At 39.4% G+C, this 126,216-nt stretch overlaps 1 protein-coding gene across 1 annotated transcript; it reads left to right on the forward strand.

Moving 5' to 3' along the window:
- Nucleotides 1-7,809: 7,809 nt before the first annotated feature.
- On the forward strand, nucleotides 7,810-111,818 carry TMEM163 (transmembrane protein 163; the record flags this gene model as incomplete). Its single annotated transcript, XM_082001612.1, has 8 exons — nucleotides 7,810-7,963; nucleotides 13,110-13,229; nucleotides 69,437-69,480; nucleotides 70,666-70,757; nucleotides 91,191-91,287; nucleotides 105,546-105,657; nucleotides 110,176-110,317; nucleotides 111,758-111,818. 8 exons carry the CDS (start codon nucleotides 7,810-7,812, stop codon nucleotides 111,816-111,818), a joined length of 822 nt encoding a protein of 273 aa, XP_081857738.1.
- Between the last annotated feature and the right edge of the window lie 14,398 nt (nucleotides 111,819-126,216).

Genomic DNA, 126,216 nt, shown 5'->3' on the forward strand with positions numbered 1-126,216 from the left:
TAATAAAACATATCACCTCTTTTTACAGATCTTGACTCAGTTTGCCTAAATTTGTAAGTACAACTGTACCTAATTTGTATAGTCCAGTGGCAGCTGTGATAGTCAATGGATAAAGTAAAATGAATCCAAGTATATAAACTTTATCAGTAAAATCAAACCTCTTAAAATACACATTTTCTAATAAAATTATATGAAAATTAAGTGAAACTGCTGTGGCTATTGAAGCATCCCTGCACCCCAATACTGAAAATATGTGTAGTCTTGATGGTGGAGAGGAAGCTGTCTGCATTACTATATGACTGCCTGTCCCTTGATTACTTTTAGGCACGCACCATCTTTAGAGAAAATTTGAAAGGGGCAGAAATTGAATTTTATCATAATCTGATTAAATTATGTGACTGACATCTCCCTCTTTCTTTTTGGTTACAGGACAATTTTATTGAAGCAGAGGTTCAAAATTTCACTGACATTTCAAACTCCAAACTTCAATTGCCTTTAAATTTGAATTTTACTGGTTGCTTAGAGATGTTCATCGGTGAAGTGTGTTTAACATTTCATTTTACAGAGACAAGTGCTTCTTCAATTTCCTAAAGATGCTCCTCTTCCTTGTAAAATTAGCAGATGCTAGTAGCCATGTGCAACTCTGTATCACTGCTAAATGGAATATAAATGTTTTAGTAGGCTTATTAACCAACTACCCTATCCATCTTATATAAATCCAGATCAGACAGTATTCACTATACATAGATAAGTGTCAATATTCACAGCATATTTCATTGTGCTAGCTCAAATAGAGATCCATTGCTTTTGCTACTGCTGCACATGGAGAAAGGATTGGCTGCAACACAGTAGAAACTTCTGGGTTTGAATTCCACAAAAAAATGGCTCCCATTTCTTCTTACAAGAAGAATGCTGTGAATTATGTGATTCACGCTCTTAAAATTAAAAAGGGACTGTCACTGTCTCCTATTTTTCCCATTCCCAACTGAAATTTTTAGCTAAAAGGATGAGAAACAATGAATATATCATGCAAATAAAGGATGCAGAAACCTATTAAAACTGCTCTATATGTTGTTGACATTAGTTTTGCCTAACCCATTATTTTTTCCTTTTCCAAAAATTAGCTTCTGAAGAATTTAATTATTTTACCTACAGCATCTGCCATTAAAATGGAGTAGTCAAACTCAAATTGCATACCAGGACTCAGGAAACTAATTCTACTTCCTCCAGCAAAAAAATCAGAAACAAAAACCATTGAGTAACAGATTCCACTAGGTATTTGCGAATTTGATGTCCATCGAAACCTAGAAGAGTTAAATCATTTAAAAGTGTCAAACATCTGCTTAAGCAGATGTAAAAACAACCCTAAAACTGGCACACAATGGAATGAGTGTAGTTTCCTGGTTATGAAGAACATGTTTTGTAAAATATTCATTTTGGCTGTGCCTATCATTCTTTTTTCAAACACTTTCTATAATCATCCTAGCTAAATACTCAAGTGGGAATGTGCAGAACCCTAGTTACAGTTCACTTGGCATGAGAAAAGGGTAAGATATTCTTTTCCAACTTACTAAACAATATGGATTAGCAAAAACAAAACAACACATAAATATTACCATATCATACAGTTTATCAAACAACTCACAGCAAAAGTGAGCTGTGGAGTACTTACTTACCAGTAGAGTAGAAGCAATATAAGTATTATTCCTACAGATTAGTAGAAAGGTCATTCCCTCATATACTTATGCATGGTCTTTCAATAAAAGATAAAAATACAGCAAGATAAAAAAAAAAAGAAATTACTTTTTTGCTGATGATGCTAATTGCCAAGGAATAAAATATCAACTCAAATCACAAACTAAAGTTTAATATACTGGAAGAGAAAATAGACGCGAGTTGGGCGCTATTCCCCATAAAACCTATTACATCTCTTTTCTGACACAGGCAAATCCCCTAAGTAAATACAACTAGTCCCTTTTCTCATTAAATCCTTACCTTCAAGGTAAGGATTATGATTCTCAATTTTTTTTTAATGCATAAGGTTAAATTTATAAACTATAAATATTTAATAAATGCGTAAGTCTAACCTCACTAGGAAACAAATGTATGTCTACCTTTGCATACAGCCTTCTTAACAAAACTTAGCTTTGACATGGTGGGAAAAGGCCTTGGTAGACAGGTGCATTGGGGGGAAATGGGCATTGGCTTGGCGATAGGAAAAGTGACCCAATCTGTATATACTGAAAAGAATGTTTTGTGATTTCCGTAGTTCACTTCATCTCATGGTGAATCATACAAGCTTAATGGGAAACTGTGTATAATTTTTGCAAAGATATGGGAGGAAACAGGAAGTTATGCCAATATGTTGGAAGCGTCTAATTGTTAAGATGCTTTTGGATAGGAATTATCATCAAGTAATTATAAGTCATTGGATAAGTTTATCACAAAATTATATTTATCTTTGCTTCCTAGGCATTTACTAGCTTGCTTGCTTTCTTTTCTTTGATGCACAAATGAAATCTCAGCTGCATATACTCATGCCTTCTATTAGGCTACGGTTAGAGTCTCACTGGAAGAAGAAAGATCTCTCCACCCAGCACGGGCAGAGAGCAGGGAAAAAAAAAAAAGAAAAAAGAAAAAAAAGAGGAAGATTATCACTTAAGTAACAGGTTACTACCTCTTTAAAATTAAATTAATTTTCCCTTCCGCTCCTCTTCAATATTACCAATAAAATAAAGCCACTGTCAAGTAAGTCAGTTTTACTCAGTTACATAATAACTGGAAACAAAACGTCTTCAATGAAACGAAGATGTAACATTGCTTGGAATAGAGGCATGTAGTCTTGCATGAGTGCAAAACGTTTCTCTGAACAAATTATTAAGTTTAGTTTTTGTGGGTAAACCTTTGGTTTTTCATATTTACATAGCAATTTTAACTCAATTAAAAACAGCTTTTCAAGTAGTTTCAAGACGGAAAATGCTCACTGTGAAGAATCTTTTTCAAGATCTTCTGCTCTGTTTAAGATTATATATTTTGTATTCTGTTTTTATTCCTCCTTTGTTGCCAAAATGGAATTTATCAATGCTTGTGGCTCTTGCTAGCTTTGGCATTCTTTGCAAATATGATCCTGAAACAACATCATACAGAGGAAGAGTGGGTGCTTATGTGAGGTGTCATCAATTACTTATCAAGGTCACCGCTTGCTGTATTCTTTGAAAATCATATTATAGGCATTCTTTCATAACCTGAAGGAAGAGATACTGAATTATCATATTATTTTTTCAAAATAATATTCTAGTTATTTTTGACCCAAGTTAATATTCAGTCTAAAAATGCGGAGAAATTATTTCAATTTAAACTCTATTTAACCCAGTGCAAGAGAAAAACAGTAAATGACCTACATACATTGGATAATAATTTAAGCGTGCTCTGTAGTTTAAAAATTGGTGTAGCTGGTGTAGCATTGTTGTACTAACATAATTATTATTGTTTTATTTAAAATAAAAAAATAGCCTGACTAATGCTAGTCTGAGAGGTATCTAAACCAAGTTAAAAGGACCTAGTGTAGAATTTCTCATCCTGTTGACCACTGAACATGCTGTGGGACTACAGGTGATCTACAAAACAGCAGCAAAGTATATAGCTGCCTCTGCCTATGTGCCATCAAGTAAGCCAGCAAACAAAAAAAAAAAGTTTAAAAACATCCTACAAAATGTAGCCTAATTTGTTTGTAAAAGAAAACTATGGTAGCCAATATTGCACACGATAGTCAAGGGATTATTAAAAGAAAAGATTAGGTTCATGAAAAAAGGCTGTGAAATAAAGAATCTAGAGGTTTTCATCACTAAAGAGACTTATTTATTCCATTCATTTCAGCAGGGGACGTGTCTAAATGGCAAAGAACGATCTGAAGTATCTTACCATCTCATCCACACAACAGGCACAAAATGGTAGCTGTAGTGCAAACTATCAGAGCATGTAAACAGCATAAACACTTACTCAAAGGTGTTGCCTTTAGGAATATCAGGATAAATCAGTCTCAGGCTTTTGTCCTAGAGGAGTAACACTGAAGATTATCTATAGTGATGACCTTTACAGGACCATTGTCTGCCTGTCCACTTAGAATTGGATTGGGACTTGGTTTTGTCTCAGATGTGTCTCCTAGAAAACTGAATGGGGATGCCATTACCTCCTGCATAGTTCCATGAAAGACATATTGATGAAAATAAGAAGTGAGCATTTTCTTTTGAATGTCAGGCATGAGACATTGACAGAGCAAACTAATAAACCATCCTGGCTTATGCTAGCACTCCCTGATGCTGCAATACGGTGCCAGTGACAAATACAGTATTTTGTTGCCAGAAAATGGCAGTTTTGTGTTTCATATGTGTATTTGCAACCCCACAAACAAAATGGTGAATGGTGACAGTATCATTATCTTGCTCTTATGCCTTTAAACATACTAAAAAATAATTACGGGGCCGGCTGACCAACTCTTTCCAAACATGGAAGAGTGCTCTTAATTTAAGTGCTGCACTTAAGATGATGGTCAATATGGAACACTGACTACTTAACATCAATGAAATCAAGCAAAATTCCTCCTCAGGAGCCTTTGAATGCACCACTGTATTCTGCTAATTCAGGTGAAAACATTCCAGTCAGTAGTGCTAAAAAGAAAAGGAAAAACAGAAAGTCCAGATGCACTGCTCATTTTTAGAATGACGAATGAGCATATAATGCTAACATATCCAAATTTGCTTACAATGAAAACATGTTTATTTCAACTCCACAGAGACTGAAAAGGAATAACAAATGTTCTGCAGTCATACAGTGACCGCTCTCTCACTGACGGACCAGTACCTGTTTTGCCATTGTCGCCCATTGGTTCTACCTTCACTCTACATGATGCAATAGCACCGCATTCTTTCTGCCTTTTCGTACCGTGCTACTCTTTGTCATCCCATAATGGGTGCTGCTGGTAATATGGGAATAATGTTTCAGTGAAACAAAGGGATTATAATTTAGGAATGCAGGCCAACCTACTGGCAAGAGATTGCTTATTCCCTCAGGAAAATGGCTTCTCCTTATTCATATCCAATAAAGGGAGGTCTGAGGGGCCAAGAAATAAAATCATACAGTAATATAGTTATTACGGTCAGGCCTTTTCCTCTTCATTGACTTTGCCTACAGGCTTCCTACAGAAGAAGTCCAACAGGGCTGGAAAATAGGATCCACATCTTTAAAACCCTAGCCCTACATCTTTATCCAATGGAATGTATTTTGGGTGAAAGAGGTGTCATGAGAAATAAGAGGCAATGCTGGAAAGCAGCTTCCAGCTGCTATGATACGGCAGTCTCTGCTTCTTAGCAGCTAGCTTATATAAATAATGGTCTGATCTGAAAGGCTTTTCATTGTGGATCTGCTTAATGTTTTGAATTTGTATTTGCTAAATGCAGAGTATATCCCTTCTCACATGAGGACATGTTTAAAAGCACTGAAGAGAGTCATTTAAAAGAAACTATAATACTCTTTGCAAGCCTCATATTCTTTGCTATAGCCTGAACACTATAGCATTTATACAAATTGAGACAGCTGCAGCCCCTGTCAGACACAGTTTTATCTAAGAACAGCAATTGAGAGCAACTAAAAAAAAAAGGAACATATTAAGGTTTAAAACTTGTGGTTTGGTGTTCCTAGTTCCTGTTTTCCTCCAAATCATTTGGAAACCTACCCCCTTCACCTCCTTTTAAAGAAACAGAATTAGGAATCTCCAGGCACTTTCCTCTTGGGTTGATTTCTGGAAGTTGTAAGAATACCAAATGTCTAGTGGGAGTCAATAGTCAATTTTTCATTTATGCAAGGCATAAGTAGGAAAGTTGCTACTGGAATGGGTCAGATATGGACTTATGTCCCTAGAAGAGGAAGGATCCTGCGATCACAAAGCACGGTAGGTTAGCTATGGGTGAAGATGAAGGTTAGGCAAGAGGCATGAAGACTTCAAAAACATTTCATATAGTAGGTATGGTAGACTATACACAAAGAAATCATAAGATTAAGTAAAAAGCAGACAACAATCCCTTACACCACAACAGCCATCTCCATTCCACAGAGTTGCCAGAATGCCAATCAGTTTCTAAAAACAGTATTTTATGTCACTTACCTTAACATTTACTTATATTTACTTTTTCAAATAATTAATGCTCTAAAATACATCTGAAAATATTTAAGATTAGCATACAGCATTAAGAGGCATTTTTAAAATTAAGACATTTTGGTAGTAACGTTTCACTAACCATTCCAAAACAGGCATTACTAAACTACCGCAAACTTTTTTTAAGGCTGTTATCAGCAAGATTCTGACGGTTTATAAAATCATGCCCCTAAGCTAGCATAAATATTAATTTCCCACTGGCCCTTCTATACTCCCCAAATTTGCTATTTGTCAAAAGATAAAGGTAACCCTGATCTTCATATAACTTAAATGGGGATTATAGCTATACATATCAGCTGAGGACCTGGGCTGCAATGTCTAATTGTCTTCTGATATTTTACTAGACTCAAGTCAAAACACAATACAGTTTCAAAATTTACCTGCATGCTAGTAAGCATGCAACTGGGAGACTCTGCTAGCACAAAAAATGCTGCTGTTTATTTGCACCTCTCTACCTAGTCATTAGAAACCAGCAGAGAAGAAGAAAGCAGCTCTGGCACAGATCTACCAATAAAACTTGCCTTTTTTTTTTTTTACACTTCTGTTCTCCTAAGGTTTTAGTTTTTCCCCACATTCTTCCGCAGCCCTAGGAATGGCAGGTGAGAACTGAGAATGGCCCTGAAAGCCAGCAAGTCTCTAGCTCTAATCCCATGCTTCACCATGAGACTGCTGCATGTTCTAGGACAGTGTTTAGGCTAATACTGGTAAAACCAACTGTCAGTGTAACAAAATGTCAGTGCTGGGGGGTCCGAGAGGTGCGTATGTGAGGTGATTCGGCTCTGATCCTGAAAGAGGGCTACGGCGGATGGAGAATGAGCAAATCTCCCAGCAAAAGGGAGCGCTGGGTTGCAAAACACACAGCAGAAGGGACCTGTGTGAGCGGAGGCAAGGCCGCCGGGCCGTGCTCCACAGGGCCAGCACCCGCAGCCCTCGGGACGGCGTGAGGCGTTTGCCTCCCGCTCTGCTGTGCAAGGGCTCCGCGTTTGGACAGTCACCGGCCACCACTTCCCCCGGAGAGTGGGTACCGCCAGGGAGGCAGAGCCCGCCATGGAGAGGGGAGGCTGACAGGCCTCCCGCTTCCTCGGCCGGCCCCGGGGACGCACCTCAAGCCCAAGGTCCTGCCGCGCCTTTCGCGGGTGCCTGCGGGCTCCTGAGGAGGGCCAGGAGCCCCTGACCGAGGGCGACTCACCAGAGCCCTTCCCGCCACCTCTCCTGCCCCCACAGCCCCCTCACACGCCGCCCCCCCACGGGGGCGAGCTGCCGCCCGGCCCCGGCTCCCGCCCTGCGGCGGAGCCAGGCGCCGCTCCCGCCGCCGGAGGGGCTCCCCGGGGCGCGGAGGGGAAGGGCAGCGCGGGGAGGCGGCACCGCTCGCCCACCTGCCCCCCCCCTCCGCCGCCAGCGAGGGTAGTGATGAGGCGGCCGCGGGGAGCGGCTGGCGGGGAGCAGCCGGAGGAGTTTGTTTGCTGCCTGTCCCCGTCTCCCTGATGCTCTGAGCCGGAGTCTCCTCCTCTCCCCGCGCTCGCACCCGGGCTGGATGCTCCGCTCGCTCCTCGCTCCGCTGCCACAGTCGCCAGCCGCTTCCCGCCGCCCCGCAAGAAATGGAGCCGTCCGCTGCCCCCCTGGACACCACTCCGGACCCCGCCATCGTGCAGCCCCCCGGGGCCAGCCCGCCGGTGCCCCCTCGGGAGCAGCAGCAGGAGCAGCTGCGGATCGGGGAGAGCGGGCAGTTCAGCGAGGGGCTGGAGGACAGAGGTGAGCACCCGCCCGCCCCTCACCCCTGACCCGCCTTTCTGCCCGCTGCCCTCCTCTGGCATGCCCCACCGACTCCCCTCCGCCCCGAGGCGCCCAGTACACACCCCCCGACAGCTTTTCCTACACCCTCCCTGCAGCACCCTCACGCCTCGCTCTCCTGGACCCATCCTCGTTCCGCCACAGCAGCCCTTCCCGCCCCCTCTTCTTCAGCCCTGGGTGCCCCACAGCGGCTCTGCCCTCCTAACTGCCCCCACCGTCCGCTCTCCGCTGGCAGCCGCCCGCAGTGCTTCTCACCTGCCCGGGTCTCCCCCGGACACCCTTGCCTTTCCCCCGCGCCCCGCCGCAGCTCCGGCCTCCCGCGGTCCGAGGGCCTGCAGGCCCCGCTCCCGCCCTGCCCCTGCCGCCGCCTCAGCACCCCCACCGCCGCCCCTCACAGCCCGCCGCTGGCACTCGCTTAACGTTCCACCCCGCTCCGCCCTCGCAGCTTTTTCCCTTTTTAGTTCCCGTGCGAGCCCCCCGCGACAGCTTTAAAATATTTTTATAAACTCTGTTCGTGGCTGTTCCCACCTCGCCCGAAAACTTGCCTGCCTGGCGGGGGGGCGGGTGCCGGCACATGGCGCCGCTCCTGCTCTGCCGGCGAGGGGGAGCACCCGGGCCGAGGGGCGCAGGTGGCGGCGGCGGCCTGGGGGGCTCCCGGGCGGGGCGGGCGGTGCCGGGGGTGTTCCGGCGGCCGAAGAGAAGGAGGTTACCTGCCGGCGGGGCTTGTGGCTGCCGCCTTCTGAGCAGGGGCACAACGGGGTGTTCGTGTGGTGGTCCGCCACAGCCCGGGCGGGGGGGCGAGGCCCGGGCGCTTACCTTACTCGTCTCCCTTCCCTTCCGTGTAACGCACTTCCACATAACTCGGTTTTTATTATTTGCCTAAATATCCGACCTGGGATGGAAAGCTGCCTGCTTCTAAACCCTGTTACTCTTTTAATGGGAAGCACACCTCTTTCAGACCTCTGTTCACGCTGTGTGAGGCACTCATCTGCTGCCCATAAAGGCAGCTGCCATTTTAACCCTCCCCATTGCCCTGTCCTCCACAACGCCTCCAAGGCTCCTCTTCCACAGAATTTGTCTCCATTTTTTATTTCACGCATAGGCTTTCCTTAGCCTCTCTGTTGCCTCTGTTTGCTTTCAGCATCCTGCAGTTCCTTTTGTGTTCTCAGTCTTCATCCCATCCTACATGTAACCTGTGTCTCCCATTCTTTTCCCCAGCTTTCCAAATGCCCGCGCCTGCCCATAGATCCTAGACACAAAGTAGAGAAGTAAGGAGGAAGAGCAGTCACCATCTTCCCTGACAGGTTTCAGTCACATCAGGGCTGGGGACAGCCCTTTTTCCAGGGGTACCTCTGCCAATGGCAGAGGACAGACATCATGATTAAGGGCGATTCGAGGCTTCAGTTCTGTTTTAAATAATCGGAATCAGGAATTTTGATTATGGTTCAAACACAGAAGTTTGATTCCAGAAAATTTTAATTTGTGCCCAGTATGACAGAGCTAAAGATGAAAACTGTCCCTTTTGGTATTAAGGGTAATTCCAAAAAGAGGGAGTGTCTGTTGAACCTAACCTGTCTTTCTAGGAGGGAGACGAGACTAAAGCTGCTGATTTTATTTCCTTCTCTGCCTTCACGCTCTTTCTATGGCCCTTGCAGTAGCTTTCTTTCAGCGTTTCCTATAGTCACCAATTCCAGCTACCAGGATAATTCTCAGTCATTGTAGAGGAAATCTGGTATGCTTTTTGCAGGTTGTCGCTGTTGAAATTGTTACAGTCTGTCCTTTTAGATTGTACTTTTTCTTATGATCTTTTCCAATGAATCATAGCAGATCCAGTTATAGAGATGATACTTCCGTGTTTGCTAAAAATAAAAACCAACCCTAAATTTTGGAACAAGATATTTGCTGTTTAAGAGCCAGATCCAAAATCAGTGATAGTTTTGTGGATGAGGTCCTTAAATTAACATCTTATGTGAACAATTAGCCTTATCTCTTCTACAAATTCTAACTTGACATTTTAAAATGATCCCTTAGCCAAATAGAAAAGTACTTCTGGTAAGTCAGCATATGGTAAAGAATATCCTAGAATCACTTCACAAATATGCCAAGCTTGTGTTCCGCAACTGTTAGGCAGGTTTTTTCTCCTTTTGATTTTTTTATGGGAAGAAAATCTGTTAATATATGAAGGTACTGAAAGATAAAGTAAAAATCCAGTGGATTTAACCAGCTCATCTTTTCTTTACCTTAAGGATATCTTTGTGTTAAATAAATTAATGGCAATAAAATTACTCAATACGTTAATTTCAGGGTGGAGGAATTTTATCAGTAGATACTAGCTTTTTATTTTTGTAGCCATGCAGGTCATACTGAAAGATTATCTTTCAGCCTCCTGTAGATGCTTAAAATTTGTTTTCTTACGGTCAGTATAAAAAATATGGAGGTTTACCTTGTGAATTGTGTTGTTGTGTGTAAATTAATGAGCTGTTGTTGCTTCTAAATAATTTTCATGCTGTGGGCTTGGTAGTCATGTGAAATGAGTTTGTATTTTTGTGCACAGTCCCCTAGGACACTTGTAAGAATAATATGATCTTTCTCAGGGATGCAAATTGTAAATACAGAAAATTTATTTGAATTATTTTAGGAAGGAAGGGATCACATATCTGACAGCTAGACTATGCCAGCCATTTTGAGAGAGAGAGAGAGAAAGACACACACATGGCAGGAGTGGTTCAGTTTTATAAGGATTTCAGTCTCTGTCATACTGGACACGTGCTTGACATGTAAAATACTAATCAGCAATGCTACACTAGCTGTGGGACTTATTAATTTCTCAATTTAATTATGATATTATTTGATTTGTAAGTATCATCTGTGTATGTTGGACTTGCCAGGTAATAGTGAGCTGTAGCCATGAATTCTAGGATGCCTTTAAGGAAAGAAAGAAGTGAGGATGTCTGTCATTCTTATCCGTGTTTTTCTGAGGTTTGAAATATTGAGAATCAAAACTGGCTGAGAAGAGCTACTTTGCTTTACATTCCAAGAAGATTTGGGCTGTAATTTAAAGTCCTTGGTTTGGGAAGGGGCCAGGAGGGGCAAGCACACAAAAGGTGTGGAGATGTGTTTTCGCTATGATTATATTAGTAGAAATCTCTCCTTTGTTTCAAGATGTATTGTTAAATTACCTCATATCAGACAGCAATTAAACTGTGCATCATTATGTGTAGTGGCAGAAGACAGGCCAAACATTGAGGGGAAAAAAAAATTCTTCACAGAAATTAAAGTGGATTATGTGAGAAATAGCTGTGCAGTACTATCGGTAAAAGACTCAAACCTTTCAGAATTGTCATCTGATAGTTTTCATGTGTTAAACAGACAAAGAACACACATGAGAAACAGACTTCATTTCAATATAGGGCCTAGTAATTTTCCTGTATGCAAGTTTGCACATTCTTTTCCATTCATAAACAGGGGAGTGTGTAGCACAAAAGAGGTAGTATTTTAAATTTTCTAAAAACAGTATGAAATTGTCACAGTGGCTTTCTGAACTACCGTAAAGAAACTGCCTCTGCTTTATTGTAATTGAGGTGAAAAAAATATTAAGAATTTTTCCAAGACAGTGTGAATCCCACCAATTATGCTAGGATTAGAACCAGTAATTTTGACAGACTTCAAATGACAGAATAAAATCTGGTGGCTCTAATTGTTACCACTCCTGGATGCCTGCCCCTCTGCTAACACATTGCTGCTCCTGAGGCAGAGATGTTTGATTCGCTTCTGAATTGATTGGAGAACCACTGCAGTTTTCAGCCAGTATATATCAGTCAGTTGAAATTAATATCTGTTAATGTTAATAAACTTGGTTAAACATGGTGTGGATTCAGGAGTACACTGGTAACCAGATCAGGTGTCCCTGCCTTGAAAGTGGCAATAGCCATCAGAGAGAAAACTGGGGAAGGTGAGGATAGTAACAGCTTCAGCTGTTATGTTTTAATCTGCTGCTGAATCTGCTAAAGCTCCTTTCTCCAGCCTTTGTCCAAGATATTAGACCAGCTACTGAAAAGTTGTGCTATTAAACCAGTGGCCCAGTGCATTAGGTACAGGCAAGTCCCTCTGAAAAGTGATCATCATCTAAGAGGAACCACCCACATTTTCTGGAGTAATTAATTAAGAAGGTTAAAAGCCAGCAGGTGTTCTCTGTAGTTAAACAGATTTGAGCTGGAATTTGCAGGTGAAAAAGAATGTATGTTTCAAATCAGGTGAATATATTAAGCACAAAAGAATCTGAATGGAATAAATAAAAGGCAAATATGTTAAATTATGAATGCATTTTAAAAGTGGCTGAAGACTCAGACTGAGAGAATGAAGATCAAAGAATATTTTTTTCTTTATTTTAACCCTGAATTCTTCTCTGTGATTTAAGATGAGCGGACAAAAGACTTCCACAAACTGAAAGCATCAAAAAGCAGAGAAAGCAATCCAATTCCCTTGTGTTCAGCAGACTTCTGTGCTGATTGCAGTAGGGGCAGAATTGGTTCTTCAGTTAGTTCTGGATAGGGATGTATTCTTACCTCACATGAAGGACATTATGCTTCAAGAGATTTTTTCAACTGTGGTAGCTTTGATTCTAAAGCATGCCAGCTTCCACTTCAATGCTCAATATGCATAGTATATTCCCGTGCATGGGTAGGTTATTTCACAGAGACTGGTGAGCATGAGTATTTCTTCTATGTTAATTATCTTCAGGATCCTGAACTGCTGAAGCGAGTTTTGATCTGAGTTAGCATAGGACTGCGCCCTTTCTTGTGTGTATGTACAGGTGGAAAACATAAGTGATGTGATTTTCTGTAACTGTCCTACAATTGCAGTGCTCTTTTTAAGTGACTGATGCATGGGTCTTGTGAAATCAAAGTAACTTGTGTGTGCTCTCCTTACTTATGTGTTTCTGTTGGCTTTGTTCATTTAACCTTAATAATGTGAGTAGAATTTGGTTCTGTATTGATTCTATATGTAACATAGAATGTAAATGTGTGATCTAGGTCTGAACTAACACAGCTGTGTTATTAAAATGAGCCATGTATTGTTTATACCCTCTTTGCTTATTGCTTATCAGGTTTACTAGAAAGCAGTACAAGGCTAAAACCTCATGAAGCTCAAAGCTACAGAAAGAAGGCATTGTGGGTTTCCTGGGTCTCCATTATTGTCACACTGGCTCTTGCAGTGGCTGCTTTCAGTGAGTATTGGGAATGTTTTAAATCTTCACACCTCTTCCTTTTTGTTTTTCTTTTGGGCTCTCAGAATTTCTCTCAATGGAAGCTTTCTCATTTTTTTTCTTTGTAACTGCTAAAGAGGTTTCTTTCTAGACTGCCCGTGTCTGCATGGTGCTTATAAATTAGTAAAACTGTTCTTTTTTTCTGCAGAGGAGAGAGTTGTTGAAGGTCGGAGAAAGAAACAGGAGATGTTGATTCCTGCTAGCATTTATGCATGTGGAACTGTTCATTTTGCAGAATAGTGTAAAAGTCATTATGCAGTGGATTGCCTTTAACCAAAGAGGTCAAATATGACAAGGCTTAATCCACCTGGGATTTCTAGTGGGAATGCTGTAATAAAGAATAGTGAATTATAAGGGAGAAATACATAATTTATCCATATTACACTGACAGATACCCTAGCACAATGCTAATCTAGAGGAAAAATACCAGTTTCTTTTTAAGCCAGTGTTTTTCTTTAAGTTTAAAGACATTTGTTTAGTTCACCTTTACATGAAGAATTTGGGTGGAACTCCCCCCAAACAAACCACTTTTGTGTGGAAAAAATTAAATATATTTCTTTTATTTCAAAACAGGAAAAAATGATACATTGTGTCAATAAAGATTTTTTTTTTCATTTTAATTTTAGTTCAATGCAAATTTGTAGAATACCAGCTTTCTATTGTGGTCAATTAGGTAGCACTGCATTACTGTAAGGACAAAAAGAAATGTGGAATCTGGAACAAAATCTTTGCAATGGCACATTCTCCCTTGAAAAGAAGGAAAAAACAGAAGTGACTGACTTACCTGTTTATATAAACAAAAGGAAAGCTCTGTTTAGAAGACATCTAAGATGTCTCAAAACATCATTCTTCAGCTTGATAAAGACAGATTTGCATTATTTTTCTTTTTTTTTGAAGCTGCAGCAGCATGTGTTTTGTTATTCTAATCTGTGGTGTATGACCTGCTGCTGGAAGTTGGTGTCAGCTCCCAGGAGAGATTATTAGAATCTGACCAAATGGTCTCTGAAAACTCAACATATATTACTTGAAGCGATTTATATAGAAACACAGGCACAATAACTTGATTCAAAAAAAAGAGAAAAGGAACACTTAGAAGCTGAATATAACCCTATAAGGAATTTGAATGTTTACAAGAAAGCCGGACATCTGACTTTCCATTTTATTCTGCTTCATGAAAATTCAATAGTCTGTCTTTGCTACTGAAGCAACATAAAAGTAAATACTGTGTTACAAAATAAATTTGTTACCTATGAACAATATAATTTTAGGGAATATTGAGACATGTCTTGATTTTTATTTTATGTTTTCATTTGTCAGATTTGCAAGATGTAAGTATAATGTGGGTAACTAAAGCACTCCATTTCTTTTAAAAAGGTGTTTTTAAATATGTTGTAAGATTAGCTAGGCTGGCTGAAAGCTTTTATTTTCTATTTTCCTTATTTGTGGCATTCTGGTAGTGTTTAGAAACCCTAACAAAAAACCGTCCCTGTGTGGATATACTGTGACTGCAACTCAGCTGGAGTGGATAGGCATTGAACTACTAAAATCAGCTGTTACTAGTAGGCTGATTATATGCTTTTGGAATGTATCTTTCCTCATCATTTGAGGAGGCTAAACTTATGAAGAATAAAAGAGGAATCAGCACATAGATACATATTAAATCTGTATGGAATCTCTTAATAGACCGTTGACAGTGAACTTACATGCCACAAAAGCATTGCCAGGGCTTTTCATATGCTTGGTATTAAAGCTTTTTAATCTTTGAGGAAAAGTGATTCTTTTGGAATCACTTTGCTCCCCCATGCAATTTCAGCAGTTCTGCTCTGTTCATCATCTCATGTTGGCTGCTGTCTTTGTGCTGTCCTTTTAGCAGGTTCCTCTAGCCAATCCATGAGTTGTGAGACATGCCAGGTGACTAGTGTTTGCTGCCTGCTTGATATACATGACGAGTTGTCACTTTGGGGTGTCTGGCACTGCCAGTTCTTTGCAAACACCAGCTATTTAAAGAATCCTGATTCTATTTTACCTCTTGTATATAATGGTAAAGTGTTAACAATACAGTCCTGATGTTCCATTTCTGTGAAAAATGGGGACCTGCTGTGCTAATTGTTGGGCTCAGCTGACTACTCTTTCTGATTCCCCTATACATTCTTTCTGCAAATTTCTGTTTCATCTTCTCATAGGCTTCAAAATACTTTCTTGCAAGTGTAGCCTACGGTGCAGCAGCACATGATATAGTAGAGATAGCAGGGAGCTGACATTACTTGATAACTGTTGTTGAAGAAATAGAGGACATGGAGGGTAAGGAAAATCCTAAGGGGAGTGATACCTGTGTGCATGGTCTGCGTGGAGAGTGGGGAAATGATTCAGGAACCTCCTTTTCCAACCAGGTGGTTGTAACTAGACTTCCTCTTCCTTTTTTTTATGGTCTGCCTCCTCCCTTGAGTGCTGCAGCTTGATCACCATCCTTCCTTTCAAGACTAGTCTAGTTGCTTCCAAAGCTATCTTTTTCTAGCATTAAAGTAAGTTGGAATGGTTTCTCTTGACTGGTATAAGATGTTTTCTGTTGGTGGGATTATGATGATACCCCAGCTGAACTCTGATCTTCTTTTACTTGGTAATATTGAAAGAGTTTGGTAAATCTTACGTTGGTCTGAATACATAAAGTAGTTTCATTGTTAAGTAATGATCTATGGCACATGAGGTGTGAGATCCATTGATCTGAACTCTGTATGTCAGACTTACTATTAAAAAGAATCTGTCTATAATGTACTATAAAGGTGTATAAATTCAAGTTATGATATACCTATACATGTCACATATTTGCTATGTAACAGGGGTATGGTATGTATTCTGTCTGTGATGGGCTATTTTGTGGCCTGAAATACCAGAACACAGAAGATGAAATACTGATATATGCATCAAAATATGCGTGTTCTCTCTAGGTTTGGAAAGCTAAACTAGGCTAGGCAGGATATGGAGCAGAACGGTTGCTTAAGGGAAAATGAAATTGTCATCTTTCATTCACTAATATTGAGAAGCAGGAGTTACACAGACCATAAAATCAGCTTTTTCCTGACGGAAAATCAGGAAGATATCATAAAATCAGCTGACAGAACAGATCTCTTACTGTCAGGTACTTATACTTAGTTTTACTATAGAAATAGTGTACTTCTAAAAGAGCATGTGGAAGCCTCAGTCCCTGAGTCTAAATACAGCTTCCGCACTCTGTGGTAATGGTTGTGGTCTCATTGGCTTTGAGTGCTGTTGAAGATGTTTCTCGCCAGCATACAGTTGCACAAGGCTTCAGTAAGGTCTTTACAGACTTAAATTTGTAAGATCCTTGAGGTCAGTGGAGCCCTATGGTATCGTCTTTAGCGGCTGAAAGTTAAGCTCACTTAGAATCAGTTATGCATATCCTGACGTTTGTGGTTTCGTGCAATACTTTTATGGTCAGATACTGAGCAATGCCTGATGAATAAGTTCATTCCACTTTTCATTTTGATGCTGCCTGAAATATGCATGCTTGTAGAATTCTCATCAAGAGGGGATTTACATTTTTAGAAATATAAACTGAGACTGAGCATGATAAAAATTACTAAAATTAACATTAACTTATTCCTCAGTGCCCCAAGTAAGTACTGGAATAATAATTTTAATATAATGATTTGTTTCTGCTTTACAATAATATAAGAAAAGAATGAGAACGTAATAGAGAACAATCTCTATTGTCAGAGATTAGTTGCTTGAGCAGAAATTAAACTATAACAGTAAAAGCTATATTTGTGTATTTTTCAAAATGAAGTTTTAGTAACATAAATGTCAAGAAACTAAGAATAATGGGTTTCAAAACACCAACGTTCCACTCCACTTGTAATAGTCCCTCATCCTCTATTACGATTCTGAAACTAGGTTCAGTATGAAGCTGCAATACTGCAGCTACAGAAAGAAATTATAGTTGTTATTATGAAATTATTTAGACTGCAGCCTTATGCTACACATACATATGTTGCAAAAAAAGATGTTCATATTATGTTCTCATTCTTTTCTTATATTATTGCTAAGCAGAAAAGAAACTCTCATTCTATCTGGTATTTCTTGTCCAGTGTAGACTTGTGATTCACAGAATGTAGTTTGTTCATTCATCTTCCTCATTTGATTAGCTAAAAGTTTTTCACAGTGAATGGAGTAGTCATATCAATATATCAAAACAATGTATAGACCAAATTCTGCACTAAAAGCTCTCTTTGTAGTCAGAGATTGAGCAAAGATTTCGAATGTATTCCTTTGTAAATGTGGGCTTTGTAAAGGGCTTTCATGAGGCAGCCGTCGAGATGGAACTTGCAGACAGCCTGTCCCAGTGTGGTTGGAGCACGCCTGAATAGGCCCTGCGTGCTAATGCATCACGGGAAGACTTAACACTGGGCTGTTTGCAAAATGCTGGGAAAATAGCAGGCAGGTTGTGAAATCTGTCCTCATGGTTGCTTTAGAGATCGCTCCTTTTAGATCACCACAGACGTATGTGAGGGTTTAGCTTTATAGAAATATTTGAAAACTTGAGTGCGACTACATGATGCGAGGTCCTATCCTGTTAAGTGTTTAGTCTGTTGTAGTAAATACAAACTCTTATTTTGAGAAGGTGAATTCTGTTAATGTGTATAGTATTTCAGATGGAAATTTGGTAGATACACTTCTATGAGTGGGAGTATTTTATAGGATCAGCTATTGGCCCATGAATAAGATATTACAAGTAAAAGCAAAGAAACTGACATTGTGATTTTGGATACAAAATCAGGTGTGTTTCAGAATGAATTACCGAAAAATAATTTATTAAAGGGAGCTTCCACATACTGGGATTAGAGAGGCAATTTGTTTGAAATGCATGGTCCATATGCTTAGAAATTTCGGGGTAGAGGTTGCTTTCAGATTATAACTTCATCCCAGTTCAGACTCTCTAACAGACAGATTCAAAAGCCAACAAACTTTAGAAAGTATGGATCCAGGTCCACTTTATTCATTGGAATGACTAAATTGAGCCATAAAATCTCATTTTGGTTAGCTGCAGGACATGACTGCTGATTCTTCTCCCCTATTATGCTACTCCGGTGCACTGCAAATGGAGTTAGATGGTACAAACATTGAGCAATTGAAGGTGTTATCCTCTGGATGCTCGGATGTGGATGTATTGATGTAATCTGTCATTCCTCATCTCAGGCACCCTACTTAGACAACTGAGTTGGTAATTGACTGTATTAATTTATTGATGAATATATCATTTTCCCAGTGACCTGTTCTGATTCTTGCTTAAAAAATTAAATATATCTGGACTTTCCCTTATGTTTGCACAATACTTAGTATATCCTGGGCACAGCTATGAATAATACTAATAAATAATGTAGGCGAAAGTTCATGGTTCTGAGGCTCTTTAGTTTGGATATCCAATTCAACATTCCTTAAAGGTCACCGAGTTTCAGACAAATGATGGGCATTCGGAACTCGGGCCTGTTTTAGAGTGTCTCAGCTAGGTACCTAAACAGAATTTTCCAGGATCACTGACCACATGAAAAATTTTGGTCTTTGTGTCTTCTCTTCCAGGAGCTATACAGAATTGCATTTCTCACTCCTAAAGACCTGAGAATATTTTTTGGTTTTTTTGCAATAGAGCACATGGCATTTATTCAGAAAGTTACATTTCAAGTCACAATACTATGCAGACACAAAACCAAGTAAAGGCTAAATACAGAATGGAACTGCTGTGTAATAGTATGCAGATCCTTCATTTGCATATTTCTCAGGGCATTTAATTACATCAGTTACAAAAAGACAGATGCTTCAGGGCTGTAGTCTCACAGAAGTGTTAATGAAATATAGAAGTTAAATTCCCAAGATAGAGTTCTGATATTGGTGATACTTGTGCAACCCTATTGTCCTCATTATAGCTGCATCACTACAATCAAAAACAGAATATGGTCCTAACCATGTTACACGTAAAATCTAAAGGAGAAAAAATCCACTGCCTGTGCAGCACTGACAAAAGACAGCCATTTGTCTAGCTCAGTCTGTACTTAGGAACAGCAAAATGTAATTTTCATTCACTGAAAATGAAATAAGAGACCAGTAAGGGCCTGTCTTTTTTTAGGTGTACAAAACTCTAAGTGACTTTCTTGGGAGGAGAAAATAGCATATGGATGTCAAGTTCAAGACTGATAGCTGTTGAACAGAAGTATAGGTCTAAAATCTGCAATGCTTCACACATCATGAAATCGTGTTCTTAGTTGGCAGGCAAAATGATGATAGAAGTCTGTGAAATCTAGAACAGGCTACATAATGATCTCTGTCTATGTATCTGAACAGTAAACAATTTAAAGAATTGTTGCTGTGGTGGAAGTTTTGTTAAAACTGAGTTTGTATTTGAATGCTAACCTTTAAAACATATGAGACTTGTATTTTTGCATTAGAAAATTGCAATTTAATCATTACTTGTGCTAAGTACTGATTTCTTTCTCATGAGAAAGAAATTAAATTTTGAAATTAAAACAGGATGCTGATATTAAGGGGAAACTTGCACTATAGCATCATTTCATGAAGAATGAGGAACACACAAGTATGTTAAGTCTAGGCTATTTAGTGTAAAAATCATAATCACAATTCTTGTTTTATTTTCCTTTCTGAGGTTGGGAGGGGGTGTGTGCAAAAGTATGAAATAAATCTAGACCAGTAAGAAGAAGAACGCCCTTTAAATGAATTAACATCTATCTTATATTACATAGTTTATATGAGGAGGTTTTAGGAACTCGAAATCTGGTCTTTAGTTTTGTCTCAGATCTCTGCTAGGTTTCCAATAAAGGCAACTTTGTGTTTGATTCAGAACTTCCAACTAAGAATACAGTTGTGTAGCAATATACAAATAAGTAAATAGCTAGGCAGTGTTAAGTAATTGGGCTGGTGTCATGGATCCTACTCATATACCTGAGAGATTCATACTGTGCCATTAGAGATAGATGTAGGTAGAGGCTGTATGTTGCTTATGAGAAAAGAAGAGCTGAACACTTAATGGGGAGGGTTTTAGGCACTTGTCAATAACTGGGTGGTATGGGAATGATGTGCCCTACAGCCATCCCATGTCTGTAGTGCATGACAAATGTGCATCTTGGCTAGCAGTAGACAAAAATAGTTAGAAAAGGAAGGAATATTAGGTTTATTGCATGTAATTGGTATTAACTATTGTTCGTAAAAAAACCTGTTTGACTACTTCTGTATAAAATTGAGTTTAAATGATCCTCTAGTGCAAGTCTATATTGCTACTTTTGCTTTATTTGGTATATCACATATATAAGTGGTTGCGCATCTGCCCTTTGAAGGGCAGTCTGCAGTCTTAAGTCAAATGTATTTTCAATCAATCAACGTAGCATTAGTTCCACAAAGCAGTAACTCCACTGTTGCAGGCTTGCCCCTTGTGCAAAGGCATGAATCTGTTAGATTTCTTTATGAATACCTGATATACTAGTAGAACTTGATTTTTATAGACCATGAAGAATTTTCTCCGCTCTCCCAATTTAATAATGCGCTGCTTTGCCTATTGGCAAAGATGAACTTGTAATTCTTTGTATGTGGAGCAGAAAATCTAGGAGTAATGAAATAAAATGGATGTTTACTATTAATTGTACAGTATCACTTTATTGTTTGTGAGGTTGTAAAATGCTACTGAATTAAAACAAACTTCTTGCGCAGCACTGAAGCTGATGAAAATCACAACATAGCTTTCTTAGGTTTTCTTTACTTTTGACAGAAATTTTAAAATATTCATGTGTGTTAGCTTAGCAGACAACAAAATGTAAACAACAAAATGTAAACTTGTACCTGATTTAAATTTGTTAGTAACATTTATAACTGTTTTCCTTTACTGGGGAGGTTGATAGTGCTTGGTGTTTACTTCTTGGCACTTGTTCTCTGTGATTTTTCAGTAACAGTCTTTCAGTTTGTTTTGCTGAAAGTTGAAGCTTGTTAGAATTCTATACTGAAAAAAGTATTAAAATCTATTTGCAGATGACTCATCTTGTTTTGGTATGCTTGCATTGTAGGAGGAACTTAATAGCAGCGGAATAATCACATAAATAATATCCACTTCTTTACAGTGTGATATAGCTCCCAGCAGATCTATACCATGTTGCAGTAGAACATACTGTTGGTTGGCTGACGCACATGCTTCCCTGTCGCCAACTGATGAAGCAATGGCAATTGCTAGATGAGAAATGAGAGCATCTGAGAGTCCATGGCTATATACAGAGTGGTAGTACAAAAATCTAACTGCGGGTTATGTTTTTTGAATAGGTGGCACTGCCCCTGCTGAGGTTAATAACCCAGTATTAATTGAAGGACACTTCTGTTTCTGAAAATACCACCAGCAAGAGCATAAAACTTATGTCCTAGATACTCCTATTTGTTACATGCTATGACACTTTTTGAAAAAAAGCAAGTCAATACTGATTTTTGTGAAAAATCTAGTTTGGTAAATTAATCTACTAGTTAATTAAAAAAAAAAAATCATTGTAGGTGATAAACTGTAATAGAACCCTATTATGCTCTGTTAAGCAACTGTGCTTGTCCAGTGTCGTGGTGTGCATTTCTGGCGCATTGTAAAACGATGCGTGTGTGTGGTTTGATCAATCCGTTGTTGTACCCTATTGAAAATATTACACAAATATTATTCTGAAATAAAAATAGGTAAAAATACTGTGGGGTTAGGTTGTTTGGTGCCTTTGGTTTTGGGGTTTTTTTTGCTTGTTTTTGTTTTTTGTTTTTGTTGAGGGGAAGGTACTTGGATGATAAGGGTCTACAGTTGTTCTGAGCTCTGTTTTGCATTCATAGATTTTGATAGCCTGTCAAGCAACTGTAGTGTCAGTTGGTCAAGTCTTTCAGGTTGGAAAACTTTGATACTTTGTATTTAAAGGATAGTCCAACCTGGTCAGGTTAGTTTTGTTCAAATAAGGGTTATCATAAGTCTTTGGTAAAGACTGATACCAAGTCTGGAGGTTTGGGAAGGCAAGATAACTTTTAATAGACACTAACCTTCATTTGCAAATCAGCCTTCTCCAGAAGAACCATAAAGACTTCCTAAGTATCTCTTCTGCCTTTCCTTTGATGACCCATAACCATTCCTTTTTCTCTGGAAGTGCAGAAAAAGGGACAAGTAAGCTTAGCTTCAGAGTTTGAAGGAGCAGATTAGTCAGTGCTTAGTCAAAGAAGAGTGACCAGAAATAACCGTCTGGTAGTGTTGCTAGACAGAAAAGCTGCAGAGGAGGGGAGATAGTCTGACAAATAGTTAGACAAGAGGCATCTGACTTCCAGGAACTGCTGCAGAATAAATGTCTTTTGGTACTTGCACCACAAACACTGCCTTTCTGGAGAGATCTCTGGGCCTTTTTCATGCGAGGTGCAATGCCGAGAACATGAGCAAGATCTACTGCAGAACAGGATTCTCAGCTGAATCCTAAATTAAGATTTCTCATCAGATGTGAAGACTGTTTATCTTCTGCTATTAAAGATTATGCATCAAGGAACTGTTAAGTATAACGTATTTTTTCAGTATATCAAGGTGAAGAAAATATATTGTCCTCGGATCACATTTTTTAATGAAACATTTCAGTGGCCAAAGAATGACAGTATTTCCTCAGTCTCTGAAAAGAAAAATCTCAAATTTTAGAGGAAAGATTTATTATCATTCAGTGGGAGATTTAATAGAATGGAAATGCAGTCTGCAGTGTCCGTTAGGATGTGTAGCTGGGCAAAATGAAAGTAGCTCCATGCATTCCCATTCTGGTAGGCCTCATAGACAACTGATAGACAGGTTAAGGTATATTTGAAATGCTGAAGTTCAAATTAGAAAGGAGTTCCTTAGAAATAGTATTTTGTGGAAACCACATAATTAATTTTACCTTGATCAAAAGAATGTTTTGCGATCCTTCTGTGATAAGAATGCTCTTTCAGAGCAACAAATGGCTTTAGATATTTAATAACATATTTGTGGTGTTTGGAATAGTTAAATTCACATTTATTGTGAGTTGAGATAATCCTAGAAAAACGTTTCTAACAGTTAAGTGGAAAAATAAGGCAGAGCCAAGAAATCGGCATCATACTTGACTAGCATCGTGGAAGCTAGTGACAAAACTGCTAGTGATTGCAGTGGTGGCAGTTCACTTCTTAACTACATGGCTAAGGAGTTATGAGAAAACTGCTAAACAGCACAAGAAAAGATAAGACAGCCTGTGCTAGCGCTGTTTTATGTTATCAGTTTGTATGTGTGTAAGTGCGTGCTGCTGGGGATACAGAAGGGCAGATGAAAGGCATCAGTCTTCGCTTGTTGTTTTGTAGGAGAGCGAATGAGGGCGATATGTATGCCTGGAGGGTTATTGTCTACCTCCCCACTTGATAGACATTACTATTCTCTGACTTGCTGCTGCGGCTAGCATATATCAGCCTATAATGTCTAACTATGCGGAACTAATAGTACCCAAAAGAGCCAATTCGTTTGCTCATCTTTGTGGCACGTTAGAAATTAATACTAAACAGTGTCTCCTTTTTATTTATCATGACTTGATATTTCTGTGTGTAATTAGCGACAACAAGGAAAGGAGATATTGTTTAACAATTCTCTCTAGCCATGAAAAAATAGGTCAGCAAAGTAATTTGTACAGATTGCTAGTTAAGGAGGCAAAATTCGTAGTTATGTGTCTTTTACCATGTGAGTTCTGATTGTGGAAAACCTGTAGTTACTGCTTGTGCATGTGTAACACCCTCTCCCCCCAAACATCCGATATTGAGATGTGGGCACAAAATGATCCAACTTTGTTATTTTGAATCCTGGTCAACACTCGAGCAAACCCTGCTCAAAGGGAGATTTCCTGCTACTCTCTCATTAAGATACTCATTGGGTTATCGTGTGTACATTTCCCTGCTGAGAAGCATCTGGTGGATGAAAACAAGACTTGGATTTAAGGGATAATGTTGCAAGTAATGTTTAATGGCTTCTGGAATCTTTAGGCTTGAAATCTCCTAAATACACTTAAGTAATTTATAGGGAGGGATCTTCAGTTGGAGTACATAGATTTGTTGACTTCCATGGGTTTATTTCAATTTGAAACAGAGAAGCATCTGGCCCTAAAGCTTATGGCAAATGATAGGATGAACTTACACTCGATGAGGTGTTTTCAGACTTCTGTCTCCTTTTAGCATTTTCTTGTTTTTTTTGACAGCAACTCTTGTTTTGTCTCTCATTTTTGTGAGATAATATTTGCTTAAGGCAGCTTGTTTAAACTTTCAAAAACATTTTTAGATATTGAGGGGGGAAAAAAGGTGAATTAACTCAGATCCTGCCATGTTCAGAGAGACCAGGACAAGAATTTGCTCCAGGGACTATTCCAATCCTGGGCATGGCCCAACCTTTCTCCACAGCCTTGGGAAAATGATTTTACTGCCATAAGCTTGTCCTCTATCTGCACACATCAGGTTTTGATACATGAAAAAGTAACTGAACTTTCTGCCAAAAAATTGGAGTGTTTTGCTATATAGTAGTTGACATGTTTATGTGTGTCCTAAGTCTTCCATAGTGACAACACGCTCAGAATTTTGTATGAACAGTTCTAGGCAGGTATTGCAGGCTGCTTCATCTCAGTACTAGACCTCCTGATTTGTGGGATAATTTCCATCATTTGTTGTGGTTTACCTTGTAAAAACTATTTCAAAGTCACAGAATTTTTAATGCTGTAATACTTGTGATTGAATGTGTTTAGATGTATTTGACGACTTGTTGCCTGGGCAGTAGTAATTTTACAGTTGGGCGATGTGTTTTGGGTTGGTGAGTTTTGAGGAATGTGGTGTTATTCTTGTTTGTGTTTTGGTGATGCAGTTAGCCCCCTTGCTGCTGAACTGGAACAGAGTAAAGACCCTGGTAGCCAACTAAGAGTAAGAGGACAGGATTGTGCAGTTGTGTGTGTGGTGGCTGTTGGTGGAATAGCTTCACATTTTCCAGTGCCTCTTGAGGTTCATGAAATGAACTACTTAAGGACTTGGACCTTTTTATTTTAGTCTTTTTTCTTTTTCTTCTCCCTTTGGTAGACGGTAGAGAAAGGTAAATGTTATTAACATTTGTTTTTCAGTGCTGGGAAACTTGTGTTTCCTCTGTTTCTTTGAGTAACCATTTTCATTGGTCAGATAGATCTTGTAAAGAACTTTTTACAAATTAACACTGCTGTCAAATAAGTACCATTGAGAAATAAAAGAAGACAGGAGAATGCTGGGAAATAACCTGCCTTGAATTCTAAGCGCGTGAAGCTTTTGAAATCAAGGAAGAGATTCTTACGGAGGTTGGCAGTTTAAAAAAATGTAAAGTGTCTTTGAGCAGCAAGTACGGTAGTTTTGACCATTGACAGTTGTCAGGAAGACAAGCCTTGACTTTCAAGAAAGAACCTATTATTTTAGCTGTATGTTTGATCCGATGTTCAGTGTAACTTTTCATGTCAGCACAAGTCTAATGTTATTTTTTGCAGGGCTATCCTAGATTTGTTGCACATACTTTCACTTCTTTTGGGAAAAACTGAGCCTAAGGTTTTGAAAATAGAAGGGTTTTGTAACAAAGCTCAGCACTCCCTAGTTCAAAAATAAGGTGTTAAAGCTGCATCAAAAGTGCAGTTGGATTCCATGAGATTACCAAATGTTTTCTCCTTTATTCTTTTCTTCCTCACTTTTTTTTTGCCAGGAATTGAACAGGCATTTGGGGTTTGGCTGACTCAGGTGTGGCCTTGTAAAACTAGGCAAGTTACATCTTTCACAGACTATATAGACAGATTGGTCACTGCATTTACTACTCTATAAGAATCTGATGATAGTTTGTAACTGAGCTGTGAATATCTTTAAGCGCATGACACAGGGAAGTGAAATGGGAGTCTAATGGGTCAGAGTAGCTGAAACATAGAATCATAGAATATAGTTTGGGTTGGAAGGAACCTTTTAAAGGTGATCTAGTCCAACCCCCCTGCAGTGATCAGGGACATCTTCAACTAGACCAGGTTGGTCAGAGCCCTGTCCAACCTGACCTTGAATGTTTCCAGGGATGGGGCAGCTACCACCTCTCTGGGCAACCTGTGCCAATGTTTCACCTCCCTCATTGTGAAAAAAAATCTTTCTTATATCTTAAAGCATGGATGTCCCTGAAGATTGCTGTGGTGTTGGAGGATGTCACCCTAATCCTTGTAGCTGAAAAACTAAGCAAGAATCCATTTATGAAGGCTAAGGGAGTCTACCAATGTGAACATTGATACTGTCAACCAGAATGGTGTCCCGATGGTTTTCTTAGGCGGCTGAAAGTTTGTATCCACCTATTTTAAAATGGAGAAGACTGTCTTGCCATGTTGTCTTAGAACCATAATAAACAACTTTCTGCATAAAAAGTTTCAGTTTGTATCTCCCTCTGGCATGCCTAGAGTTTACTGGGAAATAAATGCTGTTTTGCAGTGACTGTTAGGTACACTGGAGTTTAGTGGAGTTGGTGTTTTGTTGCTCTTGCATTTTCTATATGCATTTTCTGCATAGGCTTCCTGCTGCAATGCGGTTTGCTGAGCAGAAAAAAAACCTTGCTAAATTTTCCTCTTACAACAAGCAAGCCAAAATAATATGCAAAATTCTGTAGTACAGGAAGAAAGTTTTATGAAATACTGGTACTGATTTAAAACAAAAAAAGCGCCCCAAATACTGTGTTAAGTTTATGTAAAAATTAAGATAGTACTTACCACTGACATCCGTTTTTCATGAACAAATGCACATCCCTTATTGAGTGTACAAAGTACATGTTTCTGTGACGTTGTATTCTTTTTTTTGAGCCTGTTACAATTGTCATTTCAATGCCTGGCATGAAGAGGAACATCAGGTAGATGATTTGAGGAAGAGTTACAAAAGAATTGTTGTTTTGCCTAATCTTTACAGCTATTGCAGCCCCATATGGCATAGTCAGCATCTGAGGATGTGGGTGGGAATTAGGGAAGACATACAGAGGAGTTCTTAGGGATAGAAGATTATGTGCTAACAGCGAATCTGCTGCGGCTACAGGTCAGTCCTGAGAAGGTTTCGGTGTCTTGTGTGTCACAAATTGTGGTTGTCAAGTCTTTGTTTGTCAAGATGTTGTCTACAGAGCTGCTTTCAGTCCCAGTGTTTTCACTGTTCTCATGCACACTGGCTCGGTGTCCCTGGAATGAGGAAAAGCCAAAGGCTTGCCTAATCATCATATGGGCAGATGACTTGAGTGCTTTTAAAGAGACTTTTTTGATTTTTTTTTTTTTTTGTTTGTTTGTTTCCTCTTGGGTATTCTTAGTTTTACGACATTACTGTATAGAGGTCAGAAGAATCAGCCTTTCTTTTAATTACAGTCTTAAAAATGTAGGTGGACCTGAGGATTTCCATGACTTTTCACGCAATTCAAGAAAGCAGATATGCTTCCAGTTGGAAAGGAGGGATGGAATACAGTGATGTCAATGCTAAACACATATGGAAACAGTCTCTTGGTAAAACCCACCAAACTTGGCAGCACACCACTGTATAGACAAGGAGGTGATATTCAGTCATCCTGTCCCTGTGCCCATGTAGAGGGCACACGGGAAAACAGATTGCACAACTGGGTTGCAAAGAAGCTGGAGGACTAATAAATTGGTTTGGAAATCTAGTGTGAATGTATAAACATAAGCATGCAGATACTGTGATTTAAAGCAGGAGCACAAACTATGTGGTGCCTTGCTAAGTACTATGTAATTAAGCAATTACATTGTGTGGATGCAGTGTTTCTAAAAATGTGGTCTCAGTTTCAGATGAAGTAAGCTCTCAAGAGAGTTGGGGCAGCTATGGGATAAGGGTTATAAAACCAGGCTTGCACTCTTGTGCACTACAGTCAATTCCCTTGTTGCTTGGCACAGTGAGCAAGGTTGTTTATGGCAGATAATGATACAAACCCAATTTAATTCAGAAGGGAGAGTGTCCCAGACTGCCAGTTTTTGGAACACTCAGAAATCTTTGGAGAAAAGGTGCTTTTGAAGGTAAAGAATTGCATTTATTGATGCTTATAGTGTTGAGCTGTGTCTTTTTCTTTTCCTTCAGAATTTCTCATGCAAGTATAAATAGGTTATTCATCAAAAGTAGAGGACAAATGAGGACCTGACCTGTGCTTGTAATGAATCTATTTAACTATCATCCAAGTGATATATTTCACTAACTGTAGTTTAAGACATGATATTGCTGCCTATGCTTCACAGGCAGTTTCACAGTTACACAGCAGTTTTATTCCGAAAAGCAGCAGATTTGATCTTTAGTTTGTGTCCATCCCTGGGGTCCAATTAGGAATGAATGCAAATGGTGTGCTTTTCCTTTCCTGGTGGCCTAGGCTTCACATTTGCAGTGAGCTGGAGCTGCAAAAAGTATTAGTTATTATGTGGTGCAAGGACACCTTTTAGACCTAAAGATTTACAATCTCTTTTCTACATTCTAACTTTTTGTATGTGCATACAATGATTTCACTAGGAGGTTAGGTAAGATGCAGGGAAATTAATAAAATAGATTCCATCATGATGATGTGTAGCTCTCGTACTCGCAGTACGGCATCTGTCTTGATTTCACTTGCGTAACTTTAATCAGAATTGAGTTTTACATTCATGTGCTATGGTATGTGTCTTGTTATACTGAAAAAAATAAGATAAGGAAAGTCAACATCCTGGGTCAGCAGAAGATATTGATAAAGGGATTCTGTTTGGGAGATAACTTCCTATTCATTATCTTCACTGCAGTCAATAGAAATCCTTTGACATAGGGTGAGATCAATAGCTGGGAAGATTTGACTTTGCAAAAAAAGTGCACGAAACGCAAAGAATAAAAAGATATAAAAGAGCTAATTAGGTTATGTTTTCCAATTCGCTGTTACATAGGTGCCACAAAATAAAATGAAACCAATAAGCATGCAGGGTAAACCAAGCACTATGCCCTCAGCGCTGGTGCTGTTTGGAAACAGTAGACTAATGAACCTAAGAACCTACTTCAAAGACACACATTCCCATCATAAAGGTACTTCCAGTGAGCACGTCGTGCTTTAGAGGTGGGATTTTCACTGAAGCAATCAAGCTCTGTAAATATTGCTAATGTGATTGAAGAAGTTATCAATAAACTGTACTCAAATGTCTCCTCTGTCCCTTTGCCTCTAGATGCTGTCCCTACAATGGAGTTAGCAGGACAGAGTGTATTAATTTACTACCTGTGCTTCACTTACTACCTTGTGAAGTCCAGATTTTTTGTTAATGTATTTTAATTGTTTTGGCCTAGACAAATGATAGACTCTAGAAAATCTGAATTCACTTTCTAGTTCTGGTGCTGGTCCCTTAATTTTTCTGTCACCACACTGCACTTGGTTTTTGAGGGCTGCATTCAGTTCTAGTCATTCTAATTTAAGATGAAAAATTAGAAATTTAACAGAAATTAGAACTTCAAATGACTGATGTAATTGTTCATTTTGTTTTCATTGAGATTATTCACATTATATTCATAAGGCTTAGTAAGATTATGGTTTTTAGGCTTCAAAATTTTCAGGAGAGAATATCTTTCTCTAAGTGTTGGTATAGTGTAGAATATAGTATAGAATTCCACCATCTTTAGGTAAAAATGACAGTGCTAGGATAGTTACAGAAATCACAGAAATATAGGAGGAGGTACCTAGGACCTTGAAGGAGATTTTAGGATTTTAATGTAGTTGCATATGGTTTTGTTGCATTTTCTCCTCTTAGCTTCATCTATTAAAAAAAAAAAACAAAGCAATCAAGATCATTCAGAATACTAATACTGTCTTTTTAGATCAGCTTCAGTCCTCCTACTGAGGTTGGGTGGGATGGGACCAAAACTTCATGCTTCCATGTCACCCATAGGTATAACACTGTAAACTTTGAGGTGGGGATGAGAATCCAGTGGTCCCAATGAAGCTTTTGTAGGATTTTTCTTCTTCAATAGGTCCAGAATGTCATTTGCCAACAGTATTAAGAATTCCAAGGGAATATTTGTTTTTCCCCATTAAAAACATTCCATTTGGCTTTTAAGGCCTTTTTGAAATGTTTTCTGCCTTTGGTTGCTATGAGGAAATCTACAACTTGAATATAATTTCTGTTCATGAATAATTTGTTAATCTTGCTGTGTTCAGATTCAGTGGTGGTGTTCAACTCAAAGTGGAAGAACAAAACCTAACTCTCCATGTCTCAAAATTATATGTAACAGTGCTTTATGCCTCTGTTGCCTCATCTGTTCCCATTCTTATTTTAGGAGAAATCTGGTGGCTACTTCGAAAAACATTGCTTTTTTTGCTGCTTGCTCTCTGGAAGGAAGGAGGGTTAGAGCAAAGAAGGATTGTATGTTGGTACAGGAGCAATTCTATTGTGTTACAGTGTCTGTAAGCAAGGGTTTTAAAAAAACTGAAAAAACCAAAATCAGACTCTGAAATTGGAGTGAAGTCCTGTGGTTTATAATGGGCTGTGGTTTTGTGGAATATCTAAAGATTGAATTTATATTTTTTTTTTCATGGAAGTGCTAATGATACAGAGTGGAATGCTGCCTGTGAGGCAGTGGGGACTGAGGAGAAAATTATGAGAAAAACACCCTTTGATATATAATGGTGTTCAGTGAGAATCAGAGAAGCAGCAGTAGCCACTGTTGAAAATGTAGCTATTCAGGGTTTTTTTTTGTTTGTTTGTTCGTTTTACATAGAGTATAGTAAAAACAGGCCCTTTTTTGTACAGACTAAGGCTGACTTTCTTACCTGTAGGAAGAAGCATCATGTTTTAAGTCTATGTTGTGCACTGGCATGTTCTGCTTTCTAGGCCAAGTTTTTACACCCTCTGTTGCCTTTTTCGAGTAGTAGGTGGAAATAATAATGTTTTATTCCTGTTTCAAAAAGAGTGACTTACTAAACGCCATTAGTGCTGCCCAGTAAGAATGGTGCTTCAGTGGTGCTTCAGATCACAGGCTAAGGGAGAAGGTTACACTGCTGTACAGCTCATTTGATCTTTCCTCCTGCCCCCATCGCTGCAACCATTCTGGCAAATTGCCATGAAAATAGTGTAAGGTGTTGTGGATCAGGGTACATAAAATGACGGAAGAAGACTAGCACAACCTAGACTGCAGTTACTGTTCAGATGACATCTCTGAAATGTTAGCTTTCTCTGAGGACTGCTTGTTTTGGGACAGCTGTGCTGAGAATTAAGCAGGTGGTCTGTTTTGCTGTGTATGCCTTAGTGTGTGGTGCACAACTTTTCCTATCACTTAAAATAATTTTATTTTCCTGAAAAATGAAAGTTAAGGCTGACGTTTCCAAAGGTGTCTCCATCCTGGTAAAAGTATGCCATTCTGGAATTTAAGTTCTTGTTATGAAACTGATCATATTATTCTGATTAAAAAACATGAGGTCTGTTTGTCTACAGTATTTGTTAATAACTTTCAAAGCTTTATTTATTGTTTTGTGGTAGTAGAAAATAGGCATTTTTATATTAGTATTATTTATTCTATTTCGTATCTGAAAATACTTCAGAGTACAGTATCTTTTTATACAAGTTTAAATACACACATGAAGGAAATTGTGATGCCTTGATTATAGCATTTACTAGTACACACTTTTATTTACAGTATTTAGGCGTATACTGGACATATCCTTTATGCTTTCTGGATCCATTTACGTAGGCTCTTGGAAAATCTAAGCCTAAAAATACTGCTGGATGCTGTTTTCAGTGGCTTACAGCAATACAGAGTTGTGGCAAGCCTGATTTCCTTCTTACCCCATAAAGAGGCAAACTTTTGTCACCCAGACAGATAGAAAGATGACAAAATTTCATCATTGACAGTTATTTATCTTCTCAATTTTTCATTCATCTTCTTGTTGGCAAGGGCTGTTGTACTCTGTATTTTATTTCAGGTAGGCTATGATCCTGAATCACACTTAAAAGCTCATACATAGTGTCTGCCTCTAGTGCTGTGCCTACTTCCACAGATACTGGTGAAGGATCCAGAACATCATGTTACTTTTCTGTTTTGTGAAATGATGATTAAATCTGAGCTGGTTTAGAAAATAACATAGTGATTCATAGCACTGCACATAGCACACATTGAATTTTGAGATCAGTAAAAATAGCAGGGGTAGCTGCTTTGAACAACTGTCAAATTTGTGAGACCAAAATTAATTGACAATTTCTTTTCTTTCTCCCCTGATTTGCTTGGATTATAGAAAAGCAGGATTTAGCTTTAAGGGATGCTGTGAAAGCAACAGAACCTAGAGACATGAATTCTTCATGCATTTCTACTCTTATTTATCAGATGAAACCCTTTTTCAAATCAGAAAAGTTTCTTTGGTTTTTTTTTTTAATGGAAAGATAGATGATTTCTTTAGCAGATTAAGAATATTAAGAAACTTCCTCTCATGTACTCCTTGTACAAGTAATGGTGTGGTATTTCTGATATTTCGAGATAGGAGTCCATTTTGCTGATGTAGTTTGTATGGTTAATTGCCTTTAGCTGGAGTTAGGTCAGCCTTGTAAGTAGGAGACTTCAAAGGAGTTGACATTGGTTTGAATGGTTTTCAGTCCCTAGCAACTGAATAGCTTGTCATCTTAAAAAATTAAATTAGGTTTTCCAGAAGCACTTGAGAAAGCAATTGTTTTGTAATTGAGGTTTAAAATTGGAAAAGAAAGGTTAGAGAAGGAGAAGCAATCTTACTCTGCAAAGGAATGTTACCCTAAATGCTGTTTGAGTGAGAGATTGACGGTCCTAAGAAAGACAGGAATTGTGTTTGCCTGTACTTCAACCTTTGGAGGAGTAAACAAGTAGCATGCTTCTGCTCTTTTCTCCCAGAATGAGAAAACAGATGCAGTCCAAATTCCAGTTTTTTCTTGTTGTGCTGCTTATTCTTAAAGGAAGATGAATACAAATTCAGAGTTCGGTCTGGTGGACACAGTGGCTTGTTGGGATACAAATCAATGGATAATTTGTCCTCTCTGATTGTTATTAATTAATTAATTAATTTGCTCTAAGTATAAGTCTTCTGAAAAACAGTGAAAAATCTTTCTCTTCTGAAGAAATAGCCTTTAGAATAAAAATTCTACTAGGATTAAATTACATGCTTAATAATTTAAGATACTAGTTTAGAAGTTATAAAATGTAAAAGAACTACATATTGCCTTACTCTTCCACTCGCCTCTTTTCCCCTATCCCTGTTTTTTTATGTGGGGTTTTTTTTCTCCCCCAAGTGCCCATTTGTTTTGGATCTCCAACTATGCTTTGTTCAAGTGCTTAAACAGCAAGTTTTAAACATTCTGATCATGGAACACTACACTTTTTATTACATTTTTATTATTCTTAGGTGAAAGTTTGCACTCTAGGTTATATACATGGTGATTATTGGCTTTGGGAGCAGGTATCTGTTCTTAGGCTGTTACCTGGCTTTAAAAAGATTAACACCGATATCCTTGCCATGTGTCTTCAAGGGCATTTTAACCAGGTACTCCTTGTTTCTGTGGTTTCCCTGGACCTAACTCTGCTCTTGTCTCGGTCATGTCACAAAACTACAGATTCGGATACTGAATCTGTACTATGTTGCAGTATTTCATGGTTTTGCATTACTATTTTTCACTAGCAACGAAATGCTTGTGAATTGGATCATATTTACCATTCTGTGCCACTGGGAAGGTTACATTGAAGAAGAATCATTTGAATACTGATTTCAGAGGCCTAATTTTGACTCTTAACATCTCAGATCACCTTTGAATGTTCTCCGAGTAGACAGTTTGTATTACATGGTGCTTTTCTTTAACTGTTTAAGATGAGTTGTTACAGAAATATTGCAACTTTTTTCCATACCTTCTTCATTTTAAGGGAAGTTTGTCTGTAATATTTTCAAAAGCATATTTATGTTTATTAATTCTGAAGGACTCATAGGCCAGGACACTGGTCTTCTATCAGGTTTCTTGTTTTCAAAATCTAACCCATTACATTACCCATTTGGAAATCTATGAAGCCTGTGAATGTCAATGAAAACATTGTTTAGTAACTGTTTGTGAGGCATGTTTTTGCAACAAATATCTTTGGGAAACACAAAATGTTAGTTGAAGCAAGTTTCATTAGAATCAAAGACTAAAAGCTTGTTGTGTAGTGAGAAGTATATTAGTGAATTACTAACAAATATTTATGTATAGTCAGCATCTGACCTGCACTCTGATATGGGCATGTGTTGATTTGCCATGTGTAACAACACTATAATTATCAGAAAGCAGAGGATGGTAATAGTTCTCATGGGTATTTCCAATATTAAATATAATTGAGTTCATTGAATAGTAGTCCTAAATGTGCATTGATTTTTGAAAAGAGGAAAAAGTAGCACAATTATTTCCAATGAAATATTTATTTTATTAGTGCAAGAGTTCAGAAGGAAACTTACAAATTTATAGCTACACTTTGAAGCAGTCTGCTGGGGGAAATTGTAATTTTAAAAATTACACAATGAGTTAAATTTATACCAACTCAAATCACTAAGCTATTTTAACAAGCTGCGTGCTGTATAAATGAATAGATTAAAGCTATGTTTGTGTCAGAACCTGAAGGTGCTACCACTGTGGAGTTCTATGCCATCAGCTTTCGCACGTCACATGTCAGCTGGGTAGGATGGATTGCTATTAAAACAGCAAGACTATGAAAGGAGGTGCCTTTGAGGTGTCTTATCTATTTAATCCGATAATTAAATGGTAATTATGCAACAAACAATGCATGTGAAAAGGTTGGTTAAGGCAATGTTGAAAATGAAGAGCTTATGTAGAAATAGAGACTTCTTTGGGCATACTGTGTACTTTCTTGATCCCTAAAATTGTGTTTATCAACAAAAAGATGTTCATGGACCTAGAATAAGACAAACCACTGAAAAAAATTGTGTAGAAATTTCCAAAGTGACATGAAGCTCCATGAGAGGATTATAGAGAAGCTTAAAACTGTTGTGCTGTCATCAGTAGTTCAAATGTCTAGCATAGGCATTTCCACTAGAAAATTGCATTTTAAAATTCCATTCTTTAAAACATCTCATTGCATTAGAGAGGAAATGTTTGTTGAGCTAAATCAAAAGCCTACTGTGGGATTTCGTACCAAGTAAAGTGGTCTTTCCTGCAGAAATATTAGACTTAGAGGATCTAACGTACAAGGGCTGAAAGCCCTCCTTAATGAAGAATATTTTCTAATCTTGATACTGGTTGGATACTGTGTAAAATCTATATGTCCAAGAATAGACCCTATTTTCCCTGCTGCAATATAGTAATGTTTTGTCTCCCAGATGCAGTGTTTTTACTGGATAATTTGAAGTTAGCCCAAGTTTTTAATATGACTGACTTTTCACCATCATATATATTGTTCTTTAAAGACCAATTAAATACTTGTACCTGAAAAGAATGGTTGGACTGTGTGCATTGCTGCCCTGGTGACTTCACAGCATGAGCTTTTCTGGTTCTGATTTTGCAATTCGAAAACATTTGGAGGAACTTGAAAATCTCACTTACATTTTTAGTAGCTAATATTTTGCCTAAGGGGAACAGTTCTTTCCAACTTAGGCAGTGATTATTTCCTATCCTGGAATAGTGCCTTCTGATGTCTTAGCATTTGAAGTACAAGTGATACTTGATATAAATTATTCAGTGTTCTTGAAATATAATTTATAACATAATACAGTATAGTCTTACTGGTGGCTGCAAGATATACTTGGCCTGTGGCTTACTTTGCACAGACCTGGACCAAAAGTACCGGAGAGAGCAATGAAACAGCAAATGGCATGGGAAGTGGCGCATCCTTGCTGCTCAGCTACCTTGTAGCAATTCTGTTTTCCTGCTTATTTTGTGGACATTCGCTTCTCTTAGTAAAATAGTGGCCCTTCTCTCAGTTGGGTGGCTGTGAATAAACATGCAGCTTATACACATTCATGGCAGCTGAACCAATCACCTTGCCTGCAAAGGAGAAGATTCAAAGCTTCATTGGAAAATGAAACTTTCTCAGTGGATCTGTTGAGTTGATCACATGTTTTATTTAGGTTTATGAGCAAATGAGTTTCAAGTCTTTGACGTGTATTTGCTTATGCAGGCCTCACTATGGATGCACAGAAAGAGGTGTTTGGCTCATTTTGTGTATCTTTAAGGAGCCTTACCGTAGTTTAATCTCCAGGGTCTGTTAGGACAACACTGGTTCTCCAGACATGTTTTCAGCAAAACCCAGAAATTAGTAAGTGACAATATCTAAAGTTCTTGTCTTTTACAGAATAATGTTTTGCTTTGAAGAAAGAAACATATGTAAGTTGTTGATCAGTGTGTGTGTCATTTCTGAAGTAGTTATGAATTAAAACTTAGGCTACGGACTTAGACGTCTGGTATCAATCAATCTGTTATGAGGAACTTGAGTACTTTTCAGTATTTGCTCTTCTAACACATTTAAATCCTTAAAAATCTGATGGAGTTACATAGGCAGCCCTTAGATTGTTGGTATACAGTTTAAGGATCACATCCATCAGACATTTTTTGATAGCCGGGCTTTATATTTTTGCTAATGGGATAGTAATGGGTAATGCATGTATATTGAATTGCCCTATTATTATTAGTGGGCTCTGCAGAGGAACACAAAAGCCGCAAATACAAAACATAAATACGTCAATGGAATCATTTTAGTGAGGCTCGTTTAACCTCATTTAATATTGGAAGGTTCACTTATAAAAGGTTATGGGATATTTCATTTATGGTTTGGTGCTTTGACTGTTTCTTTTGGGAGAGGCTGCTCTTTGGAAGCATAAGCACATTTTTTCTGCTTTAAAAATGTTTAAATCTAACCAATAGTTGGACATCATACTTTGCTAACATTCAAGTGATAGAATACAGTAGAGAATTTTGTAGGGCTTCACTGGTGTCTACTTGAACTGCATGCAACCCAGTTAACTGGACTTTGCACACCACAAAAAGGGTAGCCTAGAGCATTTTCTCTTTCTTGCCTCTGTCCCCACCTGCATCCCAAGTTCAGGCATCCTTGCGATAATTGTGAGTGCCCTGGCATAAATAAAAGTCACTGTAGGACTTGCTATTGTGCACCATCTACTAATGTCTCCAAAAAGCTGAGAACGGGAATGTCTTCCCCTAGTAGAAGAGAAGGTGGCTGTTGTAGGATCCACTGCCTTTCCTCCTTTCCGCTAAGGATTATCTTTTGCATCAGGGTGAGACCCTGAGAACCGTGTAGTGTATACCTCATTTGCTCAGATTCATCAGTGATATGATATAAAATGGCATATTGTTGTCTGGTTGACAGACTTCATGCTGTTGCTTATTAGAACCTTCCTTTTAGCTTTTTATTTAGCTGTTTACCCTAACAGTATTTTAAATGGTGCATTTTTAATGTGACACACCTGACCGATCAATATATTTAAAATTCATTTTAAGGAAAAGCTATTGAATTATTTATTCAGAAGATGCAGAGCATGGAGAGGAGATCATTGTCCCTTGCCTGTATAAGACTCGCATTCTAACCATTAAGCCTAACAACAATAAGAAATCCCAGAATTTGCAGTTGTTGCTATTAATCTTTCTTAATGAATGTAAGGGGTCTTAGACCTTAGTTATGTAAAAACTGTTTTCAGAAAGGAAGATTCTGAATTATTCATGTTGCAGTCATGCATCAACACGTATATGGGTCCCTTGAGAAACCAGTGCTGTGTATTCTGCTATTTGTTATTTTTGGTTTTGTTTTGTCAGTGTTTTGTGGGGAGACTGTCAGTGAGTAAACCAGCGTAACTGAAAACTGCTCTCATAATGGTAGACATGGAAAAGCAATTTGACCCATTGGAAAGGATTAAATTGAAAAGTTTTTTGATTTTATTTTTTTCTACGTTTTTATCTCCCTGCTAATTTCCTTGTTGTTATCTTTTAAATAAAATCAGCTGTAATAGGCTTACAGAGCCATTGAAATACATTTCTGCAGACTCTGTGCATAATGGCTGTTGCCATGCAAAGCAATATTGTCTCAAACTGAGATCCCAAAGATTCTTGGTGGTACATTGTACTTAATGCACTTTTCGCAATGGTGACTGCAACAAAGTTTAGTTTTTATTTGTTAGAGTATGGACTCTCTCCCAACCTTTGCAAAGTACTCTCTGAATAGAGCACAGAAACACAAAAGCCTTTCAATAGTTTGCATGCATGATGGCATACAGCAATACAATGATAGCCTGGATTTACGTGTGTAGGGAGCTATAGTGTGTCTGGAGAGCGCTGCTGTCCTGACTGGAAGTGCTGTCTGCCCTGGAGCTCTCCTCATGTTGTAGCCCACAAAGGAATTCTTTATTTGGGCACATCCAGGTAATTATTTAGGCAGTAGTGACTTTTGTGTTTCTTCCTGCAGTGGCAGTCGATTTGAATGCTGGTTGCAGGGACAGACTATGCAGTTAACATACATTAAATCAAACAGGGATCAAAGTGGTTTATTGATTTATTAATGACATGTAATTAGCAATCAGTAAACTGTACATTAAGGATCAATATCAGCAATGCAGTGGATAAACCAGAGTATTAGATGCTTACAATACACAACAGCAAATTTCTGAATAGTCTTTTTATAACTGACCCTAGTCCCACCAAGGTTATATGTGCCTCCCCCATCCCCTCACTAGAGAAAGAAAGGGTTATGAGAACATGTCTTGTCTGGGCATGTGCCAGGCCTGTCACACACCGCTCCAGTTGGAGACGTGAGTGTTCTTACTTTATGTATCCACTAACCCACATCCTTGGGCACCCTGCAAGGTCATATGCATGCAGGGTCCCTGCCTGTTGTACCCCATACTGTTGCCCGCAGCTCAGGGAGCCAGCTCTCCACGGAGTCTGACAAGGAGGCTGCTCTGTAGCTCCTAGGCAGAGGGTGTAATGCTGGTGGGGTGACTTCTGGTAGTGCCAGACCTGGTTTTGATTACTGCTGTTTCCACCAGTGCTTCCCTGCTGTTATTACACATGTTTATGTTTCTGTGTTTCAAAAGTTTCTTCATGCTTGCCCTTGCGTATCTTCTTTAGCATAGTCAGTTTTGGGCATACACTTTGTAGACAGTTTGTTTCATTCACTCATTTTTATATTTGCACGCGTATCTTGACAGCTCTTCTTAAGGCCTTTTTGCCAAGGGTGGGCTAGGCAGGCACCTCTGCAAATGCTTAAAATACTTGAGGTCCTGAAACTATGAAGCAGCTGAAGTCCGGAGAGTCTACTGTTGAAAACTCTAGGTCTGACCTTTTCCCCCAACACCTGATTGTTCTACATAGCCCAGGAAACCATTGCAGTGTCTAAAGATGCTGTACCATCAGAACTGAAATGAAGCTATTTAGATTTAGTAATGGGTTCCTCCATGCTTTTATGTCACCACCCATTAAAAAGCTTTTGCTGAACAGAACTGAATCCCTGTGTGCCTATTCCATAGACCTTCACCCCGCAGCTTTATGTCCTTTGTTTCTCTCTGCCTTCTCCTCAAGCTGATCCTGTAGTGAGGACTTGAATCCTGATGTTTTGTTCTCTCAGACAAGAAAAGCTGAGGGTTCGTCCCCTTTCAAGTAAGCATTTCAAAGACAGATGGATGTTTCTGATTCTCTCTGTTATGGACTCATAAAGGCAGGCCAAAACTTACTGAGCTTATTGGGCCCCACAGGGATCTTTACATTTTACATTTTGTATCATACTGTCTGAAGTCACAGAATCAGGCAGTAGCACAGCTGGAAATGGGACCCCGGAGATAAGGCTGCCAACTCCTGGCTTAAGTGATAGTCAGAGACATCTTTGCTTTCTTGCTCTGGAATTCCTGCCTACCCCAACTTGCTTAAGTTTTTTTTTTTAAGTTCAAGCTATGATAAGTATTGAAGTTATGATGATAATTGCTATTATGTGTGGAGGATAACTTCCTGACACAGCTGGTGAGTGAGTCCATCAGGGGAGGTGCCTTGCTGGACCTGCTGTTTACAAACAGAGAAGGATGGTTGGAGGCTGTCTTGGGCTTAGTGACCACGACATGATAGAATTCTCAGTTGTGAGTGAAGTAAGGAGAGGGGTCAGCAAAACTGCTATCCTGGGCTTCCGGAGGGCAGACTTCGGCCTATTCAGGTCACTGATTGAGAGAGTCCCTTGGGAGACAGTCCTGAAGGACAAAGGGATCCAGAAAGGCTGGACAGCCTTCAAGAAGGAAATCTTAAAGGCGCAGGAGCAGGTGGTCCCCATGTGCCGTAGGAAGAGCTGGCGGGGAAGGCGACTGGCCTGACTGAACAGGAAGATTTTGCTGGGACTCAGGGAAAAGAGGAGAGTTTATCATCTCTGGAAGAAGGGGCAAGCAACTCACGAAGAGTACAAGGATCTCGTTAGGTCAAGCAGGGACAAAACTAGAAAGGCAAAAGCCCAGCTAGAGCTCAGTCTGGCTACAGTCGTAAAGGATAATAAAAAATGTTTTTACAAATATATTAACAACAAAAAGAGAGGCAAGGAGAATCTCCATCCCCTACTGGATATGGCGGGGAACGTTGTCTCCAAGGATGAGGACAAGGCTGTTGTGGTGAATGGAGTTAAATCTGGCTGGCGGCTGGTCACAAGTGGTGTTCCCCAGGGCTCGGTTCTGGGGCCGGTCTTGTTCAATATCTTTATAGATGATCTGGATGAGGGGATCGAGTGCTCCCTCAGTAAGTTTGCAGATGACACCAAGTTGGGTGGGCGTGTTGATCTGCTGGAGGGTAGGAGGGCTCTGCAGAGGGATCTGGACAGGCTGGATCGATGGGCAGAGGCCAACTGTATGAGGTTTAATAAGGCCAAGTGCCGGGTCCTGCACTTTGGCCACAACAACCCCATGCAACGCTACAGGCTTGGGGAGGAGTGGCTGGAGAGCTGCCCGTCGGAAAGGGACCTGGGGGTGCTGGTTGACAGCCGGCTGAACATGAGCTGGCAGTGTGCCCAGGTGGCCAAGAAGGCCAACAGCGTCCTGGCCTGCATCAGAAATAGTGTGGCCAGCAGGAGTAGGGGAGTGATTGTGCCCCTGTACTCGGCGCTGGTGAGGCCGCAGCTTGAATCCTGTGTTCAGTGTTGGGCCAATCACTACAAGAAGGATGTTGAGGTGCCGGAGCATGTCCAGAGAAGGGCAACGAAGCTGGTGAGGGGTCTGGAGCACAAGTCTTATGAGGAGCGGCTGAGGGAACTGGGGTTGTTCAGTCTGGAGAAGAGGAGGCTGAGGGGAGACCTTATCGCTCTCTACAACTACCTGAAAGGGGGTTGTGGCGATGAGGGTGTTGGCCTCTTCTCCCAAGTAACTAGTGATAGGACAAGAGGAAATGGCCTCAAGTTGCACCAGGGGAGGTTTAGATTGGATATTAGGAAAAATTTCTTCACCGAGAGGGTGGTCAGGCATTGGAAAAGGCTGCCCAGGTAGGTGGTGGAGTCACCATCTCTGGAAGTGTTCAAAAAACGTGTGGATGTGGCACTTCGGGACATGGTTTAGGGGACATGGTGGCACTGGATTAATGGTTGGACTTGATGATCTTGAAGGCCCTTTCCAACCTAGTGATTCTGTGATTCTGTGATACATGTTTGTTTCTTGCATTGAAGACTCTGAGCAGTTTTTTTTTCCTTTCAGTAATAGGTTTCAGTAAAAAGTAGTAGGTTTCATGTGGATAAATGTGTGTTGGGGGATCTGCAAAAACATCATTGTAGAAAGAGAATTGTTCCTGGGCTTTGGTTCTTTGAGGAGTAAGAATTGCAGCCTTCAGCATTTCTGGAAACCCTGGGAGGTGTAAGCGTTGGCTTAGCTAAAAAGCTGAGTAATTCACTTAGAAAACAGTGAACAGTCTGCAGAGTGGTGTTTTTTTTTTTCCTTCCCTCTCCCCCCCTCGAGCTCTGCCAATGTATGTTATGGAAAAATGGCTAAATGAGGAAACTCATGAAAACATTTCCTCAATTCACACCTCCCACTCAACTGACAGTTCAAAAACTGAGTCAGAAGGGCTAAGAATTGCTCGAAAGTACTGTTGGAATTTGGCAGGAACTTTGGAGCCAGGATTTCATCTTCAATTTGTAGTACAATACCTACTGCTATCATCAGCTGCCATAAGTCTTGACCAGTGAAGGTCCTTCATTGAAGATTAATGGTTCCAAGTCAATTATTTTTTCTCACGTCGTATTCAGATTTTTGATATTGGCGATCCTTTGAGGCTCTGTTTTGGCAGAGGAACAGCAAATGCCTGTTGTGTTAAATTGAACTTCCCGTACTTGTTGCATATTTTAATAGATTGTGTTTAACTGTACTGTCCATGGCTATAGTTAACTAAAGAACTGAAATACTAATGGATTGCATGTGTAATGGAAAAAACTGTTAATTCTGTGAGCAACAGGACGCAGTTTTACTCTGAGGTTTGGGTATTTTGTAGGCTGATGTCTATATAATGCCCCATTCTGTAGAATAAGGTGCAACAGCTACTGCTTGTCAAATTCAGAATTTCAGCAGCTGAAAAGCAGACATAGGAGATTCTGAAATAATACAATAAAATACAAAACAATAAAATCTCAAAAATACTTAAGGCTCATCTTAAGAATAGTTCTTTATTATGACAGGTGTCAGTCCTGTAGTTCATCAATCTGGTATATCATAAAGGAAATGCATATAAAAACTGAGAAAAGAAAACTATAGATCATCATCAGATTCATACGGTGATCATGAAAATTAGGTGTAGTGGGGAAAGAAAGGGAACTTTAGTCATAACAGGTTTGGCTGTTCATTTATCTTTTTTCTTTTTTTTTTTTTTGTTGATACTTTATTGAGAAATCCCAGATTTACTGGAGTATATTCTTAGTATATCAGAAGGGTGGGAGGATTGGAAGGGATTGGGAGAAATGAAAGTTTCGGAATAAGCAGCAATATTATAGACATTATTTATTTACATTTATTTAAATTTGTTTGCATTTGGATACTATTTAACGTAAATGGGACTGTCTCTGCATGCGCTAGAGCCTGAATTGAAATTGATTCATGATTGAAATCTGTTCTTGTCTTCAGCCAAATTGTGTTAGTCATTTCCAGGATGACTTTAGGCTGTAAGTTGTTAATTTTATAAAAGTTTGCATGTGACTCCTCAGAGTTGAAAAAAGAAAGTTTCTAGGAACTTGGTGTGTGCAGAAGCATTTTCAGCAGCAACATTGGTATTACACTCTACCAGAGCAGTATGAGTTTTGTACTCATATGGAAATTGTATTCTGGTCTTTTGTGAGTGTTTTTTCTTTTTAAGGTAGAAGAAAATCTGATCTGTTTGAACATAACATGGTTGCTCTTTTTCCTTGGATAAATAGAACTGGCATCATGTAAGTGTAGATTTTAATTCTAAATGGTCTAGAACTTCTTACCGTATATTGCAATTTTAAGTCTTGTTTTTGGGAAAGGACTGACTACAACAATACAGTGGTTCTAAAAACACTGGAACATCCATTATTTATTGGGGCAATTGTAATGAGTCTTTCAAAGAACCCTACTTATAAGGTGAGTAGTTATATAATTTTCTAAAAAATATTATTATGGTAGTCTATAGTGGCATGATTGGTGTCATTAAGTGCATCTATTTTGCTCACAAATAGATACAAATACAAATTTTTTTTTGTTGTTGATACAAATTAATATTTGTGTTTCAGGGTCTGCATTTGTATTAGGAAGTTTGCTGGGGAAAATTGAGAATTCTGTTCCAGGGCTGCTTATTATAATATGAAACGTTATACCCATTGTTTTATTCCAGTTATTTTAAAAATAGAAATTAAAGAGATTTTTTTAATATGCATGTTGTATCTGATGCAAGGCCTTTTAGATTGCGTTGTCTACAACTGGAAAGAGAAAATAAAACTGCAAATGCTTCTGCTCTTTAAGTTTTAATGCCAGCAGTCTTTGTGTGGTACAGCTAAGGAAATAAAAATTCTGTTGCAGTTTGATGCCAATGGAAATGTAATAATTATGTATAGGTACACACTAGATGCAGTCCTTTACACTGTCCAGAAGTGAATCTGAAGCATCACTACAGTTGTGCTCTCAGTGGACAAGTATAAAGGGAGCCAATTTTTTCAGCAAATGCGTATGTCAGGGAATTTAAATTTTAAATTATTGTCATAATGATAATGCAGAGATTAGCAATATATTCTCTTCCTTGACCTTAGATGCACTAAGAGAGAAGAATAACTGAAGCCTTAGTTGCACATTCATTAATGTGGGACACTGTTTGGTGTGAATGTACTGTCCAGATGGCTTTGTTTTTTCCCTGTTTGCTTGGCTTGCTCTGGGAATTCTGTGAATATGACAGTGTGCTGACCACATCTCTAACATCTGCAAAATACCACATTTACTCACGGACCTTTCAGTCACATGACACAGACAGTGTAACAATTTGATGTTATGCAGTATAATCTCTATTCTCCTTTTCTGAACGAAGTGTGTTTGCCTTCCTTGGGAGGCTATTAGGTGAGTTGGACAAGTAACATTGTGTTAGTGTCCTGCTTTCAGATCATAGACATGACAACATGGTTAGATAAATATAAAATAATTTACTAAAGAAAGAGCAATTGCCAATTTTTAAAGTTGGGCCACCAGACATGCATTAAGTATATGTGGTGTGATTTAGTTTTCCTTTTTTGAAGACTGAATTCCTTACCCTTTGGTGCATGTGAATAAGAGTATCTGTGCTCAGAAATCTTCAGTGGGGTATAGTGAGAATAATCAATTTGCCATATCTTTTAGCCATGAAGTTTGTAATAATAACAAAATATCCCTTAGATTTCTAAACGTTATCACAAGGAATGACATGCTGAATAACATATATGACTCTTCATTGGTGGGTTTGAAAATAGATAATTTTAAAAACAAGACTTTGAAATATAACACACTTTGACAGTTATTACTTCCTTGATAATTAAAAAAAGTAAGACGAGTATCTTTTATTTAATTATTTTAACGTCAAAACTTAGGTGCCTTATTTCTTTACAAAACAATCCCTCAAGGAAGCGCTGTGAGGTGCACTTTTAATCCATATAAGTCATTTATCAGTAAAGAAGACTTACTTAAAGCATCAGGTCTTGTTGAGCAGTTCATACCTTTTTTTTTTTTTCTGTCAAAATAAAAAATATTCTGTTATTTCAGCGGGAGAATGCTATATACAAGTGCTACAGGACAGTAATATTCGTCTTCTTGAGTACACTCAATCTACAGTAATTCAAGACATCAGCACATTACACCAGAAAAGTAGCATGAGAAGTATTTATGAATCTATTCTAGGTAAGGATTTTTTCCTTTCCTTTAAATCACCAAAACAGGTGGATGCTTTTTTCACGTATAGACATGTGCACAACACTTTTGTGTTTTTCAAATTTCTGGTGTATACCCAAGGCACCCAAGTTCTACAACTGCATAAACAATGCTTGACTTTCTCTGAATAGCTCTCTTGACTTCAGTGACCAAAGTTCACATCAGGTAAGTACTTGCAGGCTAATGAACTTGGATGATGTCTTTGTTAGAATTTGTGTGGCTCCAGAGTTGCTGGCAGGATACTTCCATGCTGCTGGAACTTAAACACACTTGGCTGTGTCTGCTGCTGTCAAACATGCTGCAAATGCTTGACTCAGAAGCAAACAAAACTGTGGTCTGCAGCTGCCAGCATTGATAGATCATTTTTTTCTGGTTGCTGGATGTTTGGCTGAGGTATCATTTTGTTTATTTCAGTTGCATCACATCATGTGACTGCATATTGCTGCTCAGATTTTGGGTGTAGGAGATCCTGGAACAGAACCGGCATTGCTATGCCTTGGAAATAAGGAGGAGGATATGGCAGCAGCAAGTCATAACAGTCAAGGACAGCAGCAGCCAAAGCTCTGTGCCATAGTTTGGTTAGCTGGGAGGAGGTGAAGGAATAAATCTCTGCTACTGCAAGGGTACGTCTGACAGCTCTCTCTTCCGATTTCATCCTTTCTGGTTACAGATGCCTAATCTTGTCATCAGTTCAGGAGAGATTTACTGGTTATAGATGCAGTCTCTGTAGGATTTGGTGGCCATGTAGTAACTCAAAACCCAGAACTAGACAGTTTTTATGTCAGCTGGTCACATGGGTGTCAGGCAACTGTGGTTTAACTTTGTGAAGGAAAGTGAAGGACTGTGGAAGAAAGTCTGTAAAGCATGGATAGTTAAAATTGTAAGGCTGAAAAAAGGTTTCCTCAAGCACGTACTGTCTTGAGACTGCTTGTTTATTACCACGTGCTGAGCTCTAATGGAAGCAGCAATTCAACATTTCTTGTTTAGCCAATTTGACCAGTATATTGAGTCATCTTAATACCTTTATTTATGTGGTATTGTAAAAAGCATATAGGCAGCAAGAGTGTGCAGAAACTCATGCCCTCCAAATCCTGGAAATTGTGATAAAGTTGTAACCTTCCCCAATTATATCAGAATCCTCAAATTTGAATTAATCCATCACAGATAGTTTTGGTCATAAGCAAATAGTAAGGTGCACTTGCTCATGTCACTAACATTGTTGTGTAAGAAGTGATTCTCAAAATACATATTATGTGCCAGGACTTAAGCTGTTCTGGCACTATGAATCCTAATAAACCACATGTTAATGCTGTTTAGGTCTGATAGAAAGGGCTGCATGTTTCAAAAGCACCATTATACAGCTAAAAGTAAGACTGCCTCAAATAATATTTCATTAGTCAGAATTGAACATTACAGGAAAAGTTAATAATTGCAACTTGAAATATTTGCAACTGTCAGAATTAAACATTACAGGAAAAACTGAGAAATTAAGGAGTGCTTAGTTTGGAAGGAAGATTGCTATCCAAGCAGGTGTTTCTGTTTGGGAAAAGGCTGCTTGGAAGATGTGCTTCATCTAAGAATTGGTCCTTGATCATTACAAGTGCAAAAGTCCCTCCTGTGTGTGTCTTCAGTTCTGCTAGCGGAATGAAAAAGGAGGAAATTCCCATAGCTAATAAATGACACATAGCTATTAGATATCACACTTATTTTTTGTGCCTGTTTCCAAATACGTCAAGTAGTTGCTTAAACATGCTTTTTCATAAAATAATCTTATTTTAGATGATTTTGAAGTGTAAGGCACCCTGGATACTCTGTTGCCTTTGGGCACTTGAGAGAACTAGGTTGTTATACCTGGAATGTCATGGTTGACGGGTCCCCAAGCATCTGTGGCGTATTTCCATACTGCACTCCATATAGCATGCTAGGCTTCTTAGTGAAGTCTCTCTTTGTGTTCTGGTTTTTTTTTCCCTGAGTATTTTTTCATATGCTGAAATCCTACTGAGGATAATTAGCAAACAATCCTTTGAAAGATTATCTAATTAATGGGAAATTGGAGGCATACAACTTGGCTCTGGAGATGAAAGGAACCTACATGTCTGTGTGCAACAATGGTGCTGTGTTATCTTTCCTTAATGGATTTCAGGGATGTAAAGTAATAGGTCAGGAAGGCTCAAAATCTTTTCATAATTAACCTGTAATCTACTAAAATAATGATAGAGAGCGAGTTAATGAGAATTTGGGTAATCTTACCAGTTTAAATAAGATATTAAACATGGCTGAAACTGCCAATTTATGCTGGGGGTTTACAGAATCAGGACTACTATTTGATACTTATTTATTGATGACATTCATAAGGATCCTTTCTTTAATGCATATTATGACTTACCTGTCACTATCACCTTTTAAAGCAGCACACCATCTCATGTGCCAGCCGATCCTATGCTCGTAAGCTTGCTATTTTCAACTGTAATTAACTTTGAGGTGCGTAGATTCATGATAAAAAAGGATAATATTGTGATTCAAGATTTTATTCATTTGCTTTATTCTAGTAATAATGATTAACATGCTCATATAGAATCAGAGTCCTAGCAGGGTAATTTAAATCTGCCTTCCCACCAGCAGCTCCAGCCCTGCACATGCCTTCTTTTGTAACTTGCACGTTTGCAGTAGGTAACAGATTTTCAGATGTAAATTAGATAATCCTCATTAGATGAAAATTGGGCATTGCAGTATAGTTTTAGAATAACCCTATGCCCTTTTTCCCTCCAACCAAATCATACTATGGCATAGACAGAGACTGCCATACTAGTCAAACAGAAGACAAGGGCTGAATCTGATGCAGAGGCATATCCTCTTTATTCCAGAAGGAGCAAGTGTTGATTGAACACATTTGCTGAACATCCCTTGAGCCATGCAGCTCTGTTTATAGTACTTGCCTTTGCTCTGGAGGGAACTGATTAACTCTATAAATGCTACAGCAGCCACAAAAAGTGAGCCTAAAAGAAAAATGAGAAGATGAAATATCTATCTATCTATCTGCCTATCTATAAAGAAAATACAGGGAGTGATTAAAGATGAGCCTGATCTTCTCTTGTGCATTTCCTTATAGCTCATTACAGCATTGCTGTGTATTTGCAAACAAAAATACCCTGTTCCCCAGTGTCATCTTATTCTGGAATGTCTATATAATTAGTAGAAAATTTACATGCGTATTATGAGACGTTAGTAGCAGCTTCATACTCTCTGTATGGAAAGGAGAGCACGGGGTAGAGAGCTCACACAAGAGGTTGATTTCTGCTGTTGGCAAAGGAACTGAAGGATGTGGATTTATTAGGGTAGTCGAAACACACTGTCTCTAATGTTACCAGTGCCTGGTGCAGTACCTGAACTCCCAAACCTATGAACTACACTTCGTCCTAAATAAACTCATCTTGGTTTTGTAGCAATGTGGATGGAAATTATCAGCTCTGTCTGCAAAGACATAGGTCCAGCCCCTAGAAGACAACCCTATTAAAACAACCAATCAGTATCAAAAGCAGTGATGTAAAGTGATAACAGCATGTGAACTGAGTGCCAATTTTACATTACAATACCTACACGAATGTCTTCATAGGCCTTTGCAGTGGAAGAGTACTGGTTTTTTAAAGGGCTGGTTGTTTTTTCTCTTTGTTTGTGTATTTGTTATAATATTTCTTTAATAAAATAGAAAACTAGGAAGATGTAATTTATTTCTAGATTTATCTCAAATACTTTTATGAATGTAGAATTTAAAATGGAATCGCTGTTACAGGTTTACATGTACGTGATAATAGAAGCTGTACCCTGTCTATATGGCTTTTTACTGATTCTCAAGTGCAGAATGCCCTGAGAGAAAGCCTGGTGTCGTGTTTGTGCTTTGAGACTCCGCTAGAGACAGATGGGGGATTGTTGTTATCCTAAGAAATTTTTCAATGTTTATGAATAATGTCCAAAATTAATTAAATAACAAAAACTATTAATTGGAAATCTATGCAAAATGTTCACTTAGAATATTGAAACATTAAAAAAAAATGTACTTGAGCTAGCTTAAGTTTCTACATGGAAAATAAGTTATTGTGGAGGTCTCATTTTCCAGAACACCTGCATATTTCAGAACAGAAAATTTGTTGCAACTGTCCTTTCCTGCACTCAAGATGCAGAGCGCCTTACTTACATTGCTTTTCATAAAAAATATTAACGTCATGCTGGATTGGGCTGTTGAAATTTTTCAGTGTTCAGTGAATAACAACGTGACTGATTTCTATAATATTTCTTCTCTAATAAAACTGAGAAGAGGAATACTGCCCCGATTTCACAAACAATAACTACCTGAGATACATGAAAGATTTATGTTCATTTATACAATATTTAAACTAAGAGCACTTCACAGCAGGGGGAGATGTCAGTGTTGTCATGGCAACAGCTGAAGATGTGTCATAAATGGATGAAGCAGAAGTCTTAGGCTTGCCCAAGCTGAAGCCAGCACCTCATCTCTTGTTTTAAACCTGCAACCTAACCAGCTGAACGTTACTTCTCTTGTTTTGCTGTGGCAGCATATATCGCATTAGATAGAAAAAAGAGTAGCTGTCTTTGGGTGATTGAGTTTGAAGACAATGTTTAAGCCTGTATACACTCCCCTTTGGTTTCTTCCATTTGAAGCGTTTCTGCTGATGACACAAGGCTGGGACCTGTGGAAGGATCTGCTGGTGATCGATGTTGACAAGTGTGACTATTTTTTCTTGCTCTTCAATGTTTTAGGCCAACTCTATTTCTTCCAGCTTATCTGACAGACCAGCTCAATATTAGCACCGTTCTGTGTTTCTACAAGTGTAGTTGCCACATCTGTCAGCTCAGTTTGGTTTACTTCTCCTCCTCCCTGTGTGTATGTATTTGTGCCTACGTATACACGGAAAACACATAGAAGCGTGTTTCGCTTTGCTGTGCTAGACTTGTCATTTTCTTTAGCTGGAAAATGTGTACAAATGACTAGCTTGCATTTGTTTTTATTCAATGTGACTTATGTTTTGTTGTACTTCATTGCAGCTTCTCGAATTCTTAGTAACACAGGATTGGTTTTGGCCAGTTGTTTTTACTGTGTTTTTCAGTAGTTGAGCAGTGTTGTTCTGCAGTAGTTCTAAAAAGCAAAGGAAAAATAAGAATACATGCTTGTTTAAGTTTCATGTTCTAATCATGTTGTTATGTGTCACAAGAACACATTACACTAAAATCTATAATAAGGAGAAGACCTGCATCTTTAACATAAAAGGTATATAATTAATTCACCGAATTCATTAGGAAATCAGATTATCTTCTCTGCAGGGCTTGCTATGCAGACATTTCTTTGTTTTACAACATTTTAAATAATCTATGCAGATCTGTGCAGTAACATTATACAGGGTTTTCTTTGATTCTGTTTCTAACTATTTTTATTCAGCCCACATTTCTGTCTGGTTGTAAAATAAGAGGTCGTTACATACTGTTCTTCAAGCAGCATGAGTGTATCTTTAACAAAGAAAGGATGTTTTCATAATCCTTGCTGTAATAAACTTTTAGGGGGATTCTTAAGTATTTCTTTCAAAGTTTAAGGATGAGCCAGTACCTTACTGAAGTGCTTTAATTTGACATGGTTTTGCCTATGGATCAGAATTTCTTCTTAATTTTATAAGGAATTGAAAATGTTCTCAAGTTGTGGAAAAACTGCTGAAACATTGCTGTTCAGACATAGGGCCTAAGTAACGTTAAAAGAGCATAAGTGCTTTCATTTTGTTAGAGTAGTTTAGCTTCAAAAATAAGACTTTTTGTTTGAAGATTTTTAAGTCTAGACCTTCATAGTGAACTACCTTCAAGAGTGAATTAAGCTACTAATTCACTTTTAGTAGGTTTTAATGCATTTTTAGAAAAGGTTAAAAATCCACTTATATAGGTGTACGTACTTTTTACATTGAAAAAGAATAACAACAAAAATTATTTCTAACCAAATTGTAGATCTGGTCCATTATATACTAAGATCAGTTGAAGTCATTCCATTGATTTTGTTGGACACTAGATATGACCTGATTTTGATGACATTCCATATTAAAATGAGCTAGAATAAACAGGTATATTACTACATTTACATTTTGTGATTAACATGCTACATTAATCTTTCTCATACTGCAGGAACCATATTGAAGTGTGGTTACAATAAATATTTAACCTTTTTATAAGGTGTAAAAATTGGAATCTGTGGATTGCTTAATGTTAATTCAGACTCCTGTCCAAATCTGACAAACTAAGTGTATCAATAAATGATAAAGATTGTGTATTTTAGATAGGTGGAACCTGAATTTTAAAGGGAAACTGGATTGGCACATTCCACCAATTTTGAATTAATTTTAAATATCTAATTTTACCTAGGATTTATGAAATTGTTTTGATTTGTTTCATACATATCTTCTTCTAGGTGTTTCAGTGAACTTTTCTTTCTAGGACTGCTTTCTGTGGTACCTGTTGTGAAATTAATCATCTGGTCTGTATTCAGTATTACAGTTCCCAAATGCCAACACCTGTTTCTACAATTTCTTTCACAATAGAACTTAAGAATTCATTGATTTTACTTGCAACCTCTTGCATAAAGCTGCAAATTTTTAACCAAGAATTTATTAAAGAACATCAAAGATATGGATGAAATAATAACTGTTGCATGTTGTTCCATGACATAGAATAATAGCAGAAACAATTGAGAAAATCGTTTCCATTTGAGTAATGTACAGCATCAACAAAAATAATTCACCATTTTATTTAAAGTTCTTGCCATCATGTTACCTTACTACCTCCTGATAAGCACCTGTTGCTGCTTGATCATGTTTACTGTTGAGAAAACACTTCATTTTCAACAAAAGCAATAATTTGTCAGAAGTAATTACCAAAATACTAAGGAATTGGCTTATTTTGGACCCTGGTTTATCAGTAAATACCCCAATAAGTCATTATCTGCTGAGACTCTTATCTAAATTAAGTTCATGTGAAGGAAATTGTTCTTTAAATGCATGTGAGTTGGTTATTATCACATCTCTGTTCAGAAGTAACCTATGAGGTCCCAGTCTTGGGTTGACCCTGTATCATTGTGAGATGAGATATAGGCCAGTGTGAGCAGGCTAGTCCACCATCAAGGAGCAAACCTTGGTCAGCATGGATGCAAGCCATAGTCATGGGGGGGATGAGGCATTTAAGCTAAAGGTCAAGATTAGTCAAAAGTTCAATAACAAGTGAACACAGGTATTTCTTCTAGTCTAGAAATCGGAAGAATATTAAAAGCCATACTGGTGAGGAAGTTTGCTCGGAATTCGGATTGTAAAGTTTGAAACGTGTTGATTTAAACTGAAGCATATCTCCTATAGTGAAATCAGGTACAAATCAGTATTGCTTCTATTGTATAGCAGTCCAGGTAGCAGTCTGTCATTTTGTTTCTGTTATGGCTCATAACAAAAGCAAATTCAAAACAGGTCTTTTACACAAAAGAGCGGATACCTTTTTTTATATATCCTGGGAAGACCATGCATGTGAAGAAAACAAATGAAAAACAGCAAATAAATGGAGTCTTTAGAGTTTATGATTTAAGCTTTTGACCCTTTCCTCCCTCCAAATTTTCCATGTTGAAACTGAAATCACTTGCAGGGTTTTGATTACATCAGTTTGGAATGTCTGTAGGAAATGCACCATCATTCCGAGAGGTAATTCGTATGCCAGACCTTTGGATAACATGGCTGGGAGCATTGTACCTCAAGATCTTGGATCTTTTGTGCAGTCTTCTGGCTGATAACTCAATGTAGAGTGTAGTACTTAAGTGCCTCAGCAAAGAAAGTGGGTTTGTTGTAATGTACCTGGTGACTGCTCCTGAACCATGGCTCTTCTTTTTCTGTCATATATTTATAAAACATGCTAAGGAGGCCAAAAATAAATAAGGTTTTTCTTTGAAAATATGAGCCTGTAAATATATGTGTAGTGTAAAGATTGGTTTTTGTATCATAAGGGCTTTCTGGCACAGAGGAGATTTTATTTCCCTTGGCTTACTGCAGTCCTTTCTACAAATATTATTAGGGCTAACTGTCTATACTATATACGTACAGAATGATCACCTCCTTTCATGTACAAAGATACACTCCTTGCTGCAGAAAAAACTTCAAAATTGTTCTAAAAGACTTTATGTGTGTGCCATGGGTAATCTCATGGTTTCCATCTGAAGAAGCTCTGTCATTCCTACATCCTACCCCAGAGGAGCATCGGCTCAAGCTCCGAATTAATCTTTTCTCCCTGGCCGTTCCTTTCAGTCCTCTTTTCTTAATTTTATTCTTGTGTAGAAAGCAGTGGTGTATGGCAGGCTATTTTTTAAAAGATAGCATGCAAAAGGAAGTTACATTATTAAGATATTTGAGAAGCTGTTACAAATTCTCATTTGAAGAAAGGATATTGTCTTTCCAGCATCTCAAAAATATCTTTGCAAAATAATGTTTTTGATTTATAAGTGTTCTTTTGTCCAGCAGTATCATTGATCAAGTTATTTCAATAATTTCCCTGGAAATCTTTCGACTTCTTTACCACACTCTATTCAAAATGGGGAATCTGTAAATCTAGGCTGTTACAAACACAGTCTATTATATGAAGATTAGGTAATCAAGTAGTATAAATAAGCACATCTGAAGAACATGATGTAAATTTACAGTCTGAGACTCTGGACTCTCATCTGCTACGTATGCAATCAAGTTACCATGAAATACACTGCAAGGTGAATTTATCATACTCTAGAACTCACAGTACTTTTCCTTTCACAGTCAATAAAAAGTAGCATGCTCCTTCCACTCTCCAAAAGTAAGTGACTTTTCTCATATGATATTGTTTAATGTAGTAATATAGTCTACTTGTCTGAATGTTGCAATAATATCTTCTGACTTGAGAGTTGAACTGCTTGGGAGTAGAAGGAAAATTATTTTTGAATTCGTCTATAACACTGCTACAAAGATACCTGAATTCTATGTTTGTACACATTAACTTCAGATCATTTACATTAGTTTTACACTGCTGATTTTATTCTTGATTTTCTCTTAAAGTGGCTCAATGAACTCGCTGCAATTTATTTTCTGTTTGCTGCAAAGCATACTTAACGTTGTAGTATGGCTCTGAACACTAGGCAGCTGAAAAGAAAACATGAGTAAGAGCAGTGCAGGGAAGACAATACAATAACCTGTAAACTTAAAAGAGTGTCTTGCCTGGGAGGGAGGCTGAGTTGTCATCAAAAGCAGTGAATAAGTTAACATAATTAGAGCTATAATTGAATATGAAATACCTATTTTGGCTTGGAAGCCTTTGCAAAAGGAACATCTTTTCTGCAGCAGGCAGCTGAAATCACTAGGGGCAGTGGTGTTTGCGTCATCGAGGGAATCAGACTGAAGCTGTATCGGTGCATTAGGCCAAAAAAGTTCAAAGCCTTTCATCACCAAGAAGGGAAGCTGTAAGTCTGGCACAGTTAGAATAGCGAGCAAGACACCTTTGGCCAATATGAAATGCTTAAATAGTGTTAGAATTCTCAGCTGTTGCAAAACGTACCAGTTCTAGTAAGTTAATCTCAGACTCAAGGATCAGGATTGGTGACTACAAATTCAGACCACTATTTTTTATATACAAGTCCAGCATTCTGGTATTAGTGATTCTAGGTTTCTCACTTTATAAATAAGCAAGTATTCTCAACATGATTTACAAATGAAAAAAAAAAAAGGCATCATTGCTTTATGCATGGAGCCAGAGAATGAGCAGATAGTGGCTGATCTCTAAAAGCAGAGCAGGTAAGGATCTAAGAATGATAAAAGTGTGTGTGTGGTTTTTTTTTTTTCCACTTTCAATAATCTGAAGCAATGTTTTAAAAAGCATATAAATATATCATTGCCAACAAAAGTTTTGAAACTGTTGTTGTCATGATTGTAAAATACATGTTAACCCTTTTAAAGTTAGCTCCATTTTCAGAAGTGCTACCGGCAGAAAACTTGAGACCGGTATTTTCAGAGACTATGCTTATCACTTTAAGAAAATTAAGTCAGGATATTTTAGATGACTCCATGGATTGTTGGTGCTTAGAGTCTTCCACTGAAAAGAATTTTGATGGCAAGTGAGGCATATGTAAGCTCTGCTTTGAACATTCCCTGTACACTGAAATGTAGACATTTTCTTTTTAGTTTTGATGCTGTTTCATGCTAATAATAAGCCTGGATAACAGAAAAAAACAAAAAAGAGCAACAGCAAAAGCCCTTTATATGACAAAGAAATGCTACTTGACATAAAGGGTTTTATCCTGGGAATACTTCTAACACTTTTCAAGAACTTGCACCTTGCAGTAGTTGTGCGTAGAACAGGAAAAAAATAATTGATGTATTTTGAGTTTTATTGATTGATTACATGTTGTAAATAGCAATATACAACTCTGTAATATCCTCCTGTCTTATCACACTTTTTCTGAGTTATCTGGTCTATTTTTTGTCTGAATAATTTAGAGCTCATCTCATAGAGACAGGATTGGAAGTTTTCTGTTACTTTGATCAGAATTAGCAATAGGCACGTCAAGCCAATTACTCTAAAATTGGACAGATGCAATACTTCATGGTATGTCAATCATTTAGTGTTTATTCTTTTAGTTTTAGAACTCTGCATCCTTCAGGGAAGCCTTTACAATCTTCCTGGTCTTGTGAATTGCTGAGTAGGATTTCCTGCTGCTCCCTGTTGTCAAGACTCTGTAACTGGAAGAAAAGTGTAACAGTTTTAAGATGTTTTTGTTAGACAATCAGGGTAACATGTTTCCAGAAGGTTTATGTAGAATTATTGCATTAATTTAGCGTTGGTAGTAGCTTTTTAAAAAACACAGAACAAAGGAAATTTGTTATTAAGACTAATATTTCATTGTAATTTTTACTTAATGACTTAGACCTCACAGCTAACAATATTTCGGGTTTGCTCTCGAGTTCTATACTAAGCCTGGCTGCAGTGCTGTTTTGTGTGTACAGTCTGTCGGTCTCATCCTTGCCTGCAGAGCACCTCCATATTACAACACTGAAGTAGGATTGATGACAGCATTCTTTATTGCAGCCCTTAGCAATAGATTGCTAAGACTAGCACACGTTATTTGAGGAAGAGATTTGTCTGAAGGGCTCACAATTCCTTCCTGCAGTTAAATTTAACAGAGCGCTATCAGACAGTTGCTTCTCTCCCAGAAGGTTTGTTTAAATTTCAACGTAGAAAGATAAAAAAGGTAACACAGAGGATTTCCTTTTTTTTTCTTCCTGACTTTTGATTTATTTAGCAGAATTTTTTGTGTTCAGAACTTGGATGTTTAATTAAATTTGTGTAAGAAAGGTGAATTTTCATTGCTTGGTGATTTGTATTAAAGGAGCATTAATAATCCAGTTCAAATTTTAAGCTTTCTTTACATTCCAGCAGCCATATGAGAAATAAAGCAAGAATCTGCTATCTTTCAGTTGTTGAGCTGAAATCCTGCTAACAAAACACACAAAATATCTTTTAGTTAAAAATGCATGGGAAAAGGAGGTCCAGCAAAGAAAGAATCTTCTGGGCTTGCACACTTTGAAGTGTAATAGTGTGGGAATAGAAAAAAAAAATTATACAAGAATGAACCAACATGCCTTCCATTGAAGACAATGCTAAAATAAGACTAAGAGTGGATAGCTTTTGTAGAATAACAGCTGCAGGGAGTGCCTATCTTAAAGATTCATACTTTGTATGGCTTCCTATCTTCTCTTTTGGGCTTGCAAAATGTCCTTCATTAAGAAGCAATCAGTAAACATCATTTCCTCTGGGCTTAGAGAACTCACATAAATGCCTTTTTACATACTAGATCCTAGATTCATCATTTATTTTGTGAGTAAACCTCTTTTGTCGCTCGGAGTCCTGTTGACTTGGTGGAAGCCAGTATGTTCCATCTGTTTGCTTACACACAGTGAACAGCAATATATAAGCTTGCAGTTTCCTCCCTTCTTTATGAATACATTTTACTTGCAGTTATGTGGACTGTTTGTGCAAATAAAGTAATATATTAGGAGATATAGAGATAGGAATGTAAGCTAAATGTCACTTAGATCAGAACCCATGATACAATATACTGAAATAGGTGATAAAATCTGTGAGTTGGTCTAACTGAATAAACATCAAGGTAACATTTTTAGTCATTTCTTGTTTTCCCATTTTCTGACCATTGAAATGAATTTATAGGGTTAGAGTCTAGGTGATGAGTCTAGGCTACAAACTATCTGACAATACAGTAATTGTAAATAAATATTGATAGGGCAGTACTGACATAAAATTAAATTATGAAAATATTTGCTGATTCAGAACTACCATAGTTGTTTGGGAACTTTGTAGGCTTTTTACCCAAATTGACCAGTAAAATTTATTGTGTAGCATTGTGACAGTTTTCCCAATTTATCCTCAGTTCCAAAATAGATATTACTTTATGCCAATATAGCTCTTCCACGTTCGCATTTTAGTGCTTTGTCAAATATGCTACATACAGGTATTCTTGAACATACAGACCACCAGTAAAGGAACTAAAAGTGATTTTGCATTTTCTAAACTGCAGGTTTAAGTTTAAGATGTTAAATGGCAGGAATTGAACTCTTCACTTGTTAAAACTGAAGATTAAATGGAAGGATTTGATGGGGTATGGAGTAGCTTATTTCCTGTCTAGTAGTACACAGAGGTGTCCTTAGGATGATCGGCTCTGTGCCTAGCATCTTGACTTCAGGCTCCTACGTACTAAAACAGGCTGTGTGTCTACAGCTGGAGAAGTCTGATCAGTTGTCTTCTCCAGCAGTCAGCTGAGGTATCTAAAAAATTTTTATACCAAAAAGCAACTTCAAATTGGAATTCTGTTTTTTTTAAATGTGTATGTAAAGCCAGCTTTTAAAGTTTCTCCACTAATTCACTGAGGTGTCTGGGATGACTTGCATTCTTAATCTCACTTTGTAAAAAGAAAATCTCTGTAATATTGTGCTATATATTGGCAGCCTGCTTAATTGTATTTGACAGCTTGTTTTGGTTCTGAGGAGCTCACTAGCCATCTAATTAAAATGGGGGGTTCCGTGATACGTGTCTTGTCTCTGAAATTGATAGGGGTGATGAAAAAGGCTGTGAAGATGACTAATTGTTTTTCAATGACTAAAGCTTTTTCAGTTCAAATCTTCCCTGGTTTTCATATTTCTCAGGTCATTAAAATGCTCAGAGAACAAACATTTAACATGAGACTAAATGTCATGAATGTGAACTTCTTCAGGTCGTGTCTTCACATACCATGTTCCATTCTTTGTATGTTTGGGAAAGCCTTGCACAGAGAAATGAATATAAGCCTTCTTTTTTCTTTTATTTATTATGATAAGGAAAACCTGCCAATCTTTGCATATTAGGCTCCTCTCTTGTGGTGTTCCCACTGAGGTCCCTGACTGAGGGACTCGGTTGTGCCGTTAGCCATTGGCTAGTGTACGAAGTGCTGGGGCAGGCACCGGTCCACGTATAGAGAAGAACAGTCGGTTCCAGAGAAGCAGCTTGCTCTGCTGCTGTGTGGGGCAGATCTGTGTCCGAGCGTGCTCCGTTTCCTCCAGCTTCCAGGTTAGAGTGGCCATTCCTTGTCCCAGGATCTGCTGAACTGGCGTCAGTCGCGGATGGGCTCCAGCCAGGGCAGCAGTCTTAGTTTTCTAAATCACAGATGTGTATGTGCAGAGAAGGATTCCTCTGTTCCTCAAGTACAGAATTGCAAGATTTAACCACCTGTTAGCTGAGGGAGGAACCAGACAAAAATACCAAGGAAAGTGCCAAGCAAATATCTTATTTTACCTTCATTCCTTCTGACAGATTTCCTGTTGCATTTGTGTGATTTTTGAAAAAAAAAAAAAAAAAGGCAGATCCATCTTTACACTAGAAATTGTTTAAATAAAAACAACAAAAAAATATCAGCCTGCCTTCATGTTCTCATTTACCTGAGTTTGAATGTAGTTTTTAATAGGTCCTTCTCATAATTATTTTGGGTGTCTTTGTTATTGGGTGTCCAACTGACAATTTTGAGTGGACTCGTTTTTCTATGTTGCAAATTCACTTTCAAAGGTATATAAAACGAAGGATGCTTAAAATAGTCACCTTTGCATTCATGGATCTGTGTTCTATAGGTGTCAGCAGGACAAAAATGAGCTTGTAATAACCCATTGCTAGGGATGCGCTAGTCACATCAGTTTCAATAATTATAATTACATTATACTAATGTACTTGATACAATTCCAAAGTACTGCTATATTTCTGTATAAAAGGAAGCCTGCTTTGATTTTCAGAAATCTATTGGAATACTTCTAGTATAAAAATAACAACTATTAAGCTATGGGAATGCCATAAAGATCATGCAGATAATTTCTAATTGGTTACTATTTTCAGTAGTTAAAGTTTGCATTGCTAAAAGTTAAGGCAGTGCTTTGAGAATACCAAATATCATAAAAGGCAGATCATAGTACTAAACAGTTTATTCAAATAGGCAAGATCTTCATGGTGCCTGCTCTCACTCTTTGCAGAATTACTAGATGCTTCCATTTGGTAAAAAATTTTTTCCTGTGTATAACATCCTTTTGTCCCATTTTATAGATAAGAACCCTAAAAAGGAGAATGTTTTAAGGGCTTTGTTACTTAATAACTTAGTTACTTAGTATGACATGTGAGACCGTGCCAACCACCTGGACCTAGCTCCCTTTTCAAACAGTTATACTCTCTCTGATCTTCAGATATCTCCCAAGATCCCAGATCTAGTTCTGTTTCCTTATCTGTGAAATAGTGAGATGACTCTAATTGTTTGGTTTGCTTTATAGTTTGAGGTAATTGTAGACATATGTCTACAATGATCTCAAAAAAGGTAACATTCTCCATACGCATACTGTATGAAAAAGTTAAAAACCATCAAATACAAAAAAAAATAATTCTAATTTATTTGGAGAATTTTCTGTGATAAATTTGCAATTCATTGCTGCATCTACTGAGCTGCTTAAAATTTTACTGAAATTCTAGGGAAAAAAGATCTTTGTTAAAAAATTTGTATACTGAAATTCACATGCAATTACAGGGAAAATATTATTATCTGGCAGGTCTGTATTTGTTTATAAGTAGAAAATTCACCTGTGTTGTATTGTGGATAGCAGGTACTAAGAAAGGGTTTTTGCAGTTCATGTGGGAGAGTGAGAATTTAGCCAGTGCTTTTGCAGACTGGTTTTAAATGCTTACCATGGCTAAAATGTGTTTCTTTTCTCTAACTTCAAAGAACACCAGGAAGAATCCAATTTGTAGACTTAAACAACAGTGGTGTGTGTTTTGCTTTTTTTTTTTCCCCCCTCTTATTTAAGGACTATATCTAAGGTATGGGATCTTTGGAATACTTCTAGAAATACAGTATGTGGCAAAGCTAACTAAATCCTATACTCATATCTTGCCCTGTACTCGGCACTGGTGAGGCTGCACCTCAAATACTGTGTTCAATTTTGGGCCCCTCACTACAAGAAGGACGTTGAGGTGCTGGAGCGTGTCCAGAGAAGGGCAACGAAGCTGGTGAGGGATCTGGAGCACAAATCTCATGAGGAGCGGCTGAGGGAACTGGGGTTGATTAGTCTGGAGAAGAGGAGGCTGAGGGGAGACCTTATCGCTCTCTGCAACTATCTGAAAGGGGGTTGTAATGAAGTGGATGTTGGTCTCTTCTCCCAAGTAACTAGTGATAGAATGAGAGGAAATGGCCTCAAATTGCACCAGGGGAAGTTTAGATTGGATATTAGGAAACATTTCTTTACTGGGAGGGTGGTCAAGCATTGGACCAGGCTGCCCAGGGAGGTGGTGGAGTCACCATCACTGGAAGTGTTCAAAAAAAGTGTGGATGTGGCACTTCAGGACATGGTTTATTGAGCATGGTGGTGTTGGGTTGATGGTTGGACTTGATCTTGAAGGTCCTTTCCAACCTTAGTGATTCTGTGAAATCCTCTCGTGATGAAACTCCTCGCACTTTAGTCAGCCAATTTATATGGAGCAGAGGTTATACTGTAGTATGATTCCAGATATTTAAAACTGTGTTATGTTTGTCTGCTGGTGTGAGGAATGTCAGACAATTATTCGTGTTTCTTAGAAGGACTTTCAAACTGGACTTGCTCGTTTTTTAACAGCACCATTGATGATTTTTTTTTTTTAATGCTCTTGTTGCCTGATATACCACAAGTGTTGAAAATACAATTCACAATCAAGTCAAGTTTTAAATAGTAGTATTAAAATAGGGAAAAAATAAATAAAAAAGATACTGAATCTGGAGGTTTGGCATTTGGAGTTTTCAGATAGATTTCGTTCAGTCTAAATTTGGCAAACTTCAAGTTAAGCATCTTTTAAAAATTAAACCACTGTGCTTCTTCACAGTAGTGGAGACAAATAACCTTGTCCAGGATGGAGGGGTGCAGTTCTCGCTGGTTATGTGCTTTTAAATGTGCTTATGTTCTTGATACAAGCTAATTAACAATATTTTTTTCATATACTCACCAGTACATAGCACAACCAACAGTATTCATATATTTATTGTTACAAATCTTGGCCACAGGGCTTTAGAAATGACTGTTCGGTGTGTCTGATATCACTTGACATGTCTGGTCATTTGTGGCTTTTTTTAGTCAAGGTACCACTTGCAGTTTGGCCCTGGACAGGGGCAAACTGCTTCCTTTGGCGTTGGAAGCTAGTTTCAGGCTCAAAATTATGAAGCCTGTGGATAGTAGGTATAAGCTGCAAAAGCTTCCCTGTAAATGTGCAGTTAAGGGCATCTGCAACATTCTAGACCATTTCAGTTGTTATATTTGGAGTTGGGGCATCAATAATACATAGTTTCATTAAAATACAATGTGCTTTACTGTCATTGCGCTGAGTTATTTTGGGTGATTCAAGTGACCCCGTTTGAAATATAACAGATTAAACTATGTGCCTGTATATCCGATTGCAGAGAGTTTGCACCATGTGCCTGGAAAGAAAACTAGTATTTCTTGTAGACCTTTAAGTTTTATTATTCCTATTCTTAAATGCAACCGTATGCATTTAGTATCCTGATAAAGCTCATCTGGAGCTGTAACATATGGGCTGTCCTTTGGTTCTTGCCGCCTCGAAAGCCCAAACGAAACAAAAATACCTCTCCTCCTTTTCTCTGACTTATTTGTGTTCTTTTTTTGAGATGATCCTGTTTCGAAACAGAAGGTTGGCACCTGAGAAAGGAAGCACGGGAGTGTGTGAAGCAGTGGGATGCTGGACAGGAGGGGTCCTGCTTTCTCCCAGAGCCAGCCCTGCAGTGCACTGCTCTGCCCGGTGCTTGCACGTACCGCAGTCGTACCCTGCGTGGACTCCCGAGCAGCCCTGGAAACTGCTGTTAACTCTGCCTTATTGGAGTTGCCCGCTTTCTGGTTTAAAAAAAAGCTTTCCCTAAACAAATGGTTTCTTGTGTTCATTTCTAGCTGTGCTGGGAAGAGTGACATACAAAATTGACTGCTCTGGTGTATTTGGCTGACCATTTTTTACTGTTGTACTCACTGAAGGGTGGCAGTGAAGGCTGTTGTGTATAGAAATTATTTCAACAGCTGTTAAAAGAGAGCTCAGGCATTATTTTTTTTCTGAAATCAGGAACAGATTTACCCTCGGTGTGTGTCTATCATTCAGTGTTTGTGTGTTTTTTTTTAATATTACTGGTGTGCTCTTGGGGACTGAGCTTTGTAGAGAGCTTGAGCATTGTAGAGAAAGCTGGTTCACAGTTTTCTCCACATGGGTAATGTTTTCATCATTCAATAAGTAAGGATTGTTTCTTTGTAGTAGGATTGTTTCATAGATCAGGATTGCGCAGTCCTGCTTGGTTGCCCAGTCTGTTCTGTTCATTTGTGGGACACGTCAGTGGAGGCATAGGTGCTCTTTTTGTAGCAAGTGGGAAGATGAAAGCAAATTAAACAGAAGTGAAGCAGGAGACTAAGTAAGCCTTAGGACAGGACTGCTTTGCTGTTCTTTGAGTTTGCTGCTATTGGTGAGCACCATGGTATAATGAATAATCAGTCTTGGAAAACTGCATCTGTGCTGCCTGTGTGAAAGCCAGGACTGGGAATATTTAACCCCTGAAATGGAAGTCTTCTGATCTTTTACACACATGAGACCCTGATACAGCCATAAGACAAGTATAATCAGAAAACATGTAAACAAAGGGAATTAGGGGAGAACCGATGTTTAATTCTTCATAAGAACCACAAAAATAAGGTTTTAAAGAGTTCTGAAATGGAAACAATTAATTATTTGAATTAAAAAATGAATTATTTCAGATAGAAAATCCTGAAGTCAGAGATGATAATAATGATTTTTCTTTTTTTTTTGCTAGCATGTAGCAAACTGGAAAGAATTGCTTGGATTAAATGCAAAGGAAAACTTTTGCACAAAGCCATGAAATTTATACTGTTCCTGTAGTAAGAAATGGAGAAAATTTTCAACAGATACACACTGTTGTAGACCAGTGAAGAAAATGAAATTTTGGAAGCTTGCAGCTGCTAAAGATCGGACCGTTGCAATAGAATAAAACAAAAAAACAACATAATTGTTAACTGAGTAAAAGACAAGGAATGAAGGATATTCCTGGAAAACTTTACCACTACCAGTAGCAGAATTTGTCACCAGATTGAGTCTGCACAGATTCTTAGAATACCTTGAGCTTTTTTTTTCCCTATGGAAAAAGTGAAGTAAATTATTGGATAGTAGATAAAGTCACGCATTTATGTCAAGGATCTCAGTCCTTTAAAAAAAAAAAAAGGAAAAGGTAAAGCTGATTAATACTTTTGGTGGGATTGCACTTTCTTTTTGAAGGAAGGAAGTAGTAAATCCTAAGTTCCTTAGCTTTATTGCTTTTAGAAGCCAGAATATCCATCCCTGCCCGTAGTCCAGGTGATGGTAGATACAGACTGGGAGATGTAGTTGCTGCTCTGAAGTGTGTAGAATTTCTATGTTAAAAAAAAAAAAAAATCAGAAATTGGAAAGATGAAAAGCTAGAGAAGAGTAGTATCATAGCTTAAGAGTCATACCCCAGGGAGTGGCAGAGCTGAGGACATGTCTGGCTCCTGTAGAGCCCCGTTCAGCAAGCCACACTGTACATCCCACAGCTGAGTCTTTCCCCAAGGACAGGAGTCTCCTAATACTCTGCAGTTCATTCTGCACAGAGTCACTATGATCCAGGTTTAATGTACATTAAACTTATGCTTCCACTTGGTGGATACATACATAACGTTGTAATGGTATTGCCCAGAAATGAGGGTCTTTGCCATGTTGATGCAATTATAAACTGGGAAAATGAGCTGAAGATTTTGTATAGAGAGGGTTGGTACAGTTTTGCCAGTTTCATTGGGACAGAAATATGGGTGTAGGAACATGACATAGGTGGACAGCACTGGATCTGCCTATGTAGATGAGATTTCTGGCATATTAGTTTCTGAGATCTTGGATGTTTAGCAGCCATTTGTAGCTACTGTGTTGATTGCAGAAATTTTAGGTATGTGCATAAAAATCCTTAGATTTTGCTCTACAGAAATTTCTGTGTGGGGCGAAGGTGCCTGGGGAAATGTATGTGTACCTGTTGGTCCTGTCAGTACAGATCATTGCAAGTATTAATGGTATCAGAGTCATATCTGTTCTTTGTCTTCAATTGCTGTGAGGGATTTTTTTGGTGGATTTTTAAAAGGTATTACTCGTTTGATTTTCTGTGCTTGGAATGGATTTATTTCAAAATATTTATTGCAATGATAGTTTTCGCTGTTTTACCAGCACTGGGCAATGAAAACAGACTATTTCAGTTTCAATTCTGATTCAGTACAACTTCCACTTCCTATTGCTTGTGACGCTGTACAACCCACAAGATACGTACGGTAATATACGTAGAAATAAACCCAACACTTCCAATAATGTTAAAATTGCCTGTCTGGTTTCTGCTAAGTGCAGATCATGTGCTTTGAAGCCATGACATCTTAAGTGCTGACGTCCAGGTGTGTCTTTCAAAAAGGCTAATTTCAAAGCGAACGTGATGGAGTGATTGTCCCATCAAGAAGAGCTTCCTAAAAATAGTTTTCCCTCAGTAAGTGAGAGGAGATTTAATGACAGATGGAGCACCTGTTTGTATATGTATCTCATTTGTAGCCAGACTCATCCCAAAGATTTCTGTTTGGGAGAACTGAAGGCAGAGTTAATTCCTATTTCTTGCCTCGTATGTTTGTGCAAAAAGGTACCACGGTGTTCCTCCAATGCAGAGAAAGAAGTGAGAGGCCCAGGGTCACTGCAGGGTCCCAGCTCTCCAAGAACACATTTTAGATGGGTTAAACCTGGCAAAGGCTGGTTGGAGACTAGATGGCTGAAGAGTTAAATTGGAATGATTTTCTAGCGTTAGGGCTCTAGTCATACGACTTTCCTGAGGCACATGGAATGAATAAAACCCTTATTTTGTTGAGGGTAGAATGTGTGGGAAATGGGGTATTTCTTCTTTATTTGGAATCGCTTTGTAGGGGGTGAAGGACTTACTGCAAAATCTGACCCGTTGGTTGGCAGACTTCACAAATTGATGTCGCTGTGCAGGTGGGGGCAATGGTAGATTTGTGGCTTACTGTGCTGGCTCTATTTTTAGTTTCTGAGTGCTTGCAAGTTCCGTTTACAAATGTCAGGAAAATGCATTAGGATTATCTGCTTTATTGTAGAGGTAATAAAATGCTGTCCAATTTAGCCAATAAAATAGCTAAAAGCAGGCTCCCATGATTATGGCAGTGTAGCTGCTAAATGTATACAGTGGCTCCACAGGATTTTAAGCCTATCTGCTCTGTTCTTTCCGCATTGCTTGTTTCCCACCATTGTACTGATTCAGTGTAGAGATTAAGAATCCGTGGGGTTTTTTTTACATCAGAGGCTCATCTGGGAAAAACGGAAAATGTGGATCGAGAAGGTGGAAGGTGAGGGTTCAGCAGAAGCTCCATGATTCGTTCCTGCAGTGCCATATATTACTCCTGGAGCGTGGCAGTGATACCGGAGGCATGAAGACCACCAGTTATTGCGTTGTCCAGGGTTCTCAAGTGCTTGGATGCTGGGAATTAATTCTCTAAAAATTCTTTCAGTGCCTAGAATGGGAGCCAGTCGTTGTCTTTAGAAGCTGTGGTCAGTCTGTGGCAACCTGTATTGATTGATACCCTGTATGCCAGTATTACGGTTGCTTTCTCTGCTGTAGAGCCTAGACTCCTGGACAAACACTGCATTTAAGCTAGGGTGATTTACTGACGAGCTTTATGAATGTACTTGTCAACTAGAAGTATTAATGTGCTTACGTCAGGGCTAAAAGTGCTTTAACATTGTTATTTGACTTTGAAAGACAAATGGGTTGTTATTCCCATTAGAAAACCAGTATGCAAAAAAATAATATAAAAATATCTATTTCCAGTGCTTATGTGGTCATTACTACTTTTATTATGGCCTTTTACCACTACAAGTTAGAATTGTAGGTTACCAGTCATATTCACTAGCTAGCAAAAAGGTTTAAGCAGACTTGTGACACTGTCAGTTAATACTTGTTTTTAATTAGTTTTAGATAGCTGAGGCCAAACAGATTGTGTCTTAGTGCCGTGGATGTTCGCTGTGATAGAACACATAACAATAAAGACAGTTCGCATGCTGAAGACCTTAGGCTTTAAATACACCAACTATATCCCCTAAAGCATTCTTAAGGTGTGGCTATCTGTATGCATCTGTAGAAATTATATATTCATTTTTAAGGGAACCATAGAGTTAATTTGTCTGCATTGGAGTGGGTAAAAAGCTGTCAATTTAGTAAAAACTGAGGTGCTGATTCCACTACAGAGGTAGCCTAGAAAACAAAGTAGGGGTAAAAAGTGTGGCTTTGAACTGCATCCTATAAAAGCAGGAATGCTGGGGCGACAGGAGCATTGCAAGCTTGTGTGTACCTGTGAATGCCCATATTTTTCTTTTTTTTATGCAACTTCTGCAGTTTTTGAAATAGTATGCCTCTAAGGAGGCATAGAATGAAAATTTGATAGGCAATATGTTATTATGCAGTGAAGTGTTCAAATTTGCAGCTGTTTCACTGCAAGCTAGTGTCAGCTTGTCAAGTGTAGCTCTTTCCTGGCAAGTTTGACCAAGAAATACAGCCTTTTTTTTTTCTCACCTAGGAGATGAAGTGTGGGAAATCGTGATTTAACAATGAGAGGGAGATGTAAATCCATGCTGTTTCAGTTCTTTTCAATTTTGAGACAGTGGGAATCTGGAAGTGAACTTGACGACTTTTCTTTGTGTTTTGGGCAACTGTAATCATAAAGACCAAATGTTTGTGATATCTGGGCATGCTCGTGGCCACAGCTAGGTCTTAGATCATTAAGAAAAGGGTTATTTTTTCCCAAGACTTTAACTTCTGTTTATGCAGATAAGTGTCACAGAACTGCAGCTTGCTGTTACTGAAAAGAACAGTCAAACCATAGCGGCTCAGTTCTGCCAAGCTGTTCTAATAAATACTGGAATACTGAAAATTAGATATTACATTTTCAGCCCAAGATTGACAAAGTCTTTGATCAGTCTGGGTTTTTTTAGTTCAAGTATTTTTATTTTTACAAAAGTGTATTTTTCTTAGTAAGATAGCTGCTATTTTTTCATAAAAGAGTAGTAATATTAATTCTTTTAGGCTTTATTCCGAGCACTCTCAGTATTGGAACTAGAGGGCTGTGTGTTTTATTTGGGGAGCATAGGTTCAGTTAGTCCTGTTCTTATTCAACAGTCTACAAAACACAGCAAGAAGGCTAGAGCTGCTCAATGCTCGAGAGCTTGACATAGCCATAGTGTTGCTGTTAGCTCGTCCGAGTTGCAGTTTTATGAAGTCCCAGCTCCCAGTGATGGCCTCTTCTGATGGCATTTTCTGCCTGCTTCTTCCCTGGTATTCCTCTGGGGTATTGAAAAGTATTTTTCCTTGCACAGTACTTCCTAGAATTGGGAACTGTAAGCTGATAGAATTAGGATGCATGGAGTAAAATTATAAAAATGAAAGGTTTTTTCCTAGATCTTAGCCTATTTTAAAAGTCTCAGTTTATTTTTAGGGGCAGTATGCAGTCAAAATCAGAGCTGGTAAAAATTTTTCCTGCTAATGCTTCTTCCATTGGAAATTACTGATCTGATGGAATTTGAAGCATTTCTTGGGGCTGTGTGAATTACCCATAGGCTTTTTGGCAAAAAGATGGCAGTCAGGAAGTCTGGATGGGCCTGCAGAGTTTTCTGTTGGCCAGTTCAGGTGGCCTTTTGTGCCTAGCTGGAGCAAGGAGCAGTTTGAGACATGCAAAGTTTTCTGAGAGTTTGAAATTGTGGTTTCAACATATTTTTTTCTCCGAACTGCATCTCAAATGCAGCATGTTTTATGAACAGACTGCTTCTGAATGCAACGCTAAGGTCTGCCCCATTACAGTTTTGGAAGAAAGAAAAGCACCTCTCGAGCGATCTAACCATTTCCTGCAGCACAAGCCCTTTCCTGTAGACCTTTTTAGTGTCAGGTCATTCTAGTGGGAACTGGGTGAAATGAAGGCCATGTGTTGAAACTAGTTTTGTAGCTCTCAGACAAGAGAAGAAAAAAAGATACAAAAAAGATTTAAAGTGTTTCTAAATAATATTTTCTTTCCTTTAGCTGTCTCCGTAATGAGATACAGTGCCTCATCATTTGGATTTGCTGTAAGTAGAGACAAAATTTAAATATTCTCTACCATTTTTTTTCATGGGCTTTTTCTGAACATGAAAAACTGTAATTTTTCGTATTGTAAGTTCAGGGCAAGGTGTGCATTTCAATGACTTATTTGAAAAAGTGTTGTTGAAATAATACCTTGGAAAGGATAGTAAAGATACTTTCATTATACTTTCAGTTCTGACTATTGGCTTATACTGGTGTTAATATCAATATTTATACCTCATAATTGACAGATATTATCCACCAGATATCGTTTTCTTCTACAGTCTCTCTCAGCTTAATCAGTTCCGTTGTTGAACTTGAGACAAATTCTGAAGTTCCCTTCTGAACTTTGCGTGACCCTTTTCCTATTGAAGTCTTTGGTAAAACTCCTGTTGACTTTGGAGCTGACTTTGGGATAGCAGCTTTCCTCTCTAGTAGTTGCTGTGACTTTCCCAACTAATGGTAGAGCAAAAAATCCCTAATGACAAGCAAAATTACTAATTGCAAAATTGGTTTTTGCTTTCAAATTTGAAGGTTAGATTGACTCTGTAGAGAGTTTGACTTCAGGATGGAAGTTCTCTTAACTGTGTAAGCCTGGTTTTCGGTGTTACCTGACATCATGTCTTAATTTACTGGTAGTACAAACATGCAAATTTGCTGATGATACAGAATAATATGAAATCTGGATACAATGGGATTTTGAAAAGAAGTTAATATTTCCTTGCTTTGAAACAAAACCTTCTATGGCAGAAAATTAGTGAATTTGCAGGGAAAAGGAATACTTGACAGGCATTTAAAAGTTTTTTTTTTTTTTCTTTAAAGAGCCTTTGAAATGCCTTCTTTTTTTTTTGCGTCTTTGCATAGGAATAATTTCAGTATTTTAACTCTTGTGGTGCCACAGTGGCTGATTGTATGTCAGGTTTTGTTTTGTTTTTTTAAACTTCTTTATAGGTGATGGGTTACAAATGAAGTTTAAATCCTTTGATTGACTTAGCTCTGAATTGTATAATTGTGCAATAATGCATGGCAAAAATGTGAAGATCAATTTAATAAATGTAAATCCTGCTTTCATGAAAATGATTTCTTTGAAGCTGCTTTGTGCCTGTGTAGCAGGATAGTAAATGCGTTGCTGTTAGTACAGGGCACATTTAATGGCCCACAAAACAATTGACTCTGTGTCTCTATTTCAGTTTGATGCTACCCTGGATGTTTTGTCATCAGCGATAGTTTTGTGGCGTTACAGCAACGCAGCTGCTGTGCATTCTGCACACAGGGAGTACATGTAAGTACACTTAATTACTTTTGGCTTTGGTAGAGGCCTGCAGAGCTTTTGCTGTCAAGCTGTGATGCTACAGATTCCAGAGCTTTGACAAAAAACATTTTGTCATGTCAGCAAGTATTCTTTCCTTCTGCCAACTTACTGTTTGGTCCCAAACATGTAGCCTCTCCTTAGCAAATCTCCCTGTGATTGTGATTTTCATTTTCTTTGTAGCCAAGATTGTAATTGTTAGGACTTTGCGATTTTTTTTTTTTCTTCTTTTTTTCCTTGCAGCATCTGTATCAAATGAACTGTATTTGCAATCTGTAGTGGATTTGTAAATCTTTTCTTTTGCATCTTACTCCATTATTCTTACTAGAGTATGTTTTTTAAATTGATGCTTGTATTATATTTGTGCTTCCCTTAAGAAGATTAGAATATGAACCCCGCCTTTTTGAATGTAAATCACTTTAACTGCTAGTGATACTGTTAGAAGTTGAGATTACAGGACATAGAAGATTGAGCCTGTATTAGTGGTATGACAGTAGTGTGACAGTTTATTACAACTGCTGTACAAAGAGGAAGTTGGACACACCCTTTTTAATACAGAGCTATCACTGTTTTGGTAAGTAAGAGTATATCAATACTTGCATGTCTCCATTATGGAAAGAAGTGTATGCTTGCAAAATAAGTATATTTAATGTGTGGTATTGATCACAGTGGAAGTTCTATTCTGCATCATTGTGCAGCATTTCTATTGGCAATGCGTGTGGTAGCTGAGAAGATCAGGTGGAGATTGGCTCAGGGATTATTCCAGCTAGTGCATAAAGACAACTTTAACCTCCTACTCAAATTTGGGTGCAGCTAGGTGGAGAATTGCAGCATATTTATCTGCTTTGGTTTTGTTCTGTGCTGCCATTGCTAGCCATATTCCATCTGGCTTATTTGAAGGTAGCTCAACTCTTCCCTGGAATGGACTACAATTTTACAATAAACGGGGATAAAGTAGTTTTTGTTCTGAAATGCGTCTAATGAAGTCCCTTCTACAGGAGGGGAAGCCTGATGAAACCAAGCTTTTACATAACTGGTAAGATCAAGTGGAGGGGAAAAAAAAACAAAGGCACCACACAGAGGGGAATATAACATCTTCATAGTCCTTTCCTAAAAATTGAGAAAACAGTAAGCAGTATTTTTACATGCATTAACTCAGGCTCATGCAACAGCTTGCCAGCACTGTGAGTTCCTTTCTGGCAGGGCTCCATACATAATAGTTTGGAATAAAAGGCCATAGAAGATTGATGAGGCATTGATTCATAAAAATAAATGCAGAAATATCTGATTAAAATTAGTTTTCCTGCACAAATTTGGAGATCTTAACAGACATTTCCGGAGTATCTTGCTTTTGTGGGCGTCCACAGAGATTCCTGTCAACATTCAATTAACATATTTTTTAAATCTCCTTCTGCTGAGCTTTTTCAAGTGAACCTTGTAAAGTACTTTATAGAGAAAATAAATCCCAATACAAAAGAAGAATCAACATATCCCTATGGCTAAGCCAGCAAAGTGAACAAGCAGAGTAGCAAACATTTTCCTGCTTTTTATGCTCATTTTAAATTTGCTTTCATATAAACCCCCTGCTTTACATAAGCCTAAATTAAGTCAATGAATTACTTGCCATGCCCTCTAGTTGAAGACAGCTAAGGTTACATGATGAGATCAGTACTGAGTGAAAGAATGTTACCATGTGCTGGGAATATGAATCACTGGACAGGCAGTCTGGTTATCCCTCCATTCCTAACAGACAGGAGAGTCATCGTAGTACCGACAAGCAAAGAGATGGCCATGTCTCTTCAGGCAATTCTTACTGGGTCAGATTTTTGAGGGAGGTATATTTCTAATTTCCTGCTGTGTTTAATCAATCTCTTGCTTCAAAGACTGCATGTAGTTATTTTTCCTCTGCGCTGGGAAAATGTTGCACGACTCCTCCTAGCTGCTTTCTTACCTTGTAAATAGTCTTTGCATCATATGTGCCTATAACTACACCTGGTCTTTCACAGTCCTTGTTTTCTGTGTGCCAGTGCGTCAGCAGGGAAGTCTGCTCTCAGACTCCTGGACTGTTTGGTGCCAATTCATGTAGGTGCTTAGGTCATGCTGTGCGTTATTCCTGTTTCTGTGTGCCTAGCCATCCTTTGCCTTAGTGCAGGAGCCTGTGCAAGTTTGCCGATGCAAGGTGAGCCAGAGTGACTTCAGTGTAATTCTTTATTTGTAGGTCTGTCTTTTGTTGATTTAAATATTACATTTGCCTGTGTATCCTAGCATACCTGAAAGCTCCTTGACAAAAGCCAAGTGGAACTGCCAATTAATTATGTTTTTTAAAATTTGTGTTAATTTACAAAACTTCCTGTTTCATAAACTTGACAGCAAGAGATTGATCCAAAATATGTTGAAATCAGTGGGAAGCCTCTTATGGAAGGGCAATGTTAGATGCAATACTCACTGTTGGATATTGTTGAGAGAGAATGTACAGATAGATTGAAAAACAAAACCCCAGAAAAAGACACAGAGAATACAGCCTGACTCATTATGTTAATTAAATACTTAAAATAAAATGCTAAGATGTGAAAGAACTGCGTAATCTTACTTATCATGTAGCCGTATGGAAGTTAGAGATGCAGCATTTTATGGGCTGGTACTCAGAATGAACAGTACAAAACTGCTTGCTGTGCCAAGTTCTGCTAAGCTGAACCGATGCATTTCCATTTGACTTCACGGGAATTGTAGTGCTGAACTTATCATGAAACTTTGTCCTGCTGAGTTTATCTCAGTTTATTTGGTTTCATTTTTACTAGTTTGTTTGATTTTTCTCATTTTCTGGGGCAAAATTAGAAGGTACTTTTTCAGTGTACATGTGACCGAAGTTATACAATGTACATCTTTGTTGATTCTCACGGTGGTTCACATGTAGTAACTGCAAAATATATTTTAACTTACCTTTATGATTTGCCCTCCTTGAAAAATCTTTGCTGTTGATGGCCTGAGAAGCTAAAACTGGCAGGTTTTTCAAGTCTCTTATTGGTGAGAATTGTTCGTAACCGTAAGGATATATCTGATTATGTTCAAGGTATGTCTTAAATTATGATGAAATTTTCATGCTTTATTTTTAAATATACCACGTGGCTTTGAAAATATAATTAATATTCAACAAGATCAGGCATAAACCACTGTAAGATTGTAGGCCATATGAGAAACTGCTAGATTCTGCCTAGCTGGCACATGAAAGAGTGCGTTGGAGTGGGATGAGTATTTGATGTGTTTGTTACTGGTACTTTTTGGATAGTTTCACACTTCGCCATCTTTCTGTTTTGGGAGCTAAATAAAAGAGGGTCAAAACAGGCTACTACATACTCATATATTTTAGAAGAGTGGTTGAAGGAATTGTAGGTCTTGAGGAAATGCAAAAATTGGAAGGGGCTATAGATCCATAGTGTCCAAAGAAGGGCAACAAAGCTGGTGAGGGGTCTGGAGAACAAGTCTCTTGAGAAGTGGCTGAGGGAACTGGGGCTCTTCAGTCTGGAGAAGAGGAGGCTGAGGGGAGACCTTATGCCTCTCTAAAACTACCTGAAAGGGGGTTGTGGTGAGGTGGATGCTGGTCTCTTCTCCCAAGTAACTAGCGATAGAACGAGAGGAAATGGCCAGGAGAGTTTTAGACTGGATATTAGGAAACATTTCTTTACTGGGAGAGTGGTCAAGCATTGGACCAGGCTGCCTAGGGAGGTTGTGGAGTCACCATCCCTGGAAGTATTCAAAAAACATGTGGATATGGCACTTCAGGACATGCTTTAGTGGGCATGGTGGTGTTGGGTTGATGGTTGGACTTGATGATGTTAAAGGTCTTTTCCAACCTTAATGATTCTGTGATCTCTGGAAAGAGTCAGAGAATGTAGTTCATGAGTGCTTGATTTGCATGGCATGATCTGCTGGGTTGCAAGTTAATATGCAGGAAACTTAGACGTGCTGAATAAATCATCAACAAAGCTGAAATAACTTGAGAAATAATTTGGATTATCTACAAAAGATGAAAATTTAAAACCAAAATAAAAGTCTTGCAATTCCCTATTTTTCTTCAGAAGAGGAAGAAATATACTCTAATGCAGATGGTAAAGTAGATACTTTAAAAATACAGTAGAGCCACTACCTGTGCACTTTGGGCTGGGTATAGCTTATTACTTCCTGGTAAGAGTTTTGTGTAGTGCTGTGCTGTAGAATGGCAGGGGTTGGCAGGCAGCTCCAGAGGTTATCAGTCCAACCTGCTGCTCAAAGCAGGTATGATTAGAGCAGGTTGCCAGGTTAAAGGTCTGAATCCAATATTCTCTTTTGTGATTTGAACATGGAATGGCTCAGTGATCGTTCAAAGATGCACGAAGAAATCTGAATGGTCCCCCTTCCTGCTTTCCATAACCAGCGTGCAAATATTCATGATATTCTGCCCTATAGTAAATCTTTAGCAACATAATGGTTTCGTGGGCTGCTGAAGCAAATCTAAGTTCTGTTGAAAGAAGAAATTTATTGAAATTGATGTGGTAACAGTGGTTTTTCATGTGCATAAATAAACCCAGTAAATAGCAGAAGTTATTTCTTAATAGATGACTGAAGCATTAGGGACCTGGAAAAAGTCTCGTGAGAGGTTGAGCTAGTAGCTAGCAATACAGCCGAAGGGCAGCTCTTTGATCTGTTAAATTCAGGGATGAAGGACTTGGCTTGGAGTGCTGGAGCTGTGTGTGAAAAGGAGAAAGTGAGAAATATCACTAAAAAAGGAAAGATCAAGAAAACAGAATAACAAACTTCAGGCACACAGCCTTGTGAAAAAGCTGTAAAAGATGGCGCTTTTTATGTGTAGTGGATTGGAAAAATCTCGAAACTAGGAACAAAGGAAACATCTCTTGTTTGATTCCGTCTTCTTAGGAAAACACAACTTTGCTCATGCTAAGTTGATAGAGTAAGTTGGCAGCCTGCTCAGGTCAAATGGAGTCGTGCTACTTAGGCTATAAAGCAATATCCCTAATGTTACGTTTACAGAGCTATGATCTCGCATTTCTGTACAATGCAGTGCAGGACAGTGTCTCTGCTTATGCCCGTAGGATCCACTGCCTCTAGGTTTCTTTTGGCTAATGGGTTTTGTTTGAGCTTGTATGTTCGGTATTGCAAAAACTAACTCTGTGCAGCATATTTAACATAGTGATTCTTGACAGTTGCAGCTGGTGTTTATTATATATTATTTTGTTGATGGTACCAAGTTAGAGTCTGTGTTTCCCAAGAACCAGTCTTTCTTAACCCAGTGCCAGAGTAAATAGGAAACCTCATCCGTAATAAGCATGCTGGATAATGCCAAGAGCAGAAAGCTCACACTTCTTTCACTGTTGGGTGTTTGTTGGTGGTAGTGTGTGGTTTGTGGGTTTTTTTTTTTTTTTTTTTTGGCATATGTCAGACTCCAGCTATTCTTTCCTTTATTGCTGTAATAAGAAAATTAAATTGTGTCATGCACAAATAATTTCTAATGATGCAGATATGGCGCTTTTTTCTTCTTAATATTGGTGAAGCTGTCATCCAAAACATTGGCAGTAGTATTAAAATAATAAGAAATACCTTGTGGCAGACAACTGCAGATACCTGTCATACCTCCACCTGCTGCTGAGAAAGCTTTTTGCCAGGAGAAAATAGTAATTCCTATCCTTGGTGTGGCAGTGTATGATTCTGGAGTGCTCTTTCTTTGTGGGTGAAACAACACTTTACCTGGTGGTGGCTTCAGTCTTCTCTGTTCCTGTATTTATTTTGTATATTTATTCTCATTTATCAGCAGTCCTGGTTAACAGGGGAGGTGTTGGCCTCTTCTCCCAAGTAACTAGTGATAGGACAAGAGGAAATGGCCTCAAGTTGCGCCAGGGGAGGTTTAGATTGGATATTAGGAAACATTTCTTCACCGAGAGGGTGGTCAGGCATTGGAACAGGCTGCCCAGGGAGGTGGTGGAGTCGCCATCTCTGGAAGTGTTCAAAAAAACGTGTGGATGTGGCACTTCGGGACATGGTTTAGGGGACATGGTGGCGCTGGATTAATGGTTGGACTTGATGATCTTGAAGGCCCTTTCCAACCTAGTGATTCTGTAATTCTGTGATCTTATGCTAGGTTTAAAAGTAATACATCAAGAATTGGGAAGGTCTTGCAGTCCTTGCAGCTTTGCAGTTAGACATTGTCCAAAAACTTTTCTGTGAGTCAGTAACTTTGCTTTCATCTCCATACATTGTACCTCAGCTCTGGCAGCTGGATTTGATACAACCCTAGTGCTGATCCTATTGGCCAAGTGGAAAATGCCTGCGCTGAGGATTTGATTCTTTGGGTTCTTTGATTCTTAATGGATTCTTCAATTATGGGGAGAATGACCTGGTATTCTCATCTATTTTGACATCCAGAAGAGCACAACTGTAAGAGCTTAATCCAAGAATTTCTAACTTAGTTTGAGCTAAAAGCAATCTCTAAGAAAGATAGTTGACTGCTGCTCAGGGATGGAGTAAATAAGAAATGTGACTCATAATGAGCATGCTGCATATAATAACTAGAAATTTCGTACATCCTTCACTACCCTACCCCTATATTTAATTATGCTCACTGATAAAGATGTACATTTTATTTCTAAAGTCTGTGTGTGTGTATATCTATATCTATGTATATATCTATCTTCAACTTATAAGTTGTTGTGCCTTTTTTCTGCCTGATGAAAGAAGAACCTGGTAGTGCACTGGGGTTTTCAGTTGTCAAAATATTGTAGGAATCCACTATGTGAATATCCATACATATGGCTTATCCATCACATAATGATGGATAATCATTCCATACGTAATGAAGAGAGGAAGGAAGGGGACAAGGATATTCCGACCATTTCCTGGGACTTTTTGCACTAGGAGTGAAACTTACAGCTATGTAAAAGTATGACGTAGGAATTACGATATGTAAAAACATTTTATGAAGCATATTAATAGTATCAACAGTCTTTTTATGACTCCAGTGACTCCAAAATTACCAGTGTACCAATCTCTTTCCTTGATTGCTTGATAGCCTCCTGGGTGCATACTCTCTGTCAGTTATTTTTTCACATTTTGGGTATCTTATGGACAAATGCTCCTTTGACACCTTATTCTCTTGCTCTTTACTTTCTGATGCAATTCATTTTTCAAAGACGGGGGAAATCAGGTACGTACATGGTATCTATCTTCAGTTGCTAGGGAAAAATGCTGTATGGCTTCATGAAAAATGATACCTTACTGCTTTGCACTGCATTATCTTTTTGAATTGCAGATGTATTTTTGCTCTATAGTCTCTTGTCCAGTTGCTTATGGCCTAGTCCAGAGCACTCCAGAGGCTTTCATCCCGCCAGTGATTTTTGCTTTGAGGGTGATAATTGGAATTTCCCTTTATTACCGCCCTGTGCAGATTCTGTAAAGAGCCATCACCAGCGCTGCATCCTGCAGACCTGTGTCCGCTAAAGAAAGTGGCACATCTGTGTGGCTGCTGGGCAAATATGGGGAGTTCATGTAAAGGCTTCTTTCTTACTGAGAAAATGTGATGACAGGTGGGACCCTAAGACAGAGTGAGCCTCTCCTTCAAAAGTGATCAGAACCCCTTTTTCTTTCTTGCTTATGTTCAGATGACACCACTTGAGTATATTTACCCTAGGCCTTGGTCATGGGGAGCCTTACTGAAGTTATATTGTGCATACGTGTTTTACATTTAGGCATGCAATATGGGGACTGTGATGTACCCCACTCTTGCACCCAAAGCTGAAATGAATTAGAAATTACCTTTCATGGAAGGAAATGGCTGTCATACTGCCTGGTTAGGTCCGGCTCTTCTTTCTTTTCCTCTGATTCACAATAAGAAAACAATACTGATCTATGATCTATACTGCAGGGTATATTCGCTCAGTTCACAGATTTAAAAAAAATCCTAATTTTCAGTATTAGTACTATATTTAAATTTTCGTGTGCAGATGGGCTCTACTGTGTTGATTTGCCTGACTAACTTGATGGTTGGATGTGATGATCTTAAAGGTCTTTTCCAACCTTAATGATTCTGTGATTCTGTAAATGAGCACTGTCTATTTAGGTAGTGTTGAATGAAAATAATCCTCTCAATTCAGACCCAACATATCAGTCACGTTGAAAAAACTGTGGATAATTTTATCTATGCCATACATAGGAAAGAGACTTGAAGCACAGATGGCAAAATCCACACCTACCCACAGTTCAGGGCAAACCTCTGTGGCTGGAGGAAAAACTTTTGTGATGAGTAAATGGAATAGCTAAGGGATCTGGAAAAATATCAAATGCATTGAGATAGCCTACAAATTGCAAATATCCAAGAACCTACCTCTGCAGCTCTTGTTTAGTTCTCAGCTACCATGAGTTAGTCCTCACATGGCACATGCATGCCTCTCCTGCCCAGTGGAGCACGGTGTAGAGTTTGCAAAATAAGTGTTTTCCTATGCTTGGATATCTGCTTTATAGGAGGAAAAATATAGTTTCTTTCTAACCACACTAAAAATTTCTAAACCATTTTTTCTTCTGTAATATTTAGCTGAAATACTACATCCAGGTACAGTGCTAGATACAAGTTTTAGAGGTGCTTCATTAGGCTGACTTATTTAACTGCATCATTTATCCATAAATCCATTATCCCATATTCGGGCAAAAGTGAAGCAATCATAACCTTTGCTCTTACCCAGGCAGAAATGCATGTATGCATACATTTATGCACGCACACACACAAAATCCTCACACATAGAATTTATATTAAATATGAAATAGCAAATGTATATATTTATACATACTAAAATCTGTTTCTAGAAGTGTGGCATCTGTAGACTTGGCAATGATTTTACTGGAGCTAGATCCAAAATCTATTTAATTTATGAAAGCCTTTCCTTCACTGGTAGTCGATTAGGCAATATTTGTGTATATTGTCTAGTAATCACACATAGAGATGTAGACATACATAAAGTCAGGGATACGGTGGTGTTCTGTACTGGAATTTGATGATCACCATAAAAATGAGTATTATAGAAATTCTTAAAAGGCTTTAGTTTCCAGCTTCAGGACAATGACAGACTCTCTGATCACCTGCTACCAGGTAAGGAGCAGTGATCAGCTCTTCACAAGCCAGGAGGGTAGTTATAAGGTAGGTGTACTGTAAGTGCAACTGTACAGTCTGTGCAGACCAGCAACTAGGACAAGGCTGAGGTACTTAATGCCTTCTTTGCCTCAGTCTTTAATAGCCAGTCCAGGTATCCGCAGGGTATTCAGCTCCCTGAGCTGGAAGATGGGGATGGAGAGCACAATAACCCACCCATAATCCAGGAGGAAGCAGTCAAGGACATGTTAAACCACCTGGACACCCAGAAGTCTATGGGGCCTGATGGGATCCACACAAGAGTACTTTGGGAGCTAGCGGAGGAGCTTGCCAAGCCACTCTCCCATCAGTTATCAGCAGTCCTGGTTAACAGGGGAGGTCCCAGAAGACTGGAGGCTTGCCAATGTGATGCCCATCTGCAAGAAAGGCTGGAAGGAGGATCCTGGGAACTACAGGCCTGTCAGCCTCACCTCCGTACCGGGGAAGATCATGGAGCGGTTGATCTTGAGAGTGCTCACAGGGCATCTGCAGGACAACCAAGGGATCAGGCCCAGCTAGCATGGGTTCATGAAAGGCAGATCCTGCTTGACCAACATGATCTCCTCCTATGACCAGGTGACCTACCTAGTGGATGAGGGAAAGGCTGTGGACGTTGTCTACCTGGACTTTAGTAAAGCCTTTGACAGCGTCTCCCACAGCATTCTCTTGGAGAAACTGGCGGCTCGTGGCTTGGACGGGTTTACTCTTCACTGGGTGAGGAACTGGCTGGATGGCCGAGCCCAGAGAGTTGTGGTGAACGGCGTTAAATCCGACTGGCGGCCGATCACAAGCGGTGTTCCCCAGGGTTCGGTTCTGGGGCCGGTCTTGTTCAATATCTTTAGAGATGATCTGGATGAGGGAATCGAGTGCTCCCTCAGTAAGTTTGCAGATGACACCAAGCTGAGTGGGAGTGTTGATCTGCTGGAGGGTAGGAGGGCTCTGCAGAGGGATCTGGACAGGCTGGATCGATGGGCAGAGGCCAACTGTATGAGGTTTAATAAGGCCAAGTGCAATGCTACAGGCTTGGGGAGGAGTGGCTGGAGAGCAGCCCGGCAGAAAGGGACCTGGGGGTGCTGGTTGACAGCCGGCTGAATATGAGCCGGCAGTGTGCCCAGGTGGCCAAGAAGGCCAACAGCGTCCTGGCCTGTATCAGAAATAGTGTGGCCAGCAGGAGTAGGGAAGTGATAGTGCCCCTGTACTCGGCACTGGTGAGGCCGCACCTTGAATCCTGTGTTCAGTGTTGGGCCCCTCATTACAAGAAGCATGTTGAGGTGCTGGAGCGTGTCCAGAGAAGGGCAACAAAGCTGGTGAGGGGTCTGGAGCACAAGGAGCGGCTGAGGGAACTGGGGTTGTTCAGTCTAGAGAAGAGGAGGCTGAGGGGAGACCTTATCGCTCTCTACAACTACCTGAAAGGGGGTTGTGGCGACGAGGGTGTTGGCCTCTTCTCCCAAGTAACTAGTGATAGGACAAGAGGAAATGGCCTCAAGTTGCACCAGGGGAGGTTTAGATTGGATATTAGGAAAAATTTCTTCACTGAGAGGGTGGTCAAGCATTGGAACAGGCTGCCCAGGGAGGTGGTGGAGTCGCCATCTCTGGAAGTGTTCAAAAAACAAGTGGATGTGGCGCTTCAGGACATGGTTTAGGTGACATGGTGGCGCTGGATTAATGGTTGGACTTGATGATCTTGAAGGTCTTTTCCAACCTTATTGATTCTGTGAACTAGAAAACAGGTCCTAAGAGTTTTTAAAATCCCTGAGTTGTAGAAATGTCTGTTAGCTTTTATTGGCAGATATTTAATACCTGGAGAATCAAATTATTTATGGAACTGTTGCCCCAGTTCAGCTGCATGATTTTAAATACCCTGTTTTGCAGCAACTAGTTGAACATCTCTTGAGGACAGTAAAAGTTTTAGAAGACCTGTAACGTTTTCAACATGAAATGGATCCTTAGCATAGCTAATCTGAGCCTCGGATATAAACAGCATTTCCCCTGCATCTTCTTTAAGAAGAGGTTTAGACCATGTGATAACACAGTGTATTTTTTTTTAATATAATAATGGCAAAATCGGCTTTCAGTGATAATTTGGACAATTACTTGAATTATCACTATGGTGAGAGAAAGGAATAGCTGTAACAGTGCTGATCTGAATTCTGGCAGTTGGAGGTGGATTATGGAACATGTCTGATGAACAGTGAGCCCACTTCATTCCTTCTAAATTGCATCTTAAAGTGACTCTATTCCCTCTTCCCTCAGCAAGAGGCAGGTGTAAATACTCTGAACAGCTGGGATTCTGTACGGTTCAGTGTCCAAGCCCTCCTCTCTAACGAAACCTGATAGCAGATAAGCCGCGCCGCGAACATAAGTGAGCAATATAACCGTCTAATTGGACACAAAGAAGCTTAAGATCAGCAGTAGAGCGTGACGGAGAAGCAGGAAGCTCAATGCTGAGGCTGATATTGCATCTTTTGTCTGTGTATTACAGTAATATGCCGCAGTGGCTAGTAATTGCTCTTTTTAGAGTAAGCCCTTCAATGGGTTTAAGAGGCAGATTTTACGGTCCTCACAGTTCTGGATGTCACCCTAATGAAAAATGTGGCTAGACTTACCTCAGCAATGTTACGGGACGGGTGATGTTAATGAACAGCTGCCTTGTAATTTTAATGCCTCTTTCTAAAACAATGGGCAGCAGAGCTGCGCTGGTGGCACAGCGCGCAGTAGACTGAACAGGCCCTTTCCCGCCATAGAGGTGCGGTACCCAGCCATGGAGACTTTGCCATCACCTGCCCCTGCGGTCTTTGGGGTGCGTGCAGGGGCGGCTGTTGCTGTGCAGGCAGACGTTCCTAGCATGGCTGCTTCGGCCTCTCCCCTGCTTCTTTACATATTCTTTCTTGGTGGCAGGAATGGTCCTTGCTCAAGTCCTCCTATTCCTCACTTGTGCGACAGCCGGTTAGGATGTGTAGATAGCAAACAGAGGCTGCTGTGGAGGAGAAGGTAGCTGTGGGGAGAAGAAAAGCTGTGGGTCTTGGAAGGACATGGATTACAGTTGAGATCAAGGGAGAAGAAAGCGAAGAGGCCCACATCTGCAACATCCCCAGCCGTCCCTTGGCACCTCAAATGACTGCAAACCAGAGCAAACACTTCCAGCCCCTTCTCTCTGAAACATCCTCTGACTTCTTCCATTTCCATATTCTTTGTCCACTGACTTAGTTCTGAGTCCTTTTCCATTTTCTTTACCCTGCTCCACTTCATCCCCGTCATCCAGAACCCACTGGTTTGCCACCAGAAAGTCATTTGTTGATGACCAAAAATCAAGCTTTTTCTTCCCGTGTTCTTACCCTTTGTGTATCAGCATTCAGTTTTGCCTGCGCCTGGGAAATCTTGGGCTGGCTGTGGCTGGAACTTTATACTTGGCTACTGTAATCAGACTATGTTGAACTTGATGATCTTAAAGGTCTTTTTCAACCTTAATGATTCTGTGAAATATTAAATGAAAGTAGGCCTGGCTTTGTTTAAACAGGATGATTGCTTTTCATCTAGAAGAAATATGGTGCAGATTATTGCAAGCTCCAAGTTACTAATGAAGGAGCATTCACAGAATGTAATTTGTCTTTGGCTATGGGAAGAATGAAAACAAGAGCACTAGCAAAGCGAAGAGGTACAAAAGGGTTCCTGTCATGTGGCTAGACATGGAAGACAATTGAGAAAAATGTATCTAGAGAGAGAGAATTAGAAAAGTGAATGAATACTGTATGCTCAAAAATATTTTCCTAACTTTTGACATCGGAAAAACCTTTTGGGCAATTGCCTTGCGTGTTGTGCTGTACGACTACCCCTGAATGATTTCATAGGTGATACTCACTCTGTCACCCACTAATACTAAAATCCTTTCAAATCATAAGGAAGCAGGAATTAGCACATTTATAGTTTTTATTAAATTAATTACTTTTATAAGTTTTTTTTTTTCCTTAACTTAAACTCCAGAGGTTTCATTAGTGGCTTTATTCAGAGATTAAATACTGTATCCATCATAAAACTGATTTGCTCAGCTTTGCTGGAAAAGCTTGCTGGAAAAGCTTACAGTACTCCTGGGCTTAGAGCTCGTATTGCTCTTATTGGCCTGCAGCTCATTTTAATGCTAAGTTACAGTTCCTTGCAAAATAATAGTTTTTACACTACCTCTTCGCTCCAGCGGTGAAAACAGCCTGTAGAGATTTTAGCGTTTCCTTTTCTGTGGGCTATTAGGAGCCATTAGTGCTGAAAGATCTTGACAGAGCCTGAAGAGGTAAAGGTTTCATGAATAAAAATTCATAGGATCGTAAGATAATTTAGGTTGGAAGGGCCTCAGGGGGTCTCTAGGCCAGGCTCCTGCTCAAAGCAGAGTCAGCTGTGAGATCAGCATAGGTTGCTCAGAACTTTATTTAGTCAGGTCTTGAAAACTTCCAAGGATGGAGACTCCAAAACCTCTCTGGGCAAAGTGTTCCACTACTCCCATGGTGGAAGGCTCATTTCTCTTAGAAAAATATGTCATGGTAAGATACTTAACAATCAAGACAATACAGAATTAAAATAAACCAGAGTAAACTGGCTCTTGGAAGGTAACAGAATTATTTATAGTATCATAGCTGCCAGAGAATTGGATGAGGAACTAAAGCTTGTTTTGATGGCAGCTTTGCAAATGTGAGAATATAGTTTCTACCTCAAGAATATTAATACAAATTCTGGTGGCTTATAATGACTCTTCTCATAGTTCTCTTTGTCACATTTATCTCTGTAGCTCTGAAATTATTAAAATGTTTTCCATTAATAAGGTAAGCAATGTTTTCAATAAGAAGGTAAGTAATCTTGATCTAAGAAAGAAATTTTTTTCAGTAAGAACAATCAGTCACGGGAACAACCTCCCCAGGGACATGGTGGAGTCCTCATCGTGGGAGGTTGTCAAGATGTGATTGGAAAGGGTACTTGATAATCTCATCTAGGCTCCCTTTCCCATGAAAGGTTGGACCAGATGATTTTTTTGAGGTCCCTTCCAACCTGGTCTGTTCTGTGGTTCTGTGAGGTTCTTTATACTGGTAAAAGTAATAAAAAACCAGATAACGCATGTAATAAAAAAAAAAAAAAAATCAAGTAACCTGAGATACAACGATGAATAAAAAAGGTGAGAGAATAGCGCAGTATTTGACAAGAAGGTTAGGTTATTAATACTGCATTTTAGTTGTATCGTATGTTAACTAAACTGGGAAGTGATTAGACTGCTACTGACAATCTTCTTGTATTCCACATGGTGCCATCACATTTCAGGGCTATTTTAATGAACTTGAAGTAGATGGTAAACATCATCAGGTTGTAAGGTTGCAGGATGTAACAGACCTCCTACCAAGTACATGAGACCCCTTTCTCTCTCCACTGCCCCAAAACAACTTTCTCTGTGAGCTGCTAAGAGAAAGTTAACACAATTATTGCAGATTGTATTCATATGCATCACTAATTTTTTCTGAATCCTTAATTCTGTTGCACCACCTTTGCTGCATATGAGAGCAAATTGACTGAGAGGAATAATTACCAAGAGCTTCATTACAAACACTTGTGGGTACTGTGTTACTGTATTCTATTTGCCAGAAAGGTAGCAGGATGATAATTAAGAAGGGAAGCTTCTTGCAGTGGCTATTTTATAGCAGTCAACTGATATGAGGAAAACTCTGTTATCACTCACCCTTGTGTAGCTTACCCCAGATCTCTTTTGAGATTATTATTATTATTATTATTATTTAGTTATCTGGTTATTAATATCTAAAAACTAACATTTTTGTAAAAATGTTACAAAACAAGTAGCTTCAGGCTGACTCCTGCTTACATGGAAGAACAGTCCCTCTTTGGCTGGAATGGACCAACTCATGTAAAGAGTATTCAGTGTGGCAGGAGCCATGCTAAAGGTAAAATTGCTTTATTACATTGAAGATTAATCACCAGAGAGATCTGAGTGTGATTAGGCTTTAGTTCTATGATGGAAATACTACCGAATTTTAGTCTTATCGCTGCCTGTAGGGAATTGTAACAAATAATTACAAATATAAGACAGAATTAAGGGTAAATCCATGAATTGGGAGGCTATTTCACTGTGTCTACTAGATGGAAATCAATCGAACAGTTGGACAACTTCTCCTTAGGAAATTAATTTTGTGGTAAAAAGAGGGGGGAAAAAGGTTAACCTACTAATAGCAGCTTGAAAATTGAAAGTTTGGGGAGCTGGAACCCCCTAAAGCTCAGTACTTTTCATAGGTACTTGCGTAAAAGCCATTAAGTTATGCAAAGTTACAAATTTTTGATAAAGGGAAAGACTGTCAGTTGCTTACAGTGATAGATTTCCTTTTCTGGTTTCCTTATGAGTTGTGAGAATTTCTCCTCAAAATAAAGAATTGTGTCTATTAGAGCTCCATAGAGGGAGTGTGTTACAGAAAAGATGAGGTGGCAGCTGTATGTCATGTAATACAGTTACAGTGATCTTGTATTTTAATGGGTGTGAGTGCAAATATCCAGGACTGGTGTAATACAAAATGGATATTTATAGGGCATAAATATAAATGGGTTGTATACGGGTTGTAGTACTGTTCTCAGAAGAATGTCTTTTGGAAATTGTCAAGTTGTACCACACCCAGAACCAAGTTTTAGGTTGGAGACATGGGTTTCGTTTTTAGGATTTAGCCACAGTCGGGTTTCGTTTTTAGGATTTAGCCATAATCATGTTTCTGAATTCTACTATAAGTGAACTAGCAGTAACTGAAGCTCAAAAGCTGTATAAAGTCTTTGGTGGTTTTGAAAGTACAAATAATTTCGTTCTCAATGCCTGAGGCTGCAGTACAACTGATTTAACAGTATGTTTTATCTGGGACGTAGTTATACTGAAAAGTTGACAAAATTGATGATTTCATTTTTTAAAACAGTGAATTATACTTTATCTTCTGGATTTTCAGATACAGATACTACATCAAAAACACATCAAGAAGTATTTTTGGCAGATCATGATCTGCTACCAAGACCTACAGCAAACTAAAGAAGGCTTGGTGGTTTGACTGCTAAAATCGTAATACTAAATTCTCTTTACTGACAACATAATGATGTAGTTTTAATTACTCTTGCATTCCAAGTGCCATTGGTCTCAAAAAACCTTTAAAAGTTTGAGCTTTAGTTGACCTAAAAGTTGATTATTTCCTGCATATCAGAGACATGCCCTCACCTTATCCTTTCTGAATTAGTCTATTATTATTTAAACTCTTCTGCATTCTGAAGATTTCCAGAAAGCTTATTGTTTCTGAAAATCAAATCATAGTTTTCCATTATGTTTTAAAATGTTTTAACTAAATTGTCTCTGTTCCGCTTTCTTTTTACAAGCAATATATTAAATGGAACCGAGGGAGATTCATGCATTCTTCATTAGATCTTTTCTGTTGCATGTCAAACCTGTAGTGATCAAGTATTTTGCATTATAGATCCATTATATCTCTAATGATGTAGTAGATATTTAGTGGGAAGCTCTTACACTAATGTAGAAATGGCTCTAAAATAAGTAAACGATCTTCAATAGGTGCTGGAGGTGTAAGTGTGTGCTACTGGTGGCATATGGTATGTGGAGATCTGTTCATCATGGGTGTCACTGGACGGACAGTACCCTCATGTCTTAGCAAGAAGACACCAATGTCCTGAAATATAAGGGCATTAGGTGGACCACCAGTTGCTCCAGAATGTCTGAATTGCTGATGGTGGTCAAAGGGGACCTGGAGATTGAGAAGCATTTATGACATTATGGTGATTCCAAGCCAGGGGTATCTGTAAAAGCTTCACTAGATTGTCAGTCAAACCTCACTTCTGTGTAACTCCTGTTTCATCAGTTTTTATGGGTACTTCTGAGTTGACTTGAACTTGTTTAGAAATGGCAGTTGGCTCATCTAATTTAATTGAATGTTATTAATGAAATTGCATTTGCCAACAACCTTGGCACTAACACCCTTTGTGTGCAGTTGGAAACACTATTTAGTTACAAAGCAGTTGAGTAATTGTTAGCAGGCTTGTATTAAAGTTTGCATCGTCTAATGGCTTGAAAATAAAGCAAGCTTACAATAACCAATTACAGTTTCTTTATTATGTACTACAGCTAAAATTTCAGGTTAATTTTTGGAGGTTTCTTATTTTGTACATTTGTAGTTGAATTTTGCATGATGTGCTGTCTAGATAGAAATTATTTTTCTGGCAAATGAGATTGAAAGAAGACACTACGCAGTATTTTGTTCTAGTGGTTTTGCAAATAAATTAATATACTCAAGAAGAAAGAAACATTTCTTTTTGCACTTAAAGTATTATGCTGTTACTCAGGAATTTTGCATGGCTATGGATTCCAAAAGCTAATATATAAAGGAGAAGCTAGCCTTGCTAAATATGACGACTGAATGCTGATTCAAACCTCAGACTGCATTTCTGTCTGCTATTAATACCCTTGTCACCATTATTAACATCTTCCTTTTTTCTTTCTACTTTTAGCTATTTCTGGTTAGGTAGGTGTATGGGAATTCTTCTGACACAGTAAAACTGATCTGAGGAATAAGAGAAGCAGCTCAAGACTGCTGAAGTCATTATTTACCTGCTGGCATAGGCAAAGAGGCAAAATATTTGCTTAGGCTTGGGTGGTTGGAGAATTTACAGAGAGAACCCCAAACTCGCCAACACAGGTGAGAACCGAATCCAGCCAGTGGTCAGGGCAAGTGCTGGTTCCCTGGACACATTAGACTTGTGCCAGCAAGGCTGCTGTCAAACCCTTTGGGAATGTTTGCCTGTCTTCCTCAGATGTGTGCAGGGAATAGAAGGTGTGCTAAGGGAAAGTGATGATGCTTTGCTCTCCTCTCTTTCCCATACCCTTGGCATTCAACATAATGTATTGGCACAGGGAAGTTTAATCTGTTGTTTCCAACTCACAGATTGTGACTAAGTTGGTTTAAGCCTGCTGGGAATGATAGAAAAGCTTGTCTTCTAGTGTGGCTTTCAGATGAAATTAAGCATATTCTTGTATGAAGTGTATGTATTTTATGTCATTGTGTCCCTGGCTCAGAAAATGGCCTTAGACAAGTCAGACAACTTTTGTGGACCACTTCAGTGTTCAAGTTACCTAACGTCTGCATTTGTCCCAGATAAATGAGTAGAACTCTTAGTATATGTTTCTATACCTCATCTAGAAAAATAATCATTGCAACAGAATTTATTGTGAAGGGTTGTGCAGTATAAGCTGCTTAGGTTATGGCAGTGCTAACTATTACAGAAGTAATACATAAAGGTGGTAGTGAAAAGTTCTGAGTTTGACAAAAGTAGGTCAAGAGGCTCTGGACAGATCTCTCTGCGGTGATCCATTCAGATAGAGTGAAACTGCAAATCTCTGAAAAGAATCTATTGCAGAACAGTGACCTGCTTGCAAATATGCAATGGAAAATGGAAAGCCCTCTAATTTTCAATTTTGCTCATTCTTTTTGGGAGATGAACTCTCCTCCCATCTGTATTACCATTTAATGATCACCCCTTGCTGCAGGATTGCAGAGAATCCATCCTGTGAGTTTCTTCCTCTATCACAGATTATGGACCAGATTTTTGTTCTTGTCTTTGAGTCTAGGGGAAGAACTTCAGGGTAATCAGACTGTCTCAAGCCTTTTCTGCCTACTTTTTACAACAGGTCATGTTTAACAAGAATGAGTTAACAAACTCCTTTGCAATTTACTACAAAGGAGTTAAACATCTGTCTTAAAATAGGTGTAGCAGAGTTTTGCCTACCTGAGATGAGTACCTCATCTACAATACCACTCTGTTGCTAGGAAGGATGCTAGCCTCTGCATTGTCTGTACTCTCCTGTAGAAGAACAGCCCTTTTACTGAGAACTTGTCTGTAGGATTACATGGATTGTCCACAGCGTGGTTTAGTGTCACTTGTGTTGGGGAAAAAAATGGCCAGCTACTCACCTGTGCCAATGACCTAGGCAGAGCAATGCCAGTTCAGCTGCAGTCTCTAGATTGAACTTGATGTGAACACTATGTGTGCTGCCAACCACCAGATGGCCTGATGTGTGAGTTGTTGAAAATAGTAGCATGCTACTGGAGTAATTATAGCATCCCTAAACTGAGCTAACAGATAGGTACCAGATGATGGATAACAAACAAAGGAAATGTAACTTTTAAAGAAAAAAATGTTCATATAAGTACCACTTCTTAACACTTGCATGCTTAGAACATTAAAATTACTCTTACTGTATACCTAGCTATAATAATAGAATTTTGTATGAAGAGCTATTAGTAAAATGGAGTTATAGATGTGTCGATATTCTAATAGACTGGCAATTATTGTGTAGAGCAGATCAAAGCCTTATATCCTGAAGTATTTCATGGCAAGAGGAACTCCATCTCAGAGTAGTATTGGTCTGTACATTTGAACAAAAGCAAGAGTTTTCGCTTTTACTATGAAGTTCTGGGTATGCATTATGTGCTTTGTAAACCTCATTGTGCTTGTGTCCAACACAAAACTTATTCTCTATTAATTATTCTCTGTTACTTTGTCTTCATCAAACCATTTGTTTGCTTTTTAAAAGACTGGATTGTAAGCTCTGCAGGTCAGGAATAGAGAGTCTAATTCTGCACAGCACCTAATCTGATGAGACTCTGATCCTTATTTAGATATTGAGACCCTTGGACAGCCTACAAAGTGATGTACCTAACCTGTTTTTTTTTTTTTGTTTTTTTTTTAATATCCGCACTTAAAATCTTTTTTTCTTGGAGTTTTGGGGAGGAAGCAGATGTTTCAGGTTCTTTTATGCTACTGACCAGATTTACCAAACATCTGTCCTAGTTTAGTAAAGGGAATGAAGTTCCCTTGATGATTTCTAATAGGAGATCCTAGCAAAACAAACAAAACGAAACACACCTCTAGGGGACTCTCTGATAAATCATCAGGAGCAGAAGAGACATCTCTTTCTCTCTCACTCTGAAACATCATCTGGTCTGCCCTGTCTTCTCACATATAGTCCAGATTTTAAGAACTGGAGAGGAACTGGATATTTCTTTTCATTCTCCTCTTTATTTCAAGTCTCTATCTTTATTTAGCTCCTTAAGATTTTTTTCTTTATTAATATTCTGTTGTGTGTTACCCTTCAGTGGTGGGAGAGTTGACAATTATATATGTTCATAACATTTCTTTTTATTTTTCTCTTTTTTCCCCAGAGCTTGCGTTATCTTGGGTGTCATATTCCTTCTGTCATCGCTATGTATTGTGATCAAAGCCATCCATGATCTTGCGAAGAAAGTGCTTCCAGAAGTGGTAAGGTGATCTATGTTATTTAAAATGTACTCTTTATTACCTACACTGCCAGTGAGTCTGCGAAAGGCCAACATCTCCTTTCAAAAAAACCCGTTGAACTTGCCAAAACTGTAGCAGGTACATATTCTGCCTGGCTGCCCTTACTGGCCCTAGTCTTCAAGCAGTGTTTTTTCCTTATGTGATGGAGTATAGCCTTTATGGGTTTTTGTAGGCTTGACCCCATCTTTTCTTGTCCTTGGTTGCCTTCATGGGCCAAATTTTTCTCAGCATCATCACTTAGAGCTTTTATACAGGACTGTAAGAGTTGACTTACAGAGAGGAGGTCTCTCTGGGCTTAAAATGAAAGTGGTAGAATTTTATGAGGAGAATGTTTCCACAGTTTACTACTCCAATGGCTCAGTAATAAATAAATACTCAGTATTTTATTTTTAATGTGGAAAAAATGTATTTTTGGATTGTATTTTTTTGTTTTCCAGCTCTTGCCTCCAATTCCAGAGCCATGTACGAGTAGCAGGAGTGAAACAGGTGAGGGGAGCATGCTGAGTGAAAGAGCTGGCTTTTCAACTGGCTCACCACGGAGCATCACAAAGGGCTTTTCTCCTGCTCTCTGCTTTCTTTTGGTTATGAAAGCCAGCCCCTACTTGGCCTATAGAGCAGCTCTCCCCAGTGGCCTTTCTCTCAGCTCTGCTCTGTCCTGTCCTGCTTGCTTCCTTTCAGTAGTGGGTATTAACTTCCCTGAGCTCTAGTCATCCAAACTAGCTATTCACCAAGAGCACCATTTGGCAATGGTTTCACTCCCAGAAGACTCTTGCTTACGTGCTCAAACAAAATGAGGCTTCAGTTCGGTTATAGTATATACAACCTGACTTGGACCTTTTGTATTCAGCCTTCATGCAATTTGGTCTATTTGTAAATGCGTGCAGACTTTCGTATCAGGGCTTCACCCTGCCAAGTACCATTCTCAACACAGCACGAGAGAGAACCCTAAACTCCTTGCTTTCAACCAGGAGATGGAGGCAGAGCTGGAAAAAAAAAAGCCAAAATGGAATTTCAGCTTGTTACCTACTGTTAGCAGTGCAGGTGACCTACTGGGTCTTGTGCTCTCATGGAAACTTCCAAGAAGCTGGGCAACTACAGAATCTTATTTTCAGTAGTTCAGTGAAATTTGGGCAAAGACAAGTAAGCACAGAAAAAGCCCATGAACTAATGCATTACTGAGTTGCAGCGAGGTGCATTGTTTGACTGCAGGTGATTCATGTTCTCTTTGCATTTTACTTTTCCTCTTTTCAAGTCTTCATAATTTACTGCCTCCTTGGCTCTTCCAGCATAACAGCACATGTAGTTGTCCACCAGACGGTTCTGTCAAAATGATCTAGGTTAGCTTGAACACTTTGTCAGTTCTCAAACTCAACCAAAACATTTTGACATTGAAGGAGATAGGGATAAGGGTGAGGGGAGACCCTACAGTGATGGCCAGCTAAAGGACAGCCTCTTAACTTGGCTGTACCCAAACAGTGCATCTGGCTACAGTCTGACTCCTATTTAGTGAGAAAATTAAATATATTGTCTTGAGTCTGTGAAGCAACAGTAAAGAAAGAAGGGAGGCTGCAATAATAATTAAATCACCCGTTTGGTGAATTTATGGTAGCATAGATCAGATTAATTTGGGTCTCTCAGTCTAATTCATTGGGGGCAAATGCCATATTAATTCCAGCAGTAGGAACAAAACTTTAAAAGATGTGTCATCTATAACTCACTCTTCCGTCATTACAGGTACTGTCTAAACGTGAGGGCTCTGTTTCTTACATGGGGAGAAATGTCTCCTATTTGCAGCAGTCATTTGTGACTTGCAGATGTGTTATACTTCCTCATTTTAAATTTTTGAAATGCATTTACAACAGGAAAAAAAAAAGAAATCAGAGCTATAGAAAGGTATCCCCGAAGAGAAGACCCCATTACATTTCAGGTGTCCTGTAAGAATAATTTATACAGATCCCCTTTGTCACAGACTGCCTTGGATTCAGAGTTCGGTGCCCTAAAACTGTTTCAGGTAGGTAGAAGTTAGGGTGGAGACTTCTTACATTTGACACAGTATCAGGATAAATAGATAATTTTGTTCCGGCTACGTCAGGCTGCCTGTTTTAGCTCACTTGGGCATTCAAATACTATCAACAGTTTGAAGGATGTATTTGGCAGGGCACAGACTGTGGCTGACTAGTGTCAGGGTGAAAGGTGCATGCACACACGTGAAGGATTTTCATACCTTGCAATTCTGCCTGGAAAGTAGGTTAGAACAAGGGATGAAAAAAGATGGTATTTCTGTTCAGTGTCTCTTAAATGACATGGCAAGGATTCTTGCTTCAAAGTCTTTCAGTACATCTCACTGTGGGAAACTGATTCAGTAAGGGTCGCGTGACAGGTGAAATATCTGTGTAAACTAAGAATAACACTGAAAAATGGGGAGACTGAGAGAATAGCATTACTGCTGCACGTCGTGGCCAGCGAGGTGTTATGCCTAAGAGTTGCTACATTAATTGCTACGTTGGGGAAAAGGATGCTGTTTAATAGAAGCCTTTTCAGTTGCTCTAGCTGTGCCTGAATCTGATGCTGATTTTCTGTTTGCGTTAATACTCCCTTAGCTGCTCTGTCTCTCAGCAGAAATAGTCATTTTTCCCAGTTGTTTGGGTCTTTGCTGATCGAGTATGTTCTCAGCTAATCTGCCACTGCCCATAATGATATGCAGACGATATCATTAGCATCTTAGCAGAGTGTAAATCTGCTCAAATTAAATCAGTAAGGGGGAGAAGTTTCTGCCTCTACTCTTTTATCTAGGGTGCTGTCTTCTACTTCTTGGACCACCAATGAACTAATTGCTAATGATACTAATTTCTGTAATATCTTGTAATGTAATTTAGCTATAATGTATGGACGTGTATGGAAAAATAATAGAACAGCGTTTTCTGCTAATGGCTTTTTGCATAGCAGTGAAGTAACCAGTTCTGCATCAAAACAGTGACCTGAAATACTTTCTGATTATGATTTCTGTATTGCTGAGATTTCATATTAACGTGCTCCTGTCATGCCAGGGAAATATCCTTGTGGTGTGAGCAAGAATAGACCGTTAAGACCAAAGAAAGGTAGTGTAACTCCACTGGTGTCCCAAACCGGTATAAAACTAGGGTGAAGAGCTCTGCACTAGATTAAGAGGACGTATGCTTTAACATGAGTTTCACATGTGAGTCATAGTCGCATGATTTTTTTTTTGGTACAGTTTACGTCTTTATTAGTCTTTCTTGAAGCAAAGGTCATTGAAGATGTGGGTACTTTTCAAAGCATCTTGTGAAATTTTATATGTATGACTTCAATTTTAGGAGAGAGAATGTGACTAAAGCCCAACTGGAGAATATTGCTTTTGGTGTTCAGATCATGAACACAAAGCTAGTATTGTCAGTCTCGAAGACAGAAATGGCTGAGAATGCATTGCTCTACTGTTTGTGGGGGATTCAAGATTAACATAATGTTAGTGCAGAGCAACATGACTGACTGCATCGTTCTCATAACTATTAAGTCTCTTTGTACATCTTAATTTGTTGTAAAGTTCAGTGACTTTGTCAGAGTTGAAAATTGGGAGCAGTTATAATTTCTCTGAGTTCATTTTAATTTGCATAAGTTTTAGAGAAAATAGTATGATATGGACAAGTTTAATTTAAGAAATGAAATGGATCAAGCAATTAAGTATCTGCTTGCTAATTGTAAGGTGCTAGGATTAAAATCCTAAAAGCATAGTCAGTCGCTGCTGAATAGTTCTGCATCAATTATACAAAGTTCATGGTATTTCTTGTTGCGTATAAGGTACATTGGTTACATATCTGTCAGTTTTTAATGCGCATTTAGCAAGAAAGGTATTTCCTTGGAAAGAATTTATGAGATCTTTAATGTAGAGATTCTGTTGTCCTTGAAGTGGATCTCAGAAGAGTTGCTTCCATGAAAATACTACCAACAAGAAATTATATGAAATTCACATGACTAAGAAATCATTTGAAAAGCTTTTTCAGATGTTTTGAACACATATTTTCTTTTCAGAAGCCGGAATCTTCAGTAGTGTTGTCATTTCACAATGATGATTTCAGCCCCAGGTCTGACAATCCTCAGCAGAATTCAGAGGTCTAAGAGGAGAATGACAGGTTTACATGTTAACGGCACTTCCAGTTCGACTACCCCACCCTCTAAGGGGCTTACATGCCCACAGTTTCTTGTTACAGGACAGGAGCTCAGGTTTAGCTCACTCAGGCATTTTTCAGTCACCTATTTGAATTCTCTTTTATTCCATGCCGAATGTAATTTTGTTGAAACACTGAATGACGGCATTCCTGATCTGCACTGGCACAGAAGAGAGGACAGTTAGAGCTCCTGGCTTTCTTCATTTCTTAGTACTGCTTCTGCCTTCCTTTTCTGCTTTCTGTTTGTTTTACCTCTTTCTCTGTGTTAAGTAAAAATAAATAATAGGTAGAGTATGTCACTACACATGCTTTCAGGCAACGTGTTTTGTAATTCTTTTGAATGCTTCAAAACCTTAGGAAACACAAATCCTTTTGGATCCCTTGCTTGATATGCCAAGGACTGTAGTTAACTTTGAAATAGCCTATAAGGCAGGATATGAAGGACTAGGTAGATTAATTGGTTTAAAATATGGATAAGTTTAATGGTAAGTGTTTGTCTGGAATTTTGACTCCTGGTAGCGTGTGTGTTTTCTATATGCAGCAACAACCATGGCCATACTGGGTCGGCCTAAAGGCTCATTTTTGGGTCATCACTGATTTTCTTTGTACCTCCCTTTCTAGTTTTATCTCCATTTTTAGATGAGGAAGCCTGCAGAACCTATAGGATTCAAGGTATAGACGTTACCAGGGATTTATACAGTATGTTTGTTTTTGAAAATTACTACTGAGCACTGAATTGATATTTTTACAGAACTTTAACTGTAGATTCCATCTCTTGCAGTTAACAGCAAGTTCAGAAATTATCACTATTAGGTAAACTTGGGGTTTTCCCTGTGAACAGTACTTTATATTTATATCATAATTAAAAAGAAGTCTGCCCTGAAAAATGACATTCTGTGTCAGGAGAGTTGGCCAGTGAATAGATTATACACTTACTATATAATCTGTATTTGTATTAATTACACACTTCTTACTATCATGGGGAAAAGTTTCTTTTCAAGGAATTGATATATATATTAATCCTCAGGGTTCAAAATAAAATCCCTTGTGCTAGCATTTTCAATATTTGCAATGTAGAGCAGTATTTTCCAACAACTGATCCATAGAATTGTATTGCATATTGTGTTTTTAAATGAATTCATTAACGAAGTCGTGAATTAACAGGGTTGATGATAAGGTAGATTTAGGAGAAATATTGCAGCTGAAGGGATCTATTTGTCTAAAAAGTCTGGAAACCACCAATATTGAATATATGTAGTGAGAAGTGCATAGAAGTGAGAAGAGGATTTTTTTCTCCCACATTTTTGAAGCTTTGGACATTACTTTTACTGAGCATCAGAAAATGTATTGGGGGTCTCTGATTTTTGGACAGAGGAGTAAATGATGTGAATAAAGCTTTCATGTCCCTTCCAGAGAGAATCTGTCTGTCATGTAACCTTACCTTGAATTTGCAGAGATGCTATATTTTCCTTTGGAGGAAAATCGGGGCGGGGTGTGTGTATGTAGACACAGTTTCTGCATGCATCAGCACATATGCACAAGTCACTTTATCAAGCTGTGACCTCCATTCTCATTTGCCTGAAAATATTTTTAATTAAAGCTTTCTTATTTTATGAATTTCGAAATGTGATGACATTTTCCGTTGTCTTGGAACATGTTGGTTTTGCAGGAAATCGTACTGTTTCTCTCCTATTCTTATCGTGTAGCTAGGATGCTTAGATATTTGGGTAAGATTTCCTGTAAAAAGTAGGTGTATATGTGCTGTATAGAGCCCATATAGTGCCCCCAGACTTTCCCAGAATTTTTGCGTGACACTGTCTTAGACTTTCTATGCATGTGCTGTAAAGTGGATCTGTCCAAACGCTATGCATATGTTTGCAGTGAGGTGTAGCTGTGAACATGCTATTGTATGCTTGGAAAACTTGAAAAAAATATGGAAAGATCACAAAATTCCAAGAAAACTCCCCCCCGCCCCGAAAGAGAGATGTGCCATTAATGTGTGGGAACGTTACAGCTACAAATTCCACGTCTTTCTGTGTTCTTCTCCTATTTCTTATATCACTGTGAATTTCTTATCTAGCTGTGAATCTTTATTCTTTGATGGTCTGCTTCAGCACAACATGCCGTAGTTATTGTTTCAGTTTCATATAGTTGACCCCTAAGGAAATACTTTTCACTGATCAGATCTTTCTGTCTTTTTTTTTTTTTTTGTCTTTTTCTTTTTTCTTTTTTCCCCTTTCTCTTCTTTTTCTTTGTTCCTAATACACTTGCTGGAAGTGTTAGAAGTAGGCAAGCTGCTCTTCTTTCTGGGATGTTTGGAATTAAAATTTCTGATAATTTTAGCTGTTGTTCAATACACCTACTTACAAAGCTAATCAGTATTTGACATTTTGAAGATAAAACCTTCATTCTGTTTACCCTTCCACTTAATTTTGAATGAGTATTTCGCAGATCATGTAGTTTAAGGTGGGGGTTTTTTTCCTACAATGTTGAGTGTTGAACCCAACATAGAATCACTTCCTGTTGGCTCAGAAATGACTTCTTATGTTTTTTTTTACCCCTAGTTACCAGATTCAGAATATTTCCCCTATTGCTACTCACAGCATTTGTTCTCCAACCTATGTTAGCTGTAATAAGATAATGCCCACCAGGAAAAGAAATTACCATTCCTTTATTGATGTTTCAGAGAGCTATATCCACAGCCAGTACTGACCTTGAGGATTTGGTATGCACACATTTCATTACAAATAAGGAGGAATAGTGATATTGCATATTCTTGATGATGACATGCTTGGATTTCTGTGTAAATTTTAGTGATTTTTTTTTTTTTGATGTTTTGTTAATATATTGAGAAAGGAGTTTAAAACTCAAATTAAGCATAGGTTTCAACCATTGTTTTGCATTTGCCTAGTGTTAATGCTTGCCCATCTCCCAGATAAAAATCTTTCTTTAGTTGCCCCGTTACCTTTTTCATGTCAATTACTATATATTCTTAGATTGTATAAATAGAATTTAAGTGTAAATGGTGTATTTTACTTTGACTGTTGCCACAACGAATTTGCAAACCTTTTCTTGTTTATTAAAGAAGGCTAAAAAAGCCCAACCCAGCCACGCTGAGAATGACTGTTTTAATTTCACTTGGGGTTGTAAATCAATATCCATTTACTATTCTGTTACTGCTTGCATTTCCCTAGATAACAGTATAACACATGTAATGTCAATGCAGTTTGGCATTTGTCCCCATTAATATGGCAAAGGACACTTTTTTGCAAGAGTAAGCAAGCATCATGCCATATTTCTGACATTTTCTGCCCAACAAAGAAAGAAAAATGTAATCAGTTAGTGTACAAAAGACGTGCAGCACATCTGATGTGGTGCCTCCAATGCTTTTATAACGGAAATCACTGGAAAGATTAGGCCGCATGTAATTCTATCATATACTATTGATTACAGTTGAAATGGGAGGCTAGGGGTGGCACAGTGTAGCTTTGAGTGCTAATTTATTTACTAATTTAATTGTTTATTATAGATACATCATAAATATATTTGACAATGTCAACAGTTGAATTATAGGTCAATAGCAATATAGCAAATAATCCTTGTGATTGTATACACAGAATATATGTCCTTATACGTACTTCCCTATACATTTCTAATCTCTTGTATAATTTATTGCTTAACATTTCAAATCCAAGTACCATATACATTAGTTACACATTAGGATCCTGTTTTATAATTGTTACATATTATGTGTGGTTTGGTGATTTGGTGTTTGGCCTTAATTAATTTAACCCTAAAATACATGTCCTTAGAGGTTGGTGAGAGTGCTGTGAATACTTCAACTATCCAGTAAGCCAGGGTTAGGAAAAACATATCAACTACACTTCAGTCTTTGTTCAAGTGGTTGGTGGAGAGCCTTGTTTTCAGTCTTTACCACACGCTGATAAGAAATAAAAGTGTGCAACTGCCAGACACTTGGTAGGTTTTGTGGAATGTATTGCTGGCCTCAATGCCCTACGAATTGGGGAAATGGCAATCTCACTAGAGAGACACTTCCAAGGGTGGGCAAATACCATTGTAAATTGTGTTTTACAGCTGTTTGATGCTAAAACAGTTTAGATGAATTCTGGGAAAATGGGAAGCACGAGTGATCTTAGAGTTTCAAGCAGGCCCTTTGCAGGAGTCCTAAGGTCACCTGAGAGCGTTCTTCAGAGTTCCCAGCCCCTCGGTTCCTGGCCCCGGTGCCCCCGCCACGGCATTTGGTGCACCCTGTCGTTGTTATCTGTTTCTTGAAGAAGTGTTCTGCGCTGTGGACTTGTTTTGTCACAGCACTTCAGTGCCAAAGATACAAGTTTAAACATTCATAAGGTTTTTGGGGTGGTTTTTTTGGTACTAATAATAGATCTGTATATCTCCATGTGAAGAGACTGTCTCATACTTGAGTCAGACACTGGGCTGTCGGTTTATTTTCTGACAGTGAAGTGCAATTAAAACTCTTGTCCTTTTGAAGTTAGCTGGTGAGAGAGACCCTCTGCCTTCCCAGAAGCTCCCTCTAGACAGATTACATAAACTATTTATTACTTGGGAGAGAGTGTGATAGAGATTTGGACCTTTTTTTTTTTTTAAGTGTTTGTATTAGAAACATCTCTGTTCCTATCCATATAAACCGAATCCTTCAGGGGAAGAGGAAGGAAGCCAGTCGCTTTTGGTTAAGTAAAGTAACACGCTCTGCAGAGGGGCTTTTAGCAATTCCATAGCCGGTGTGCCCAGATGATATGAGAGCTGCTGAGGGACCAGGAGGAGCAGGACGCAGTGGAAAGCATGTGAAGGTAGGGATGGGGAGCAGGGCGGCAGCAGGCCCTGCTGGGTGCTGGGGAGGACAGTGATCAGTCGCCGGGACTGATGAAGGGTCATTGTCAGGACCTGTGAGACAGATGGTGAGTTGCAGAGATGGGCAAAATTAGTATTTAACAACACAAGCTCAGCTCAGTTTGGGCTAGCCGTGACATTGCTTCTGCCAGCAACATCTGTAGTGTTCCAGAAACTCGTCCCTACCTCCTCAGCCAAGACGAGCAAGGCTCAGCAGGGAAGAGGTACAACACCATGAGACACCGGCTTCTCTGGAAGGGAAAAAATGGCATGGAAAAGGTGGTACCAGTAATTCCCAGCTCCTGTGGGAGTGGAGAGGTGGTTCAGCCTTTGGCTGGCTCACAGAAGAAGCTTGAGGAGAGGGCAGAAGTGTGGAAAGAAACCTGTAGCTGTTCGGGTGTGGGAGAAGCATCTTGTTTTGGGATTGCACTGGAATCAGCTACCAAAGAGGGCCAGAGAGGAGGATCACACACAGATTTTAATCATAATATTTTATGTGTTGTGACCACTGGGGAGGAACACTGAACATGCCTTCTTCCTCCCATACCGATGAATGCCTTTTTACTCAACACTCTACACTTCAGGTGAAATGAGAACATTTTTACATCCCAGGAGTGGTAGTGAAAGGACTGTAATATATGAAACCAGGGCAAAGTTTCAGTGTTAGAATTAGCGAGATGCATTCTAGGAACAGATTAGGAGCACAGAGCAGCTGAAATTTAGTTACTAGGCTGGGAACTGGGTTAAAATACCTCCCTAAGAAGCCAAGCACTGAAGCATCCCCTGTGTTGTCTTTTTGTCACATTTTAATGTGTCACATTTGACACATTTGTGTCACATTTTTGAAGACCCCTCTTCTTAGCTGCACTGGTGGGGACAATGCGTTTGGATGAAGTGGAGGAAAGCTGCCTACTGACTTCTATTATTACTTTCCTAGGACTGAAAAAAGAGCATCCTAGGAAAGCTTTCTTTTGGGAAACTTTCACGGCATAAAATCTTGCATAAAATAAATCTTAAATAGGGACATTGTAGCTATTAGAGTTCTGTGTAATGAGATGGCAGTCCAGCATGGGCACCTCGCTTTATGGACAGTGCTGTTTTATACATGAAGCCATCTAATAAGATATATGTGTCCTTTAATTAAGGTCTCATGTACAGTCTAGTAGTAATGAGGGAATATGATGAAAAGAAATGGAAAAGGAAAGAGCTTTATTTACCATGCTGAGAAGCTTTTATCATATGGAAATGATCAGAATTTAAATTTTTATCATCTGTCACAATTTGCTGCTGCTTTAATTAAAATAACGCCGAGGACGTGTACAGTGAGTCTGGCTAGATGTGCTTCATGCTCTTAATGACCGTCAGATGGGAAGGCAAGGGGTAGAGAGGGGGCAGGACTGCGGGAAGATCCAGAGGGAGATGGTGCCAGATGGCCAGGCTTATTTTATTAATTTAGATCTCAATTATGCCTTCTCTTTTCTTCATTTCTCTGAAGGTTGACTTAGTGTAATGGGAAGCATTTCACAGCCACAGCACGACGGGTTTAACTCTTTGGAGCCCATAGCACTGCAGCAAAGCGCACGTGTCAGTGCTGGGTCCCATCGGCCGGCCGCCTCCCGCAGCCCCAGCCCCAGCCCAGGTGCTTAGCCCCCAGCAGCCCCCCCTCAGGTAACTTGTTGAGTCTCTCTTAGCAGGCGCTTCCCACCATGGGCGTCCTGACTCGTAGCGTACCGGTGCAGCCGGCCACTCTCCTAAACTGGTTCCAGCTTCTGATCGTTGCAGCCCAGTAGTGCCAAGGCAGCGTTTTGAGCCATGTCTCTCCTGTCACCGCCTCACCTGCGCAGGCGCCGCGCCGCAGGGGCTGTCCGTGCTGCTCGGCCTCGCCGCGTATTTTGGGCTGATCTCTTACATCTGCAAAACCATCTTCTTCCTGGCAAGCAGCCTCGCTCTGCTTCTTTCAGCTCTTGGGTGCCTGGACACCCAGAAAGCACAGCAAAGTAGTGAGGAAAGCGAATTTAAAGAGATTTGTTTCTCCGGTTTTGTCCTCAAGCGTCGTGCGCTCAGTTCCTGAGGCATCTGCCGCCTCCCCGTGGCTGTTGCAAAAAGCTGCACACAACTGGAGAGCGTGATTTTTAGATATTATTCAGGTTTAGGAGCTTAAGAAATGAAAGAAAAAATATTGTCTTCTGAAAAACTGTTTGGCACAGTCTAAAGCAAGAAACTGCTGAGGCGTTGGCATTAAGAGAGGGAGTTTTAAATTTCTTCCCGCTCTGTGTCCACTGTGACAACAAAGGAGCTATGATTTGTCGTCTTCTGCATTATCAGTGGTTATTGGATTAGTATTAGCAACAAAATGAGCTTGTCTTCTGTGATTCAATTAAACACCCCCCCTCCAAACTTATGAAGAATTTCTAGTTCCTGAATCCTCTATAAAAAGCTGGCTCATTCATTTTATGAGTTGATGCAGAATTCCGTATCACATTTAAATCATTCTTGGATTCTAGACTAATTTTGATCACAACCGTAGGGCCAGAACAAGTGGCAAGATGCATTTCTACATACCATGAGTTTAGTGACACATGCAGGAAAAAATCTGAATTCACCCCAAAAATCTATAGTACATGCCATGACAAGAAAAAAACAAATCAGCTGAAAGTAAAGTGTCACGCACAGGATGAAATCTTGGACTGTAGCACAGGAAATAAAGCATAACATTTTCAAGATTCTGAATTAAATACTTGAACTTTTGAGCATCTGTATAAATAATTTTTAAAATCTCTCATATTGGGATTTGTAGTTTTTTCCAAACATGTGAAATGAAATAAATTACTTTGCTATCAAAACTTATGCTGTCACCTGCACTGGGTCTACAATGCTCAGTTCTGTGCTAATGACAAAACTTGTGCTTTGCTGAGGAGGAAGACGAAGAGAAGAGGTAAGGATGCCTGGGAGCCATTAGGCTCCCATCAGAGCCTGAGAGTTTTTGGAGAGTCCGTGGGGTGATGATGAAATAAGAGATCCCATGTAGTCATTGCGCATTGGCAAGTGAGAGGCAAGAGAAACGCGGTGTTGAACTGTTGATGGCTCCATTGAGCACTCGCCCAAACACACGTTGCCTGGGGAAGGCTGGGGCTAGCCACTGGCCTGTGCACGGCTGGGAGCACAGCCAGTGTGCATGCCCCTCCGCATTGCTCTTTTCTTCTGCTCCTCACTCACCATTTAGTGAGTGAGGGGCCTTCACGCTCTTGAGAGCATCACGAGCAAGTTTGCTTGCCCTGCTTACTGTTACAAATGATTAAATTAAAAAACCAAACTCATGCATCTATGGGAAGCTCATGTTCTGTTTGATAGTGTGGGAAGCCCGGCAGGTTGGCACAGAGGTGATTAGTAGCATATCATTCTTCTTCAGATTGTTCTGAAGTCTTACATGTATGCTGTATGTTAAATACTAGGTGAAGTATCTAATAAAATATTAGATGAGATTAGATTAAAATCTCAAGACCAATCTGAATTTGTCAGGCTGTCCAAATTAAGTCTTTGGGCGTGGTGAATATACATTTTTGAGAAAGATACGCAAAATTTAGAGGCATGAATTTGACACGGATCTCAAATTTCAAGTGCTTTTTGCAAAGCTTCTCCAGAGTTTTGGAGCTTTATTGTCATTTCATATCTTCTGAAAACTCCCAACTTTCCTTGCTAGGCTGACAGCAAGCAAATATTCCCAGTTCTTACTTAGTCCTTCCCTAGCACTCTAAAATTGCCTGTATATTTTCCAGTCGTTTTATTAGAATGATTTTGCAAATGCTTTTTATCCTACCTTTACCCAGGGCTTGAGTTCTGTGTTCTCACTGCTTCTATTTTACCCTCTTTCCCTCAGTGCGTTTTGTCTTAATATTACCAGGGCTAGAGAGAATGAGCTCATGACCGAGAGTGAATGAAGTAGACTTTGAAAATCATATGACATAAAAAATTGTATAAAAATATATTGAATGATTTATTTAGGGATGTGAGTACGTTATACCAGTAATCTAATTCCCAGTATCTTCCTCAGCAGCTTTCAAAATCACTTTTTGATTTCTTTGGGTTTTGAATTGCTGCTAAAATAATGAAAATGGATGGAGCTGGTGATGAATCATCATGACAATGTTTACTATCAACAGGGATTTTTGCCAGAGTGTTTTAGTCAGTAACAGGGTCCCAGTGGCACTGGCCCACTTAAACCTGCAGAGAAAAAAAGCTATTTATTTTCTTTATTTGAACTGATGTTGCAACAGCTTAAATTAAAGCTTCTGTTAAGAGCAATAAATTAATCTATTTCAAAGCTCTGTGGTTAGATGGCAGGCAAGCATGCTAAGAGCTCGCTTGGGTTTCTCTGCATAGCCCGTGGGCTGGCGTACCTCCGGGGGCGGAAGGCAGAGGGACTCCCGTTAGGCACCTTGTTGTAGTGACTGTGTTTTCATTGGAGTGTTTCCATTCACCCCAATCAAACACAAAATAGCAGAAAGAGGAAGGTGCCTCCAGACGACCTTTTTACAGAATGTGTGTTAAACAAGAACTAGTTATTCTTATTTGCCCTACATAGACATGCAGCTTTCTGCTGAGGGAGCCTATGTTATTAATTCAAATGAAGCAATGTGGATATTTCTGTAGCTGTGAAATGCAAGTCCACGGAAAATTTGTTTTCTAAGAAAGAGCTAAAGCTGACTTTGCACATCAGTATCAGAAGTCTTATAGCTGTAGCTTGGACCAGACTTTGCCTTAAAAGAAGGAAACCAAACAAAACCAAAGCAAGCACAGAATTGGAAACAATATTAAATGGTTACTTCTCACATGAAAAACCAACAAAGGTCTGGTAAGTGAGGTTCTACTCTCAAGCCTTTATCCTGCATGTGGGGACTTTATTACTGATTGCATTAGGCATTAGATTACTTGGCAGTCTGCAGTCAGCCCTGCAGGTATATAACCTCTTGATTTTGAGGAGTTTGGGTCAGTTCAAACTTTGTTGGTTGGACCTGTCATTTACTAGGTTTGCAAAAGCAATTAGAGATGGCAATATAAGCAAAATAATGGAAGTCATAACTTGGGAAATCTCTTTCTCAGGTTGTATTCTTCCATGGCACAAATCATTGCACAGTAATGAGTACTAATGTCTGACATCTTTTCTTTCAGGATGATTTTCTCTATAGTGTCTCCGTTTTAAGTGGAATCCTTTGCACTGTCTTGGCAGTAATCAAATTTATGCTGGGAAAGGTCCTTACAAGCAGAGCGCTGATAACTGATGGTGAGTGTGAAGTTGATCCTGCTGCATTTATAGGCTCTTCCAGGGAATATTTTAGATACAGAGGATACAGGTGACCCCCACATGATGACAGCTGTGAAACAGTATTGAAATAAGAAGGTCTCATGGGAAATGGGGAAAAAAAAACCCCAAACCCTTGAACAGTCTGTAGTACCACTAACATCCTAACATAGATGCCTCAGCTGAAATGGGTATGTATGTCTGGTGGAAGTCAAACAGTTAACGTGTGGATAGTAAGCAGCAATACAGAGTTAGAGGTAGAGAATATAATGAATTGCGTGTGTAGTATGCAGAGGTGAGACTGCAGAGCAGGGAGTATGACACCAATTTATATAGCTTTGGTTAAGTCACATCTATCCTTACTGCCTATGCCTGGTAAACAGTTTCATCCCCACCGTTAAAACGAAGCAGGTCTGTTGCAGAAAACGCTGCCCTGCCTTGGGCAGCAATCACGACCATCGTTCATACATACCCCCCGTAGACAGAATTTGCCACTGTGGTGCTTTTCCTGCCACTCAGTAGAGCTGGTGGAGCATCACGCGTGAAACAAAACCTTCGCCGGCCTACTGCCCCGCACGGCTCTGGCCCTGCCGGCGTCTGGCCCAAGGTGAATCTCGTCCACCATTATCCTTCGAAGACCTCGCTGCCACTGCTCTCTTGTCTTGGGTGCGTAGCACCTGACTGTTCCTGCAGGTATGCTTAAAGGCATGTTTTAAAAGTAGGTCCAGATATGCCTCTTACTGGCACGGCTCAAGCTTGTGAATCTTCACAAAGTCACGGGGATCTGCAAACAAGTGAGGCCACAGTAATGGCGGAGATTTCGCAGTGCCCTAAAATCTGGTAGAGATTTGTATCTGCAAGCACAGGATGGTTTGAAATGCTCTGTAAACGTACATGGTAGGGTGTTAATGATTCATGGATTGTGGTACATAAATTATTTTACTCTGCTAAAGATTTCATTTTAAGGGAATTCAATTTTCAGCTTGCTCTAGGGATACATACAGTTGCTTTATTTGAAGTAATTTAAACATACTAAAATTTTTTTTGGTGATGTGTGATATTTTATATCACCTCACATATTAAGACTCATGGAGTATTTATATTTTAAATACAAAATCAGCAAAAAAGGGATCAAAACAGCAGTGCAGGAGCTACAGCTAAGCTACTGCCTCCCTGCATTTGCGATTCTCTCCCAAAAGACCGTGCTGTTCAGTGATCTTACTCTTTGTTACGGGTTCTGCCACCCGAGACGTTTTGAAACGAAAAGATCTCCAACGTGCAAAAAGGGTTCTGGAAAGGATCCTGGGAACTACAGACCAGTGAGTCTGACTCCTTTGCTGCCAGAGTGCAAGTGGGACATGTTGACCATTTCAGAACTGTATCTAAGCAGGCAAATGATTAATGTTCCCTTTAAAAAAAAACATGTAGCCTGTTCTTAAAACAGAGCAGTTTTTTCGGAAAAAACGTTAGCTGAAAAATTCCTGAGTAACTCTGGCTCTGAACTGGTCTCCTGTATGACACAGTAATCTTTTCTCCCATAATTACATCCTTGGCTAATTGTATTGCTTCCGAGCTGGAGATTGCTCATTCTTTGATTAAAAAAATTAGGGAATAAAGCATACAATTATCTCGGTCTGTTTTTTATCTATCTTCTTTTCTCTCCTTCAGAACTACTTTAGAAAACGTAGGAGGCTGATCTTACCATGTGTGGTTAAATATCTTCTTTCACAAGATATGTTTTCATTTATACTTGATTTAATAACAATCAGGAGGAGACGATGTGATTCAGCAGCTGAGACAGATTTAGCACTCCCTTGCATATCTTTTTTTAGTGTTTTCTGTTTCCTGCTAATTTACCCCCTGTGATCATTGGCTGTAGAGCAACAAACTGTTTTGAGTAACAAGAACACACATTTTTCTTCCTGAAGAATAGGTTTATTTTCCAAACAGAAATTTTTCTCCCATATATGTCAACCTCTATTAACGATTTTTTTAAAAGAATAATTTTGTTTTAGAGTAGGGTTTGGCAACACTGTCTCTTTAAAGCCTAAATGTATGAATCCTAATAAGGCAAAATGTTATTTGTGCAATTTGTTTATAGCGAAAGCTCGTGGCCTTTTGGATACTAAAACCAGCCACTTCCTATGTTGAATTTTGTAACATCTCAAATGCAGATGAATGACAAATGCAGAGATGTGACAGTTGATGTCAGCCAACTTTCCTGTAGGCTTTACATACCTATTTCCTTCCCAGATCTAGCCACCTGTCTTTTCCTGTGCTAGCCTTACGCACAGCACGTGGTGTCTGCATTAATACCTGCAGCCATTACATGATTTCCTGCCACACCAGCAAGGAAAGGTTTGACCGAATGACAGTCAGGAGGAGAAAACAATTTCCTTTGTAAGTAGCTTTTAGATCATTTGGAACCATCAGCCAATAATGGCAAGAAAATTTATTATTCCTGCCTTTCGCATATCGTGCTGATGGATTCTTACGTGAGCTGGAGCAGGGGAAGTAACACTGGTTTAAATTTATTTGTACTTAATATTCTTCATATATTTTTTATATATAAACATAATATATTTCATCAACATATATTAGCAGTATACGTTATATTGTCTGGGAATAAAAAAGGATCAGGATTCTTTTAGACTAGAGTGCTGACGAAGTCATTGTGTCTATATCAGTTTAACTATACTGGTATAATTGATCCAATAATCGGGCATTTACATACAATGCCTGTGATACCAATTGTAGAATGCACTGCCACAGTGCAAAAAAAACCCCAGCCCCCTCTTCTTTGCAGGGCCAGAAGCCCGAAACCTTTATATGCCCCGTTCTGCCTCAGACTTGCCAAGTTACGCGTGCTTTTCCGTGCCAGGGCTTCCTTTGCATTTAAGTACCTACTGACAGGGATCTGGTGAATCTTAATCAAAACACTGATAGTTTATACAAGTATTTCAGCTGTGGGGATACCTAGGAAAGGTCAATTTTTAGCTACACCTTTCAGAGACACTTAACGTGATTTAGGTAAGGAATGGATGTGAGAGGTCTGGATCAAAGGAGACATTCAGGGGTGTCATGTATGTGGTTGTTGGCCATCATGGGGAATTGGAAGAAAACGAGCTAAGTACTATAAGCAGCAGCTGACTAGAGTTGACTCACCAAGCAATATAGAATATTTCAAGTTCAATTTTGCATTTGTTAACTAAGTTGAATAGTATATGTATCTACCAAATGAATGCATTATCAGTGACACTTCTTTTTGTAAACAACAGTTGACGTCTGTTGGGTTGAGGAAAAAAAAATCAGAAAAAGGGAACTTGGGGGAAAAAAATGAACACAAGTAATAACTTTAAAAAAAACCCCAAACGATAACCAGTCAACCAAGAGTTGAAGGAAAAATGGCATTAATTATTCCAAAAGCTCTGGGAGAATTTTGAAGGGACAATCTTGGAGACAGAGAGAAAGGGTTTAAAGAAAGAGGAATCTAAAAGGATGTTAATAAAAATTGTGAATAACAGATAGGAAACTCCTGGCTAAGGCATAAATGGAAAATATTCCTAGGATTATCCTGTATGTCTTCCCTAATGCATTCAGCAGTGTATGCAGCTCTAAGCTGTAAGTGCCAAATACATGAAAATAATTGTATGGAATGGGGTAAAAATCTTCAAGAGAAAGTCTTTGAAACGTTACTGTGCCAAATCATTTTCTTTTTCATGAGCTGCTTGGGTATACTGCACTCCAGTTTGCTCCATTTCAGAGAAAGAGAGAGCCTTTGGGTACCTTATGAAGTGGCCTTGGAAGTTCTAGTGGGATATTTGCACATGCTGCAGTGGGACATACGTTGTGAAGCGGTTCTTTGGAAGATAGCTGGGCTACAGCAGTTGTACTCAGGGCTGCAGCCAGCCAGCCTCTATTTTACAGCTCAAAGACACTTCATTCATGATGATAAGCTACGAGAGAGAAGCGCTTGACTGTCAGAGTCAACATGGAGCCGGTCCAGTATTTTGAAGGAATATTGCTGTCTGGAAAATTAGCATCAAGAGGTGGAAGCCCTATGAAATAAACTAGAAATAAAAAAACCAGCAGCTAGAATTGGGATTTGGAACTAAACAGAGAATGAAAAAAATTGGGACTGACCGAATCAAGACATACAGTTACAGGGAAATTAATGTAAGTTATTTATATAATCCAGGACAAGTGACAGAGTTCTTAAACACTGGTCAGGCACCAACTATTCCGTGGTTTATTTGTTGGAATGAAGCGTGGCAAAGGCCTCTGGCTAACCGCATGTGAACGAATTGCACCGCCGCCTCCTTAACGCAGTGCAGGAGCACATAGGTGCTGCTGTGTAACCTCTCACAAGGGTCTGTGCTCCTCTCTGGTGGCACTGGTACGGTAATGCCTTGTCTCCGTACAGATGACCTCTTCCTAGATGGTTAAAGCAAATTCCTTGAGATTTGGTTCTTCCTTTAATTATTTTTTTCCCTCTTCTAGGTTTCAACTCTCTTGTAGGTGGAATAATGGGATTTTCCATCCTCCTTAGTGCAGAAGTTTTTAAACACAATTCTTCTGTCTGGTATCTGGATGGCAGTATAGGAGTTTTAATTGGACTTACAATATTTGCCTACGGAATCAAGTGAGTATCTCCTGCTAGCAGGTGTTTCAGTACCTATAGCAGATGGGCTGTCTGTTTAATGTAATAAGGCATAGCTCTTAAAGGCTTGTGTAACTCCAGTAAAATCAGTCACTGGAATTTACTAGACTAGCTGCCAGTACTGAAGCAGAGTGTGTGGAAAGGGATAAAAGATGGTGTTTCATATCAGCTGCTAAGAAGCCAGGACTTAACAAGAAATTGGAATAATTTTAGAAGACTCTTGTATACTTGAATTGGGAAAGACAAGGTTTGAAATATTTGAAAAATAGCCACAAATCTTGGAGAAAACCAGTCCCTGTTGCTTTTATGGCACGTTTCTAAGCACTGGTTTTTTGCCAGAGAAAGGTTAGGTTAAAGGTAAGGTGCCCAAGTTTAAAGAACAGTCTTGAATGCTGGGTGATTTCCATCCGAGCCCTACTCTATAGCAACTTCTGAACTGAAGGTTAGCCAGTCGTCTTTCAAATGTTGTTTCTATTGAATTTTAAGACACTGTCTTGATTCATAATATCAGAAATAAATAGAATAAAATGAAATGAAGCTCTGCCATGCGCTTCGTTGCTGCCACAATTTCCCTTGGCAGCATGGAATTTAACTAAGGGTTTTGCATTTTATCCCCCTTTCTGCCATAAGAGCAAAGGGGAGATGTAGCATCTCAGTTAATTGGAATCTTGCCTGTTGAGAAGAGACCTTGGCCAGGCTGCAGTAAGCCATCATCTGGAAGCTGTGTGGATTTTTTTTTTAAACTTGGAAAATTAAATTAACATTTTAATAGGGAATACCATTCTTGGAAAAATTACTATAATCACTATTTCCATTATAAAACTAACTGTTCTGGAAAACTGTAGAGGCAAATCCATACAAAAGTATTTATATAAACATCTCAGCACTAAAAACACTTTGTACAGCCACTAAAACTCATGCTACATATATGCCGTCAGTCTGTTCAACAGTGCGCTCACCCATTGTGTCACTAAGACACAACGAAGGCTAATGAAGGATAAAACTAAATTCTGTTTTGGCAACTACCCCGTTTTACAGCTTGTGAAACTGCTGCAATTCTCCGCTACCGTTAGACACCTTCTTACAGCAGCCTGGTGTGAAACAGGTTGCTACAACAGTCCCTTTCCCACTAATCCCCCCATGGCTTCTCCAGCCAGCAGCGGCCGCTGCTGTGCAGTTCAGTTTCTCACGGCAGCTCGAAGGAGAGCCCCCCTCCACGCCATTCGTTTTACGCTCTCTTTTGGGCAGAATTAATTGTGGGGTGGAATTAATTCCGATCAGGAGAAAGCAAGATAAAACTGTTACTACATTTGACTTCTTTTTAATTCATAAAATAAATTAATATTGATAAGTAAAGAGGACACCCCAGTTCCAGGGCTTTCCTCAGTTTCTGCATCAACACTCTTGTGCTTTCCTCTGCAGGTTGCTTATCGATATGATACCCCGTGTAAGGCAAACGCGCCATTACGAAATGTTCGAGTGAAGATCACACCCTCTCCTCTGTAAGGACTGTAGAACTACAGCATCGTACATTTTGGCGAGTGGTGCCAATGGTATTTTACTAAATATGCAGTTTGTTTTCCCGTGGTCTGTTTTTGTTGAAGTTTGTTTTAATGGGAAATCTCTCTGTAAACCTGGCATATGTGCACACTGCTTGCAATTCAGCGAAACAGCAGCATTTTTTTTTTTCCAAATATGCTATTGATTCCTGTGACAATAGAAAACATGCAGTTTGCAGTTTTAACCCAGCTGCCATGTTGTATATTCCAGAGTGAAAGTGTTCTTAATGGTGTGATAAGCCTGTGGGTAAAGAAGTGCCAGATTTACATCTTGGGGTTTTTTATTTTTTTGTCCCCCTGGCCTGTATTTTCCCAAACACATGCTGTAACAGAAGTACAGTCTTGCTAACCTCACGGCTAACGGCGTGAGTATCCTATGTAGAGTCTGGACACCAAGAGCTATGTTGCTTAAAACACTTAAGTAGCTACTTCTTCCCCCCCCATTCAAATAGATGCACAGAAAGAGCAGGTACAAACCTTTCTGTGATCAGAGAGATACTTCATTTTAATCTTAAATTAACTGAAACTATACCTCTTCAATTCAAATTCTATTTTTTCTTAACGAGACACTGTTCATAGCTTTGCATGGACCAAACAAGCAGACATAGTATTACTATACAGACCAAAGCCAAAATGTCATGCAAGGAAGAGGAGCTGCTTGAGGATTTTTATCTTCTATTATACTGTACGCAGATGTACCAGCGTGTGAGACTTTGTGGTTGCTCTGTAGTCTAATGATGGCACAGCAGTGGCTCAATCTGGTGGTGAGATACAGATCTATTTATTAGGTTTAGATTGTCCTGTAAAGTGTTGCTCACCTTCCATCACACATCTTATATATTACTTAGTAGCAGGTTAAATTATCAAAGAATCTTGATGTATAATCAATAAAACTGGTATCTATTTTATACAGTATCTGTAAGTAACATTTGAAAACTATTTGCAGAATGTATCATAGAACAAAGTCTTCCTGTATAGCAGCCTATTAAACTGGATTCTCTGGCTATATCCATTTTCTCTTTATTTTATTTATTCCAGGTTGGTTTTCACAACACAGAACCAGTATTGTTGCTTCTGTTTCTCACAGGTGGATAAAAAATAGACAGTCCACTGTAGAGTTTGAAATAGGATGGCGGTAAGTAGCCAAGTACTACACAACAATAGACTACATAAACCAGAGTAGATGTACAATTAGACTGTTCAGTGATTGATTGATGTACAGTGGGGACACAGAATTTTTTTTTTTTTTAACTGGTGCCTTGTGATGCTAAAATGCTATTTCCTATCATATCTTACTTAGCATGTTCTCAGCCAGATCCTTCAGGATCTTTTGTAAAAGCCAACTCTAAATGATGTGTGTAGGAAGAGACCACCCAAAGGTTTCACTGACCTGGCAGTGCCTGCATGAGGTGCACAATATTGGGAAGACGACACTCAGTTCCGCTTCAAACAGAAAATTTTATATGGCAAAATGAATTTTGTTGTGCTGCTATAGTTTGTGTACATGTATTTGGGATCAAGTAAGTTTGTATAAATAGTTGTATGCAAACTTTGTAATATTGTTGCTCTCAGTGCTGATGCTGCTGGCGCAGGATGATGTCACAGGATGATAGAGATCATCATGTCACTCAGCAGTAAGATGAAGGTAACTACGACGCTTGACAAGACAAAGGAGCTACTTCATGCATTCAGCAAGGACTCCAGAAAGACTGTAAAGCATAGGAGTTGTCACTGTACTCACTGCAGGTAGATTTTTAAATACCAAATACCACCCCAAGATCCTTTCTTCCTACACAAGTTCCAAATTTGTTATGCTTTTGCTTAGTCCTGTTATTGTCCCATTATGCTGCTTCTCCCAACTTACAGTTCCATGAAGTGAGCTGTGGAACATCTGTGGAACAGATCTTTCCCCACTGATTAACTAGCTTTTGCCAAGCATCTTCAGCCTCAGAACCAGAGAACCAGAGCCTGAACATAGCTATATTAGATATTTCACAGTTTTGTTAGTACTGTTTACCCTCCTCTGCCTCTCCAGGGGCTTTATTACTTCTCCAGTCCCATTGCTAGTTGTGAGAGTGACACCTGGGAACTACTAGAAGTGCTGCTCCGCAGGGCCACGCACTCCAGCAACCTGTTTGTAGCAGAGGCCGGCGCCGGAAAGTGAGAAGGTGTACTTGGTTGTGGCAAGATACTTAACTCCTGATAAGTAACACAGGAGTCCTACACCATTGAAAGTACGTAGGACATTCAAACCAACACCCAGCTCAAACATGAAATAATTCTGCTAAAATGCTGAGTGTAAATAGGAGCACATGACCATGCAGATGCATTCATGCATGAAGCAAAGCTCAACACAGAGTAAATAAAGTTTCGCACTTCTTTCTGGAACTCTGGAATGCTCTCAGAGGATATTTCTAAGTACAGACTCCAGCTGCGTAGACTTTGAAAAGGAGATGTGGTTAAACAAGGTAATCTTACTTTTTCTTATCAGATTAAGTGAAACCAATTGCAGAAACTTTTCAGTTACCACAGGTGCTTCAAAGCATTTCTGATATTAGCAGGTAAATACAAGAAAATAACTGAAGCATTTGTGATACTTAAAAGGGAAAAGACCAGGAAATGATGATATCCAGAAATGAAAGCAAATACATGCTGTTAAAGCCAGCTAGCATCGGGGAGACTTCATATGGTACGTGGCACAATAGAAAATAACTGCTCATCCAATTTACTGAGACACTCTGCTCTAGCCAGCCACCCTCAAAGGTGACACTTTCTATATTAGTTTTCTTTATTAAATGTCTGTGCCAGTTGATTTTTCTAACTATAACAAGAGTGCTTCCTGCGAAGCTAAGTGAAGGTGGACTTTTCAAAAGCTGAAATAGCTTAAAAGCACTCAGGCTAATCACCTGAAACTTGGCACTGGCCAACATAATACTTTGCTTGGTGATCACAGATGCCAGAAGCTTGTCCAAATCCTCCCTGCTGTGCACAGGACACAAGGAAGGAGCTTTGGTGTTCATACAAGGAACAGCCCTGGCCAGTACAGAGACTGCGAAACTCAACTCTGGCCAAACTCAGAATTGCAAATCAATCCCTGAAAGTGATGACGAATCTGAGCAGATGCTTTGAATTTGGCGATATTGTTCAGCAGAGAAGGAAGCTATCAAAGACTCTCACAGTAAGGATGACACCAGCTGCAGTCTTGAATCCCAAGCCATGCCCCCACATGCAGCAGGTAGGCATGAGGGGTATTTTAATAATGGAAAATGATAGTGTTCCACTAACAGCTAAAAGCTGGATTTTTTAAACCCAGATTCTCATGAAGAAATTGCCAGACTAACATCCCTTGCTGCTTTGGTCCCCCCTTCCACTTCTAGCAATTGTAGGTAAGCCATAAATAAGCGTCATGCAACCATGGTGGAAAAATGGAGTCACAAAAGAATTTCCTTGCTGAAAACCATGTTCCAGAAATGGACCTGAAGCAAAGACCCCAGACAAGAAGCTTCTCAGATGTGGGCAGAGCCAGCTCTAGGTACTCCTGCATCTGGGAACGCACCATGGAGTTGCAAATGGTATTAGTTGCGGGGAGTGTTTCTGCAATCCCAGCTGCCTGGGAGAAAGTGTAGACATTTCTGGCATTATTTTTTTGTGAGCCAGCTCATAGAGATGCTTGGTCACTAACAACTACTAAGCCTTAATAATACAGAAAGCAGGAATGTTCCCAACCTGACAATGCACTTTTCCTAGGCACTCGGATTTATATTCAAGAAATGTCTTTACTACCCATTTTCTTTTGAAGTTTCTGAGGATGGAGTACTAAACAGAGACAAGGAAACACCGGACCTGAAGCTCCTTGACTGGGGATTATCCCTGGATGCATGGCCTTGTGCAGATGTCCCAGCCCGAGCCTGCAAGTAGGAAAGCATTTCGCTGTGCTCACAGCACTGCAGTTCCTCACCACTGCTCCCGCGTGTCTGCTGCTGGTCTGCGTCAGGCGCGCAGCCACCACGCGGTGCTGCGCCGGAGCCATGGCCGAGCCCGCGCCTGGTGTTATCGCAGACGGGTAACTACGCAGGAGTAGCACACAAAAACACATTCCTGTGGCCTGGCATGTGGGCCCAGGTTATGCAACTGGAGAGCAGAATTAAATCAAATAGCAGAAAAACCCAGGGCTATTTCCCTCTCCTGTTCCTCCCACGTTTGGGAGCTGGTGTTTTCCTCTCAGCCACAAGATCAGTGTTTGAGGCAGCACCCCACGGTTCTTGAATTTCACCTGTTCAGTGCGATCCTTACCCAGCGCGGCCGCTCCCCTGGCAGCGCGAGGGCAGATGGGCAGAAGCCCAAGCGTGCAGCTCCAGCGGGGGCTGCTGGGCACCGACAAAAGCACTCGGATGCAGGGAGGCTGAAATTACAGTTCGCCCAAAGCCTGCAACAGAAGGGCTACTCCTCTAAGTTAAGTTTGGCAACTGACTCTCCAACATCACTTTTTGTCGGCTAACGGTGTTGCGACCGACCCTGCTGTTCTTCTGAACTCACCTCTTGATGACACAGGCCTTGCAGGGTTGTCACCTGTCACCTCGCCACAGCGCAAGGAGTGAAGGCAACACCTTTTCTGAAATGGCCCAGTGGTGAGAAATACCAGCCTCCTTTGCTGGGGCAGACCCCTCAAGCGGAATCCAAGCCTGCAGCGTGGCCTTGGGCAAATCACAGTGATTCCCCCCTCCTGGGGAGGCAGGAAGGAAATTAAAACTAAGAGGGGGCTCTAGTGATTTAGTAGCTTTCACTTCAAAGATCTGCTGTACTGGTTACTTACATTGCAAGCAGCAGCTGTTACTTGCTGAAACACCAAAGGCTCACACCTTGGTAGGTTTTCTTTAGAGGTGGTATTACTGTTTTGGCATTTTTGTCCAGCACTTACTTGCTTTGAAATTTCCCTCCTCGCAAACGTGCACAAGGGAGATGCCTTCAGCCAGCCAGTGCTCCTCCGAGGTCCTGCAGCAAGTCTGGGAGGAAAGACCTCTGAACCAAGGGTCCACAAGACAAAGCAGGACATACAGCGAGACTTAACACCTGGAGCCTGTTTGGTGCAGACAACTTTGTTGCCAATTTTTCAGGCAACAAGAGATCTGCTACCAGGGTTTTAGTTAAATGCGATCTCCATAATCGGTAAAATAACAAAATGCGCAAGTCCTGACAAGCATAAACGTAGATACGGGGCATCGTAAGGTATCTACTGGGCTGCTCCGTCTCTCGCACGCTGAAGTGCGAGGTGAGGCTTGTGAGAGCAGCACAAAGCCCCAGCAAATGTTTCCATCTGTGGACTCTCTACCACATGGAGTTTGACTGAACCCGGTCTAAGTGTGCGAGAGTTGAAGTATTTAGTATTTAAGCTGCCCCCAATGATCTTTCCAACACAGCTGCACGGCGTGTGTATTTTTTTTATTCCAAGTTCCCATTTTCATACATTTTTTTTCCATTATGTGACTGCAACACAGCCCACATCTGAGACTAGCTGCTCACCATTTTACAGATGTCTCCTTATAAAGCCAAACCTGCACAGTAATTAGGGGAATGAAACAGGAAGGAAAACATTTCCAAAAATAACCAGAACAAGGGGCTGAATGAGCCGTGTCCTCCACTAATTCATTTTGATGTTAGGAAACATTTGGGAATTGTGGGATGTTGAATAGCAACACAGAACCAACAAAATTTTCACCCATTTTAACCTGAAGTATGCCAAGGAATCACCCACAAAAAGGGGCGACTGGAGAAGATATTCACATACTTCATCTCACTGAAAGTCGTAAAAGGTTCTTGTGGCAGCACCACCAGCAACGTGCAGCAGAAAACGACCCTGTGTCACCACGACGCACTAAACTCCCTCAGGCTGGCTAGCGAACAGACTGGACGACCGGATACCTGAACCCCAGTCCCAGGCCCTCTCCCAGCCTGCAGCCCTTCCACCTCCCCACCGGGCTGACATTTTTATTTATGCTATTGCTTACCCGTGTTGTGCGTCATCCCTGGGATAGGGAAAATAAAAAGGATCCCAGGTTGATAGTTACTGACTTCTGTACTACTCTGATTTTACATTACTCAGATATGTGGGGCCACATTTAAAAAAAAAAAAAAAGAAAAAAAAAAGAAAAAACCAATATACAACAAACTTGGAAAAAGGTATTCTAAGAAAGCAAGCAGTTGCTTCCCTCCAGTGTAGTTTTAGAGACCATGCCACCAATGGACGTTTTTTTAACAGATAAAAAAGAACGCGTCTTCATTTTGTCTTTTTGGTTGGTTGCTTGGGTTTTTTTACTATTCATTTTACTACTGCATACTGCTCCCATGTTAACTGTTCTATTGCTCTTGGACGCCTCCACCAAAACCTCTCGGCATTCCTGGCAGAAGCTGACAACAGAAGGCCCTTCCCTCGGTCTCGGCCGGGCTAACAAAAATGAGGAGGGCAGAAAGAGCGGTTCAGTAGAATGGGTGCAACCGAGATAAGCCGACGGTTCTGTACAAGAAGTTTCACTCTGTGCACATCTATAGTGCACGTCTTTCTTGCTACATGTGTTTACACCCTCCAAGATGACTTAATGCAGCAGCTACCAGGCGCGCTGAATGCCACTCCAGTCCCCCTGCGAGGCAAGTTCCCATCTCTGGGATGATTTTGGCAGCGAGGCTGCTGCAGCCTCCACCCGGCGTGGGAGTGATGCTGATGGAAGCAATGCAGGCGCTTAGTCCAAAGATGCACTCTTGATCTCTTGTTCCATATGCAAGTATTTCATAAGCCGTCCAAGCTCTTTGCATTTAAACTTGGATCTGGAAAGACCACACTCTCTAAAGCTGTTATTTTACCACAACGTAGCTTTTGGTTTGGAACTCCATAGTGTATTGCGCCAGTGAGTCTTGTACATCCGTGCGCCTGTGCAAATCCACAGTCTTCCTTGTGTGCTGGAAATTTCTAAGAAATCAAGAGTTTCTTTTCCTACTGCTGTAGCAAAACTGCCCTCCTAAAATGAACCTTGATTTTATCCATTATCCAACTTGGGTTTAAAACAAAACAAAGCAAAAAGGTAGTTACTTGCCTGTTGTTCTTACGGCCAAGGCGTGCGTAGGCAGGACTGGTGATGCTATCTATGACTTCCCTCTGGAGAGGCGGGCCTGCAGCAGAAGTGCCCAGCTGTGCCAGCTGCAGAATTGCAAGGATAAGCCGCACGAACGCAATTTTGGATAAATGGCAGCTCATGGACTTCCCATTTAAGCACAAAGCAATCATAAATCCAAATCACACAAGAAAAAGGTTTATTGAAAAATAAAGTTCTCCCTAGTTCTTTTTTCTACAACAGTGAAAACAAAGCATTTTTCTATGCCATTAAAGTACAGACATTTACTTTTCTAAAAAAAAAAAAAGAAAAGAAAACTAAAACAATCCCATCCTATTGAACCCCAGCAACTTGACAGTATCTGAACCACTGTGTTCTGTTCTTTCTGAATCAGACTGCTTGAACGTAATATAGTGGAACACAACCATTTAAATAAAACAAAGGATCAACCTTTTAGGAGAGAATTCAAGCCAAACACACACAGCACCAGCCTGACCCTGAAGTTCTCGTGCATGTAAAAAACTGATTGACTCCAAATTACTATCTGCAAAAAGCAGCAACCTTATTTTTTCAAATTTCAGGGTTTTTTTTTTTTTAATTTACAGTGCTGCAGGGATTATTCAGACTGTGACCCCTTTCACCATGGGGAGAGAGATTCCTCCGGGGAATGACTCAGACCAGAAACCAAGGAGCTGCCCCAAATTGCCCTCTGCAGGACCTCCCTGCAGTGCTCAGCCCAGCAAGCTCAGGGGGATCAACTTCTCCAAGCAAAAACTAGCTTTGCAAATATTCCCTTCAAGTCTTCTTTTAACTCTCTTAGAATCTTCAGGGTAACTTTTCTCATGAAATTTATTCTTTTTTCCTTTAGTAAAACCTGCCATTTCCTCCTCCTCCTCTGCTGTATTCCTTTGCCAAAACCAAATAAAACCGTGACTTCTTAAAAATGGTTTTTCCCTGTCGCTGTACTGCAACAAACCCGTTAATGAATGTAACAAATTAGTTCTGGGTATTACCCTATTAAAATTAACTGCTTTCAGACAGCAATTTAACTTGAGTTATCATGTACCTATTTGATACTTCAAACTACTTTGCAGCTGCCAGAATCCGAGCCAGGACATGTTGGATGCACTCTGCCAACTGCCTGGACGGCTCCAGCGAACGCCGTCGCGTTCTGTGCGTGCTCTCCGTAAAGCCAAGGGTTTCGCTGGCTCCTGCAGGACCGAGCCTTGACCGTGTGACCGGCCACGAGTGGAGCAGCGCTGACCCAGGGCTAGCACCTGCGAGCGCGCCAGTGCGGGGCAACACAGACATACTCTCCTCGTGGTACGGAGAAGCAGCCGCCCGCTACCGTTGCTGTGGAACGTGAGGACAGCAGCGTCCACAACGCTTCAGACCTGCAAGCCCTTACGCAAGGTGACAAACTCTGTTCCCATGCATAGCCCACCTGGGCCAAATGGCACCTGCCCTGCTCTTCCCAGCGGAGGGAAGGGCATTACTCGCTTGATTACAACTGAATTTTTTTAAAAGCAGTTTCTGTGTGTGGCAGGTGGAGTTATTACTCATTTTATCAAAACTTTGAGGCCCTGATTTTATTTACCCATTTAATAAACAGGTGGCTTGGTGCTGTTGAGAGGGGTCTGCTGAATTAAAACACACCATTGGTTTTAATTATATGAATATAAAGGATTACCCCTGTAAAAGCCAGACACATTGGCACCAGTTGCACTTTTGTCATTTTTCCCTGGAAGAAAGAACATGAACGATGCCCCACATCTGAGGCATTCTGGGGTTCAGCCTCTGGTATTTTCAACACATTCCTACAGTAAACATTTTACACTTGATACACCGAGTTTGCTGTTTACACATTCCATTTAAATATAATATTCAGAAATTACAAACTAATTTTAAAAAATACCTATAGAGCTGCTTAAAAATGTGACGACAAGATTTGAGTCATTGCCGATAAAACAATACGTTTTGTTGTTACATTTACAGCAATATTGTTAAAGCATATCTCAACGAAACCGTGTCTGTCGCTGGCCTTATCAGCCTGAACGAAAGCATACATCTGTCAGTGCGTTTCTCTCCTCGCCTTTACGGTGGTCCCCAAAACGATGGGACCAAAGGAGAACTACAAATGGAAAGAGATCGTGGGTCAGAGGTTGAAGGCATAGCGGCTGTAGGGCGAAAGTCACAAAGAAATGGCCATGCCAAAATGTTAGTACCCCTGGAAAAAACCTGCAGAACTGGGAACTGATAACTAATAGTCTCTTAAAACAACAACAAAACAACAAACACCCCGCCCCTCCAACTCCAAACTGGAGACAGAACAGCTATTTTAAGCAAGTTTTCAACTGATAACTTTGACAATAAGTAACATCGACTTGGTCGGAGAGGACATACGTTGTAACAGCAAGCCAAACTGGCTGCTGATACATGTACATGTAACCTGCAAGCGTTTGGTCTTTATCTTGTAAGATACAGTGCTTTGTATTTATTAGAAAAGGGAGAGCTGTTTTTTTAATCTGAAAAAAATGAATGGAGGAGTTCTGCTATCACTGAAGCCAGTGGGAGTCATGAAGTTAATTAGACTTGGATGAGATGGTATCCAGCCTGATTCATCCCACTTATTTTACTAGCAAAACCTGGTCCTGAAATGCACTACAAGCAAAACACACACCTGAGAAAGCAATTTGGATTTTGTTTATGTGAAAAGTGCTGCAAACTCATAAATCATCTTTGGAATTTAGAGGGGTCACTCGTTTTTGAGAGGGGAGGGCATGTCTTTCCTATCAAGGATAAACCAAGGACATCAATGAGGATATTAAAGGGTAGTAATACAACATGAGTAAGTGCGGAGAGAAGACATCGGCTAACAACCTGATCTGTGGCTCAACAGTTAGCCTCAACAGCAGCTTTCAGCAAGTCTGAATGCCCGTCAATATACGCAAGTTGCCGAAGCCAGCACGAGCAGTTGGGAGCAGTGCTGAGCGGGGAAGATGCAGAGTCCTGGCTCTGTCCGCAACCCCGTCTGCGACCTCCAACTGAAACCTGATCAGCAGCTCTTGTGCCAAATACTCTTCTTGCAGAAGAGTAATAGCATTAAAAAGGAAAGCATCTGCAATAAGCTGAATATCCAGAGTTCCCCCCTCACTGAGAGCTGTAAATTCAGGTATCATAAAAGGACTGGGTTCTCCTGGTAGCACCAGAAATCACCCCGTGCACTTCCATGTACACGTCTTTATCCGAAAACCCAACACCTCACAAACTGCAGCGTGAAGCTTCAATTTTCCTGCAGATCAAATCCTGTATGGCTGTTTCTACAGGTTTTCTGTTAGCATTGCCTCCTAACGGCTTTATTTTCCTCTCTGGTCATTAAAAGAAAACATCCCATTCCAGCAGGAGCTCCCACGGCAAATTATAGACATTCAGTAAAGGGTACTTTGCTCACAGAAGCAGGTTTTGCAAACATTATTAAAGTTATAGTATCCTTTACCTTATTAACCCTCACCTTGTAGTTTCAGATCAGACTTCCACACTACTTAAAAACATTCAAAATTCATACCGCTAAACTGTATAGTCATCAAGCACTATTTTCACCTGTAATTAGTGTTCCATTATACTTGTTCAGACAGTGTCCATATTCCAAACACTCATCCAAAGTAAAAAAAGGCACATAAACGTTAAATATTTGTAGGAGAAACATAATCTGATATAAACGAGCAAACACATAGCTGCAACTATAAATTACAAAAAGAAACATAGAAACTAAGCAAAAAATGCAAAAAGCAACTCTATTTATACATGTGCAAATCAACTTGCATATATGAAATAAATGAGGTTTTTATTGGCATTTTTAAACAGTGTGTATTTACCAACTTTACCTTTCAAAGGCAAGCCTTTTATGTTAATTTTAATAAATATGTAATTGCTTCTCTCAAGTTTCCTAATCTCGTAGGAACAAGATTTTGGAAAAAAAAAAAAAAAAAACCCTCGGTCACATACAAAAATACAAAATTTTAAAACAAAGAATGTCTTGATATGAGAGATACGTTTAAAAGTGTGTAAAATGTTTTTATATTCAACTTTTGACCTTTTTTCCCCACCAATCACCGATCAATATATTCAAATGCAAGTCATGCAAAAACCTGATTTCGGAGTAAAGGAAGCTGCAAAGCTTAACTGTCAGACTGAAAAACAGCAGCACAGTCCCATCTCGAATATCCTTGTTTGAGTGCAATAATTGGACAACTCCTTTATTCTTTAAATAGGAAGGAAAGTAGATATGGAACCTGGACAGAAGGCTGCCCTCTGTCCTGAAATGTTGACAGATATTATACGTTTTAGTTAATCATTCAAACTTTTAAATAGTCCCCCATGGATTTGCCTGAGTGCTTATCTGCAGAAGGATTCACTTATTTATCAGTGCATGAACAAACACTGCTCTGTGACGGGCGAGCGCTGTACCGGGTTTAGTGAGTAATGTTTACACAGTTTATGCACTTTCAGTTCTCATACGACAGTCTTCTTTTACAGAAATTTAGACTGAAGCTATAGTTCATGAAAGTAACGTTTCTGCTGACAGAGTTTAAAATTTAGTAATATCAAGGCCTATCAAATTATAAGTCTTGATTCTTTTTTTCTTTAAGATTACCGAGTCCTCTCTATAGATTCCAGTGGAAATAGGATCAGACCCAGCTGATTCTGAAGCCAATTTAGATGTTCCGTCCCTGGCTGAAATGCAAGCAGCATTGGTGTTTGCCGTTTCATTTTTGCCAGTGTGCAGTAATTCAGTTCAGCAGACGAGAAAGAAACAGTGCTACAGCATGAAAAAACCAGAGCTTATAATAGAACTCTCCCTGCTGTGGTAAAGGCAAACTTAGCACTGAGCAAAGCACTAGACCAGAAAATCTTATAATAACAAATACCAAAACCCTCCCATCTCTAAAGGTTTAGAGGCAAAACAAAATGCAGTATGCCCTGTGGACCATAACGTGGGGGGCAAACAAGCAAATATGTATTTACAGCAAAGAATTATACTACAGAAAAACTAAGTGTTTTGCATTCTTTAAGTGCACACATACAAATCTTTGTTGCCGACGTAATTCTGTGATATCTCATTCCAAACTAAATTCCTGCCTGAAGAACCTCAGGCTGAACTGGTAAAGACAAATTCTGCTGTCGCCTTTACTTTCAGCACCAGGTAGAAGTATATATACTTTAACACGCAGGATTTTCCAGTCGTACAAGTATGCACAGGTATGCGGGGAATATTTTATATAAATACAAAATTAATTCTTGCGCCTGCTCAGACCCATTTCCAATCCTCCTCCCCCAGCTTTTCCAGGGTATTAAAACTATTGCAAACTACATTTGTGCTGACTGAAGCAAATGCTGAGCTATGGTAACAGTAAGGATTTTCATACTGGTTTGTGTTTGTTTTCTTTTCATTCAAAATGTTTGCCTCCCGCTACAGAACCCAGCTGTTCTGTTTCTGGAAAATTACTCTACAATACAGCAGATTTTATCATCATCATGACCCAGTTACTGGTGACCCCGCTGTTCAGCAGCTCCCACATACACTTTCTGGATACTCAGTAATCTCTCAGGATTAAGTTGCTGTGTAGTCCACAGCAACGTTACGGAGTGTTACAGGGTAACACCATCAGGAGTGCTGAGCCAGGAAACAAAAAACTTGAACAGGTGAATTCACTACTTTTAAATTGAAACTTTAAACATATACTGTTCTGTTCTCTTGTCTTGAGAATTTATCCATGATGAAATAGCATGTCCCTTGCTTGGTCTTTGGTAGGTCAAGAGATACATCAATATTCACACACAGATAATGAATACAAGAAAAATCTGAACCAACCAGATATATCCAAGAAAGGAAATTTTAAAGTATCTATGCTTTTATTATTACCTGGTAATGTTTGTTAATCTTTATGAAAAAACTCTTCGTGTTGATTTGAGTTTTTTTTCCCAGTACGATCACAGCATGTCTAAATTGTAAATCTGCAGACTGTGACTGCTTTCAAAATATACTGCAGATTTGTTTCTCACTAATCTTAGCATATCATTTCCTGACTACAAATGGTGCTGTCAAGCATGCCACCTTCTGCTTAAAATAACAAAAATTACCTCTATAAAAAGAAGGTAGTTTAGAAGATTTAACTTGCTGCTCTAAACAAGTGAACTTTGATATGACTTGCAAACTCCTGGATTATTTTATTTTAAATTTGTAACTGGTGTGCCTGCTAAAAAAACAAACAAAAAACCCCCAACCCAAAAAATGCAACCCCCCACCCCAAATAATCCAAGAACCCATGAGATTGATCAATGCTTTTCTTAGCAGTTGTTTGTCTCCTCTTACTTGTTCTTCAGAAAAAATTTCTCTTTAAAAACCTAGCTAGTTATGAAGACATTTTACATTTCTACCATACAATAATTATAGTTAGCTTAGTTTAACCTTTCTACGTCATTCAGCAACACTTTAACTACTGGAAGCCGTAGCAAACTGAGGCTCTAACGATAATATTGCTCCAAGGATGCTGAATACTTTTTGCTTCACACAGTATTTCTAGTAGACAGACTACAACAGAAGCATGGGCAAATTCCAAGGATTACTCTGGAAATGGGACCAGTAAACTGTAACAAGTCCATTCTGAAAACGGCAGTATGTTTTTGTAGCTTTTCCACACTGAAGAATGCCACAACCCCAGCCGGCTGTCGAGTCAGCAAGATGATGTGCCACATGCTGGCAACTGCCTATTTACTCATTCATGACACTCTCTGTTTAGACTGCTCTGATGCAGCAGCTGTGATGCAGGCGATACCTTGTTGCACACAAAGATTTAAAATAAAAAAAGAAAAAAAAGAACAAAAAAGAACTGGGCCCAGATAACCCAATAACAGGGTACAGAGCTATCTTGTGATTCCGAGTTCTCGTGAAGGAAACCACTTTAGAGTCATTCAAGCTAAAGCAGTACCCAAAACAGTGCACCTAGAATAAAATGTCAGTCCTCCCCTCCTCCTGCCCCCCAAGCACACTATTTTCAATTTTCTACTGGAATGAAGTTGAGATCCTTTAGCTAACTGTGACGGCGTATGTCCTAACTCATTAAAAAAATAGAAAACACTTCACTCAAACAACAAAAAAAGAAGTTTGATGGGTCTGGGAATTTTCTACAAACTGTTCTGTCCAGTCATCTTCAAATCA

Source organism: Phaethon aethereus, assembly GCF_964289735.1.
Source record: "Phaethon aethereus genome assembly, chromosome: 6".
Classification (NCBI taxonomy): Eukaryota; Metazoa; Chordata; class Aves; order Phaethontiformes; family Phaethontidae; genus Phaethon; species Phaethon aethereus.